Genomic DNA, 144,179 nt, shown 5'->3' with positions numbered 1-144,179 from the left:
CTGGACCACACTTTAAAAAAAAAAAACAAAACAACTGCACAAACATGTTTTCCAAACCAGCCTAAATACAAAAAATGAACATTTACCCTAAAAGCAATTTGTTTAAATTGATGCAACATCACTTCTCATAATATATTTGGATCTATTTCAGCAATTGTTGGAGAAAAACAGCGGGTCTTGGATCTCAGAGCGCTTAAGGGCTGCTGTGGCAAGTTTGCACCATCTCATTGCTGTGCTCAGAGAGTGTTGTGTCATTGGTATGAGGTACAGCTGCAATGTTGGAGGGCCAAGCACGCAGAAAGGGGCTTGGCTACAGTCCTTGCTGCCCCCACCACAGCACAGATGTGCACCCTTTTCTCCTTGTAGTAAATGCTTGAGCCACCGCCAGCAGCAGGGAGTTCCCCTCTTCACAGGGAATCGTTCACAGTGTCTCTCTGGTCTAGTTAAAAAAATAAGCAAGAAGTCCATGGTTTAAGTATCTCTGTGTAAGATATTAACACTGCAAGAGCTTGGTTTGCAAAAATAAAGGTTTCGAACAGAGATGTTAAGTAACGAGTCAAGGTACAGGATGAAGAAAGAGCTCCCATTTTTTCAAAAAGTGTTTATTTCATATCATCATGCAAAACTATCCACATCTTTTGGGTATTTTAAAATTCACATTTTTTTCTCTACCAACTGATGGTGAAACGAATTTCCTATGATTTAAATGTGCAATACGAGCATGACACACAGGGTTTCTGGTAAGAAGCTGTGTTTTGCTTTCCATCTCAAACCACAAGATCTCATACTGAGCTCAGGACGTCACTGGGCAGCAGGTGTCCCCAACCAGGGCTAGCAGGACAAGAGGCTGTGGTGATGCTCTTGGAAAGGGCACATGCACACTCCATGCTGGGGCTGCAGCCATGGGCAGTGTTGGACAAGCCCTACAGGATGGTCTGCCGAACCGAGGGTTTGAGTTTATTTCTAGCCAGGATCAAGAAAGGATTTTAATCCAAATTAGAAGATTTCTTTCAGCCTGTATAGGAGAGTTTATTGGCCTTGTGGGAAGAATGGTTGAGCTGGGGGACAGACCAGGAAGGAAGCTGGACTGCATTAAACTGCAGAAATGTTGATGGAGATGTTTGTGAGACAGAAGCGAAATGAGTTATATGAGGAGGGAAGCGTGAGAGTGAAGGACAGAGCAAGCTAGGAAGGAGGAACTGCCCACATAGGCAGCAAAGTGAGGGACAACAAGCATGTGGAAATGTTGACTTCTTTCTGGATTTCACACCCCGGCTTACACAGCTCCCTCCTAAGGTGAGGTAGCCACAGAAAAAAAACATAAGGAGTACACCCCACTGCAGAGATAGCTTAACTTTCCCAGATGAGGTTAACTGCTTACTCTGTTTTTTCCTTTTAACATTGCTAGTTCAGAATTGGTCATGAACTTGCAGAAATTTTGCCTGGAAACCACAGAGAAAAGCAAGAGTCTTGGCCAGTGATGGCACAGTTGCAAAGCGTCTTTCCTGAGCTCCCAGTGCTCATCCAGATGCACTGCACACAGAGCAGAGAGCACAGCAGTGACCTTTCTTCTGCAGCCTGGAACTAATGAGTCTGGGCTTGTTCACAGGGGGCTTGGTGCAATGGAGGAAGGTTATTTCAGTCTGTTGAACATTGCCAAGAATATCTTCCAAGAGATGAGTGGGGCGAGTTGAGCCTTGATGGATGCAAGGTGCCCACCAAACTGTTCTATCACTCTCTCCTCAGCAGGACAGAGAGAAAATATGACAAAAGGCTCATGGGTTGCGATAAGGACAGGGACAGATCACTCAGCAATTACCATCATGGACAAAACAGACTCGATGTGGGGAAATTAGTTCAACTTGTCACCAGCCAAATCACAGCAGGATAAACAGAACTTAAACCCAGATTTTAAAACACCTTCTCCACACCTTCTCCCTTCTTCCCAGGCTTAACTCCACTCCTGCTTTCTCTACCTCCTCCCTCTCAGCAGTGCAGAGAGACAGTGAATGGGGGCTGTGGTCAGTTCATCGCACATTGTCTCTGCTGCTCTTTCTTCCTCAGGGGAGGACTGCTCACACTCTTCCCCTGCTCTGGTGTCGTGTCTCTTCCACAGAGTGCAGTCCTTCAGGATCAGACTGCTCCAGTGTGGGTCCCCCATGGAGTCACAAGTTCCACCACCAAGCCTGCTCCAGTGCGGGCTCCTCTCTTCATGGGGCCACAGGTCTTGCCAGCAGCCTGCTCCACCACAGGCTGTCCATGAGGTCACAAACCCTGCTTTGGCCATCTGTCTGCTCCAGTGTGAAGCCCTCCAGGGGCTGCAGGCAGATCTCTGCTCCACCATGGATCTCCATAGGCTGCAGGGCACAGCCTGCCTCACTATGAGTTGTACCTTGAGCTGCAGGAGAATCTCTGCTCCAGTGCCTAGAGCACCTCCTGCCCTCTTTCTGCACTGACCTTGGTGTCTGTAGGGACATTTCCATCACATATTCTCTCTGGCTGCAGTTCCTAATGAGCAGGTTTTCTGCTCCACTTCTTACATATGCCTTGGCCAGTGGCGGGTCCATCTTGAAGCCAGCTGGTATTGGCTCCATCAGACAAGGGCTAAGCTTCTGGCAGCTTCTCACAGAAGCCACCCTTATAACCTCTCCACTAGCAAAACCTGGCCATGCAAACCCAATACAATAAGAAATTGGATGATATTGGTTCCAAATTCTTCCTCTGTTGGAGCTTGGTTGTATTTTATTTCATTGTGTAGCAATCCTGGCCCAGTCTCAGAGCGGTGGTTTTGCATTTTGGATAATTGCCTGGTAAGTGGTAGGATGGAAACCCCTCAGCATGTCCCCATGCAGTGCATGTAGCTTGTACCAGAGGGTTTTTACTCTCCACAGGAGATGGAGTTGTAGGAGAGGGAAAATGTTACATGTTTCACAATACTTAATACACTGTGGCTCAAGACCATTGTGGTCTCATTTTGGCTTCATTCAGCCCATAATTAACTCCTCCTTCCTTTCTCTAAAAGTCATGGGTGGGTGACACCACGTTGCACACTGCAGATGGTTCTGTGACATGGCTCATACTCAGGCTGTGGCTGGAATTTCTCAAGTTAGAACGGAATAAAATAGGTTCCAAAAGCAAAGCAAAGGGTTGGGGATTTGTGGGTTAGTTTGGGGGGTTTTGTGGTGGGTTCTTTTTGTTGTTGTTTTCTGGGGAGTTCTCCATGTGGGTTCTTTCTGCAGCTGTCCCACAGTTAGGAAAAATAATCATCCCCACAGCCCTTGAAGACGCTGCAAAGATCTGTGGACAGCAGTTGACTCTCTCAGGCAGCTGTCAGGGCCCTGAGGGCACCGCTGAACCTTCCTGAGCCTCACCAACCTCCCGCAGGGACCTTCCTGACAGCCATAGAGCCCTGAGAGAACTCAGAGTATGGACACAAGGATGGAGGCCATTTCCCAGCACAGGAGGATCAGTAAACAGGAACTGCTCCGTGGGCTTGGCACCCAGGAGGATGGACACAGGCTGCATATATGATGGAGCAAAGGATGGCATGGAGGTTCCTCTCCCATGAGACACTGCTGATGGGTAAGATGGCCATAGGTAAGGTACCCAGGTGACACCTGGACACTTATTTCCCTGGTCCTTTGTGGATCTCTACCATTTGCTCTGTTAGTAGCTCCGTACAGAAAACGCATACAGGGGATGAAAGTGGGAACCAGGGGAGAAGTAAATGAAAAACAATGCAGAAGATACTTGAAGGGAACGTAAAAGCACAGTAAACCGTGCTTTTCTGATGATTACAGGCCCAGCATAATACAGAAATCCTCTCTTTGCTTCTGGCAGTTATCTTATTGTTACAGATGAAGTTTGTTAAACTTTCATGTCACTAACAGTCATGATCTAGCCAATAGCCTGACCCTGGGAAAGCTCCATCTCAGGTCTGAAGCCCCTAGAGATTAAAATGATCCCTAGCCAGAAGTCAGTGTTAAAATGTTCACCAACAACACACTCCACACAGTCTGATGAATGTGACTTGTTCCCATCACAGTAATCCAATGCAGGACTTCAGGCTGGTTGGAAGGGTCACCAGTTGAGTTTGTGAGCCATTGCTGTTACTCTGCTATGGATGTAGTAGAAATGTAAAAAGAAGAGTGGAGGGTAACAGCTAAGCAGAGATATAAAGATGCAAAAAGAACAGCAGTAAACCTCCTTTAGACAGATGGACAAACCCAAATTTTTGTCCTTGTAGTACCATATGGGAAAAAAAAAAAAAATATTTTTTTTGCAATGACATTGTCTGTTTATACATCTTTACAACTCTTTCAGAAAACACCTGTGGTCCAAAAGCACTGAAATTACCCAGCGAATACTGGATGCCCAGACCTGTTGGTGAGCTATCAAGCTGCATCACCAGGTCACTCGGGATCTTAGTCCTGCTGAATCTTCTGAGTAAAATTTATCATCTTCGGTTTTCAATCCAAAGCCACAGCCTTTAGCAAAAACAACATCTGGGCAAGCCAAGCTGAAAGCCTTTTCGTGGAGCAGCGCTGGGAGCGAAGGAGAAGGGCGATAGTGCAGCCAGCGGTGCCATCTAGCTGCTGGGCTGCCTCCGCGTGATGCTCGCCGAGGTGATGGGACCTTCCTAAAACAACTTCTGGTTACTACTGCTTCTGCTGGAAAACAGGTTTGTCTTCACTCGAGGCATGAGATGAAACGCTGGTGTTCTTGCAAAAGCTGTGTTTTATTATACTTCCAGTTTATTCTTGTTTTATTCATTCTGCCTCTCTGCTTTCTACTGACTTTAAGCAGTTCTGATTTTAGTCAGATGCTGCTGTGATTGCCTCTCTTTCCACCAGTACTGGAAATATTTCCTCTTCATTCTCACTATCTGCATGCTCTCAGCCACCTTCCCTCTCCCTTTGTCCTTCCCAGTAATAAATACAACTATTAATTTCACAAAACAGAGATGGGCTCCTGTGTGTGGCAGTTTCCAGCACCTTTAAAAAAACAAGTAGGCAGGCTCATTCCTCAGGCCATCCTGTTTGTTAGCCCTGGATTTCAGCAACAGCACAACTGTACCCATTGCCTTTGTCACCTATCTTGTATCCCAATAAGCTGAAAATAAGGAAGAGATTATCTGACCAAAATTGATACTTCTCTGCCACTGTTCAGAAAGAGTATGTGAAATAAATTAAGCAATATGAAAACCTTTTAATGCAGACAATGACTGCTACTCACAGAATTTTAAATAGGATTTTATTTTGAAAGCCTTTACCTCCCAGCAGACTCCATGAGCCACAGAAGACCTCCTGGATGCTCACATCATCCAAAGATATAGGCTCTAAAGCCATCCAACACCTGTGCAAACAGAGCTAATCTTACACAGGCAGTGTGCCCTGATGTAACATCCACAGAGCTGGGCTTCATGCGAAGGACACACATCTTTTCAAGGGGATTCGGTGCAGTGGTGTTCAATGAGGACAGTGTACAAACATGGTGAAAAACTAAGATAAAGTCATCTCAGGTCTCACAAGGGCAGCGCAGGATGCCCGAGTTTCTGCCATGGTTCATTCGCCCTGAGGTACTTTGAGCTGCGAACTACCTGGCCAGGGGGCAGATACCGCCTTCTGATTCATACGTGGCAGATGTGAAATATATGTAACTCGGTTGGAGCTCATTAGCCATCATGATTCCTTTGCCTTTTCCAGGAATTGGTCCATGCCTGCAGAATATCACAGTATCACAGTATGCTAGAGATTGGAAAGGACCTCAAAAGATCATCTAGTCCAATCCCCCTGCCGGAGCAGGAACACCTAGATAAGGTTACACAGGAATGTGTCCAGGCGGGTTTTGAATGTCTCCAGGGAAGGAGACTCCACAACCCCCCTGGGCAGCCTGTTCCAGTGCTCTGTCACCCTCACTGAGAAGTTTCTTCTCAAGTTTAAGTGGAACCTCTTGTGTTCCAGTTTGTACCCATTACCCCTTGTCCTATAATTGTTTGCCACTGAGAAGAGCCTGGCTCCATCCTCGTGACACTCCCCCTTTATATATTTATATACACTAATAAGGTCACCCCTCAGTCTCCTCTTCTCCAAACTATAGAGACCCAGCTCCCTCAGCCTTTCCTCATAAGGGAGATGCTCCACTCCCTTAATCACCTTAGTTGCCCTGCGCTGGACTCTCTCCAGCAGGTCCCTGTCCTTCCTGAACTGAGGGGCCCAGAACTGGACACAATATTCCAGATGCGGTCTCACCAGGGCAGAGTAGAGGGGAAGGAGGACCTCTCTCGACCTACTGACCACCCCCCTTCTAATACACCCCAGGATGCCATTGGCCTTCTTGGCCACAAGGGCACAGTGTTGGCTCATGGTCATCCTGCCGTCCACTAGGACCCCCAGGTCCCTCTCCCCTACACTACTCTCTAACAGGTCGTTCCCCAACCTATATTGGAACCTGGGGTTGTTCCTGCCCAGATGCAGGACTCTACACTTTCCCTTGTTATATTTCATCAAGTTTCTCCCTGCCCAACTCTCCAGCCTGTCCAGGTCTCGCTGGATGGCAGCACAGCCTTCTGGCGTGTCAGCCACTCCTCCCAGCTTAGTGTCATCAGCAAACTTGCTGATAGTACACTCAATTCCCTCATCTAAATCATTGATGAATATATTAAATAATACTGGTCCCAATACTGACCCTTGAGGCACTCCACTAGATACAGGCCTCCAACTAGACTCCGCCCCATAGACTACAACTCTCTGGCTTCTGTCCTTCAGCCAGTTTGCAGTCCACCTCACCACCTGATCATTCAGACCACACTTCCTTCGTTTAGCTATGAGGATGCTGTGGGAGACTGTGTCAAATGCTTTGCTGAAGTCAAGGTAGACCACATCCACCGCTCTGCCATCATCCATCTACCGTGTTATTTCCTCATAAAAGGCTATGAGGTTGGTCAAGCAGGACTTCCCCTTGGTAAAGCCATGTTGACTGCCCCTCATAACCCTCTTATCCTGGATATGCCTTAAGATGGCACCAAGGATAAGGTGTTCCATCACTTTCCCAGGGATGGAGGTGAGGCTGACTGGTCTATAGTTACCCGGGTCCTCCTTCTTGCCCTTTTTGAAGACCCTTTTTGAATATGGCCCATGCCTCTGCCACAGTGTGGGCAATGCAGCCAAAAAATCAGGGACTGTGCTTGGCACTCAGAAGATAATTCACTGGGGGGCTGGGGGGCTATCCCTGGAAAATCACATGCTACACAGCATCAGAAGTCAGGTCCTCTAAGTTTGCTTGGGGGTTGCCAGTGCCTATGCATTCATTTGTCCAGAGCATGACAAGGGAGAGTTGGTCATGCTATTGTGATAAAAGAAGGAAACGGATGCTGAGTTAATGGCAAAGACAGACCAACTTGAGCTAGCTGTAAACCAGGACGATGCAGGATAAACTGTTGCTAACACATTTGTCAGAAAACTGAAAACCACATTCATTTGAAGAGGATGGATGTGTGTAGATGCAGATAAGCAGAGCTTAGAAAGGAGCTCTGTGAACCATGCTGTCTGAAGAGTTTCTGTGCTAGGAAACCCCTTTACATTATGAGCGCTCATCTTAACCCATTTCTTCAGTATTGATCCCAGTAATTTCCTTCTGGCCAGGACACAAACCCGCAAAAGGAGTTCAGCCCCTGCCTTGAATGTGCATCACTGCCTTGTTTGCACAAAGGGGTGATGAAGCAAGCTGTTGGGCTGTGACCAGAGGTAGGGACGATGACTTGGTCTTTCATGTTGCAGTGAAACCTTGATCCCTTGCATTGTAAGACCCTATTTCCAAGCGCTTACAACATTGCCAAACTATAACCATTTGGAATGAAATTTTCCATGCCAGGTATCTGCCTTAGGCTGAAGCTTTTGGAGAATGTCCACAAACTCAGCCGTTTCCAATAATGAGGCTAAGGAAAAATTCATTGTTTTGTCCAAGTTAAAAAGCAATTGTGACCTTTTCTTTGAAAAGCTCTGGCACTCCTCTTCCTTGGCGCAGGAACTTGTTAGAGGGTTGCCTTTCATCAGAGATATCCCTTTTGCCCTCCTGAAAGTCTTCCCAAATTTGGCTATGTTATATGCCTTTGAAAAGCTGAATTCGCACATGCTCAGTGGATAACTGCAAGATTCCTTTCATTTTAGCAATTGAACCCCTGAAGTTTTCATCAACTCCCTGAGCAAGTTTCAACCTCAGGTCAAGCAGGGCTTCCCTTGCAGTTTCAGCTGCAGATTTTCACAGCTTGTGACAGGGCCAGACACCTGAAAAGAAAGCCAGGAGTCTGTCTCTTTTGTGCTCTCAGTGATATTCATTTGGGTGAGACAATGTGGAGGAGAAAAATTCCTGGATTCAAACACAGGACGGACAAAAGCCAGATGTGCGGGTAGTGATGTAGGAGGGGACGGCTCAGGAATCCTCCCAACAAGACAAGCAGCATGACATGACTGAGAATGGCACACAAATGTGGAACAGCAGCGTGGATAGAGGGTGGGACAGTGGTGGGAGTTAGGGGGATGGTGACTGTGGAGGATGGGAGAAATGATGATGAGAGGACAGGACAAGACAGGACAAGACAGGACAGGACAGGACAGGACAGGACAAGACAGGACAGGACAGGACACGACAAGACAGGATAGGACAGGACAAGACAAGACAAGACAGGACAGGACAGGACAGAGAAGTCTTTTCTCACCTGAGAAATTGGTTCCCTTGAACTAGCCACAGAGCTCAAGGTCAGCATTTTTGCCTGCTGCTTCTAATGTGTGAAATGCACAGCCTCAGCCCAGATACCAAAATGAATATGTATCCTTTACATTAATCCTCAGAGCCAATCAGTAAAAAGGGAATAATTTCCTTCACCTCTGACAGATGCTGTAAAAATGAACTATATTTGAGAGTTTGGCAATAATGACAGAGTGCCATGAGGAAAAAAGTGCACTAGAAAATCAATAATTCTTGATTTAGGATGAAGCTTGAAGAGCAGGACATAATGAAAGAAAGGTATTTTACAGCCAAGGACAGAGATGAAATTCCACAGCTAACGTTAATTCCGGCATTTCTTTAGCTGGTTGCTGTTAAGATGTCAAGGTCAGGTGTTATTCTTGTAAAGTTATCTTTTTTTATTGTCTAGTTTTTCTCATCAGCACTCACATTGTCCATAGGCACTGACTATGCTTGCCAGCTTGTGCTTCAAAGTGCATGACAGCAAGAAACATGGACAACATTACAAGCTGGGATCTGGTGTTGGGACTGGTTATTTAGAGATGAAAAATGGGGCAGAAGTTGCTTGTAAAAGTAAGCAAGAGTACAGAGTATCTTCTAGAAGGCTGCTTTAGACTGAAGAAAAGAGATAATATTCTGGAAGAGGAGGTGATCCTGGGAAACTCTCCTTTCTATGGCATTTTCTTCAAACATTTTTTTTCAGGGATACTTAGAAAGATACCTGCTTCAAAGCACATCTGTCACCATATCATTAGATTGAAATTCACTTTATACGAGTTTGCACTTCATGTCCATCAGAAAATTTATAGGCTCCCACAAATTAAAAAAAAAATCTTTGAAAAATCTGACTAACATCTTTGGAAGAGAATTTCTGACCTTTTGATGTGTTGCTGACCCAAGGAAGCATTGGAGACCTCAACAAGCATTTGCCTGAAGTTCTTTGTCCTGTGTTCGCTAAACTCTAATGGCTTTGCCATGGGCACCCATGCTGTTTCCTAAGACAAAGACTGGAGATGCTGAGGACAACCCCATGCCTTAAACTTGTGAAGACTGAGCTAATGTCAAGAACTTGTTAACATAAGAATGCTGTTAGCACAGTATGCTTCATACTAAAGAAACAATTTTATAACAAAGGGAAAATGTGGTGTTTCAGTGTTGCAGCAGTCATGTGAATGGGACTTTCTCATTATTTAACTGACCATGGGATGTCTGTATGTCCTTCCTCAGTGACTGGGCACAAAATTCACGTCTTGGAGGGCGACCTCCATCAAGCCCCACTATTGTCTGCAGCCTCCCGTGCAACAAGAATATCCTCAGCCACTTCCTGCTTCTGAGAAATGCTCCTGTTTTTCTTCAAGGTTCCTTTGAAAACCTCCAGACATCATTAACACAGGTTAATGACTGTTTAGCATATGCTAATAGTTCTCAGATGGGAAATGTTGCTCTGCATTGGGTGGGTACAAAATAAGTGGAGGAGACTTTGAACATTACTGAGCAGCTTGACATGCGTCCCCTATCAGCCCTGACACCAGAGAGCCTATCAACATGTCAGCAAACTGCGTAAGGCAGAGGGAGAAAGGGCAATTTGTCAAAATACTGATTCAGAAATGAACGCAGACACAGTCCTGCCCTCGCCCATACCAGCACAAGGTCAGAGCCAGCCTGGAAGGCTGTTGTGTGCTTTTTCTCACATTTTTTTGGGGATTATTTTTGACTGCATGGGAGGTGGTCAAATATTATGTGATGGGAACTACACAAGCACTGAGACTGAATAGGGGACACATGTTTTTCTTGTGGGAGACATGTCTTACGTATGCAAGAGTGGCAGTAATTACAAGGCAATTTTTACCTTAAACCATCACGACCAAAGCAGCCTTTGTACCTATCATTTCCCAAGAGGTCTCTGGACCTGGAAGAATTTCATGGCTCCTGATTTGCATGCCGTCAGGGAGAGGACATTAACCATTCTGAATTTATCTTATCATCCTATCCATCAGCCTGTGGACAAATATATGTGCTTCTCTTTATCCAGTGGACTAACTACAGAGGGGCAACAGGTTTTTTCTTCCTCACTGTCCTCATTCTTCCGCAGTCAGTAAAATTTTTCAAAGCATCAGAAGCTCTGAAGTGCAGGAAACTGCTCACACCACAGTCTGGAGTGTGGGTTCAGCTTGAGTGAATATTCAGATGCTTCTCCAAAGCTTATCTGGCCTAGCCAAAACCTCCTGAATTTACAAAATTGGACTGGGCATTTTATGAGAACAGGATGTCTTACAAGATTTTCAGTATTTCCTCTGCTGACTAGAAAATACCATGAGATCAGCTTGGAAACCAGAATAATTTATTTTGATTAAAAATGGATCACAATGTTGCCAGATCGTAAAAAGATTCAAAGCAAATTGGCTTGTAGAAATCAACTGCAAATGGAGGAGGATGACTCCTTTTATTTTGCCCTCCTAATCCAGTTTGCTTTTCTCCAATGGCATCCAAAGTAATTCTACCCTTGGCGTGCCACTTTTCCCATTTCAAACCCAACACTCCCCTTGCTCTGATGTCTCCTTGCTGTTGCAGCACCTTCTCCTGAAATGAATTTGTCCTGGGTTCAGCAGTGGCAGTCAGTTTTTTGTTTTTTTTTTCCTTCTTAGTAGCTGTTGCAGCACTGTGTTTTTGACTTTTGGCTTGGGAACAAAAAAAACTGATAACACCGATGTTTAGACTGACCAAGGATTTTGTGAGTCTCATGCTCTGCCAGGGAGGAGGAGGGGCCGGGAGGAAGCGGGGACAGGACACCTGACCCAGACTGGCCAAGGAGGTGTTCCATACCACAGCACGTCATGCCAGGGGATGGAACTGGGAGCTACCCGGAAGGGCACGTCCCCTGGTCGGGCGGGCTGTCTTTTCCGGCGGGCGGTATCGTATTCTCTTCCCTTGTTATTTCTCTTGTCGTTGTTATTGTTGGTGGCGGCAGTGGTGATTTGTGTTATACCTTAGTTATTAAACTGTTCTTATCTCAACCCGTGGGAGCTGCATTCTTTTGATTCTCCTCCCTGTCCCTCCAGAAGCGGAGGGAAGAAAGGTGGGGGGGGGGGGGGGGGGGGTAGTAGACTGCGTGGTTCTGATTTACAGCTTGGGCTTAAACCACGACAGTTCTTTTGGCGCCCAACGTGGGGCACGAAGGGTTGAGATAACGACAGATCTGACCGGAGTGTGTCTAATCGTATTTGTGATAAGCATTCAGTGTTTTGGATTGATAGTCACTTGTCACAATGCTGATTTATTGGCTCTCAAAGTTGTTGTTTTTGATCTCACAGTCTCAATATGCCGTAGGTTACTTAGAGCCGGTATTTGCTGTGTTAGTGTTTTTCAAGTGTGGGGCTTGGGCTAAGGTTATTGTCTCATTATATTTTATGGTAATGACTTGTAATACAATAGAAAAATTGATCATGAAACTGATCTGGCTTATGTTCCCAGTGTGGTCACCACCTTTATACTTTGGGAGGTATATAATACAAATGCTTAGCAACTATACATCTTTTTTCTCCTTCCTGGGTGGTCAACCTATGAAGGAGACATTCTTTTACCCTCCCAGTGCCCCTTCCAGACCGTTTACAGCATCGTTTGAGAGTTTTGAAGTTTTTGAGTGGCCTTTTAATATTGTTGAGACCTGTTTGCTGATTGTGATGGGGGTCACCATGTTGGCACGCATACAGAGTGTGTTTTGTCCACAACCATTACGTCTGATCTCAAGAGTTAAGCAGAGTCGGGTTTGGGCCTTGTCTGGGGTTAGACGACAAAATAGGGGGACCGAGAGATTTTCCCCGAGGCTGGACAGCCATGAGTGGCAGGGTGTGTGGGATAGTATGGGCAAGTATCTAGGTCAGTGGGCCCCTCCAGTGTTTTGGAACTTCACCACCGAACAAGTGCAAAATCCAGAAGAATTAGTAAAACACTTAAATGAGGTGTGCTGTCATCCTGGTCATACCAGAGAGGGACAAATCATGTCAACGTGCTGGGGCTTGGCCTATGCTTACCGGGCCTTGTTCAACACTATCCAGCACCTTCAAAAGGAAGGAAATGTCCTTGGATCTGAGGGCGAAGCAACAGACAGCGCAGCTACTCCAGCTCCGAGCACAGCAGCTACACCACCCCTAGCGACAAGTACAGCCACTACTCAAACTTCAACTGCAACAGACAGCGAAGCTACCCCAGCTCCAACCACAGCAGCTACACCACTCCCAGCGACAAGTACAGCCACTACTCAAACTTCAACTGCAACAGATAGCGAAGCTACCCCAGCCCCAACCACAGCAGCTACACCACCCCCCGCGACAAGTACTGTTGCTACTCAAAGCACAGTGATAATGACTGCAGCTAAACCAGAGGACCAATTCGTACCAATATCGATTGCCCCCATAAGCAAGAGAAAAAGCAGAAAAGAGGCAAGAAGGGTGAAGCAAGATGAAGAAACAATGTATTCACCACCCAGGCCACCACCTGATCAGGAGTCATCATCCCATGATGAAGAAGAAGAAGAAGAGGTGACTTCTCGACCTCGGACCTCAACCGAGCTACGGAATATGCGAAAAGATTTTACCCGTCAACCAGGGGAGCACATCATCACCTGGTTGCTCCGATGCTGGGACAATGGGGCCGATGGTCACAAACTAGGAGGTACGGAAGCCAAGCAGCTGGGATCACTTGCTAGAGAAGGGGGAATTGACAAAGCAATTGCAAGAGAGAAAAAGTCCCTCAGTCTTTGGAGGCGGCTCTTGGCAGCTGTGAAAGAAAGGTTTCCATACAAGGATGATGTTACGAGTTGTTCGGCCAAGTGGACTACTTTAGACAAAGGCATCCAGTCTCTGAGGGAATCAGCCATCGTAGAGATGATCTATCACACCAAACCGAATAACGGAGATATACCCATAGACCCAGATGAAGTCGAATGTACACGACCCATGTGGCGAAAACTTACACGGAATGCACCGTCATCATATGCCCATTCATTGGCAACGGTAACCTGGGGTGACATAGTAACACCAACAGTGGATGAAATGATTCACAAACTCCGAGAGTTCGAAGACAATCTCACCCCTTCCATCATCTCAGCTGTGGAAAAACTGTCCCAGGATGTCAAACAATTGAGGGACGATCTATCTGATTTATCCAGCTCCTCACATGTACCAACATACGTCTCAGCTGTTAACAAAAGACGCCCTATTGTTCAAGACAGAAGATATAGAAGGCAAACACCACGGGCCACCCTATGGTTTTACCTGCGGGATCATGGAGAAGACATGACGAAGTGGGATGGAAAACCTACTTCAGCTTTGGAGGAACGGGTGCATGAATTGAAAATAGGAACAAGGGTCAAGACTAATCATCCCATGAGAGCTGCGGCTTCAGTCTCTGGTGAGCAGGTTCCCAGATGGAGCGGAAGAGCTGATTTTACTCCAGCTCCTGTGATAACGAAGAATAATCCCTTTCAACACGACTTAGGTGTCCAACGTTGTGATGACTGTTAGAGGGACCCTGCCTCCAGCCAGGTGGAGGTAGGGGATAATCGGATTTACTGGACTGTGTGGGTCAGATGGCCTGGCACATCAGTCCCGCAGAAGTATAAAGCTCTCGTAGATACCGGTGCACAGTGTACCCTGATGCCGTCAAGCTGTCAAGGGGTGGAACCCATCTATATCTCTGGAGTGACAGGAGGATCCCAAGAGTTGACTGTACTGGAGGCTGAGATCAGCCTGACTGGAAGGAAATGGCAAAAGCACCCCATTGTGACTGGTCCAGAGGCTCCATGCATCCTCGGCATAGATTACCTCAGGAGAGGGTACTTCAAAGACCCAAAAGGGTACCGATGGGCTTTTGGTATTGCTGCTTTGGAGACTGAGGAAAATGAGCAGCTGTCCACCTTGCCTGGTCTCTCAGAGGATCCCTCTGTTGTGGGGTTGCTGAAGGTCGAAGAACAACAAGTGCCAATCGCAACCACAACAGTGCACCGGCGGCAGTATCGCACCAACCGAGACTCCCTGATTCCCATCCATAAACTGATCCGTAGTCTGGAGAGTCAGGGAGTGATCAGCAGGACCCGCTCACCCTTTAATAGCCCCATATGGCCAGTGCGAAAGTCTAATGGAGAGTGGAGACTAACAGTAGACTATCGTGGCCTGAATGAAGTCACACCACCATTGAGTGCTGCCGTACCGGACATGCTAGAACTTCAGTATGAACTGGAGTCAAAGGCAGCCAAGTGGTATGCCACGATTGATATTGCCAATGCATTCTTCTCAATTCCTTTGGCAGCAGAATGCAGGCCACAGTTTGCTTTTACTTGGAGGGGCGTCCAGTACACTTGGAACCGACTGCCCCAGGGGTGGAAACACAGCCCTACTATCTGCCATGGACTGATCCAGAATGCACTGGAACAGGGGCAAGCTCCAGAACACCTGCAGTACATTGATGACATTATTGTGTGGGGTGATACAGCGGAAGAAGTCTTTGAGAAAGGGAGGAAAATAATCCAAATCCTGCTGAAAGCTGGTTTTGCCATAAAACGGAGTAAGGTCAAGGGACCTGCACAGGAGATTCAATTTTTGGGAATAAAATGGCAAGATGGACGTCGCCAGATCCCTACAGATGTGATCAACAAAATAATAGCAATGTCTCCACCAACTAATAAGAAAGAAACACAAGCTTTCTTGGGTGCTGTGGGGTTCTGGAGAATGCACATCCCGAATTACAGTTCGATTGTAAGCCCTCTCTATCATGTAACCCGGAAGAAGAACGATTTTAAATGGGGCCCTGAGCAACAACAAGCCTTTGAGCAAATTAAACGTGAGATAGTTCATGCAGTAGCCCTTGGACCAGTCCGGAATGGGCCAGATGTAAAAAATGTACTGTACACCGCAGCTGGGGAGAATGGTCCTACCTGGAGCCTCCGGCAGAAAGCTCCAGGGGAGACTCGAGGTCGACCCCTCGGCTTTTGGAGTCGGGGATACAAAGGATCTGAGGCCAGCTATACCCCAACTGAGAAAGAGATACTGGCAGCCTATGAAGGGGTTCGAGCTGCTTCGGAGGTGATTGGCACTGAAGCACAGCTCCTCCTGGCACCCAGGTTGCCCGTTCTGGGCTGGATGTTCAAAGGCAGGGTCTCCTCTACACATCATGCAACTGATGCGACATGGAGTAAATGGGCTGCACTAATTACACAACGAGCTCGAATAGGAAATCCCAGTCGTCCAGGCATTCTAGAAGTCATCATGGACTGGCCAGAGGGCAAAGATTTTGGAATGTCACCAGAGGAGGAGGTGATGCGTGCTGAAGAGGCCCCACCATATAATAAACTATCAGAAAGTGAAAAGCAGTATGCCTTGTTTACTGATGGGTCCTGCCGTATTGTGGGAAAACATCGGAGATGGAAGGCAGCTGTATGGAATCCTCAATGACAAGTTGCAGAAACTGCTGAAGGAGAGGGTGAATCGAGTCAGTTTGCCGAGGTGAAAGCCATCCAGCTGGCCCTGGACATTGCTGAACAAGAAAAGTGGCCAGTACTTTATCTCTATACTGACTCATGGATGGTGGCAAATGCCCTGTGGGGGTGGTTGCAGCAATGGAAGCAGAGCAACTGGCAACGCAGAGGTAAACCCATCTGGGCTGCTGCACTGTGACAAGATATCGCTGCCTGGGTGCAGAACCTGGTGGTGAAGGTACGTCATGTAGACGCCCATGTACCCAAGAGTCGGGCCACTGAGGAACACCAGAACAACCAACAAGTGGACAAAGCTGCTAAGATTGAAGTGGCTCAGATGGACTTAGATTGGCAACATAAAGGTGAATTATTTTTGGCCCGGTGGGCCCATGACACTTCAGGTCATCAGGGCAGAGATGCAACATACAGATGGGCCCGTGATCGAGGGGTGGACTTAACAATGGACACTATTGCCCGGGTTATTCACGAGTGTGAAACATGTGCTGCAATTAAACAAGCCAAACGGTTAAAGCCTCTTTGGTATGGAGGACGATGGCTGAAGTATAAATATGGGGAGGCCTGGCAGATTGATTATATCACACTCCCACCAACCCGCCAAGGCAAGCGCCATGTGCTTACCATGGTGGAAGCAACCACCGGATGGCTGGAAACATACGCTGTGCCCCACGCCACTGCCCGGAACACTATCCTGGGCCTTGAGAAACAGATTTTGTGGCGACATGGCACCCCAGAAAGAATTGAATCAGACAATGGGACTCATTTCCGGAATAACCTTACAGACACTTGGGCCAAAGAGCATGGCATTGAGTGGGTATATCACATCCCCTACCATGCACCAGCCTCTGGGAAAATCGAACGGTATAATGGGCTGTTAAAAACTACACTGAGAGCAATGGGTGGGGGAACTTTCAAGCATTGGGATACACACTTACCAAAGGCCACCTGGTTGGTCAACACCAGAGGATCTGCCAACAGGGCTGGCCCAGCCCAGTCAGAACTTTTACATATTGTAGAGGGGGACAAAGTTCCTGTGGTGCACATGAAGAATTTGCTGGGGAAGACAGTCTGGGTTATTCCTGCTTCAGGTAAAGGCAAACCCACTCGTGGGATTGCTTTTGCTCAGGGACCTGGATATACTTGGTGGGTAATGCGGGAAGATGGGGAAGTCCGATGCGTACCTCAAGGGGATTTGATTTTAGGGGAAAACAGACAATGAACTCAATTGTACGCTGTTGCCTGCTATAGTCCATCAACTAGAAGTCTGCAGGGCACCAGCGACTGGCTCTGACTTCCCTCCGACCATCATCCCAACAGAGAATGAACTTTGATAGAACCAGACGAGTTCTACAGTAAAGGAATGATCAGCATCAGCAGGCAACGATCCAACACTGCATACAGCTTCTTCTGCCCTGAAAGACTGTTCCAAGAGATGGAGCCCAACATCATGAACCGAATGGACTCAGTAGCTTTATAGGAATTGGTCCGTGCGCTAAGATAACAGTGCACCGAGATGAGAGTGAGGGTATATGGAAAATGTGGGATCTGAGAATGACGTCAATGGTATGGAACAAGGGGTGGATACTGTCCTGGGTTCAGCAGTGGCAGTCAGTTTTTTGTTTTTTTTTTCCTTCTTAGTAGCTGTTGCAGCACTGTGTTTTTGACTTTTGGCTTGGGAACAAAAAAAACTGATAACACCGATGTTTAGACTGACCAAGGATTTTGTGAGTCTCATGCTCTGCCAGGGAGGAGGAGGGGCCGGGAGGAAGCGGGGACAGGACACCTGACCCAGACTGGCCAAGGAGGTGTTCCATACCACAGCACGTCATGCCAGGGGATGGAACTGGGAGCTACCCGGAAGGGCACGTCCCCTGGTCGGGCGGGCTGTCTTTTCCGGCGGGCGGTATCGTATTCTCTTCCCTTGTTATTTCTCTTGTTGTTGTTATTGTTGGTGGCGGCAGTGGTGATTTGTGTTATACCTTAGTTATTAAACTGTTCTTATCTCAACCCGTGGGAGCTGCATTCTTTTGATTCTCCTCCCTGTCCCTCCAGAAGCGGAGGGAAGAAAGGGGGGGGGGGGGGGGGGGGGGCAGTAGACTGCGTGGTTCTGATTTACAGCTTGGGCTTAAACCACGACAGAATTATTAACAACTTGTAAATTCTAAGCTAACGATTATTCTTCAAAGGTCAGGCAGATCAAATGACGTCCACATCAGCTCAAAGCTCCTTCATCAAAAATGAGATGAAAGCATTGGTGTGCCTGAGCCTCATTACAGTCCTGTGTCCCAGGTTGCAAAGATTACCTTTTGGTTTTGAGGTTGAGGATGGGCAGACAGAGGTCTTGAAGGGTTTTCCTTTGGGGGTGAGGGTCTGTCTGCTCTTTGAACGCATACGTAGCTTTACTTTAGCATTTACACTCATTAAGGTGGACTTTTTGCTGTGTTCACAACTGAGCTGGCTTTCTCTCTGCCGCAAAAACTGAAATGCCATCTCCCAGGAAAGCCTCAACAAAGCTTTGCCAAGACACATGACTGGCAGTGTTTTGCTGAAGAGTAGGTGCAGCAGCTGCATCACACCACTCATTACATCTTCACCTGGCACACACCACCCATTCTCCTGGGGACCATTTCAACAGCAAAGGTTACTTGCAGTTCTTAGAAGCTTTACCAAGAAGAGGCTATTTTCCTATTGGTGCTATTTTCCTATTGGTGCCTGTCAGAAGGAACGTAGCCACTCCGGTGACTGCAAACACATCAGATGTAGATGCCAAGTGTGTTGGAAGTCAACCTTGCTGTGACCCACAGGATGGGGCCAGGAAGTCTGCAGTGGCTGCTCATACCTGCTCTGTCTTCCTATTTGCAGTTTGCTTTTATTTGTTTCTCCCCTGATGAGTGGCTGACTTTGATGACTGAGTTGCCCCTTTAAGGACCCAAGAGATAGTCAGTACCTAATGGGCATCAGCTTTGTACACCTTTGTCACCTTCTCCCATCAGTACCAATGGGGCTTTACAAAGATGATCAGATTGGGGCTGCTTTTGCTTCTGTATTGCCAGTTGGATGTGCAGTAAGGAAAAGCATGGATGCATATGTGTACAGCCTCTTCTAGGAAGCAGTAGCAGCAGTGTTAGACCTTTTTTCACACTCCAAGGAAAGCCAAAGACAACTTTGAAGAATAAAACACAGTGGCTGTGACTACTTCAGTGAAAAGTTGGATCTGGCCAGGCCTGGACTGCATCCACACATCACAGCTAGGAAAGCTGCAGCACTGCCATAATGAGAAGAAGCAGTCACTGACCCCACAGAACAAGTTAATGTGTAAAAGCTGCTTCAACATCCTGTTCTGAGCTACAGCTTCTTGTTTAAAAAATCCTGCTCATTTTCAAAACTCGCAGAGAGGAAGTCTCACAGCAGCAAACAGATGACAGAGGAAATTCACCGGCCACTTTAATGCATACAGTGGAGAATAACTGTACAACAGCATCATGAGTGATCTTCAGTGCTTCTGCCAGTATTTTTGTCTGTATTACCTGGCTTCCTAACAGTGATGTGCTGAAACCCAAAAGATGGTGCAACACCAAGCCCTTGGTAAAACACTTTGGTGGGGGATGCTGTTTGGTGTGGTGATTAAAGGTAGAGAAGTTGTCATGGTTTAACTCCACCTTCACATATGTAAGCCTTCGTTTCCAGTACATCAGAACTAACTAGTCATATATATATATACACATATATTTATATGAATACATAAATACATGAGGACTGTTCTGGCAAGAAATTGATAAAAGCAAAACCAGAAGCTCCCTTTAGCCAATGGACAAATCACCTCCCTCAGTGCAAATCTGAGACCAATGAGGCTAGCTCTGTTGTTGGATAGATAAGCTAGAACAATAGCATCATACCGACCTATTTTAGACACTGCTGAGATCAGGAATGAGATGTTGTGCCACTTGCAACCTCAGAAAGATGAGGGAAACATCTAGAAAAACATCTGGAGAATAATTCAGTGAAAAAGAAAAAAAAATAAATTTGCTGTAAAATTCTGAACCAATCTATAGAGCCTATTAAACAGAAGGCTTGGAGAAACTTCACTGCAGTCTATAGCTTCAGGTGTTTAGATGGAAATTTAGGAATGCCTTTGAGAAAGGGCTATTCAAACTATCTGAGACAGACTGTCCTGGGTTCAGCAGCAGCAGTCAGTTTTTCTTCTTCTTAGTAGCTGCTGCAGCGCTGTGTTTTTGACTTTCGGCCTGGGAACAGAGCTCATAACAGCGATGTTTAGACTGACCAAGGACTTTGTGAGTCTCATGCTCTGCCAGGGAGGAGGAGAAGCTGGGAGGAAGCGGGGACAGGACACTTGACCCGAACTAGCCAAAGAGGTATTCCATACCACAGCACGTCATGCCCGGGGAATGTAACTGGGAGAGCTCCCGGAATGGCTGGATCACTGCGGGGTGGGGGCAAGGTACCGGTTGGTGAGCGGTTGTATTCTCTTCCTTGTTATTTCCTTTATCATTATTATTGGTGGTAGCAGTAGTGATTTGTGTTATACCTTAGTTATCAAACTGTTCTTATCTCAACCCGTGGGAGTTGCATTCTTTTGATTCTCCTCCCTGTCCCTCCAGAAGCGGAGGGAAGAAAGGTGGGGGGGGGAAGTGGACTGCGTGGTTCTGATTTACGGCCTGGGCTTAAACCACGACAGTTATTTTTTTGGCGCCCAAAGTGGGGCACGAAGGGTTGAGATAACAACAGATCTGACCAAGGCACAATGCTGATTTATTGGCTCTCAAAGTTGTTTCTCTTGATGTCACAGTTTCAGTATGCTGTAGCTTACTTAGAGCCGGTATTTGCTGTGTTAGTGTTTATCAAGTGTGGGCCTTGGGCTAAGGTTCTTGTTTCATTGTATTTTATGGTAATGGCTTGTAATACGGGGGGGCTCCGGCAGCAGGGCGGGATGGACGTGGCCGTGGACTTGTTCCTGGCTGTCCCGCTGCTCTTCACTGTCCTGGCCCTCGTCCTCGCCTCCGTCCTCGTGAGGCTGAGGGGAGCTGAGGGGGAGCGGCCCTGGGAGCCGGCGGCGGCCGAAGCGGCCCGGGAGAGGGGCCCCGGGGACCAAGTGGCTGTGGGAGTGGGGCCGGAGGCCGGAAAGGAGGCGGCTGCCGAGCAGCGGGAGGAGGCGGCGGAGGAGCCGAGCCCCACAGCCGAGCCCAGCCCCGCGGCAGCCGAGAGCATTCCCCAGCAGCCGCCCGCTGAGCTTCGTGAGCCCAATCCCCAAGAGGATGCAGGAGACCACGCAGCATTTCCCAGCAAGGCAGAGGAGGAAGATCTGGACTCCGAAAAAGAGGAGCCGGTGGTGAGAGAGCCGGCAAGCACAGCAGCTGCACCAGCCCCAGTGACAAGTACAGCAGCATCATTTGAGAGTTCTGAAGGTTTTGAATGGCCTTTGGGTACCCTTGGGACCTGCCTGCTGATTGTGATGGGGATCACCATGTTGGCACACACACAGAGTGTGTTCTACCCACGACCATTTTGTCTGATCTCGAAAGTTAAGCAAAGTCAGGTTTGTGTCTTGTCTGGGTTTAGACAATACAGGGGGATCGAGAGGTTTTCCCCAAGGCTGGACAGTCATGAGTGTCACGGTGTGTGGGACAGTATGGGCGAGTATCTAATCCACTGGGCCCTTCCAGTGCTTTGGAAGCATCAGAGATGGAAGGCAGCTGTGTGGAGTCCCCAGCAACAAGTTGCAGAGACTGCTGCAGGGGAGGGTGAATTATTTTGAGCCTGATGGGCCGGTGACACTTCAGGCCATCAGGGCAGAGATGCAACATAGAGATGGACTCATGATCGAGGGGTGGACTTTGCAATGGGCCTCTCCTGCTCTGAAAGACTGTTACAAGAGATGGAGCCCACCATCATGGACCGAATGGACTCAGCAGCTTTATAGAGATTGGACCGTGCACTAAGATAAGAGTGCACTGAGATGAAAGTGATGGTATATTGAAAATGTGGGATCTGAGCGTGACGTGAATGGTATGGAATAAGGGGTGGATACTGTCCTGGGTTCAGCAGTAGCAGTCATTTTTCCTCCTTCTTCGTAGCTGCTGCAGCACTGTGTTTTTGACTTTCGGCCTGGGAACAGAGCTCATAACAGCGATGTTTAGACTGACCAAGGACTTTGTGAGTCTCATGCTCTGCCAGGGAGGAGGAGAAGCTGGGAGGAAGCGGGGACAGGACACCTGACCCAAACTAGCCAAAGAGGTATTCCATACCACATCACGTCATGCCGGGGGATGTAACTGGGAGAGCTCCCGGAAGGGCTGGATCACTGCGGGGTGGGGGCAAGGTACCGGTTGGTGAGCGGTTGTATTCTCTTCCTTGTTATTTCCTTTATCATTATTATTGGTGGTAGCAGTAGTGATTTGTGTTATACCTTAGTTATTAAACTGTTCTTATCTCAACCCGTGGGAGTTGCATTCTTTTGATTCTCCTCCCTGTCCCTCCAGAAGCGGAGGGAAGAAAGGTGGGGGGGGGAAGTGGACTGCGTGGTTCTGATTTACGGCCTGGGCTTAAACCACGACACAGACTAAGATCCAGTTACTGAAAGCAGGAATAAAACAACTTCAGGTGGAAAAGGAAATAAAGATTTAATGATGAACAGTTATCCACCAGCATGGTTGTGTTTGTGAGGTAGATTCTGTGTTCCTGGAAATACAAACGAAAGCTGACTTTTCTTTATAAATATCCTTTATGTCAGGAACAGGTGCTCAAACCAGCTATTAATACAGGGAACTTTAAAAAGATTAAACCAGATTATCTCTCAAAGACCAGACTTTCTGCAACAAAAATGGCAGCAACAGAAAAGTTGGTCTTAAGTTGCATACTAGCCCGTAATGCTTGAAGCTGAACCATTATCTTTGATTCTCAGGGGAATCACACTGCCATCTAGGAGTTCATAAGTCATGTAAGTGGATACCAAGGATTTATTCAAATTCCTTTTTGCTATCAAGCCCTGGTGCTGCTCAAGCTGTTAGAGAGATGCAACATTCCCTGTACATGATGGTGTCAGCAGATAGCAAATAATTGCTGACCACAATAAGCCTCATGTCAGATATATCTGAGCACAGTCAAGTCACAGTAGAAGAGCTGCATTGTTTTCCTTCTGCAAGTTGAGATATTAGTGCTTTAAATATGTATGTCTATCCTGCAGTCATTCTCTTCAGATCAAAGACTACCTCCCTCTGAAGAAACCTAGGTGGGGAAAAGGCAAAGCTTCAGCAAGGAAAGACAGCTGAAAAGACAGAATCTTATAAGAAGGTGTTTTCTGGTTTCCCTCTCCATCAGTCCCAGAAGACCTTTTTCAGCAAAGCACAAAGCCCGTCCTTGAGTTGGGACCGTACAGGGCACCACAGCAGTAAGTAGAGTTCAGGAGGCACATAGGAGCTATTATAGCTGGGATTTCTCCTTAACCAAAGTGTAGTGGAATAAATAATTTAAAATACCCAGAAAAATACAAAAAAACTCAGAGAGCAAGGGTATGAAAAAATAACCCAGTGGAAGGTTGGACCTGTGTTACCCTGCCTGCCAGATATCTGTCCTGTGTCCTCTTCTCCTGGTTCATATTCCTCCCTTTCCTGATCAGAAAGCCTTGGCAACAAACTTGTTGACCAGTTTAAGAATCCAGGTGAATTTTTGGGAAATGGCATTTTTTGTACCCTCAAATGGTACACAAATCTCATGGGTTTTGTGGTAATGTTTAACTGGGACCTTTTTCACTGTGAGCTGATTGTTAACATGGATTTCACACCACTGAAAGAATGTGCGAAGTCTACAAAGAAAGACATTGTCTGCTTTGTTTAACAAATGACATTATTTCCCTTCTGCCTAGCAACCCGTAACAGGGCCAGAGGATTTGTAACAGGGAGCTAGAGTAAGCTAGCAGGACAGCATTTCAAACCAGCAAGTAGATCTCATGTTCTCATTACACTTTACAGCTTAGACAAGAACTTGTAAAAGGACAAAAAAAAAATGGCTCTCTTAATCCAATAACCGTGAAAGAACTCCATAAACTCAGATGCTTGAACAATTCATCAGAACTATAAGAAAATACAGCTTTCAACAGCATTTCAAAATACATTTTTTTGGAAGACTAATTGCTTTGTGCATATTTCCATGCAGACATTAAGATTGTCATCTTACCATGCCCTTAATTTCCACAGTGAGAACTAATATAATAATGTAATAATGTTACTGTAAACATTAACAGATCCATAAATCTCTGGCATTTTCTCACACTTCTTCATAGTCATCATAATTCCCTTTATGTCTCTTATATGCTGAAACTGAAAGAATGTCAATATTTTGAAACTTCCTTATTTTATGCCTCGGAGTTATTAGGTTTGCTTACAGCCAAGCCATATGAGTCAGGCTCTGCTATTCATGTAGAAGGTACAACGGGATGAAAGCAACAGGCTGGTAAAGGATTAAAACTGTCAGCTTGACCAGGGTATGACTTTTAGATCTCGTACAGTAGCTTGGGGTGATGATCAGCAACTGGGCACAGGCATTCTTTCAACACAGCTCAGGAAGGCACCAAGGGTAAGGGCCTGAGCTTGACTGCAGCTGCCAAGCAAGGCAGAGGAGACCCCAAACAGGCTTCTCTCTGCTTTTTCAAACTGACTGTTTCCTCAGCAGTCTGATCCCAGGTTACCTGTTTGCATTAAGTGAAAGCCAACCAGAGGGGTCGAGGCTGCAGAGCCCTTTGGTGTGCACAGGGCAGGAATAACACACATGACTTGATGCCTTTCCATCTTCTTCCCAGGATGGGAGGGGCAGAGAGGGATTGACTGTATTCACATATATCTTTTTTGGTCCCTGGATTTAAAGACCTTAGAAGAATCTCCTATCAGTGAGGTTTAGAACACTCACATGGAATTGGCACTTGGTACCCCCACAGAAGTCACTGCCAGCAGATGCTGTGACACATGTGAAATGCACCTCAGCTCAAGGGGAGACCAGGCAAGTAAATAGAAAAGAAAACCATTGGGGGTTACTAGATATATGGAAAACACAACACAGATGAAGAAGTTCCCAAGCTGAATAAGAGGTTAGGAGGCTGCCCCAGGGACACATCCTATTTGCTTTTCCTGACTTTGCTCTTCCCTGTCTATTCCTTACAGCCACTGCTGGAGACAGGATACTGAGTTGTAGGAGACCTTGGTTTGATCCAAGACAGCTTCTTTGATGAACATCCTAGTCACACTAAAGGATCAGTTCCATCCCTTTTAAATTAGGAATGATTCAGGCTCCCTATTTAGTTATTAGAAAGATAAGAACCTCAGTGAAAGGTTCTACCAAGACTTATCCTTCGTTCATCATATAAAAATCATTCCCTCAGAAACCCAGTGTTATGTAGGATGAGTATGAGTGCTAATACCATTTTCAATCTTACTGCAAAAATTAGACATTAAAAAATAATTGTCAAAGCCCTTATCTCTGAGAATTACACATAAAAGTTTAAATACCTTATTTTCTCAAATAATTACAAAACATGAAACTTTGACTCCTGCTGTAAATGGTGTAGTATTGTAAAAAACTCATCTGAGAAGACATCTAATGGTATTTTGACAAGAACAACTCTTAAATACATAAACAAGTTATTATTTGTACAGACAAATGTTCTGTTTTCTTGCACAACTCATCTGGTCAGATCAGAATTTTTTTCAGAGATATTTTTGTATGCTGTAGACATACATTACATCATCTCTTGTCTATTACAGGCAAGTTCTAAACAGGCATGACCCTGTGAATTATCCCATAGTACCTTTTACTGATGCTGCTTTTTTTATTGCTCTGCCTGAAAAGGCAGGTACTGCATTTACCTCTGCCCAACTAAACAAGTTTCATTAGGGACAGGCAAAACAAAGCCCCAAACAACTGAAAATCACTCTACAGATGGCTTAGCGCAGCATGTCCCAGCTGGAGCTGTCTGCACTCAGTCAGCCAGAAAACATCAGAAGGTGTTTGCAAAACAGCTAGAGAAGAAATCAATAGAACAAGCATGCATTCACAGCCACACACAGGCAAGGCAACAAAATGAGGGGAAATACAAATATTAAATGAATACTCAAAGCTTGGCCCAACTTTCATTCAATTGTAAGTGAACGCCATTACTGCAATTCAGCACAACACGGCCTCAAATTTATTTTTCTTTTTCCAAAACTTGGGCTAGGTCTGTAGGCTTTTAAGCACTACAATAAAATTCATAACACAAAAAAAATCACAGTGGCCAAGTCCTCTTTTAAAAGCTGAAATTTAGAAATCAGATTAAAATCTAGGCAAGTAATGCAACTCCCGGGTGTTTGATAATTAAGCAATACATTTAATTTTTTTTGTCATGCATAATGCATCTATGTAGAGGGATGTGGAGCATGCACACATATGCAAAGTAGTGGTGAACTGAATTTCTGTCCCTCACATCACATGGATTCTGTGATTATTTTAACAGCACCATTTGTTTTTCCTTATTTCCATTGTTTAATTGGAACAAAAACAACCTGTAGCCTCACTCACAAAAATCATAAATCAACCAGTTCAGTAGTCTGTTCAGTTAAATTGTGTTCAAGCTCTTGGGCAGTATGAGAACTCAGGCAGTCCAGGAAGTGTTTATACAGATAAGAGATTTGCAGTGAGGGGATAGAGTACATGTGGGATTTCAGTTATTCTGGGTCTCAGAGCGAGAAAGAGCATGGCAGGGATTGTAAAGAGGACTGTGGATACGATAGCACCACACAATCTTGCACCACTTTTAGGGACCTTCTCCTGCTTGAGATTCCAAGCATATGCACTGAGTAACAGGCTGTGAAGGCTTGATCTGATGTGCATGTCCAGATTTGGGACTGAGAGGTCCCTGACACAGCCATTCACCTGCAAGCAGCATGATAGCAAGCATCACATCAAGAATGATGAACAGGCAACTTGAGGAGACACGAGCACCTTTCACGTTGCCCGGAAAGCTTATGATGGAAGAATTAAAGAGTTGCATGGCTTATAAACAAAAGCCAGAGTAAACAAAAAGCAATAACTTATCCCTCAGAAGTCATCAATTTCCCCTATTCTCACACCAAGTGCTGCAGAGTCAGAAATCTGTGTCTGCAGCCAGCACCAGGAAATCCTGACTCCTGGGGTCTAAAGCTCAAAGGGATCATTAACTGCAGCAGAACAGCACACAGGCAGGAGCAAGGCTGGGAATGAGACTCGCAGGAGCCTCGTATGGATAGACGAATCCTATAAAAAGTATACTAAATGAAAGAGGGCATCTGCTGCTTTCCCACTGGAAAAGTGAGCCACAGCTTCAGAGGGCAATGGGCAGAGAGAAATGTGAAATAATATATCAAGGTGCTGAGAGCTTCAATTCTAGGGCATTGATTTTATGTGGTTAAATGCAGCAAAGCTTTTAAAATAATAAAGAAAATCTTAATATTAAAGGTTTCTTTCAACACATTGAAGCAATACATCACCAAATTTCTAAATCAATGTGCTCTGGGAAGCTTTCTGAAGTTGCTGAATCCAACGTAAGAGCACAGAGGTACAGCAACAGGGGCTGCCTTCCTGCTTGCACACATTGAGCAAGTAATTTAATTAAATGCAAGTAATACAGGAAGTTTCCTTAACCCAGCCAGGGGACATGTTGTGATCCTGAGAGGAAGGTGCTGAAAGAGCACAAAAATCGCATAAATTCCCAATTTCATGGTCCCTGTAAAAGTTGTTAAGAGCTAGGTAAACAAACTTATTTTCCCAGTAGCATTAATGTAGTGGGAAGTGAAAGGATTAGTTTGATTTAACTTGTGACAGAACACTTACAAACCATGCTGAGGGCTTAGGCCATGCAGATGGGATGTTTTCAAAGCATAGCTCTTACAGGCATGTTGCCTCGGCTGTTCAAAACTGAGAGTTTTTAAGGACATTTCAAGGTGTCTGGTTGAAATGCCTGCTTGGAGATCTGCAGCTGCCACACAAGCAGGACTGCCCAATGCCTTTCAAAAGGAAAGTTGAAGTCAGTGTCAGTAGAATAATGTAGATAAACAGAAAGGATGTGAAGATGAAGAAAGAGTACCAAAGGAGAGTACAGAATCACTTGCCTCTTGATTCATGTAACTAAATAGCACAAATGTAAACACAAGTTTTCTAGGTTTGCTATTTGGATTTAGCAAATGTCTACTCATATACAAAAGGATGAAAGTCTGCCCAAGTATTTGGACTAAGGAGCTATCAAACGTATTCCAGAAGAGATAACTGGGGGACAATAAGGCTGGGAGCAAATATTTGTGACAGGAAATACGTGTTTAAAATGCAGGTATTGTATTTGATTGACTAGGGACTTAGGTTGAGTTATTATAGACAAAGTCCTTAAAGCAATGTACAGCTGCAGACAAAAGCTGCTTTTGTGCTGATATCAACCTTATTACACTCTTTATTGAGAGGGATGGGGTTTTAGTTGATCAATTCAAAAACTGCTTTTAGGGGTGAAACTCATGTTATTCTTTCCTAGATCAGCTTCACTATAGTTGTCTCCTTTTTTTATGCAATTGAAATGAAATTGCTGGTTATCCTAGAGAGCCTCCCAAGGTCCATCATGAGCTCCCAGCTTGCTCTCAGGTGACTTTGAGGTGACAGCTTGCTGAGCTATCTAGACACAGGCAGGCCCCATTTTTTATGGCAGGTAAAAAAAGGGTAATAATAAAGCCAGGCTCTCGGGTAGTTCATGGTAGACTCATCTTCTCTAGGCTGGCTACAGAGGCAAGGGCAAGTGCACATGGATCATTTAGTCTATGTGCAGATATGTTCTGCGTATACCACTAGGTTTTCTCAGGATTTGCCTTGCTTTGTGGAGGAACCAGGTGCACTGGGGATTAGCAGACATGATTCCCCATACCCTTTCATGTGCTCTTCTCTGCTAGCTGCATGCAGCAGGGCCCAAACCCTGTCCTCATCTTCACCCCTTTCTCCTCTTTCAGTTCTAGTTGGTATCTTCCTTCCAGCCTCTCCAGGTAGATCCTGACAAAGCTAAGAGTCAAGTCCTTACTCCTCAGCTGACACATCTAATATAGAAATCCTTGCTGCTCATTCTAGCTATTTTTCTCTGTGTCCAACTTAGAGCTGTTGGGATTTCTTCGTTTGTTTTGCTCTGTTTACAGAGCAGCTGGCATAGTTGTGCTTCCTTACCCCACTAGGAAATCATCCAGTATCTCACTACCGAGGGGACAGAGGTCAGTGTTTGTCCAATGCTTAGAGAGGCTGAAGAGGATTGAAAGCAATGGCACAGCTTTTCCATGGTGCTCTGAGTAAAACCAGAGTCTGAACGCTGAACCCAGAAGAACTCATGTTGTTTGTGTGTTAAAACAGCCTTCATCCTGATTATCCAGTCAGCAACATGCTACTCCTACCACATCACCCTGCACACGACTGTGTTCGTTGGCATGCTTGCCTGTTTATTTAGGTGTGTGACAGGCTTCTGTTGTTATTTGGATCAAACCTGCCTCGTTATATTCGTTCCAAGCACTGCTTGCGTGCTGTTTTGGAGACATCTCCTAGACATGCAAGGCACCAAGGGGATTAATAACATTCATCCAAATGTTTTCCAAGAGGAAGGTGCGAGAAAGAAATACTGGTATTGACCTTGCAGTCTTGGGATACCAATAAGAGGCATTCAGAATATGAACAGGCTTAAGGCTTGAAGCAACAGAGGGGGAATATTACACTCCACAGGAGTTCAAGCTGGTTTCCTTTTCTGGAAACTGCCTCTAATGCAAGACTTCAGGGGAAAACTGCTCTGTGCAGTCGCAACCTACAAAGAAGAGTGGGAGCACTGCAGAAAAACAGCATTCTACTACATGCAGTGAGCCTTTTCAGAGAGACCTTACCATCATACAGATTGTCCAGTTCTGTTTATTTTTAATCTATGACTATAATCTGTAACACCTTGAGTAATAATGCTGTCGCAGCTCTCTTATTTTGGGAACTCAGTGTTCAAGAACTTGCAGCAGCTATAGCAGAAACAGCCACAATAGATTTTAATTATCTGGAACTGAAAAGGTCATCACTTGGCTGTTCACTAATAAGAACCTGTGTTGACATCCATAATCATGTCATGTCTTTAATAAAATAAATAAACTATTTTGGGATACTAGAGCTGGAAAAGAAGAAGTATGCGCAAGTTTTCAGCTGGGCTTCCAGCACCATCAGGACCTTCCCAGAGCTGCTGTATTTCAGGGCAAATCTTTTAAAAGGGTAGTAGCATTTACTGGTGACAGGTTCCATAGATACATATCAGGCTAGTGGGGCCGAGTTCTCAAACATCAGCCCTTTCATTGCCACGAATACCAACGGGAGGAAATCTTCCTCACCCTGAGCACTACACAGCACAGTGCTCACAGAACTGAGATGCTTCTGACTGACCCCATGAAACCCACCTTTGGAGAGCTCCTGAAGGCAAGGTCTGGGTTTTGCACAGCCTGTGTAGCTGGCTCAAGAAATGACCTGCTGTTTGGGACATGGGAAGACTTGCTGGCTCCCTGCCTCTTGCAGCAAGGGACTGCCACTGCCCAGCACCCATGTGCCAACACAGCTTGGCCAAGACACCATTTGTGGTTTCAGAGCCATACAATTGCCATGATGTGTGCCACAGAAGCTATTTCCAAGCAGTAAGTCAGTTACAGCCAAACTCCCTTTTCCTGACCTACTTCCTGTTTTCCCACTGCACTTAAAGCCACATTTTCCTTCTGCATTTGAAAATCTGGAGGGAGATCTCCCCCTACTCCTGATGTGGAACTCACTGTCTTTTATTATGCCATTCTGGTCTTTGATACCCTCTTGTGCATACTGTTCTCTCTCCAATACATTAATGCAAAATCAAACACAGCATTCAGTATATGTGCCTTGATAGGTAGCCCCATGTCACAGTACATAGCAAGTCTGCATCAGATCACAGTTTGTCTCCTTGGCACCTGAAGCCTTGCTGGTCTTTGCCACCTATGTCTGGCTGCTCAGGCGGTTTCTCAGCAGCATCTACCTGAAGTTCTTATTTTTGGCTGTTCGATTTGAATATTTCCAGCTGGGAAAATATACCCTTACATGTTCCACCCTTGTAGGTCTTCAAGACTTGTCTAAGTCCGTAAGCAATCTGACCTAATTAGATCTGCATAAAGGGGAGTTTGGACTAGAGGGCCTTCAGAGATGCTTTCAAACCTAAATCATTCTATGACTGTGGTGCCTGGAACAAACAGCAAAGCAGCCTACCATCAAGTCAGTCAAGGTGGATGAGAAAGGATCAGGTTAAACATGCAGCAGAAGAGTGTAAGACAATCCTGAGGCCATGAAGCTAGGAAGACAAAAATGGGAGGATTGGCAGCTGGATGGTTGAACCACCAGAGAGAAGTTTAGCAGGTTTTTTGGTGTCAAGAAGGTTTAGGATAATCTATGATAGATTTGGTGGTCCTAGTGGAACCCATCAGCACCAGGCAGGAAGTTAAAAAAGTAGTCTGAAAGTCTGAAGAAATCATTCAGCATGACTGCAGGCAGGACATGGAAAAAGAAATGCAAATTTTGTCTTGAGTAAGTGCACTTAACATCAGCAGAATGGGTTATGAATTTAACACTGCACTTATAAAGAGCTGGACGTCTTTTCTGCTCTTGTTGGATGGATGCAAAATAACACTTCACTCGGAGAAGGAAGAAGCTAATATGAAATAAACACAGCACAGTCTAGACCCTCAACACAGGAGAAAATCAGAAAGGTAAGGATGTAAATATAGTCGAGTTAACACTTTCATAATTAGACCAGCCCAGACCGAAGGTAGTTGCTCGCTTTCTTTACTGAGTACAATCCCAGATCTGCCATTACCAACTCCAGAAGAGAAAGAAATATTACTTACATTATATGGTCAGGTAAGGTTCATGCTATTTTTGGATGAAGACAGGGTGCAGAACCCATGAGTGACTTCATTAAGAAAATAAAGATCTACAAAAGAATTTACCAACTCATGGGCGATGACTGGAAGAGTGCAGGGTTACAGTCCCAGGGCCAGTTGGGCATGGGACATAGGGAGATTTTATGTGAAGGCTTTTTGTTTTGTTTAACAAGAAGTAATTCCATGAGTGGAAATCATGTTTATGACCCTTTTCATAGGGCTTTAAAGCCACTTGTTAGTGTTGGACACTAAATGGGATTTTGGCAAAGAAGTGACAAAGGAAGAAGCTTAACAATCAGTAAAAAACACTGCAAGAAAAGAATAAATATATATGCCTTATGATGATTATTATCGAGAAATAGGTTATTTAATGTTTAAGGGACAAGGTGCTGGTGAGATCCTTCGGTCTGCCACCTTAGTGGGGGTAAGGTATGGAGATCCATGTCACAGCAAAGACACAAGGGTTATTGAAGTGTTAGAAACCACAGAAGCACCTGAGAAGAGATCGAATAGGAATCAGAGCTTCTCCCTGCAAAAAGCAGCAGGATCAATAGCCCAACTAAAGTGCATCTACACCAACACACACAGCATGGGCAATAAACAGGAGCTGGAAAACATTATGCAGCAGGAAAACTATGACATAGTTGCCATCACCGAAGCATGGTGGGATGACTTGCAAAACTGCAGTGCTGCAGAGGATGGCTATAAATTCTTCAGAAGAGACAGGCGAGGAAGTAGAGTCACTGGGGTAGCCCTGTATGATAGGAAGTGTTTTGACTGTCTAGAGCTTGATGATGGTGATGATAGAGGTGAGTAGGGGGAAGGTCAACAAGGCAGATATCATGGTGAGATTCTGTTATGGGCATACAAAACACTCTGTAAGCAGCTGGGAGAAGTCTCAGTCACTGGTCTTTGTTCTCGTGGGGAGTTCAACTTACCAGATGTCTGCTGGAAATACAACACAGAGGAGAGGAAACAGTCCAGGAGGTTCCTGGTGTGGAAGATAACTTCCTGACACAGCTGGTGAGTGAGCCAACTAGGGAAGGCATCTGCTGGACCTGTTGTTTATGAGCAGAGAAGGACTTGTGGGTGATGTGATGGTTGCAGGCCATCTTGGACTTAGTGATCACAAAATAATAGGTTTTGATTCTTAGAGAAGTTAAAAGTAAGGTCATCAGAACTGCCAGCTTGGTCTTGCATAGGGCAGACTTTGTCCTGTTTAGGAGACTGGTTAGGTTAAGGAGGTGGTCTCCATTGGAAGCAGGTCTGAAGAAAGTCAAAGGAGCTCAGAAAGACTGGGCATACTTCAAGAAGAATATCTTAAAGGCAAAAGAACAGTCTGACCCCATGTGCCAAAAGCCAGCAGGGAAGAAGACAGACCTGTCTGAACAGAGAGCTGTGGCTGGAACTAACAAAAGAAAGAAATGACCTTTGGGAGAAGGATCAGGCAAGTTAGAAGGCATACATGGATGTTGCAAGATTATGTATAGGGAAAATCAGAAATGCCAAAGCCCAACTAGAACTTGATCTGGCTACTGCTGTAAAAGGCAATAAAAAAAGTTGCTATAAATGCATTACCAGCAAAAAAGGACTAAGGATAATCTCCATCCTTATCAGATGCAGAGGTAAACAGTGACAAAGGATGAGGAAAAGCCTGAGGTACTTAATGTCTTCTTTGCCTCAGTCTTTAACAGTAAGATGAGTTGTTTTCTGGGTACTCAGCCCCCTGAGCTAGAAGACAGGGATGGGGAGCAGAATCACACCACTATAATCCAAGGGAAAATAGTCACTGACTTGCTACACCACTCAGACACACACATGGGGCCAAATGGGATCCACCCAAGGGAACTGAGGGAGCTGGTGAAGTGCTCACTGAGCCACTTTCCATCATGCATCAGCAGGCCTGGCTAACTGGGGAAGTCCCATTTGAGTAGAGGTTAGCAAATGTGATGCCCATCTACAAGAACAGACAGAAATAGGATCCAGGGGACTACAGGCCTGCCTGTCTGACCTCAGTGCCGAGAAAGATTATGGAACAGATCATCTTGAGGGTCATCACAAGGCATGTACAGGACAACCAGGCAATCAGGCCCAGTCAGAATGGGCTTATGAAAGGCAGGTCCTGCTTAACTAACCTGATCTCCTTCTATGTCAAGATGACCACTTAGTGGATGAGGAAATGGCTGTGGATGTTGTATACGTGGACTTCAGGAAAGCCTTTGATTACGTTTCCCACAACGTTCTGCTGGAGAAATTGCTCACTGCTTGTATAGGCATAGGGTTCAGCTGGATGGCTGAGCCCAAAGAGCTGTGGTGAATGGAGTTAAATCCAGTTGGAGGCCAGTCAGAAGTGGTGTTACCCAGGACACACTACTGGGGCCAGTTCTGTTTAGTATCTTTATCTATGATCTGGATGAAGGTATCAAGTGCACCCTTAGTAAGTTTGCAGATGACATCAAGCTGAATGGGAGTGTTGATCTGCTGGAGGGTAGGAGGCTCTGCAGGGAGATCTGGACAGGCTGGATCTATGGGCTATGGCCAATGGGATGAGGTTCAATAAGGCAAAGCACAAGGTCCTGCGCTTGGGCCACAACAACCCCATGTAACGCTCCAGGCTTGGGGAAGAGCAGCTGGAAAACTGCTCGGCAGAAAATGTCCTGGGGATGCTGGTTGATGGAGCTGCACATGAGCAGCTTGTGCCCAGGCAGCCAAGAAGCCAACAGCATGCTGGCCTGTATCAGCAATAGTGTGGCAGCAGGGCCAGGACACTGATCATCCTCCTGCATTGGGCACTGATCAGACTGCACCTTGAATCCTGTGTTCAGTTCTGGGCCCCTCTCTACAAGAGAGATATTCAGGTGCTGGAGTGGGTCCAGAGAAAGGCAGTGGAGCTGGTGAAGGGTCTAGAGCACAAATGTGATGAGGAACAGCTGAGGGACCTGAAGGGGTTTTGTCTGGAGAAAAGGAGTTTAAGGGGAGGATCTTATCTCTCTCTACAACTACCTAAAAAGAGGTTGTAGCAAGGTACGGGTTGATCTCTTCTCCCAAATAACAAGTGACAGAACAAAAGGAAATGGCTTCAAGTTGTACTAGGGGAGGTTTAGACTGGATATTAGGAAAGATTTCTTCAACAAAAGGATAGTCAGACGTTAGAACAGGCTGCCCAGGGAAGTGGTGGGGTCACATGTAGATGAGCGCTTAGGGACGTGGTTTAGCGGTGGACTTGGCAGCATTGGGTTAACAGCTGGACTCAATGATTTTAAGGTCTTTTCCAACCTAAATGATTATATGATTCTATGTAACAACCCTAAGCAGCAACCATTCGCACTGACAGCTATATTAATTCATCTGCACTTAGACAGAGACAGAGACATCAGACATTTAATTTCAATTTAGATTGCTTTCCAAAATCAACATTTACCAAACTCTTGTTGAAATGAGCAGGCACAGAGCCAGGATTGCGCATTCATACCATTACGTTAAGCTCCTATTGAAGTTAATGGAAGATCTGCCATTAGCTGAAATTGGAGTTTTTCATATACAGCTGATATCTGATGAGATTTGGGAATGCTATTTGAAACCTGATGACTCTGAATCTGATTGATCCATTGTAGTATTAAATTGCATTGTTCATGTTTTTGAGATCTAGTTACGATAGCTGACAAATCTGGTTTGCTTCTCCATTTCACACCCACCTTCTAGATACCTATTTTTACAGGTTACTCTAACCTAACTACTCTAACCACACTATATATTAACTGTGACAGTGTTAAGCTTGAAATTCTTTTCTGGAGCTCAGCTCTTCCAGCAAAGGTGTACAATAGACTGGTTTCTTCAGTTATTTTCTTACATCAAGCAAAATAAACTGGGGATAGGGCTCTGAAATCAGGTACCTCTTCATTGTTGGACACATCCTTGGTCATCAGCAAAGACAGCCTCATGAAATTCCAGCTGGCACATCTTGCTACAGGTCTTAACTATTCCAGAAGTCAGTTATTCAGACTTAATGATTAGTCTTCTTGGCTGTACCTGGACAGTTCTTGTACCTTCCCTGCTAATATCCTACCAGCCTGCCTTTCCAGCAGTTGTTTCAGGGAACATAAAGTAAGAATCTGTCTCTTCATCCCAAAGCCCTGGCCCAAAGCATTCCAGGCCTTCCAAAGCATTGCATGCTGCACACAGGAAACCTGACTGATGCATACCACAGTAGCTTGTGGCCCAGTGTATTTTTCATTCCTTTCATAGGATTCTAAGGAACCGAAACTTCATGAAAAGCTCCTCATTGATATCTCTGTTTCTTTGTCCTATTGCTCATTTCAGTCCATTCTTCTCACAAAGTGTAAGGGATTGGGGTGAGAAGTATGGAAGGAAGGTAGTTTCCTCCAACTCCAAAACTACAGCCACCTCAAAACATTCCACATTCTTTAAGACAGAAATTGCATTCATTGTAACCAGGAAAAACCCCATTGCATGCTGCAATTTCCCCACCTGGCAACAGTATTGAAAGCCTTTTCTGTAGCTGTAGCTCATCTTCTCCTGTTCTTCTTCTCTGAAGAATATCATAGGTCTATCTCAAACCAGCTCTGAGGTAATCACCTTTGACTGCTCCAGCAGGGCAAAAGCACAATACATGGAGAGAACAAGCAGTTGATTGTTCTGCTCCAGACTGAGGGGATCATGCACAGGCTGAATGACAGGGATGTCCCTGCAAAGCCCTAATCTGCTGCTTTGTCTAAGTTTCTTTCACTCCCAAATAAACAACTCACTCTGCTTTAAACTTTCCCCTTTGGTTCTAGCGTGGCTTATTTCACACCCTTGTTTTTAATTATGGCCTTGGTCAGCAACTCCACTCTACTTTTGCCATCTTTCAGTATTATTCAGCTAAGTGAGCTCCCAGTGACTCTTCACATTTGTCTGTAAGTTTTACCCACTATTGATTCATCAGTTCAGCTCCAGGTTGGGTTGGCTATGTGCTTTTCCTCATGTCCAGCAGTTTCACCTATTGCTACCTTGTTAATTACCTGCAGCAGATTCTCCATCCACAGAAATTTAGACAGATACATAGAAGAAAGATTTGCTATTGGCTATAGTTCTGATCTAAGCAGGAGGCTGGACTACATTTTTGGGTTACAGGACCTCCATAGAACCCTCCTCACTGCTGTTTCTATGATTCCTGCATGACACAGCATCTATAAGGATGCTTTCTGACAGTCACTCTGCATTTGAGACCTCTGAACTGTAACATCATCTAGTCTTTGACCTATAAGTTTGTATAGCCTTTTTGCTGTATTAGGTGTATTTGGCTTATGCCCAGAACAAGACCTGCACGGGGACTAAAAAAAAATCAAAGATTTCAATACAAAAAGAAGTTCTATAAAAATTGGTAGCTCCACCAGCCTAATGCCAATATGACATGCCTTTGTATTAAGCTGCTCCTTAACTGACAACCTGCCAGCCAAGGAACAGACTTAACAATGCTTTTCCATCACCACATCACACGATTCAAGACACAGATTGTGTCCTTTCCTGCCACCACACAGTTATTTTGCTGTTGGTTCCATGCTGGAGAGCCAGTGGAACGCATTCTTGCAAAGCTTAATCTTAAAACCATTGAGATTTGTACAAACTATTGAATCAGTCTTGCATCCTAATTCCAGAACTGGGTAAATGGCACAAAATAAAGTGTATTCTAAGAGAACATACTGGAATGTCATAAGAAGCAATAATGAGTAAAATTTGTTTTCATAGTGAAACATTTAATATGCATGACATACACTGCACAATTACTCACATTCTTAAAATGAAATGGATAAATGTTTCCAGCAGGCATCATCTTCTAACAATTCTTTCAAGTTGATGCCAAAGGAAAAAAAGAAAGGGGGAGCTAGTAAAATTTCTGTACAGAACATGCCAATATTGTCTCCAAAGCTATCAGACATGTTTTCATGAAAATTAAAGTCAGGTTAGGATAAAGGCATCCAAAATATATTTTTTCTAAGGGTGGGGATAAGTAAGTGAATCACGTAAGAGCACTGTTTCACGTAAGATATTCTGTTTCCATTAGAGAGTGGCTGTGGACAAGAGCTTCCAAAGCATATTTATCTGTATTTACAATTCCAGTTTAGCTTAGGCTAGGTTCAGATCTGATCAGATGTCCCATAAGATATGATGCCAAATGGCTGAATGCTTGTAGAGTTGCCTAAAAGCCTGGATGGGGTATCCTGTTAGTGTAGCTGGCAACACCAAAATCTGCCCATATTTAACTAGGTGCTTAACTCCCAGGTTTACAGAACCAAATGCAAAAAACCTGACCAGCTTCTTTCTGGTTGTATTTATATTACTGCTTCCATCCTTCTTGCCTGCATAGCACTTGAAACAAGTCCAAGCAGTCTGTGAAACTCCCCTTCTTTCCAGGTTCCTATATCTGTCTCTTCAGCCACTACCTCTGCACCTTTTTCCAAGCAGTTTTAGAAAATTGACTCCAATCTTTCTGCTTTGGGAGCCTTGTCCTAACTTTACACTGGAATAATCTGTTGTTATTGCCCCACCCCTGCAGCTGTCTGTTTCTCTGCCTAACCATGCACAAAATTTTATCATTTCTTGAGTCTATAAAATGCCTGGCATGAGGCAGACACTGACACAAGTTAATAATAATGTTTGGTTCACACACTGGGATCATATCTAGGTTTTACAAGTGAAAACAAGTCTTTAGCTATCACCTGCTATTACTGTGTCTATTTCTGAGCAGCAGCAGTGATTTAAGGTGGCACATTGGCAATATCTCAAATGTCTGGACTAGGAACCTTCAGATTGTGGGCATGCGATTGCCAAAGTGCAGGTAGGGCACGACTGAACAGCAGTCAGCAGCCAAGATTAAAAGAGACCATCTTATGAGACAGCTGCCTTGGATACACACACAGCTATGCAAAACTAGGCAGTAATAGTTACTACCTATTGATCACAGCAATAACAGGTTGCTTGCCTACACTTCTAGTTGAACTCAAGTAAATATTGTGGAATTAAGCCATCTTTGCTGAGTCCATTGACCTTTTCCATGTGGAAGAGGTGGACACTGAAACAACTGCAGTTTCAATTGCTTTTTCCTACATTTCCTCCCTTGAGGTAACACCTTTCATAAGTAGCATCAGGTCTGCAGCTCAGCAAAAAGGTCATATGTAAGTGATCTGGACAGAGGTAGTAAAATGTCTGGTTCTGCCGCACACAGATGGGTACTGAAGTCATCTACAATGTGTCATAGATTACACCTGGTTTGATAACCCAAATCCTATTTAACAGCAATTAGTAAGTTAATATGTTGCTGAAGTCAGTAATTAAAAGGAGACATTGCCTGTGATATTGAATCATGGTGAAAGAGTATTACCTCGTGCTATAAACAGTTGCTACAGCCTTATTAGTACAATTCTCAATGTGACTAATGACATGCTAAAAATGTTGGAGGAATGATGGATCTATAATTTTCCTTCAGCTTTTCTCACTGTAATGCCATATAACATTTCTGCAGTGTTTTCTGCTGCTGGGATGACTCATACACTAAATTACCACATACCCAACTAACTGTGAAATGCTGACCCACTCTGGTTTTACTGCATGTCATCTGATCATGCTACCTATGGAGGGTTAAAGTCATAACATCTCCCTGACTTACACTGTCTATGGAAAACAATGGTCTGTGCTGCTGCAGTTTATCCTTAATTGCTCACAGAAAGAGCAGCAAAATGCTTGCTATCAAATAGTAATTGACAGCCTCTGTTGAAAACCAGATCACCACATCATTAAAAGATTTAGAGGGAATTTCACAAAAGACATGCAAAAAAAGCTAAGAACTTTGTGTTTAGGCATTTATGGTCAGCCTGTTTCAGACCTCTGTGTCTTTTTCTGAATCCTTAACTCTTCTTCGCTGCATGTTTTCTCATTTACACAGTCCAAAATTCTTCAGGCAGGGATTGTCTTTTATTTCATGTAAGGAATGTGCCTACTGTGCCCTCAGCCCACCATCTAGCTTGAGGCCTCTGGACAAAAAGAAATAAAAATATTATTACTGAGAATAATAGAATAATGAGTTGTCCTTAGAAATCTCATTAATGCCATATGCCCCACTGCGTGTCCTGTTTTTGTCCTCTCCTTTTGACCGATGACTGGGCATATGAAAGAAGATGCTTGATTCAGGGTTACCCTGCAGAGACTGGTTTGCTATTCTAACCAAGTTCTGGGAATAACAGTACATTTTTCATCTTGGAGAAACAAGATACAATAATAAAGAATATTAATCAAATATTGTATTGTGTTCTCATGTTTGGTGAGCCTGAAACTATTTTCCATGCTAAAGAAAATAAATAATTAATAAAGAAAGCTTTTTTTGGGTAAAGGAACACAAGCTGAAAAACATCTTATAAAGTTACAAAGTAAAATGCAGTGTGTTTTTATAACGACCCTTGAAATGTTTATAAATATTGCTTATTTTCAGTACCATGGACTACAGAACATGACAAAAATGGCAATGCAGTGTCTGATTCATTTTTATACATATTTTTCTCACAAAACTTTGTTGTATATTCATCCAAGCATGCTACACGCCAGTTCCTCTCTGTTTGTCATAATAACTGCAGCCAAATGCCATCTCAGCTGAAGCAAAGTGTCCTATGAAGACTGGAATGTATCACTTAACTCAAAAAAATAAGGGATTGTAATGCCAGTATGTTCGCTGTTTTTGAAAGGAAAAGCATCATGTTTTAAAGCATTTAATACGTGCAGGAAGCATACTTCAGGATGACTCTCCTGGTGTTTTTTGTTTCCCTTACTGCACTGCAGACAGCCCCATGTTGTTATTTCCCCTTTTTTCATATCCTAAGTGTAGTTTCCCTGCACTAGATACATTCCAGCACAATGGGAAAAACGTTTTGTCCTATGCTATGTATAGTAATTTCCTCTGAAATGCTCTCTTGCTGGAGAAAAAGAGCCTGTGCTGCCAGTCAGCACGAAGACCCCTTTTCCATCAGCCATGCACTGCTGACAGAATGCTGCTTGGTTCAGAGACTGCTCATCCAGGAGCAAAACTGGTGTTATCAGTGGGAAGGCTGCCTTCAGAATGACACCAGTATGCATAGAGGAGCCCTTATCTCCCATTTCAGCCAGAGGGACACCAGCAGGTTATAACATTATAACACTCCTGTTATACAGCTCAGTATTCCCTCCTCCCGCAGGCCTGGCTCAAGTAAACATCTGTATGTGTGATAGTAAATAAGTACACTCATAAATTAGAAAATCTTGCTAGCATGACCGACTTCTAGGGAGGCTGAGTTCAAACACTGTCCAAATAATCGGAGACTTTGGCTCTTATTTTTAAGGACATTAAAAAGCCGAACTCTGGCTCTAATGTGCTGCGTATTTTGATACACAAAGCACTTCTGCAGATTATTGAGCAACCTTAGGTGGATCCAGATTGGTTAGTTTATTTATTATTTGATCTCTCAAACAGCAAGAGCAGAACCATTCTCCAGGGTTTTACAGCACACTGTGGTGAACATTTAAAGCTAAATTAAGATTGTAGCTGCTACACAAATTTCAGAGCAATGGATTACGATCTCCTAAATCTCAGTTTTGCCTTCTTGTGTCTATGTACTAGCTATTTGGCACTGGCTGCAAGGAAAACAGTTGTGCTTTGCAAAATGCATTTCTGTCATATTTTGTTAATAGGGTCTTAACAGTTCATTGAATTCTTTACTGTTCCCAAATTCTCTCCTTTTGTTTGTTCTTTGCTGTGTGACAGAGGTACAGCTAGTGAAGGAATTCAGAAGTATGCTTACTTTCAGCCTGCTCTGCACATGGATAGTCCTTGAGTGCCAGAACCCTTACTGGGATGGTGGGGGTGACCAATAACACAAAATGGCAGACAAATTGAAGTAGAAATACACATTGAAAGGTATTTACAAATCTAGATGCACTGTGTAGAGAGTGGCAGATTTATCAAAATACCTATGGAGCTGGAGCTCCTTCATTAACCACAAAAATGAGTAATGAGCACTGCTATCGGGATTGATACTAAATTGTCTTTCAGGGGACATGGTAGCTCTCTCTGGCTGTATCCTCAAAGCTGACCTGAGACACAAGGCAGTTGGATCTGGCACTGACCTCTCACACAAGCTCAAGTTGGCCATTGAGCTGCATGAGCTGTGGCCTTCAGTGCCAATGAGCACAGGACAGAGCTCTGGGGCTTGGAAAGTAATAAAGGGCTGAGGCATCTTGCTCAGGTGATAAATAGTTGTGTTGGAGCAATTACACTGCAGCAAAACTGGGTACAGGGTTCACCAGAGGTTGTGTTTCACCTCAAGAGCCTTAGCTGGCAAGTTATAGGACAGTCGTATAGCCTTCACAGGGTGATGAGCACTGCAGTAGCCCAAATTTGCAGGCAGCTGCAATTATAACCAAATACACGAAAGTCTCGCTAGCACAACATTCCACTTTTACTAAATTTAGTTAACTCTAAATTACTAAACTCTAATCACAGTTTCAGAAATCTCAGATTCAGTAAAATGTACACTCTCTACTGGAGTTTGTCCTGAGGGGAAGGCCAGAACAAGGCTCTTACCTCAGCTGTAGCTAAGAATCAACCTCCTCCACCACAACTAGTGCAGCAGCCAGAATTCAGGGCTCAACTCTCTGTCTGACCCCCTTCACATCAGTAATAAACACATTGCATATGCTACCTACCACTACCTTGTTATTTGGCAGGAACTCTTGAAAAAATAGAACCTAAACACTCCAACAACACAGAACTATACTTTTTGGCAGATCCTTCTTAATCAAACATGTCTAGGTCTGTAAGCAGTGGGCCCTCCATGGCCAGTGGGCATCTCAGAGTTGGAGCACGCACATGGAGGAGCCACAGCCTGCACGCTGCGTTAGGAGGCAGATTAAATCAGTCATCGCTTGGAAATAACAACAATATAGAAGCACTGGTGACACAGGTGCAGAGTGAGGGATGACAGGAGCTTCCACTGCAGCCATAAATCTGGGGGAGAAGCAGATACCTCACCGCTAAAACTGTCTTTCCATAATGTGACTCAAGCCAGGCTGTGTCTCCTCTTTGGAAAACCTTCAGCTGCCTACAGGCAGGGTACATGGTAGGGACTGCCTGGCACACTGAAAGACAGGGCAGGGAGAAGACTTGTGAAGCTGCAGATTTCCAGGCAAACTTATTGTGCTTCTAAATTCTCCTCCCAAATTCCATTCCATTGTCTCTACTTCTTCTGCACTGTCTCCTTCCTCTTCCTTGCTGGCAGGAGGCACTCAAACGGGATCAGCAGAAGCAGATGACAAAAGAGTTGTTGAATTGCCTGACCTTTCCCACAGGAAGGTGTCCCGCCAGATAGATGTTTCATCAACTGTTCCATTTTCTTCCAGTGAAGTTCAAGAGATAAAGGAGGATCCTTGTCCCCTTACCATCATCCAAAAGGAGAGGGAAGGGGAAGAAAGGCAAGCTGAACCCTGCACACACAGTCTCAACTGTAAAATTTATTTGCATGGTTTGAAGGTGTCTGGGGATTTCAAGGCAACCACTCTCTGCATCTCTGCACACTCTGGCATCACAGCCACCACCACAGGGCAGCCCTTACTGCTCAGGGCAAAATGTTACTTCTGCACCAAGTGCAGTTGGAGCTCAGCCCTGCCATTCCCTCTCTTAGCCCATGCATTGTACAGGTCGTATTCTTGCTGAATTTCAAACATAGATATGCCCCAGTTGATATACTAAGGCAGAAACGATTCCCTCTTCCATCACAAACTAATTAATTGACTTTGATGAGCCCAGAGGACACATTAAGGCATGGCTTGCACACTTCTGCAACAGAAACTGCTATGGTGGGACAGATACATGACAGACACTACAACTTCTAATGGAATTCAAAAGCTACTGAAGACACCATAATAGTCTAGCAAAACCTCTGCCATGTGTCAGTACACCTGCAAGGGTGTCTGCAAACTTATGACAGTTCTTGGCAATGCTTCCACTAAAGCAGGCAGGCTGGTGGGCTGCCATTAGCCAGGATTGCTGTGCAGACATTGCTAATCTGATCTAACTGATCTGTCCTTCTCCAGTCAAGTAGCCTATAAAAAGAGTGAGTAGTGGAGTGAAGTATGTCTTAGCTTTATGGTTTCTTGGTTACTGAGACTGAAGATCTGGCTGGAGCATCAAGCTTCTGGCCACAGACTTTGGGTCTCACATCAGTGGAGAGCTGAGAGGTGATAGAGGCACATTCCTACATGTCAGAGTTCCTTGGGCCAAACATAACCAGCTTTCAGGACTTCTGTCCCACATCAGTGAGGTATTACTCTGTCATATTTTCTGGCATTAGTATTCTCTAACTAATGAGACATGTGCTACATAGCTAATAATCTCCACATCACAGACAGGCACAATACAGCCACTCTTTCAGAAAGCGTAAAATTTCATGACATAAAAATGAACCAAAGAAAGGTGTTCGCATAAATTCAACTTCTGATCAGGTCTCAGATTCCAAAATAAAAATCCACCTTCACTCTTATCAGCTGGGAAAAAAATCTGAGCTAGTCTGGACACAGTAAAAGTTCAGTGTCACCTTGGCTAAAGAAAGCTGAAAGCCACCTGAGCAGCGTTTCAGACAACCCTGTACCCTTGCAGACACTTTTTAGAAGACCGGGGTTTACTGTGCTCAAAGCAGCACTGAAGTCCAGTGAAAACAAAATAAGAACCCAAGTGAGACACCATCAGTCACTGACTCCTGAAGATTCATGTAGCCCATAGAGATCACATTAGAAACTGCTGCAACTGAGAAAACAAGTTCTTGTTTGAAGACTGTTTGACTGGAATAGCTGATCAGACACTGGCTTTGGCCTTTCCCCCTGAAATTGCAGCAGATTTTTTGTTTCTTTGTTTATGTAAAACAATAGCCTGAAATAAGACCTATTTTCAAAGTAAGTAACATAACACTTGTTGCCAGAAGAAGAGCAAACATCTTTGATTGCTGAGGAGCTGTTGCAGCAACGTAGTGTTTGAGTCATTCAGGTGGTGAGGAATTCAAGATGAGTGGTGGGATTTAAGTCAGAATTCAATGCAGCAGTCTTGCATGCTGAGTTTGCTGCTTTATTTGAAGAAATAATATTATGAACGTCAACAGGAAATAGAGAAACAGGAGACTCATTTTAGTGATGGGAAAAGCAGCTCTGACCCCATCAATTTTTACTTTAGAAAAAAAAAATAAGAAAAATAATTGCCTTTCTTCACAGAGCAAGAAGTAGAATGATAAATCCTTCCACTGGGATACAAACTCTAGACATTAACAAAATGCTGCCAAAGACTATTCCTGATTCCTGTTTGCAATGAAACCAGATTGAAGTAGCGCACATCTAGCAGGTGAAAAAGCAAAATCAATCATACATGAGTCAGTTACTTTACTGAATGTAATAGCAAATGAGGGTTGTAATTTCCAAACCAGACAGTGAATTGTATGCTGGTTTCCCAGTGAGCACCAGAGGGATCTGGGCAAAAATGTTGCCTAGGGTCCTGTCATAAGGGAATCAAAGATCAGGATTTTAGGTTCTGGGAAATACTCCACTGACCCATAAGACCATCCTTGTAAAACAGGTAGATGGTGTTACGTGGCTAGTGTTACACCAAAGTAATCTGCCTGAAACAACACTTCTTTTCTTTCCCATGCCCACTTGAGTCCATGAGCATGTTCCCACACACCTGAGATGTGCTGGAGGTCAGTAATCACTGTGCAGAAGAGGAAGTAAATGAAATTAGATTATTATTTCTCTGCCTTTTTGTATTTCACAAGCATAAGCACATGATAAAAGACTGTGAGATGTCCAGATGCACATTTTTGTGGGGACAACAGAACATCAGCCAGATATAAACAAAAGACTTCGCCTTCCAGGTTACCATGTTCCTTCTTAAAGGCTTCTATTCCTTCAGCTATTCAAAATATACCATGACAAAGCCATATTCTACCCTTCATCTATTCCTTAAACTGGTCAAACTTCAGGATGTGGTTTCATGATCAGATAAATCTGAACTGTGGCTACACCATTACCAAAAGGGGTGATCTCACTCTTTACCCCCGTCCAGGTCCACTTTCCTGCTCTTTCCTCCCCTGGGTTCAGCCTCCACAGCTCTATAGACAGGCAGATACATACAGAGACAATCTGAATACTACCCATCCCACCCTCCCAAATTAAAAATGAAGATCGTCTGAAGCTGACCATAACTGATCGTTCCTTTCCTGTCTGTTCACAAACAGGATTTCCCGGTCACCCATGCAGCTTGGAGCCCACTACTGATCCTGCAACTGCAGGCACTATGCTTTGGGAGCCAGCACTCCCAAACAGGCAAAGACAAGGCCAAAGAACACAGGAGAGGTGACGAAGATTAGTGACAATACATGTCACACCAGATGCAGCAAGCTAGGAAATGGAAAGAATGAGAAATCAAGATACAAACTGAAGATAGTGCAAGAGATATTGAGAATAAGCGAGGGCAGGAAAGAACCTGATGATAAGGGAAAATCATTTTCCAGAAGAAAGGAGACAGAGACCTACACACAGCATGCACAGAAATGCAGTTTGCGGAATGCATGAGAAACAGAAGTGAAGAAAAGCAGCCAGCAAAGTTCCTCAGAACAAAGGTGATGAAGAGCCAGAGTAAGCTGTTTGCAGCAGATACGTTTTACTAGTCAAAAAAAAAGAATGAGGATATTACTCAGCTTGAGTAATGCACTTTATACCTATTCGATTTATTTATAGACAGAGAATTAAATTCTTGTTGTGCTTCCTCTAAAGTATGCACTGACACACACCAAGCATTGCTTAGTGCTTACGTTTTCGGCTGTGTCATGAAGCAAAGATGCCACTACTCCTGGGTATTCCACCAGTAAAGATCATGGCCTGACCAAGTCAATAAGATTGAAGTCAACAGTGGTTTTTCCATTTGATACCCTTCAGTGTCTGACTCTTTGCATTTGAAGACTGATTGTCAACATTAACTAATTAAGAAATGTAATAATATAAATAAAATGGTACTGGAAGAAGAGTGTTTACCTTCAGTTTGACTGATTCCAGGGAAGAAGAGAAAATCATTCGCTTTATTAAAAGATACAGAGAAACTACCACGTAGACTAAATTCTTTCTCTTTCCCCCTTAACATCAAGACCACCATTTTGGAAAAGTAACTTTATATATAAAAAAAAAGCAGTTTTGCTACCCAGCAAACTTAAGAGTGAAAGATGTTGGCAAACTGCCACTTCCAGTGGGAAAGAGGGAGAACAGTTGGTAGAAGAGCTGAATAGATCAAAAAGAGATTTCAGCTACATCTTGGAAGAAAGATTTTTTTTTTTTAAGTCTATTTCCCCTATGGGCAGCCTCATCTGTACTCCATTATTCCTATGCAATTGATATTGTGATAAAAGGTCACATACTGTATGTTCAGTAACATGCAAATCTAGAATAGAAGAATTGACTATGCCACTGAGTCTTCATTTTCTGAAAATACATTGATCATTTTTAAAGATGTCACTAGGCCTTCTTCTCACTTTTAATAATGCAATTTCTTATTCTTGAATCAGAAATCATGCAAAATACATTATTTCCTTCTAAGAGTATAATCATTCTTTGCCTTCCTTTCAGCCTGGACAGACTTCCAGTTAGTATTATTTTCTAGTGCCAGGAAATTCACAGCCTGGATCAGCCTTTTGACCTCTAATTCAGTGTCTTGTCTCAAATACCAGCTGCTTCAAACACCCCTCTGATGACGGCAATTTGGAGTTTACTCCATAGAAAGCTGCCTGCTACCCGCCATCCCTTATGCATTGGCTTGAATCCTTCAGAATTATGATTTTCTGTCATGCTTTGATACAAAGCACCACCAACTGACTGCATACCCTTGTGACAGGTCTCCTATCCTGAGCACACTTATTTTCTGGTCTATGGGGAAGCTACACTCTTCTTATGGCCCCTCCATCATTGCCTTACAGAAAGGCTTGATGCCAATCAATACCAACCATAAACCACAGATCAGAGAGCACCCTTGTCCCACAGATTTTAAGACCAATGGAAGTCATACTTACAAACCCTGGAGGAGAGCTTTCATACAAGCAACCCTATGGCAGTTGGCACGTTTGGGGTGAGCAGCAGGTGCATGCTGCTTGTGCCCTGAGGTCTGCCCTCCCTTTCCGTCTCCCAAAAGCAGAGGGGTTTGTGCCCTGCTCTTCAGGACACAGACATATGGGGATTTCTATGATACATGTGAAAACACAGAATAGATGAAGTTGCTTCAAGAAGCCGTGGCAATTTCCCGCCATTATACTCCAAAAAAACATTCTTCCTTTTCTTCATCAGAAAGTATTTGTTCCTTCTTTGTTTTCATGGCTATGCCAGTAAATTGCACTAACAGCAAGGTAAATGCAGTCTGTAGGATTACAAACTGCACCACAAAAATCACAGCGGGCTAGAGACAGAACTTTATACTTTAATCCCCACTTTTTTACTGTGGCACTTAGGTCTCTTGTGTAACTGAGCAGAGGAAGCAATTGCTCTATATTCAACATTAAAAATGGACACAACAGATCCACATGGATCAGATTATTGCACAGCTAATAAACTTGTTGAGAAAACATGTAAGAGAATCACAAAGATTAGCAGTGATCAAATTCCACAGGATCTGCGGGTCAGCTCTGCACAGGAAGCAGACTGAAAAGAGTCAGACACTCAGACAAATGAAAAGAGATTTAACCTGAAACTGGCTTTAAGCAAAGCCACAGAAAGCCAAATATACATCTAAACATTACGCCATCTATGAGTTTAAGACAGATTTTGATGCTTGCTTTGTAATATTTGTTTAAGAACGAACTAAGACGTTGCTCTCTAGCTACAGCAGGTTTATATGCAATCAGTCATATGTTGCTTAAGTTGCAGATCTTCCAAAAATAAGGCAAATATTATTAAAAGCTGAAAGAAAATATTTTAGAATTATATTTCAATAAGCTAAGAAAAGATACCCAGGGCCAAATTAATCTGTTGCAATCACATTGACCACAGCAGAATTGCATTGGAAAGCTTTTCATCAGCTTTGCCAGCTACATATCTACATCTTACAAAACTAAACCTAATGCAACGAGCCGTATTTCTAGTGCTATCTACTGTTCTGCAAGCTTATTGGCTTTCACAGCCACTCAGAAGGAAACCTGTCAGTTCAGTTCTGTCACTGCATAGGGCTGACCTGCCAGTTGTCAGAAGAAGAGCAACGGAGCTGGTGAAAGGTCTGGAGCACAGTGTGATGAGGAACGGCTGGGGGACCTGGGGAGTTTAGTCTGGAGAAGAGAAGGCTCAGCAGGGACCTTATCACTCTCTACAACTGCCTGAAAGGAGGACGGAGCAAGGGAGTAGTTGGTTTCTTCTCCGAAGTAACAAGCAATAGGACAAGAGGAAATGGCCTCAAGCTGCAACATCTAATCCAATCACTGCTCAGGTTAATCAGCAGGTGGACAGCCCAACACAGCTGGGGGAGATCCTGCTCATAAATGAGAATCAGGAACGAGAATGCCTGCTCCACTGGTTACATATTCATAGAATCACAGAATCCTGGAATGGTTTGTGTTGGAAGGGACATTAAAGCCCCTCTCTGCCAGTTTAAAGCCATTCCTCCTTGCCCAATCCTACAGGCTTTTGCTCTCCCTACAGGAAAAGAGGGAAGATCTCAGGATTTAAGGCAGTCAGAGCGCTTGGCTGCCAGCTCTGCCAGTGGAACTCTCACACCGAGTCCAAAGCAGCGACTCTGGTGAGGTGTTTCTTGGTAACTCCTAAAGCACCCCAAGAACATGATCGTTACCCACCTTGTTCCACACTCGTGTCCACGGGCATCACCGGCACCAAGACACCAGGACAGGAACCACCAGAGGAGCTGCTGTTGCCTTCTTCACCAGTAGCTTGTGTTCCATGGGGCAGTTGTTGTCTCCCGTTGCCCTGGTGATGGGTTCCATGGGGTTCCATGGCCTCACACGCCCCATTCCCACTCCAGAACCAGGGACATTAGCAGCTACATTCCTCCTTGGTTTTTTCCCTTTACAAATGTGCCTTTTTCAGATCATTTTGGACATGCCCCTACCACCCCCTGTGGCAATAGGCTGCTGAAGTGCTTTCTTTCTCCTGTTTTAAAACTCTCTCCACGGGCTACATCCAGTGCCACCTATTTCTTCTGTTGTGGGACTTGTGAGAACAGCAATCCTCCACTTCATTTATCTGTCACCTTCTCGATTTCCTAAATTTAATTGTAAACCTCTTAGCTACCTCCTCCCAGACTGGGGAGACCCAGTCTTTGCTCTGGCCTCACACAGCTGCAGTAACACCATAGATTGATTTAGATGTCCAAGAGCATCTGCCTTTGAATTAAACTAGTAAAGTTCTTGGCTTTCAACAAAAAGGAAATAGGCAGGAATTGTCATTGTTACAGCATACATACCTTCAGGATGAAACACAGATGGAGAGTAGGTAGACGTAAGGTTTGAAAGGCAAATATTTAAAATCTCATTGAGTCTTTGAAATATTTTTTTCTAATAGCATAAGTAAATAATTTAAAAAAAAAAAAAAATCACTCCTAATTATGGAGTTCACAGCATTCTAGAATGGTTTGGGTTGGAAAAGACCTTAAAGCTCATCCAGTTCCAATCCCCTGGCATGGGCAGGGACACCTTCCACTAGAGCAGGTTGCTCCAAGCCCTGTTAAACCTGGCCTTGAACACTGCCAGCAATGGGGCAGCCGCAGCTTCTCTGGGCAGCCTGTGCCAGCACCTCAGCACCCTCACAATAAAGAATTTCTTCCTAATATCTAATCTCAATCTCCCCTCTGTCAGGTTAAAGCCATTCCCCCGTCCTGTCCCTACAGGCCCTTGTCCAAAGCCCCTCTCCAGCTTTCCTGGAGCCCCTTTAGGCACTGGAGCTGCTCTAAGGTCTCCCTTTAAGGAGTCATCTCTTCTCCAGGCTGCCCCAGCCCAGCTCTCTCAGCGTGGCTCCAGAGCAGAGCTGCTCCAGCCCTCAGAGCATCTCTGTGGCCTCCTCTGGACTCGCTCCAACAGCTCCACATCCCTTTTGTGTTGGGGCCTCAGAGCTGGACACAGGACTGCAGGGGCAGGCCTCTTAAGAGTGAGGTAGGGAGGGAGAATCACCTCCCTCAGCGTACACTAGATGTACCATTACTGAAAGAATTTCTGTGTTCTTAGGCACGGACAAGATGGATTTTAGTTAAAACAGATTAGAGCATCTTCCATAGAAACTCTGGGAAAACTGTAATCACAAACCAGCCAGTGGGAACAGCCATTCCCTGTAGATCCTTTGGATTAGATTGCCCACTTGGGGCTGAGTTATGCTGTCAAAGATAATCATACTTATATACTAGCCTTGCCCTTGGGAAATCAAATTGTAATAAAGATTTCTCAGTCATCACCTTGTCACATTAGGCCTTTGCAATTGGTTTTAACAGGCATTCAGAACAGCCAGGCTTCACTATGTAATGCAGTCACGCTAAAATGTAATGTATAGAAGTCCTCTAATTGAAATCACTGGTTAGAAACTGTCAGTGAGATTCAAATATACAGTATAGGGACTGCAAAGTAATGATGTCCACAGCATGTCTAAACAAAGTCACAAATATCCTGACAGGATCTGTGGCAAGGAATAACCTAGTCTAGCTTAATGAAAAGCCTTAACAACATTCTCCACATTGCCTATCTCTTCTAGTATAAAACATTATTTTGCAAAGCAAATGAGGAACCAGCTGACATATTTTCCCTTTCAGATTCCTTGCAAAGCTGAAGGTCTAAACAAATCGCACTCACATTTCAGAAGACATCAGCCTCCCATCCTGAATGCTCATCTGCCAGATTTCAGCCTGAAAGATATTTGGGGCTAGGGCAGTTGACATAAAATGTAAACTCCACTGGGTGTTATAACAGAAGCACTGACAGCACAACGACATCAATGCAATTCTATCTTCCTGGATGTTCCATAGGACCAGCTCTCTTTCGTAGCTCCTGGTTCGAAATCAGGAACTGCTGAGATGTGCCATTTCCAACTCTATCTTGCGTTACTTGCACTCGGTGTAAACTCCTCCTGAGGACTCGGGGCCCCTTTCTTGCAAGCTGATGCACGTGAGCCTGCACAAACTCAACATTATCCTCAACAGGGCTTTGTGTGGGTGTAAGGGTTTGCCTGAACAGATCACTTCACAAAATCAAAGCCTAAGAGACTGCACTTAAGTGCATTTTCATCTCCGTCTCCTCTCCTCCCTGCAGCTGGGCCCTACTATCTCTCCCCCTTAAAACATCCCTCCTCTTCAACTCAGTCTATCAGTCAAGGCTCATGTCCCAGAGTTCCCTGCAACTGAAGTCCAGACTTCTTTGCTCTCCATCTTTTTATTCAGAAAGCAATATGCTTCACTCACCAGTTTTTTCTTCTCCTCGTTACCAGCCACCTCTTTACCCTCATTAAAAGCTCAGTCTGCTGCCCAATGGATCAGCTTAAGATCAGCCTCAGCTCATCATAACCTTCACTTGTGAATGAAGCCAGGTCTGCATCACAGCTGACACTTCCATGAACTAGAACACGATTAGTATATCTGATTCCCCAGACAAGGATTTGAGTCTTAGGGTCATATGTTTACTATAAAATTCTATCCTAGAATAAACTTCTTACAGATTTGTTTTTAAACTTACAGAACCACTTGTTTGTACTAAGCTCTTTAAAATGCATTTCTAAAGAAAAGCTATTGGCAGTGTAACCAGCAAAACTGCCCTTTTAAGCCTGGTGTAACAGCTTTCATTTTGAACATTTAATTTCAAGGCCAAACTTGCAAATCCTTAATTCTCTTTGATTTCAGAGCCTGGTTCTCACTGTCTGTTGCTGTGACAGTAAGAGTCATGTTGTTTGGCTTTTGTGATTCAAAAAAATGTTGCTGGAAACTAAATATTTAGAAGGAATTTTTGTTAAATCTTTTGTAAGGGGCTCTGCAACCTAGTTCTCAATGAATCAATTTTTCACAGAAAGGATGTGTTTGGAAGATGATCTGCAGATCATCTAGTCCAACCCCCCTCCTGAAAGGGGACAAATGGAGGAGGTTAACCAGCATCATGCCCACCTAGGCTTTGAATATCTCCAAGGCTGAAGACTCCACCAGCTCTCTAGAGAACCTATTCTGGTGTTGAATTGCCCCTGGGATAAAAAAGGGGGGTTATGTTTAAACAAAATTTCCAGTATTTCAAGTTTGTGCTCACTGCCTATTGCCCTTTCATTAAGATGAGTTGGCTCTGTCGTCTTTAGTCCACTTCATCAGGGATCATATGCATTGATAATCCCTCCTCAAGCCTTCTCTACTCCAGGCTCAGCAGACCCAGCTCTCTCAGCCTCTCCTCACAGGACAGATGCTCCAGTCCTTTCATCATCTTTGTGGCCCTTCATTGGACCCACCTCAGTAAATCCATCTCTGTCATCCTGGGGCATTCAGCACTTCAGCTGAGCTTCACCAATGCCAAGCAAAGGGAAAGGACCACTGCCCTTGATAATTTTCAATCACAAATAAAGCCTCTTGTCATGAGAAGCAAAGCCACACAACTGATCCTCACTCTGATCTCAGTTCTCCATCTCTTCTCAAGCACACCCTAAAAACACAGTAACTGGTCCTCCTGTACAGAGTTATTTGCCAACGTATTTGCTGGACTGGGGCACTCATGAGGTATTCGCCAGTTAATCCCAGATCTTGCTTCAATCCAAAGCAACTCCCTTGCATAACAAATTACTCAAGTGTGCATATCAAATCCAGAACTCCATGGGGGGGAAGGCAGGCATGTTTCCACACTGATTTTTCCAGCTCCAGCCACTATTACTTGCATTCCTGAACCTGCAATGTTTTGTTTCACAGGCATCATCTGATTTTCCTTCAGGATGAGGCTTAACTTTACCTCTTTTTTTTTTTCTTATGGTGCATTTTTCAGATTGGCAATTTTAGAATATACTCTTTTTTGCACTTCCTTATGTTTAGAAAACTGGAAAGGAAGACCTAATATTGTCTGAAACCTCACACTGGATGAGAGATCTCCCTTTATCTCCCTAAATTCTATAAAAGCTACAAAGCATAAAACACTCTGCAGTCACTGGGTTTTAAATGTGAGTAGAGCCTGCTCTACTTGTTTGCATTTCACTGTAACAAGGTAAGTCTCTGCTGGTCAATAAAGGGTTTTGCCCAGTTATCCTCAGCTATTACCACTGGTGAAACTCTTAACTACACAGAATAGCTTCTTGTTGAAATGCATCTTTGGCATAATCCTGAATAACTTACTAAGCAGTTAAATTTTGCTCCCTTCCTAAATCTTTACTAAAGATTCCCCTTTTATGTTAAAGAGAAAAAAAAAAAAAACAAACAAAAAAACCCAAACACCAACATTAGCAGCAATGTACTAAAGAATTATATATATATAATTTTGTGTAATTATATGTAATTATATATAATGTGTATATATATATTTTATATATATAATGTAATGTATATGTAATTATATATAAATAATAAATGTACTACCTTCCCACTTCTATCATAGGAAATATTCACCTGGCTTTCTCATTGTACTTTATAACCAGACTCTTCCGTGAAGCTTTCTGTAAGCACCCATGGTGAGAGGTATATAGCTGACTGTGGCAGAGCTTTTTCAAAAATGTAAACAACAAAACAATCCTTTTGCTCTTTTCTTCCTGTCCTCAATCTTGTAAACCCCAAGAATCACTTGAACATCAGTAAACAAGTTATCCCTAACAAAACAGATGCACTTCGAAACCCTACTAACAGTATCTCTTGGCTACAATTCACACACAAAGATGCCCCACCTGGGGCATCCCAGCTCCCTTCTGTCCATCTGCTCCCCCTCAGCAGCGAGCCCTCATGCACCTACCACACAACAGGGAGATGCTTAGTTATACCATGCCTTGGTTCTACACAATGCCTTCCTGCACCCCAGGGGCAGGTACGTGCATTATAACTTCTGAGACACATAAAAGGTGTAATGAACTCGGTGGCTGAGGTCGTTTTGAATTGATGGGATTTAAAGTTCAGAGCAGGGATGGGGACTCTCAACATGTCCAATCTTCACAGCTTTTGAAAAATGCTAAAGGGATTCTACCTGCAGACCCACAGGGGAGGTGTAGGAATAAGATGCATCTTGTCATTGATGCAGTTCAGACCTATTTATCCCTACCTTTCCATCTAAATAACCTCTAAAACTAGAAAAGATATTGTAATATATTACAGCTTAACAAGATTGAAAAATTCTGATCTTTTCCAATATTTAATCGAAGTAAAACAAATTATAATGCACACTTCACAAATTTTCAGTGCTAATTTTTTGTTTCTCCCTTGCCCTCCCAAAACAACAACAGAAATTATGTGTAAAAAACTGTATTTTTTTTTAATTAGTTCTGGGCTGAGATCAAGTTTCTAAATGGAAGCAAATTTTAATTTCCAACTTATAACCTCTGCAAAACAGCTTGTAATGAGAATGTTGACACAATTCTAAGTGGAGTGACATGAATGGCGCCAATATAATGTAGTCAAAACATGTGGGAAATAAAGTATTTTGTTTCAGAAGGATATGAAATTCCCAACTCAGAATAAAGTATACGTCTGGTATTTACTGGATTCTACCAAACATAACAATTTTGCAAAACATACAAGTGCTTCAGGGAGTATAGGATTCAATCACAATTCAAAACCTCTTCATCTTGGCTACATTTGAGACAAAGGGATTCACAAGCCACAGGGGCTAGCTTCTTTCCTTCCGCCAGAAACTCAAGTGGGCTTTATCCCAAGCGAGTAATGGTAATAGATAAAATAGGAGTTCAGCAAAAGATCTGCCTAGCAGAAGCATTCATAAGCCCACATAAAATCCAAAATGTTATAAACCACTTAGAATGATAAACTACGTAGTAACTACTCAGCATGGGAACCAAAACAATATACCAAAAAGGAAGAGGATGGGAGTTCATACATCTTCGAAAGTCAGCAGAGGTAGTTTCAATGCTGACATGAAGCAGAGCCTGAGATGAGATATTATCATGTTACTCTTTACTTGTTGTTAGGCAATGATGTTGTATTCAGTTCTTTGCCAGAGAGCCCTTGTCCTAATGGATTTACAGTTGCAGGCCCTTGGCCATTTCTTCCAGCCAACTCTTAAGTCTTCTCAAACTCCTAATGTCAAGATGGATAAAGAGATCTGCCAGCACAATGACTGCATGATAGAACACAACAGAGAAACGATACAGTGCTACAAATACAGAAAGAGTTAATTGCACTTCTACAAATCTCTTACTGTGGGAAATACAGAGAAAGGAAATGTTTAAGAATGATGTGAATGGGAAGAGATGGATTAATGAAACAATGGATTAGTCCCCTCTTGAGGACAAGAAAACTGGCAAAGAGTAGAGAACTGAAGAAGACACAGAGCTCTACCCAGCCTCTTCAATAAGACAGAAACAGGAAGGAATAGCCATGAAAAGCAAAAGGAGCAAGAGGGGATGGAAACCAAGGTTTGTACAGGACAGGTAGCTATTGTGACCCCTGGGCAAAAACAGCAAACAGAAATCAAAAAAACCTAAAGACTCACATTTGTCAAAAAGAGTTGCCCCTTTGCTGTGCAGCTGAGGGCAGGTCTGATGAAAGGCAGAGGGACATCAGTCCTGCCCTCAGCTGCAGGCCATACCCTTCGTGCTGACACAGGCATGCATCTGATGGGAGAGGGATCGTCTTCCCCTCAAAAGAAACTTACCTGCTGTTCCTGATGGATTATTTTTCTGCCAGATTAGCCTCTTGAAGTGCAATAGAGAGAGGAATGGGACTGTATCTTTTCTACATCAGAAAGCCACTAAATTGCTCTAGCCCATTTCCCACCTAGGTGCAACCCTCATCTGCACACAAAAGCTCTCCAGCTTTGCTGCGGTGGGGTGGGAGGTCCATGACGGAAAAACCACTTTTGCTGGCAGGAAGCTGCCTCCTTCACCTCTTTGATGGGTACGTGCTTGATAGCAAGCACAATTGAACTTCAAAGGTCTTATTATTAAATCCTGCTTTGTTAGCCTCTTTTCACAAGGTCTAAAATGTAGGAAATTGTTAGGAAAAATTCACGCTGGTGTGCAGCTAGCAACATGGGTTTCACTGAGCATTCACAAATACAAGAACCTGCAGCCTCTTAGTACTAGTTACCAAGTTTCATGTTGTCAGAAATCAACATCGCATCAGCACATTTTAAGCAGGAAAGGCCAATCGCTTTCCCAGTTGTTAATATTTAAAATAATGCTGACATCTAGTGGCAGGCTGCACTCATACATGTCTGTGCAGCGCTCTGTGACCAGCAACATCTTATCCTTTGGAGTTAACAGGCTCCACTTGGAAGTGTCACGGCTCTCCCAGCTGCGCACTGTTCAAATAAAGAAAATACATCCTAGTTCTGCAGAGATCATAAATTCAATTTAAAGAATATGGGTGTAAAGAAAGGACAGGAAGAAAATATTATTCCCCTTTTGCTTCTCCTTGTGAAATTATCACTGAAAAAAAGAAATTATATGCCAGATGATTAAAAGCTGATGGGGTCAAGACTGCAGCCAACTAGAGCTGAAGAAAACTCAAGAAGAGTCCAGACTTTCCCAGAAATCAGGTGCTTGGAAATAGTCATATTTGATGAGCTGGAATGAGGCACAGTGAATACCGGCGCTACCCCAACGTCTCCTCGCTGTCAGCTAACAGCCCCCTCAAAGCACACGGCTGCTGGCTGGCTCTGCACTAGAGCACTGCTGCTCCTGCTCTTTCAAGGGGGAGACTTGCTGGGTTGAAGCGTCTTAAGTGGGCCATGTACAAAGGGAACACACCCAAAAGAAGCAGCCAGGCCTTGGAAGGCCCCAAAGATAACCAAAGATGAGCTTGAAACCTGGCTAGGGCAAAGACTTAACAATGTCTTGTCTTATCTGGACAGTGAGCTTTCTGTTGAAAGACCTATAAGCTACAAATCAAATAAAGCTATGCAAGGTACGCCTGTTCATAAGAAGTCCTGCAGAGACATTTGTGTGGCTCCCTTTCTGCCTCCGGATTGCAGTTCTGCTCACTTTAAGTGCCAGAAACCGGAAAAATCTAAATAGATACATCTCCAACAAGTTGATATAACTGCCCATACATCCCTCCCACATTGCATTTGCCTCCTACTATGTTAAAAAGGAAGAACAGATCGCTTGCTTATGCAGCACATTTGAATTTTCCAGTATAACTTAAACATGAAGCCCTTAAAGATGAGACTGGAATGCTTTGTATATATTCACATGCTAAACTGTGAGATGGTTCCCTGTCTTCAGAACTATGCAAAGCTGGTCAGAAATTTTCTCAAAATGCTGGTTGTTAGGAAAGCCTTTGATGATAGAAGAGCCGAGACTGATCTGCATTTTACCTGATGCAGGAGTAAATCAGGTAATAGACTGACGAGCAAGTAATCTTCCTCAGGCTGGAAAAAGAGCTGTGGCTCTTTCTAGTGTCAACGGGCACATATTCATGTGGAAACAAGTTATTGGACTAGACATATAGTTTATACAGCTGTTCTTGCATTATTTTTTTTCACCAAGGATTGTTCAAAGAGACTATTGCTGTATTATGCAACAGTGCCTTGCCTCATTTCAGAGCAGACTTAGGTGAAGGAACGCTGTTCTCCTTTTTCCAAGGTGCCAAGGAGTGCTGGAGGTAATAAGGAACAAAGCAGACAGCAAAATCTCGTAGGTGACCCAAGTGCATCCCAGGAGGTACGCCCACTGGCACAGAGAAGCTGACAGGGATGAAAGATAGTTCAGGGATATTACAAAAGGCAGGACCATGGCAAGATCATTCAGGAAACCTGTCTTTAGTAGAGACTGAATTCACAATCCATGTCACAAAAAAATACTATATTTAAGTACCAGAAGAGATATGAGCAGGCCCCACCCCATCAGAGGACTAGCCACAAAGTCCACATACAGACAGCAGACAGCCAAATCTTTACAAATTTTGCAGATTTTCATATATTTTACAGCAGCAAATGCTCATTGCTGTCTGAAATAGTGAAATCCTGAGACAACAGATGCACTAGGTGGCCCAAGTGGCCTGCGCTGCTTTTCAGCTCATTGCTCTGGACACGTTCTTATAGGCTAAACCTAAACTCTTAGCAGTACTAAACACATACTATTCTAAACATCTTGAACAATTAACATTATCTTGTTTTAACAGATTGCTCAAAGTAGTCATATTAAAACTAAAATACATCTCCAAAACACTGGCCAATTAAGTCATGAAATGGAATGACTTAAGTTGACTTCCTGAGGGCTGAAGTCAACTGTTCTCTAATATTCCCAGTCCCACCATTAACACAGTAAGAGGGTGTTTAGACAATGTTTTAATTTGAACTCTCATTACTTTGAAAGCAATTACTCAAATCCCTGTTCCACTAAAGTCAAAGTATTGACTGAAGGTTCATGCGTCAAGAAGGAGTGGAAACATTTCATTCCTGAGTGCTGCAAGTGACTTGGCACTACTGGCAGTAGTAGCAGTAGAGCACTTAAGCAAGCTTTATTCACAACTATTTGCTGTCATAACTCAGTACTATCTCTGAGCTGACTTTACTCTTTACACAATACAGTCCTCTATAAAACAAGGAGGAAGCTGATCTCTAAAAGACCAAGAAAATATCATGGAGATTAATAAACACTTTGAGGATTCCAACCCAACAGCTCAGCATTATTATAAGTCACAAACATGCAGATTTTCAGTAGTTCTACAACAAATACTTGCAATGACCTTTCTAGTCTACAACATGCAAGAAATCTGAGTGCAGACTGAGCACTTAGTGGCTGTTGCAGGTGATTTATTAAAAGAAGTCGTTGCTATGGAGCTAATAAAAAGGGTTTTATTAATGATAAAATGATCAAATGATCGAATGGGAATTAAATGGTGGTTAAGCAATTACTGAATTGTAATTTAACAGTGATTTGGCAATTATTTACACGATGATTTAAACAATAATTTAGGCAGTGGTCAAATACTGCTACTTACTACACTTCTAATAATTAAGCTATAGCTGAATAGATACAATTGTCACTAGCATATAATATACTTTTAGGCTGAAAGTAAGCAAAATGCCACTTACTTCACTGTAGGTGCTTGGCTGAAGGGTTTCCCAGTCTCCAGGAGCAACACTGACAGACATTCATGCTCTTGGGCATGCTGCTGTACAGGAGAGTTCCATGGGTCTGGGGAGGCTACAGGTATTTATAGCATGAAGCCATGGACTTGCAGTCAAACCCTGTTTGGTGTTTGTGCTGCTAACTCCTGATGTGTCTGGACTCCTTGGTGCCTGAGAAGATGTGTCCTTGCATGGTTCTCATGGTTTGCACAACACGGCTGGTGTAGGTCAGGCCTGCTTGACTGTGATGCCTGAATCAGAGCGCTGCTCGCTCATCTATGGGGCATCCATCACAGTACCACTTGTAAACTCACCAGTGAACGCACATGCTGCACTAACCTATACTGAGTCATTACTGAAGTATTGTTGCCAGCTATTTACACGGAGGTTTGTCTGAATATTTGTAACAGAAAATGTAATACTTACTAAAAAGTTATTGAGATTTGCACAGGAAAAAAACATACACACTGCTGAAGATTTACCAACAGATTGTCAAACTGTTTTACAGGTTTCAGTTCAGATCTTGTATACTTTTAATGTGAAAAGCAGCGGTATGAGTTATTTTATTCCACTTCTTTACACCTTTCATACATGTTGCATTCAAAAGATCTGTAATGAAATAAAAAATCTGCCTGGTAACAGGACAGTATTACCTTCCCTTGCACCAGGGCTCCCATCCTAAGCATTGCACCCATCAATGATGCCTACGGAAGTGCATTAGCAATGACTCAAATAGGAAAGTAACCAGACGCAAAACAGAACTGAAAATTACCTAAACTGTATGTCAATTTCAGATTTATGATTTCTTGACTATGTGCTCATCTCAAGCTTTTTGGAGACAAAACCACACAAAATCAAATGTTCCATTAATAAAGCTAAGTATCCATTCAAATCTGACTTCAGGAGGACACACCGAGAATGCTAAAAAAAGAAAGTCAGTTGTGCTCTTCAATAACATGGCAGACTGCTGACGCCAAAGTTCTGAGGCAATACTGCCCTAAAGCAGATCAAACTTCATTGCCCAAAGCACAAAGGAGCCTCTTTGTCCGAGAACCGCCACACAAGAAGTCAACAGGTCTCTTCCTTCAACCTCCATCTGTGGAAGGCTCCGAAGTTCTCACAAAGCTTCACAGAAATTCACCTATTCAGTTAAAATGAATGCTTTGAATGTTTTTATCAAAACCACAAATAAACCACTTAAAAACTATATATTGGTATAGATTCAGTTAGCTTTAAAAGTTCTCTGGTGCCAAGCAGTGTTTATCTAGGCAGATTTCCTAAAAAAAAAAAAAAAAAAAACACCAAAAAACAAACAAACAAACAAACAAAAACAACAAACACATTGCTATAACATTTGCCAGACTATTGCATAAAAAAGGGTATGCCTGATGAACCTGTGTTTGAATAGAAGCAGTTCTGTGTTTTTTAACAGTCTGGAGTTCAGTTTTTGCTTTCAAAGTGAGAAAAATACTGTTTCTAGAACATGTCCTGAAAAGGTCAGAAAATAATTCACTTTAGCTGTACATTTTCCTCTCTTCACTTTTTCACACAGCACATTGCAAGCTTGCAATTCTGCAGTGTTAACAGGCAGTTCTCTCTTTTCAAGTCATTCAGACTACAGAGCAAACAAACTCAGCCAGGTAACAATCTAGGAATCTAACAAAATCTAGTAAGAAATGCACCCAAGCATGACCTTCGCAAGTTCATTTTCAAAAGCTGCAACTGGACCATGTTAAAAAGGGAGCTGCAAAACTCCTTAATGATCACAGAAAAAAAAAAATCACTTTGATTTCCTGCAAAACAATACCATAAAATTAAAATACCAAGGCACAAATTAAGGCACCTTTATAGGAGGTACCAAGAAAACGCCTAGGTAACAGGTTACAAAAACCTGACCCCAAACCCCACACTGTTTGTTCCCAAACGTTTTAACAAATAAGCTACAAAGATTTTCCATAGGTTACTACAAAATGTTTTGATGGATGAAAGGCACATTACTATGGAATAGTAGCATAACAGACGCTGAATGGAAACAGGGAAACAATACACACTTTCCCTACAGACTCAGAGGAGTGACTCAAGAGTGATTAGTTCTCCCACTACTGAAACAGGATTACAACATATACCAAAAAATCTCTCTAGAAAAAAAAGGAGGGTGAAAAAGTATTGTATATGTAGGGACAAGCATATTGCAAATTAATGTTGTCCCAATTTTTCTTTGAATAGACAGGAGCATTTATTATTTCATCATAAATGTTACTCATGTCCTACACGGCACTCTAGGAACTTTTCAGGCTACCCAAGCAACTGTGTTTTCTTTCCATTAACCAAACAATCACAACTACAAATACCACTGCTTATGGCAAGCAGAAATCCAGGTGAAAACTCTATTCATTTTAACCCGAGAATAGTCTCACTGCGGCTATTTTCCGAGTTGTTACTAATTCACTTCAGGGGAAAAAGCATTTCACCAGTTCTTTCATTGCAGACAATAATCCAAGCTAGTATGAGGAAAATTATTTCCTTTGGGAAGTATCATGTCGGCTGGAGTAATCCAACTATTTTAAGTATATTTTATCACAATGCTGAAAAAAACCCCAAAATATATATAAAGACACGACCATTAATTAGCTTCATCTGTCAGCTATAATCAGGATCCAATTCCACAACAGTGGAATCAGTTTTAAGTAATGTGAAGTTTGATGGCTTTGTAACAGTAGCAATGGAAAATAACTGAGGTGCATGATTCACAGAAAGAAAAACAAAAGAGTGCAACTAGAGAACATTCTGAGAATTCTTGTATAAGATAAACTGTTGTAGTTGACGTAGTTCCAGCTCCTTATGACCTTATTACAAAGTAAGTGTCAGAAAAACAGGATAGTAAAACAGGACATGGGGATGGGGAGTATCTGGGAACAGCAGGCATCCAGGATGTGCTGCAGCTAAACTAATGGATAAGTAGAAGATCAGGATGATTGCTATGACTGTAGTGTTAATGAATCAATTAAGCTGGTATAAACATCCACTCCGCATGCTTCAAAGGCTGCCAGAAGTGATTAAGATTGTTGGAAGAAGTAAACGACCCTCAGAGACCACCACCACATTTTTGCATGCATGCGGGGAAACTTTCTGGAAAATGATGTAATTCATAAGTATCTCCATGAATATGCATGTATGTACATAATGAATATGCATGCTTAGCGACTATATAAGGATGACTTGTTTAGCAATTCGGGGAGACACACTAAGAGGAGCTATCCTCCGTGTCTCCCGGCACCACAATGAAGAATACCTGCTTGTCAACTGAAACTTTGTTGGTGAGTTCCTGGAGATTTCTCTGAATAATCACAGCAAGCTCTATTCACCTTTACAACTGAGAGACCACCTCCTTCCAGAAACTTGAGTCTTCCAGCCAGCTTCAGTTCCCACCTCATTTGCTATCCCATTCACGATTAAGTATAAGGATCCAGTAAAAGTGAGAAAGTATAATGTAAACCAAATTAAGAAGATCTTACAAAAAAATTATAGCATTTTTGTTAAATGAAGCACAATACAAAGGCAACAGCTGTCACCAAGTTCCAGGCCTTTCCATTATTCCCAAGACTAATGGCATGTCCTTCTGCTCACAAGACAGAGCAATTTAAGCTTCCCTGACAAACCACCACTAAGCCAAGGACCATTTATCTCAGTTCCTCAGCAGGTGTCTCCACACTTTTACATGACAGTATCAAGTTGAGAGCAGGGGATACACAGGCTTGCTTAGCAACAGGAAAAACTGCCTATCAGATTGCTTTTCCACGCAGTCACCAGAGCTACAAAGATGAATCCTATCAGTAAGTGGACAGCAGTACATAAGGAATAAGTTGGACATGACAACTCTCCATTCTTCGCTTTGAGCCACAGTTATTTCTGCTGCTGTGGCTATAAATTCCTAAACTAATCAACACTACTTGAAGAAAAATCCATTCAGTTAAAGGCTACAGTTAGTTAATCCACTCCCATACAAATCAGTCATAGCAGGCATGTGAAAAACAAATACCCTTCCCAGAGAAGCCTACACTGACCTAACTTACCAGTGATAGTAAATAAATGGGTGAGAAGCTTTTCCCCATCTCAACTATGGTTACATTTACTGTCAGATCAAAAAGAAATTCCACTGAAAAAGATAATCAGACATTTTCTTATCAGTAGCAATTTATTAGGCACTTCCCTTCTGTTTGATGTTTGGAAGTGTGTTTACATCTTCTTCACTATTTACATGACACTTGCTATTCTATCATAGTGAAAAATTTCTATCCCTCCAGGCTACACAAGCAATTCCCCTACCCACAAACACAGACCAAGAATGAGACGAGGTTTTCAAACTTCCAAAGACAGCAGTTGCAAAAAATACACAGCAGTTTCTGTAACAATTTAAGAAAAAATAACGTTTAGTGCAGCTAAATTTCTATTAATAATAACACTATGCCAATGGAAGTCTTCATTTATTTCCACACATTCAAGTTGTTATTACATGTACGCCATTTTACTATTTTTTTATTTGAACATTAAGGTAATTACAGTTGGAGGGCTCATATTCCCAGTGGCCTCTCTGCAGCAGATACCACCAGAGCAAAACATGAAACATTCCACATGGTTAACAATGACGTGTGTTACCAGAAGTACAATAATCATTTTTCTGCTAACAGATCACATAAAGAGTATGTAACTGGATCATTTCCTTTAACAGAAATATCAGACTTAGTACTGCATTTGTTTAGTTTCAATATGAACATCTCTACGTAAGAGCAACATTGTACATGACAGTTCGATATATCACGCATATGGTACTTTGGCAGCTCTAACTGTGATGAATTTTCCCTCCTAAGCTCCACAATAGGTTTAACTTGTAAAACATATTGCTAATATGCCCCACATAAATATCAAGAACCAAATGCATCTTTCTTTTGCCACCTTAATGGGAAAGGGAGCAGTGTTTTTATCTTTTATTACACAGCCTTTTCATACATGCACCATCTTCTTCTACATGTCCCTACCATTTTGTCTGCAAGAAAAGTCTTTATTCAAGAAAGTCTGAATTTTCTTCTCAAATTAGAAAGCCTACAGCCCTAGACAATTTCATGACAAATCACTACCAATCACTATATTAAAAGCTTTTCACTTACTCCCCCTCAAATTAACTAATTTAATTCTCCACCATCCTTAACACAATCATATTCTCTGATAGACAGCTGACATCCAATGACCTGCTACCACAGCAATCAAAGTGAGGACAACATTCCCTCTAACATAATCATGCACTTTAGGGTAGTCATGTGAAAGTATTGAGGTACAATGGGTGAAACCTGGCTACAAAATTTCAGATTTAAAGGAAAAAAAGATCATATGAACATACTGCAAACACCTAGAACCTGTTGACAGGGATCTGAAGCAACTTGTTTCATTCACTCATCTGCGAAATTTTAGCATATTTCATATTTATTCTATTTGTCCAAAGATCCCTACATTTAAGAGTCACTCAAAAAATAACGTTGTGCTCAAAAATGCATTTGCTCCCACAAAACACCTCTTTACCCTTTTATTCACCCTCAAGCAGTTCTTAAAAACTCAAGATTTCCTGAGCTGTACAAAAAACAATCTTAACTTTCTATGCAATATGCCAACAATAGGTAAGTTAAAAAGCAGACAGAGGTATCTGACATAATATTATTAACAATAAGTATTTAATTTGATGAAGCCACCCTTCCTCACCCTTCAACAAATATCTGCATTGAATTACAAACCGTGCAGCACAGGAACAGTCTGTGTATGCACAACCATGCATGACTGCAATAAAAACAATCATATTAAGATATTCCAAAATTAAATACTAAATCCTGTCTGTACAAAACTTAAAACCCACCTTAAATTTAATATTGAATGAGAAAATTAGAGTCAAACATTCACTACGTAGTCTTGAAATGTCAGTTCTCGTGAAGTGGACTCATCTTCTTCCTTCGATTAACTGAACTGAACAGAAAATAAACTCTCCTCCAATCCTGCTTATGTACATGTCTTCACTGTAGGCATTATGTCAGCTAACTTTGATCTTTCACCATTAACTTCTGTACTGGTGTACCCTTATCTCTCCAAGTTCTACTCAAACATTATATTCTCCCTTCTTTATCCTGTTGTTTGTGACAGCTATCAAGAAGCCCCTTCAATTGGCATAGCATCTGGTCTAACAGAGCTTCCACTGGACCGAAGCTCTTCTTATCAGAACAGTACAATGGTTGACAGCGAAGTCCACTATAGTCATGATGCACTATGTACCAGTGCTCCACTGTAAGTGCCAAATATCTTCTGTACAAAAGATAAACCAGCTGTGCTACATATAAGCCACACAAAGCAAGCCAAGTAGTTTGGGCAGGCAGTATGGACAGAGCAAATGCTCCATCCCTGGCAGTGTTCACAGCCAGGCTGGAAAGGGCACAGGGCAACCTGATCTAGTGGAAAGCAACCATGCAGGGCAGTTGGAAGTAGATGATATCTAAGGTCCCTTCCAACCCAAACAGTCCTATGATTCTCTGGTAGACAGATCATTTTGGCTGAGGAAGTTTTAATACTGTTTAACTGTTAACCTGTGTTACAGCCTAGTTTAAGCATCTTTGTTTACGCAATACACTCAAATGAACAAGAGACCCACAAATACAGGTTAACCATTCTTTTCTGTAGGTAACTAGTTAGTGTGTTCAACAATGATCTAATGCAAAGCTTGAAAAGGGTACCTAATAACCACATCTGGAGCTTTTCAATACTATCTTACTCTGAGGTATATGTCTATTACTGTTAAAAGTTTATGCATCACATTCTAAAATCTAGGGTCCAAGAAAAAAGGCTAATTTTATTTTCTAAGTCAAGCAAGCTAGAGAAAGAATTAGAAGAAATAGCATGTGGCTTGTGTTCAAGTGTTATTGTTTAGCATAACACTTCATGCAAGTAATGCAAAAAGTCTATACTCAGGACTGTTTACATCTGAATAAATAGGGTAAATTAGCAAATACCGTATTGAAAATTATCTACAAAAATGTGTTTTACCAAGTATTCACTGTTTGTATCAAGTCTTAAAGCAGAAAGCTGTCAGGGCAATACCAAGGAGTATGAAATAAAAGAAAAATTAAAATGGAGACATTCTAAGAAATGTCCTCAGAAAACAAATTCATTTAAACTGCTAACTAAACTGAAACTAATATAAAGACTAAAGCTATTAGGTGGCCTTATCAGCAAATACCTTCAATCAAAAGGCCATGAACAAGAATCCTTTGCATATTATTTATTTTACATCATGAGGCAAACGCAACACATTTCCTTTTAGTAAAGTATACACAAATAGCCTCACTCAAAATACACTTTTAATGCACATAAAAAAAGTATTCATCTTACAAATTGTTTTGCAATCCAAATATACAATAGCTTGGAAAACAATGTTTTAGAAAACTAAAGCCAATGCAAAAAGACTGCTTAGAACAACTGAAGTGATAAATGTTTCTGTATGGCTCTCTTTACAGTTTTCTTACTGCATCATCAATATCAGAAATCTGTTCCTTCAGCTGGTTCCATTGTTCTGGATTTAAAGAAATACCTGAAATGCATTAAAAAAATAACACTTAAGACAAGAAGAAAATTGTGGTACAGGATCTTGCATATTTACTATCAAGGCTGGCTTCACACACAAAGTCTATGTCATAACTACTATGTTTGAGCTACTTCCAAAACCATCTTAATTACTCACCTGGAACACTTCAGTTTAACCTTAGACTTCAGCTTATCTCTGGTCAAGTTTAAATTACAAAGAAAATGAGTACAGTGCAACAAATTCATTCACAGGCAGTGAAATAACAGGTCTGGCCTTGACAGAAGGCAGCACAAAAGCCCTGGGTGAGAAGTAGGAAGTCACTGGTATTCCCATTGGCTCCCAAAAGCCATACTTCTGTGGACAGAACTTCTATGCACTTTTAAAGTACCATAATACTGGGGGAGGTGGGTGTAGGGGGGAATGTTCCTCCTATTTTGTAAAGCACTGTAAATAATTCACACTATAACTAACATTTGAGTTACTCCACTCCCTAGCACTCCCAAGCCAACATGGAAGTTACTTTTCCACTTCCAAGTTCACTACAGTTTCTAGTGACAACTAATAATAGTTCAGTGCCACACATCCCGTCTCAGTTCTAAGTTCATACTGCCCCAAATCAGAGTCCAGGCACATAGTTTCTTTGTGCATTAGTCTCTTCATTTTTTCCCCTACAGTCTCTATGCCACATCTATACTAGCACAGACTCACAGGCCTACCTCTCATACTCTCTCCTACCAGGCTCTTCTACTATTTAACCCTGCTCTCCCCTCTCAGTGATCAGGCTTCCTTCATTGCTTTCTCCATGTAGGTGGAGCAGGACCTGGAAACAGGTGAAACTTCGATTTCCATTCCTGGGGCTCATCACCTTTTTCTTCTTCTACCACCACTGTCTTATCAGAGCACCACCCTAATTTTGAGCAGCAAGTAGTCTTCATGGAAGTAATCTAAGAAGTTTTCCATCAGTCTTTAGTGGGCAGGTTTCTTTAGAAAAAAGTTAGGCCAGATGCATTAACCACTTGAGGGAACCAAACGTCCCTGAACCACATGCTAGATGAATTGCATGCAGTTCAGATATGCTGTTTTATACAATCTGACACAATAATTTAAACAGATTTTTATCACACAATTTCAACTGCTTATACTGTTTTCAGGATAACTAGGTAAGCAGCTTCTAAGTATACAAGTATTCTATCCTAATAGAATTCAGACCCTTTTGCCACACTGATAAATATTTCTACCTTATCATGTAATTTTTATCACTTGGCCTACCCATCAAATCTCATTGTAGTTTGCCACTCAAACTGCATACACTTTTGACTTCCACCTCAAAACACAGCAGGTTAAAGTCTTTAGAAGATAAAGACATCTTTTTTGTTAAGTAGCAATAACAAATCCAAACCAAGGTATTTTCCTGTACCATATCAGTGCACCTGTTCATACAAACCTATTCTCAGTGGTCATCTAAGAAATTATGAAAATGCTTCTCAAGCTTTCCAAATGTCTGTTCACTAAGTTGCCCCAGGACGCGCCAGAAGAATGTGACAAACCGTACATTGACTGTATATTAAATGTCTACAGTCTCCACAGCAGAATGTTTCACACTTACCTCTTTACATTGCACAGTATGAAAACCAATTAAAAGCAGGCTTTTCTAACAGAAGCAGTATGAAATTAATCTAAGCATTGCTACTCCCAACTATCCTCACGTCCTCACCCTGCAGGTGGCAAAGCTCTGAGAACAGTTCAGTGAAGGCATGCCATAAAAAGCTAGTACAGGAGTGACAATTAAAGGTAAAATGGCTTATGCTGTGCTGCAAATTAGAAGCACAATGAACACTTGAGGTATTTGCACCTCAACTAAAATCTTTAGACATTTTTTCCAAAATTAATCATATCAAATGTTTTATTTTAATTAAAAATTGATAGAAATTGAAGGGCATTGTATAAAAGAAATTATAATCTTATCATAAATGAGCAAGTTAATTTTTTCCAGTGAATTTTGAAAAAAGAAATCAAATTATAATAAAAGAAAAACTGCATCAATTTAATCAGGGTGGTGGGGTAGGGTGTGTACAGCTACACATATAAGTCCTATGCAGAACTTGTTTGCATTTGATGTTTTATTTTCCATAAATCGTGGAGAATCCATTTAGGAAAAATAGATTCAAGACAACAAACCCAATTTGCTTTTGTGTATAATCTGCAGATAAAACTAATTGTTTTTCAAATATAAATGATAAAGTGAGACGAAAAACAATTCAGCAACAAAGTATAAAGATCTGATACACAAAGCTCTCCAGCAAATTGCAGACAACATTTTAATACAAAGTAACACAAAGCAGAACAATACCTTTTCTGCCAGGCTTCATTTCACCTTCTTGATCCATCCAATATTCTCTGATATCAATTAAGACTTTCCCTTTAAAGTCACGAACACTGACATATCTCATTTTGCCAATCTGTCAAAACACATATAAGGGCATTTTAGCTATTTTACATATTACAGCATTCACTTTTCTCAGCAGTATCAGGATCTAACACGTGACATTCCAGGCTGCAGCTTATTTTAGACAGCAGAGAACAACTAGATAAAAACCTTAATCCAGAGTAGTCAGTAGGCTAATTAAGTAACAACTTAAAATTAGTTGAGCACTCAAAGCTTAATGCAAAAATAGCTCTCCTACAACAAAAATACCTATACTCTTAACATGCTTACTTCTTACAAAAGCCACTAATTTACTGTTTGTGGAAATAAAATTTTGCCTAAAAAAAAAAAAAAAATTAATTGTTCGCTGAAAAAAATTTGCCTCCAAAATTTTGCTGAAATAAAATTTTACAACCATCTTCATTTGCAGCAGCTGTAAACAAACAGGGAAAGAGAGAGCTCTACTCCAAAATCTAAATTTTAGTCAGTTTCATGCGTACAGAACCCAAGTTAGATACTCACATGTAATAACTGCAATTTTAGAAGTTTTTGGTTTGGGGTTGTTTGGGTTTTTTTCTTTTTTTTAAATACAGTAAATACAGATGGAAGTGAAAGCTAACCAGCTGTCCCATGCCCACTCCCAAGTCCTCATGGCACTTCATGGGAACCACGGTTAAAAGACTATCTCACTCTACCAGGTGTCCCAAAGGAAATATTCAAATCCTGCAAGTTTACCAATACGTAGCATAGTATGAAATGACTCTGGAATTTCAAATTTCTGCACCACAGTGGCTTGAGTTATGAGGGTGCAAAGAGGGGTGAGCAGGGACAACTCACACTGACAACTATATGTCACGCTACATATTTAAGCTCATTAAAGATCTTTCCAAATTTGATTTTAAAAAAATTTGTTAACATAAATTCAAAGTACGATGTGAATCTGAGAATCAGGAATTGGATAATAAAAACAATCAAATACAATTCACACATAAAACTCTATGAATTCTGTATACACCTGGATATTTTTTTATGAGGAAATAACACATTCTAAAGTAAACAGTTTTAAAACAGAATACTCCTTCCTATTAAAACATTTCACTTTAGTTTTCAGCTTCACTACTTGATGCATCTTGCATTTTGATATCATTTTAAAGGCCCCACACATATCTGCATTTCATAAAATAGATATAAAGAAACATGCTTTGTGTTTGCTTAAAGCAATTTTCCTTATGTAGATCATAAACTCTAAAATTTATTTTAAAACCATGAGGACATCTTTAGACACCATAAGCCTGAAGCAGTTTTCTTGCTTCAAACCACCCTTTAAAATGAACAAGATCTTACAGCTTATAAGATTAGTATTTTTTGAGTGATTTATTAAATACTTTCACAGTACTACAAATTTAACATTCAAAAATAAGGTGTGAGGTCATGATAGCAGAGTTCTTTCAGACCAAACTTGGTATCATGCCTAAGTCCATCAGCGCTGCTGGCAAAGAATATCCTAAATAGCCAACATGAACAACATTTCCTCGGTTTTACACTTTAATGCGTCAGTGACTTTTAAGGTCACCTCTAAGAGCAGCTTTAAGTAGCACTACACACAATGCTTCCCTCCCTCCTGGCACTGAATAATTTCTGACCAATTCTTTTTCCACACAGCAGCTGACAGTGCTAGGATAGTTTCTCTGATCCAAGACATCTTTGTATCTCTATAACCACAGTGGTGTTCCATGGGTAGTATTGATTTATAGCAGCATAGTTACTGCAGTTCAACCTTCATAGACAAGCATAGAAACAAGTTCGATGCTTTTTATTACATATTACATTGAATTACATACACCAGAAGACATTGAAAGCATAATTTCCAGGTTTCTATTTCTTTGAATAAAAGGCACTGAACTGCGTCTCAATTCCTTTCACAGCTATGAAATGGACTTCCTGTTAAGAGCTTCAGCAACAACCTTCTTCACTACTTTTCCTGTTTCCAGTTTGTCTTGATTAAGTAGAAATAGCCAAAAAGCACCCTTCTTTCTTAGGTGATAACTACATGTACTGCATTAAGAAGAGCACAATAAAAAATCCTGTAAACAGTGAGATCTGCAACACAGCAAACTGATTGTAGTATGCATCAATGACCACCTAAGCTTCAGAATTAATGTGCTAAACCAATGACCTTTCCAGAGCATCACAAATTTATATTTCTCTACTGTCAGCCTATGATAAAGACATCACAGTGGCAAACTGAAGAACTTATTTTTCACAAGTAACAAAGCAAATGCAACCAAAATTAAAAAAAAAATAAAATTATATGTATACATACATACACACACACATATATATATGAGAGAAAAGAGAGGGGGGAATAGGCAGAACAACACACAGACAACTTTTGAAGTAACAATTTCAGTGAAGCGTGATCATGCAATGTGGTTCCACTCTGGGTAGCCATCAATACCACATACTGACAGCATTAAAAACCTTATCCAAATCAGGCACAGGTAGATGACAGGATTTGTCAAACTAATCAAAGAACATGATGTAGAACTCATGTTGGCTTGAAGTCACAGACAGGAACCCAATGTGTCAACAGAAAATCCTTCCACATAATCATGAATAACACTTGTCCTTAAGGCATCCACTAATACATCACAAAAAGGAGTAAGATAAATATCCACAACCCAAGTGCACCTAAATCCTTCAAGAAATTCCAAAGTATACTACGCTAACTATAAAACCCAGACAGACCAAGACATCTATATAAACAAAATACACTTGGTCTCTTATATTGAAATAATTCTCTCCAACTTACATTTATAGCATTCTTCGTAAGTAGTTTCAAAAAATACCATCACGCCAACATTAGCCTCAAACAAAAAAAAAATGTAACAACGAGCTCTATATGAAGGAAAGCTGTATACTTCAGGGTACAGAATAACAAGCCTTTAAGTTTCCCATCATTTGGTGCCACTCCCACACACAATATGGACATTAAAGAATTTCTGTCCTATGAATGCTTTACAGCCTGATCTCTACCAACTGCAGCCACACTTGTTATACTGCATAGCCCCTTGCACATCAGACATGATTTTACGGCCATAGGAAAGCAAAAAGGAAAGCTTTTTGTATTAGTAGCAGCCCTAGAACAAACAAAATACCTAAAAAAAACCCCAAAACCAAAACATTAAAACACATCTAGATCTTCTAGCATGCTCTCCTGGGGTGGAGGGAGAGAGGTTAAGTACCCTCAGATCTACAGTGCTGTTTCTACTTTGTAACTGCTGCATCCTAGTTAACACACATAAACTGACGTAGTATGAAAAAACTCACCAAGCTTCACATAATACAATAAGCGATCTAAAAAAAACCTTTTGTTGTCGATTAACTAAAAGGCAGGCAGAGACTAAGTAACACTGATGTTTTCGGTCAAGGTGATTATCGAAATATTTTTTCTGTTATTACACTCAACACTGGAAGAATCCTGTTCTCAGACTAACAGGAGTCCTCTGCTGTCTGTTTTTAGTAACTTTTTATCGTCTTAGGTCAAAAGCATTGAGAGAAATCAGAGCACGCAAATAATTTTGCTTTTATCTGAAAGGATTTTGGTTTTTTTGTATCAGGGAGAGTTAAAAATTTTAACAGCTTTCTCCAAAGCTTGAATTTGTGAACTTATTACAAACATGGCATAAAGCTTATACATAGCTTTTTCTGAGTTCTAACTGCAGTTCACCTCATAACATGTAGAAGACATGATCTCATTTTTCCTGACATGGCTCAAAACATGCCCCAGGAGAGCCAGAAGCATTATATTCTGTAGGGATTGGTGCATGGACGGGAGGTTGCCAGGAGGGACAGGAACCAGCTGACCCTGGGGAGGTGCTTGGGCGGCAGATATAAGGAATTCTAACTGCGCAATAAATCGTTGATGACCCGCATTCCGTGAATGCTCTATGTCTCAGCCCTAGTTCGGAGGGAACTAGTGCTTCCGTCCCTCACCACACAAGTAGCGAGAAACTACAAGTGGTGACCCCGACGTGATAGCGATGGATGTGAGCCACGTGGTACAGGTACTGGAGGCTCTCGTGCAGCAAGCTGGGTTGCCGAAGGCGATACACTCGGAGCCAGCGGGCCACTGCATCCAATGGTTGCGAGGCCGGGGGGCGGTGGAGGCCCCTGTGGATGTATTAGATACCTCCTGATGGGGACAGATCCGCCAAGAGCTTTTGGAAGCGGTCTTGGCTGGGAAAAAGAAAGCAGGAGATCTAGGGGAGACGTGGGGTGCCATCGAGAAAGGTATCTCCAGGAGAGGAGCTGCTGCAGCGGCTGCGGGACACGGAGGCGCTGCGAGTGGAGAAGCCGCGGGTGCAAGCGCGGGAGCTGTGGAGGAAAGTGCCCCGGGAGGCGCGGCCGGAGCCCCCGGGCCGCGCGGCCGAGCGGGCAGCGCCGGAGCTGCAGTGCGACTGCCAGAAACCGCGGCCGCGGCAACAGCAACAACGGCTGCAGCAAAAAACCGGGAAGTAGAGTGTTGTGAGCCCTGGCAACACTCCCCTTTGTGCGACAGGGCAGGGGACAGGGGGGTTCCCCACACCGAGCAACAGCAACCCTCAAAGCCTACCCTGGGGGAATCCTCCCTACTAACGACATTGTCTTTATCCTTGGCTACCAGGCCGGAGTGTTTAGTTTGGTTTTGATTTTCTAGAAAAAAAAAAAAAAAAAAAAAAAAAAAAGAGGTACCCTTACAGCCTTTTGAACACAGTGTGTGAGTGCTGTGGTGGGCTGTGGACTTGAAACCCCATATACAACTCATTTGATAGTCTCTCTGTGATCCACATGTACTAGAAGTTGGCAAATATATATCCATGTATATCCATGTTTCTATTAGCCCTTGGAGAATTTTTATGGATATTGCTGACCGCTTCTTCCCATGTAGGCTGGCCACCTGCATCGGAATGAGTGTGCATTTTGGTCAGTGTAAAAGCCCAAGGCTCGTGCGATGTGGGGGGGGCAGAGCCTCTGCGGGGACGCCCCCTGAAGTTGAGCCTGCCACCTCACACTGTGATGATGCTTCTTGGAGCTGATTTTTGATTGTCTTCACAGGGTCCTTACTCCACGTTCTGTATGAGGGACCGTATAGTGGGAATAATGATTGTCTAGGTTTTGTGTTTCAAATATTGTAATTGTATGGAGTGTGCTTGTGGGATCCCATGCGTGTGTGCGTGCGTGTGTGCTGAGGGCAGACAGTGTTCTGTGTATTTCTTGTTGTTGGGTTTGTGTAAAACTTTTAATGCGTAGCAGATTAACATTTTGGACAAGAAAGGGTTAATGCAAAGTGCTGTTGCTGGCAGGTATTTATGGCTGCTGACAGGCAGGCAGCTGTAGCTTCACATTTCTTTCCCATCAGAATGCCTTTGAATCACTTTAACCAGCCTCCTTCTCAAGAGCTGATAACGTGGGAGAGGGCATATGTTTGTGTCCTCCTACCTACAGGTCCATGGCAGCTGCCTGCAAAGTTTGCAAAGCCTTGCCATGAGCTGGACAGACAAGTGGAGGAACCCGATGCCTCAGCTACAGGAGCTGACAGTGAATACCCCGAGCAGAATGAGATAGAGGAGGAGAAATATAAATGATTACAGGACATCACTTGGGGGCAACTGAAAAGTAACAACTTGAATATGTGTGCTTGTAACGTAGCTATTATTAGAGGCTGTGATTTTGTGTATAAAACCACTTGTATTTACTAGCCAGTTGCTAATGAGAAACTATACCTTGTATTGTCTGGACTTATTACTTGTAAAAGATGTTAGACCATGCAAATTTGCAGCAGCTGCTAGAAAATGCTAAGGCAAAAGCTAGAAAGATTCTAGTATCATGGTAGTGTTATAAAGCAGGTAATGGAACAAATTAAGAGGGTGGGAGAACTCCACTGGTAAGAAAGTTCTTTGGCTGGTTTCTCACTGCCATCAGCATTTTCAACATGCTGCTGTAACCTGTAATAGTTACTCTGGTAATGTAAATCTGTGTATGCTTTGCCACAGTAGCAACTTGTTACTGGATGAAGCAGGTGAAACTCTGCATTGACAAGGAGGTACAAGAATTGAGGTGGCCTGCTGTCACAGTCAAGGGCAAGACTGGGTTGGCCTCTGTGTTTACCACCAAGAAGAACCTGTAGCTCCGCTGCTGGCTGCAACCCAGCAGGCATGGAGCGGTGGGGACACATGCCATGCCAGACCTTGATGTGAGGGGATGGCCTCCCCTGTTATCAAAGAGCCATCCAGGAGAAAAAGGGCAGACCCAGCAGCCTGTGACTGACCTATGCTGAATAAATACGGAAACATGCTAAGATCTTACACATGGTGTATGAGGATGGGCAAGCCTTTTGGCTGGACAATTTGTTAGGTGAATGGGGACTGACAGGTTGGCTGGTTGCTCTAGTGGAAGGTGGACTAATGGTGTTTATTGTCATTTTAACGATTTTGATTTTGTTGCTGTGTATCTTTAATGTATCCAAAGAATGATTATGAGTGCTACAAAGCATGTTTGGCTTGTATAGAAAGAAAAAGGCGGAGATGTGGATGACTTTCTGGCAAAGAACAGCCATGTACCCAGATCAGCAAGTGCCTACGTGGAGTCGGGCATGAACCAAGGGACAACAGAAGCTGAAGGAATCCCAGCAAGATAAGAAGGAACTGACAAATGCTACTATGCTTGCACTGAGTGGGCTCTTGACTGATGTTGATAGTGTTTGTCATGCCACCTTACAAATAGGGCAGCAATCAACTTTTTATTGTTGGCACAGGGGCATGGTTGTGCTGAATTTGAGGGGATGTGCTGCATGAATTTGTCAGATCATTTGGAATCAATTTATAAGAGTATACAACAATTGAAAGAAGGGGTTAAACGGCTAACGAAAGATGATGGATGGGGTAACTATATTATGTGTGTTAGTTTTATTTGTATTAGTAGCAAGTTATATGTTGTGGTGTATGATGTCTATGGTTCAGAAAAATGTAACATCTGTCTGGCTTGCTCAAAAAACAAAAAAAGGGGATTGTGTAGTGGCTGAGGGACGGTGGACATTTCGTGACCAACCCAGAGGTCTTAGCCTTAGGAGATGGTGGTTATGAAGAATACAGCTGAAAAATGGACATGTGAGTAATCCCAGCTGTTTGGTCTTAGCCAAACTCTGAGTTAAGTTGCAAGGTCTGAATTCAAGTTACTCAGGCTGCAAGGCCTAGCCTTAGGTTACTAAAGGACAGTTACATGCAGTAGAATAAGGAACTTGGCATTTGCTCAAGGCTAACAAGATGTGGGAGCGGGATGGTTAAACTGCCAGTTATGTGAGAAAGGTAGCGAATGGATAATGTTAGCTAGCTTGTTACCTGCTTCAAAAATGTGTGGACTGCACTTCGGAGCCAATCAGAATCTATATTGGTTACGTCTAGCCAATAGCAGTTCAATTTCTGGAAGCATATACTGTAGCTACTGTGTTACGACAGTGGTCTGCGGACCCCATTAGCCATTGAGACTGCAACGGAGTGTGCACAAGTCCTTTTTCAGGCTTTGTCTGAGCAAGCTGCTGAAATTTGCGCAAATCACTGCAATAGTCATTCGCACATCCCTGGACTCCTAGCTGAAGGTAACAATAGGGCAGATCGTGTTGCACAAGGTCTGCCAGTCCCTGACTGTTGTGCTCCAGTTTTTATGCGCTATTTACATGTCACAGTTGATACCCGTAGCAGTGTCATCTTGGCTATGGCACAACGCAGCAAGACGCTAAGGTGGCCATTTTGCATTGGCACGAGGTCATGGCGATTTTGGGAGTCCCTAGCCAGATCAAGACAGACAACGGTCCAGTATATTCAAGTCAACTGGTGGCTTTGTTTTTACGACAGTGGGGCATTGAACATAAGACCAGTTGTCCTCATAACAGCACTGGCCCAGCTATCGTCAAGCGCGCGCACCGGACTCTGAAAGCTCGCCTCATGTGTCTTGAGGCGGGGGAGACCGTACCCGGAAGAGCTCCTGCAGTCCGTGTGCGCTGACTTTTACTTTCTGGTCTGACTAGTTTAAATCAATTCTCGCGTGGATCAAGTGAACAATCCCCAATGAGCTCGCACTTTGCTCCACCTCTAGACAAACCCCTGTATCCACAGGTATGGGTGAAAGGTCCGGAAAAGGGTAAGATAGGTCCATTTGCCCTACGTGCTCACGGACGAGGCTATGCCTGTGTAGAGGGTGAGACTGGCCTATGCTGGGTACCAGCAAAGTGACCATTACCGTATTTGTAGTTGTGTCTGTAAGTTTGTATTTGAGCTATATTTCACAGGTGGTGATTGGTGCTCGTCTATATCTGGGAGAGAGTGATGGAAAGAGGTGTGAAATGACATCCATGGTCCTTATGTGTCCAGATGACTTCACTCACGGATCCAGACACAACGTGCCTTACGAACTTTGTAGCCGGCTGTTGAATACGACATCACTCAGGCCGGAAACACCTGCGTCTAGGTCCCTTTAGGCTGATGCTCTGTGTTCATTGGTATTAGGATGTTTGTTTCCTTCTTGTTTGATTATGTAATATGCACTGTGTGTGAATACTTAGTGGCACAAACCTTTCTTACTTAGTTAATTAGAATTATAAGTTGCTTATCTGGAATAGCTGTTAAAACCCTGAGTTTTCTAGTCTTGAGGCGGGGGAGATGTAGGGATTGGTGCATGGACGGGAGGTTGCCAGGAGGGACAGGAACCAGCTGACCCTGGGGAGGTGCTTGGGCGGCAGATATAAGGAATTCTAACTGCGCAATAAATCGTTGATGACCCGCATTCCATGAATGCTCTATGTCTCAGCCCTAGTTCGGAGGGAACTAGTGCTTCCGTCCCTCACCACACAAGTAGCGAGAAACTACAATATTCTTCCTTTGATGAGGAAGTCCAGGCATTGCCTTCAACTGAACTTCTCTCTCTCAAATATATAAGAAGAGGAAAGCGAGAGCTGATAAATCAAAGAAAAATTATATATAAAAATTCCTGTATTACAGTGTTAAGCAGATCTTCTCTCAGAAAAGACTGTTGGGGTTGGGGGAAAGGGAGCCGAGGTTGTGCCACATTACTTTGCCCAGCTGCAGCCCAAAACCATTTATTTTGCCTTACTCAGTGTCGGTGCCATCTTATTAGGCACCTCTCTAATACTCTTTCATAAACTTAAGAATCAAAGTCTCCAAGCTCCTTTCTCTACGCAGCTAGTCCGGGACATTTAGTAAGTCATGATACATACCCATAAAACAGGTAATTCCAAGCCATGTCTATTGATGCACAGAGCTTTTAGCACACCGCTGTTGCCTTGGCCAAGCCCAGGAACTACAAACACCCTGACTTCACAAATGCATCTTGCTACTGAGAAATATACATTCACCTTAAACTGTACATCTTAAATATAAGGACAATAAATTAGAATCTTTCTGGAAGATCAGTGGCAAAAAAAAAAAAAAGAAAAAAAAAAAAAAAAAAAACCCACCCAAAAAAATCCAAAAACCCTGCATCATAAAACAAAGGAACGAGGAAAACTTATTCCAAGACACTGTCTTACAAGGAGCAAAACTGCCCTTGACCTAGATAAATGGGAACGAAGAGGCCCTACTTCAGTTCCTAAGAACCTTTCTTTCTAGAGTCCTGAATAAAAAACACTTCTATGTAGAGACAGTCCTGATCTAAATTTAAAGTATATTCACGGAAACTGCTGTATTTACCAAAAAATGACTACCCAGAGTTACCATGGGCAAAGACATAGCGGTTAGATCACTTGCTACAACTCAGATACTTTTTACTCTGCTGAAACCTGACAACTCTTTTTTTTTGAGCATCTTATCTGCATGCTAGCATTGTAATCCCCTTTAGTAAAGGCTTCAGGAGACCAAGCACTGTGCCCCCAGAATATTCAGAACACCTCATAAAACTTATACTGATTATGACACAACATGTTAATCAGGCTCGAAGAGTCATCAATTTTACCTGAAACATATTTTCATCTGTGGTACTGCTTTGCTTAGAAGAAGCTGCAGCACCTTTTGAACTTTCACCAGTCTTTTGTTTCTTTACAGGCTTTTCTGGAGTTACTTGTGTTTTCCTCTTCGCCTTGGAGACAGAAAAAAAAGAAAGAAAAAAAAAAAAAAAAGAAAAGCATGAACCACAACTCATTCTATAAGTTACAGAAAACTTTGTATCAATGGTCACAAACTACTACTATGCAATGCACATTATCATATTTCTGCTGTGAATGCAAGAATGCAATACTGTACATTTAGACTGGAATTTAATTGAAAAATAAATTATTCAAATTACTTTAATTCGGTTCACAGAGAAGTTCACTTTGTCTCTAAAGAGAACTGAACTAGATCAAAACACATTTCAAATATCCTGTCAGTACTTTTAATGAAAAATTTAAAGTCTGACAGAAGTTTCACCTTCCTTTCCACTGAGTAGCACAAGAAATGCAGGACAGCTAACACCTCTTCTAAAAAAAGGAAAAAAATAGATGAGATGGTGAAGAAAGATCTAGAAACCATCTTCATAGTAATTTTTTTTTTTTTTATGAAGACAGTGTTGAATCTCTGTTCAAAGCACAATAATAGAATCATAAAATAGTTAGGGTTGGAAAGGACCTTAAGATCATCTAGTTCCAACCCCCCTGCCATGGGCAGGGACATCTCACACTAAATCATGTCACCCAAGGCCTCATCCAACCTGGCCTTGAACACAGCCAAGGATGGAGCATTCACAACCTCCCTGGGCAACCCATTCCAGTGCCTCACCACCCTCTCAGTAAAGAATTTCTTCCTTATATCCAATCTAAACTTCCCCTGTTTAAGTTTTAACCCATTACCCCTTGTCCTGTCACTACAGTCCCTAACGAAGAGTCCTTCCCCAGCATCCGTATAGCCCCCGTTCAGATACCGGAATGCTGCTCTGAGGTCTCCGTGCACCCTTCTCTTCTCCAGGCTAAACAGCCCCAACTTTCTCAGCCTGTCTTCATACGGGAGGTGCTCCAGTCCCCCCATCATCCTCATGGCCCTCCTCTGGACTTGTTCCAACAGTTCCATGTCCTTTTTATGTTGAGGACACCAGAACTGCACACAATACTCCAAGTGAGGTCTCAGGAGAGCAGAGTAGAGGGCAGGATCACCTCCTTCGACCTGCTGGTCACGCTCCTGCCAGCTCATGTTCATTTTTTCATTGACCAACACCCCGAAGTCCTTCTCTGCAGGGCTGCTCTGAATCTCTTCTCTGCCCAACCTGTAGCTGTGCCTGGGATTGCTCCAACCCAGGTGTAGGACCTTGCACTTGGCATGGTTAAATCTGATTACCCACAGATGCTACAAAGTCTCTATTTCTACTAATGGTTATATGGTAACCATGTCCATTCCCCAAAAAATAGTAAGACCAGGATACCAAAAACTAGTCTCATGTGCTAGAATCACACTGGGGATAACCACTTTTAAAAACAAAAAAGTTTCAACAAGTATGGGAGGTTAAAACTGGGGGGAGAAGGGGAAAATTACACACCAAGCCAAAACACCACCATTTCACTGCCCACAAAAGCAGACTGCTAGACTCTGTCTTTTCAGGAATTCAGTTCCTTATCAAAAAATAAATTCACCTGCTCATTTCCTCTTCTATTGAGATCACACAGAATGCCTAATTTGCAAAGTGCAACAAAGCCACATCTGAACCAATTCAATAAAGCAGACAGAGTCTTTGCACACACTACATTAAAAGACCTGATTTCTGCATGGCCACCTAGCATTTTTTTCTGGTTTTGTTTGTAATGATTGGTACATCTATACAAACTTATAAATTAAATAACTATTTAAAATAAATGGGAACACAGAATTCATACATTTAAAACAGTCAACATATGTTAAAATTAATAATCTCAAAGACATTAATTTCAATTCAGCTTTTAAGTGAGAAACTAGAAGATAACATTACAGTAAATGTAAGAATCTGAAACAGAAAAACATACAAATAAGATAAGCAAGCGACACATTGAGGACAGGGCAAGTGAGGGTTTTTGGCTTGGAAAAGTAATCTGGATACCAAATTGAATGAGGCAGGGATATGGGTGTTATCTTTGTCTTCAAAAGTAGTCCAGATTCTTGCCACCAGGGCCACAGACACCTGATATCACATGCCACAAAGCAGCAAAGAATTGCAGAAAGCTTACAGTTAGATATATCACATTGAAAACACTGAAGAGAGCAAAACTTAAGAAAAAAAATTTACTGCAAGGCAGAAAGCATCCCATACACCCAAACCCTAATCTTGGGAGGTAGAGGGGTTTTTTTTGTTGCTGTTGTAGTTGTTGGGTGATGCTGGGGTGCAAGATAGTGTTTTGGGTTAGGTGCCTGACAAATCACATGGAATGATGAGCACACTGTGACATAATGCTCACGTAATTCCTTAAGACCAATCTGAAATCTAAGAGTTAATACAGTAGTAATAAACTACACATAATATTCACCTTTTTGTCAACTTCACTATCTGAATCACTGGCAGATGAGCTTGACGACACAAGTTCCTTTGATTTAGGCATTCTAGGAAGAGAAAAATAACATTAGAACACTGCAAAAGAACTACATCCCTTTATGGCTGAAAAGCCATCTTCAAATCTGTTTGTAAAGGCCCATCTTCTCTAAAACTCTTCTAAAGACTTTCTTGCCTTTTTATACAAGCTTTAATACACGTTGTAGATGCAATATCAAACACTCTTCCTTTTGATACCTCTTCCTCTTTTTGTTGCAACTGCATTAAATGCAGTGATTTTGTTTCCAAGTGATTTACAAAGAGACAATTTTTCACCAGTTTCGTATAGACCTAGATACGGCAGAAACCAAAATATAAAAAAATACAATATTATATATATAATATTATATATAAATATTTTTCCTCCAGTTGAACTCCTTACATTATATTCACAAATATGAACCATTAAGCTCCTAGCATTATCTCTACTCTTACACAGCCATTTCACCAGTTGGATTTGCAAGGAACATGACGCATAATCATCATACAGAAAGCTAAACCTCCCACCAGTAAGACAAAAAGTCTGAAAAAACCACCTCAGTTACAGTGAACTACAGTACTGCAGTTAATATTTCCACTGCAGCTTCAACACATCAGTCACTAGAGTCTATTTATTTGCAAACAAGAGGGCATTCAGCTTTCCTCGAAGGCATGCTGCCAGGTGTGCTTCTATATCTCTTTAGTATGCAAACATGTGGTTAGGTATAGCAGCCATACATCCTGCCTGCCACTCTCTGTAACAAGTAAATAGCTCATTTGTTGTTTCACAATAAAAATAAGCATCCCTGAAAGAAACTGTATAAAATAAACTACAGCTAGGAAAGGCTAAGAAAAGATTAAACAAGCATAGCTTGTTTAAATAAAATTTTTAGGGAAAAAAAATAAAATGTTTTAGGGAAAAAAATAATAAAAAAGAATAGTAGCGTTCTTAAACTGGTAGAGAAAAACCCATATGCAAATTAGAAAAAATAGAATTTAAATAATGATAATGGATCAGCATGGTTGTAAAGAAGAGCAATTTCTGCGGTAATAGCTTCAAGCACGATGGTGGAAGCTGTAGCACTGCCAATTAAACAGGGCACGGGGAAGCACAATTAAGCCACGCTGCAGGAAGGAGGCAGAGAAGAGCTGCAACGGGACAATGTAAAAAAGCACCGCGAGGACATGAAACCGGGTGAGCCGAATTAGAACAGATACGCGGTGGGGCGAGGGCAGCGGCAGGGAACAACTCCAGGGTCCGGATGAGGGAGTGACAACATGGAGGAAGGTGGGGGCGGAAACTGGAGGGTAAAAATCAATGGGAGGTGGCAGGGGCACCTCAGGAAAGACTGGCAGGCGCAGCGTGACGAGACACCCAAGCACCGGGAACAGCGAGGGCGGAACGAGACGGGCCAAACGAGGACGAGAAGACAGAGAAGAAAGCCAAGCCAAGGCGAGCTAGGAACACCAGGTAGGCGGATCCCAGCCGCCATTTTCCTCCCCTATTCCTCTTTTCTATGGCTCGTGCTGCCCCTCGGGGGAAAGCAGCGAGAGCCTGAATGGAGGGGCACATGCAAGGACGCCCAGGTTCTCCCAAGCCAGGGTGGCAGCAAGCGGGCTGCAGGTCACCAGCGACGAAGCGGAGAAAAAAAGCACAAAAAGAAAAGGGTCAGGGGTCTTCAGCGGGCCGGGTCAGATCCCGCAACGGGGAGGCCGTAGCCGGGCGGCTCTCCGCCGCCATTTTCTCCCTCACTCAAATCCTCTTTGCCCCCTCAACATGGCAGCTTCTCCTCCCGCCCCTGGCCCGCTGCAGAGCAGGGCATCCCTCCCGCGGGGCACAGCAGGCACTCGAGGAAAAGGGGAACCCTCACCACCACATGGCTAACCGGGCGCGATTTCCAGCCCCCGAGCCCGCCGGCGGTTACCGAGGAATCGGCAGTCAGCGATAGAGGTGAGGGAGAAAAAATGGCGGCGACCCCGATGGGGCGAGACAGGGACCCCAACACTTACGTCCCGCTTCACACGCTGGTCCCCGCCGCTACGAAAAAACCGGAAGTGACATATGCCGAGCAATCCCCACCCCTGCCTTATGTCACGTGGAAGGGGGTGGGGGAGGTGCTTAAAGGGGACGCGTCCCTTTGTTACTCGTGCTCTCGCCCTCGCGGGGTCCCTCGGATCCGCTGCCGCCTCAAGCCAGCAGAGCGCTGAGGGGGCACGAGCGGGCCCTCCATAAGGGGAAACCTGGGGCCGGGGGGGGTAACGGCAGGACCTTGCTCGCCCTTCAGCCCAGCCTGAAGCCCTCGGAGTTGCGGCCTCGCTGCGTGGAGGCGCCGCCGGGGCTGGGCTTTCACCTGCCGCCTGCTCTCCGCTGGAGAACTGCGAGGGGAGGGAGGGCAACTGGAAAAGAACAATTAAACAATTAACAGTAACCTGGAATGGCCGTTTTCCTCCGCCCGCCGCAGCGGTTCCTCGATGTAACTGCAGCGCCCTCCCAGCTACAGCGCCGAGAGGCCGCTTTGCATAGCGAAACCGCAGCGCGGGGCCTCGCGGGGCTGTTGAGGAAGGCACCGGTTCCTGTTCCCGTCAGCGGGTGGCGGGTTCCGTGTGTCTCCCGCTGGGGCTCCCGGCTTGGCGATCACCCGCATTGGGTCAAGCGCAGGTTGTGGGATGGAGGTTAAAACAATCTCGACTCCTGTTTGAAACACCTGCTTTTCAAATGTCCTCCAAGCACCAAAAAACGCTCCAAAACAACAACTTGAAATACGATTATACAATATTGACTATTTGTGTGCTATGTTACAGCAGAATGCGCTGCCGCCACGGTGCCCAGCTGATGCTGTCTCCTGCGCCAGGATCTGAACAGCAGCTGTAGGCTCAGCTCACCTACACATTAGCTTCTGAGATAAAACACCACCTCTTGGAGGAGAGGTGGGGAAAGGGTCCTCTGCCCCCAACTTTGTGAAAGGAGAAGACTTTTAGCAGCCTTTGGAGGCTCCAATAGGCCAAGTAGGCTGTTGGAGCATGGGTGGTTTCATGTTGTGTTTTCCTGGGTTGCCTGTTTCAGCCTGTACTTTATGATGAGATTTAACATATATTATAGTCAATGCAGCTTCACACAGAACTAGCACGGCCTGTTACTGTTTGCTTATCACTCTTCACACTGACGGGTCACGTAGCCGTGCTGCAAGCATGGCAGGCTGCCAGTGTTTCAGATGCCTATTATCGGTCTTGTCCTTTTCTCAGTGATATTACCTTTAGACCTGTTTTTGCTGCAATGTAAGCTTTTAGTAAAAGTGCAAGCAGATTATCAGAAATGGGAAGCGGACTTCAGTCCCAATGCCAGTTTCCAGATAAAGCTATGTTAGGCTTTAGAGCACAAGTTTTATGAGCAATGCCTGAGGGAACTGGGGTTGTTTAGTCTGGAGAAGAGAAGGCTCAGGAGTGACCTTATCACTCTTTAAATTCTTACACTCTTTACAACCTGAAACAAGGATGTAGCCAGGAGCTGGGTGATCTCCCAAGTAACAAGTGACAGGAGAAGAGGAAATGGCCTCAAGCTGCACCAGGGAATGTTTAGACTGGGTATTAGGGAAAAGTTCTTCACAGAGAGGGTACTCAAGCATTGGAACAGGTTGCCCAGGGCAGTGGTGGAGTCACCGTCCCTGGAAGTGTTCACACACCATGCAGGTGAGGCCCTCAGTGATGTGGTTTAGTGGTGGCCTTGGCAGTGCTGGAGTAATGGTTGGACTTCATGATCTTAAAGGTCTTTTCTAACCCAGACGATTCTATGATTGTATTGTTGGTAGAGGTGGAGTGGGGTGGTGGCTGATCAGCCTCTGTAGTTTCAAGGACAAACACCTATCAATAAAGTGTTTAAAATCAAATGTCTAGGGCTTTTTTAAACTCCAAAGATCCCTGTTTGTTAACACGGACCAGAAGGATAAACATGTTTCAAAAGAGGATAATTCCCCAAAGTCAGCATGAGCAGCTGCAAGTCCTAAGCAGGACTTTAAGGTTTCTGAAAAAAATACTTACAGGAGGTGAGCAGCCGAGATTTGTAGAAGGGATCCATGAAACCTTTACAGCCCTCACCATGAGGTGAGGTAAAATGACTGCCACTGTGAGCCAGTTTTTTACTTTTTCACTTCAGTTGGAGGAAAACAGGAAGTCAACACCAGAAATTAGAAGTGCACTCTTCTAACTAGTTCTTGGAAACTGGCTGCTTTATAACATGATATATCTTGCAAAACAAAAATAGGAACTGTACAGTTCTTAATTTGTGCCTGATGCTTTGATTGTAATCAAAAGCACAGTAAATGATGTGCATGCAAATATATTCATTTCACCACTGAGCAAATACCAGGCTTGTCGAGCCATATGATTGAGGATGAACAGATGATACTTCAATACTTAATGCTTAATTCCAACAAAAAAGGAAAAAAAAAAAAAAGCCTATTCCACAAAAGATAATTTCCTCATGTGGAATACTAATTTGAAAAAAAAAAAAAAAAGCTGTTCTTTTCAAGGCTTTTACTGACTTTCATATTAGAATACCAATGGCAGTTCAGGTCTTTGTAATCCCTATGTGCCTTATAGGGCAAGACCTGTTACACAAAGAATGCTATGGTTTTCGGAGCATCACATTCAAATCAACAATTCTTTATACATTTTTAATCAAGTTCTTCAGCCTTGAAATAAATCAAAATTACTAAAAGAGATTTTCCCATTGGACCTCATGGAGTTAATTTCTCCCACCTGCAACATTTCCTTCAAGGCAAGCACTGAGTTTATTTTTACAGTTGAATTCCTGAATTTTCAGGGAAAGGGAGTGTTTGCTAGAACTAGGGATTTCACATTCTGGTTTTTTCAGTAATGATAGGTTTCTTTGATAATTGTTCTGGTCATTTACTATAGTGGCTGTAGAGCTTTTTGATAAATCATCCTTACTATATGTTATCTATTTAAAGAAAAAAAAGCAGCTACTAGGCTTTAGAAAAGTGGGAAAGAAGCCTTAATTTTCCTGAAGTAAATTTATTCTGTTACCTTCTCAGTGAGTCATCTATCCCCCCAAGGGGTATAGTACATTTTCTGAGCTCTTAAAATAGATTTTTGTAATAGGCTTGTTGCCTCATCAGACAGTTTCCTTCTGTAGCTGCCTTAAAAAGGCTTAAATTCTTCTAGTTACTGCCTGATTGCCTCATTTCATATCACACATGTCTTTGGCTGAGAAGAATGTTGAAGCATTAGCTTTTTATTCAAAGGGAAATTTTAGCATGCAGATTTGCACAGGAATGCTGAGAAATACAGGCTTACGCTTCTGATCATATAGCAATTACTAACTGCAGTGGCTTACTCCTCTACCTACAAATAGTAGAGCTGGTAGGAAACATTTAGTGGGGAGCAGGAAGAGAAACAGCTCTTTAAATGTTTTAGTATTCAGTACTTACTAGTTTAAAAGCTGGATGAAAAAATCAACTGAGAAAAGGAAGGTTAACCTATAATATGGACATTAATTTTATTAAAGTGTCAGGAAAAAACGATCAAGGGATGCTGCCAGGCAGTATTTCATTTGTGTAATGTAACTGATTTGTTTCTCATGTGCATATGATGTGTAACTTGAGTTTGCATTAACACTTGCATAATTTTCTATTACACTTGGATTTGGGTGGTGGGGTTTTTTTATGTTGTAATTTAGTATTCTAAGCACTGATAACTTCCATTTGTGGTTTAATAAATCACATTTATTAGCACATCTGTTGTTATGGTTACTGCTCAACGTCTAAACCCTGCTGTTAAAAGGTAACACTTTCTTGCTTTAATCACTTAAACCTTGGTGAAAACATCGGGCCTTTGTCTTCACTGCTTAAAAAAAACCCCATAATTTCACTTTAAAATAAGAAGGTTGATAAGCTGATGAGTGTCCTATCTCTGTAGCTATCAGATCTGATTTCCAGGTGAGAATGCAGCACTGGACTCCTTATACTGATTTTAAACCCTTTCCTTTCTAGGACTTTTACAAAGAGAGCACTAAGTATTAAATTACCTTTTCAGGAAATAAAAGTGCAGCTTTTGTTAACATGGTCTGTCCTCTACGGAATAAGGAAGCTTCAATCTTCTGTTACACTTGTCCTGCCCTCTGGTGGTCGCACCAAGGGGAGCTGAGAGTCCGGTTTTAACGTAAACTGGAAGGTTGCCTCTAAGAAAACTTGCCTCCCATATGTACAAAAAAAAAAAAAAAAAAAAAAAAAAAAAAGTTTATGTTTGCTTACTTTCAGTGATTTAAAGAGAAGGTACAAAATATTTGAAATTTTAAAATTTTCTCCATCGTTTTTGAACTATAGTTTTGCAGTCCTGCGGTAGAAGCAGAGACACGCATCTTTAAGTAACATATTAGGATTGATGACACTGCATGTTACATGGTACTTTCTTCTTCGCACCATATTTTGGAGATCTCCTGTCACATAGTTGAAATGAAGGTAAAAGATCTGTTTTTTCTTAATGCTAGCTTGACATTTTTGCCTGTGATATTTTTAGATGCACTGAACTTTGCACAAACAGAGTAGCTGTACTATTTAATTCTGAATTAAGGCTTTGTGATCCAGTGTGTGTTTTCATTCTGGAAATTCTTGGCTGACCTTCTGCAATCTTAAAAGGAACAGAGATGGAAAAGTTTCTTTTTCCTATTAAAAAAATAAGACAAATCAGCAAAAATAAACACCACTATGAATGTTTCGCTAAACCTTCCTGCCCTTCTCCCTCTTCGACATGCTTTGCACTTGATCACTCTATTAATTTTCCTCCCAGTTAAGGGTACAGAAATCAGTGAAGTTCAGAATGCCCTGAAGGATCTAATCTGAGTGTATTACTGTTTCATTTTGAAGCAAATCTGATACACCTCTCACAGAGATGCAATCTTGTTTTATAACCCAATGAGGTTTCTAAAGTGTAGACTATGAATCTGATCCTGCAAGCTAGTAGTAGCATAAATAGATGTTATGTAATGGTTCACAAAGTCACGAGGAAGCATCAGGTTCTTATTAGGAAACTGCTGAGGGAAAGGCTTGTATAATATGACTGGGGTTTTTTTTTCCAAGGAAATGGGAAAGCTTCTTGAGTTTAATTTGCTTTTTGGTCACACGTAGTATATGTGACTTCTCATAAAGTATGTTGTAGTCTTTCTAAAGGGATACATGCACTGAAGATTCAGTATGCAAAACTCACCCTGAATAGTAATTGGAAACTTCTTCTGGAATTGTGACTGAGTTGGGCTGCCACACAGGAGCTTCTGCTCAGACATATGCAGGGCTGAAATCACAAGATGTAGGGTGCAGTGTTTGAATTAGAACTACTAAGAATTATTTGAATGAAAGAAGTTAGGAACCTAAGGCAGAATTCTGTATTGTGCATAAGAAAGCTTTTTCTTTTTCCCCTCAGCTTGTGGAGCCAAAGGTTGAAAGGAGGATAAATATTCCAAGTTTACCTCATCAATGAAAAAGAAGTAGGCAATTGCAGACCTACCCACTGGCAAATATAGCTTTAGTGATACGGTGTTAAAAGGTGTGTGAATGTCTGTATGCATATAGCTGCTTATATTTTTAATGAAATGTGTATTGAATACTGTATATTTATCAGTATATTGGGAGGTTTATACCGAAAAAGCTTGAAAAACAATGGAACAAAGAAAACATCAATGTCCTTTTTGTCCAAGCACCATGATCCAGTGGTCCAATTATGAACAATCTTTCATAAAAATAAAGATGGGAGAGTATAAATATCTCTCGATATTACAGACATGGCATGAGTCGATTGGGGTTGTCATGGCAGAAGAGGCCATGACCTGTGGGAACTGCAAGCTGTCCTGTTCCCACTATGTGGACCATTAAAGAAGAAGAAGAAGAAGAATTTCTGATAGTGTACCTGGGTCTTGAGTAAGCCAGGGAGTGTTTGGATGCAAGATCAGGCTGGGAAGCAGCCTGGGGAGTGATTGTTTATAGAATGGAATTTATAGTGACTGAAAACAGTCACTGGGAATGATGTAGTTGCTGTTCGGCTTCATGGCTCAGACACATATCTGTATGCTATATATTACCATTCTTGAGTGAATAAAGGGGAACTAGTTGTGAAAACAGTATGTGTGTGTGTTTAGCCTCTTTCTTTACAGAAGCTGCAATGCCCTATGAGTTCTTCTACAGAAGATTTGCATAAAGCCTTCTCCTGAAGTACTCTCATATATAACTTCAGGATTAGGGCTTTTTTTATAAGCATTAGCAATTAAGTGTCTTCACCCAATAGCTGCTTTCTTCACTGTAAAGCACTTTGAGTGGACATGCACCACAGAGACTAGAAAGTTATTCCTTTTCCTGTGCAGGTTCTTTTTCATGTTGTGCTTGATTAGGATAAAAATGAACAAAAGGTACAGTACTATTTAGTTCCTATGCAAAACTAGTAATAATGACCAACAAATCATATTCAGTGAATTGGCAAAGATGTTTGGCATCTTAAGTAGCTATACTTCATATGCAACTCAATAATGTAAGCTTTAGATGAGAAATTACTTTCCTCTTATTTGTTTTATGAACAATAATCTCTTTGTTGAAATCTTACGGCCTAAGATGCCCGCACATACTATGGGATAAAGGAAACCCCTGGTTTCGGTGAGAACTGTGGGAGGTCCCAGGCAGGGGTGATTCTGTAAGTGTGGCTTGCAGAAAATAAGTACTTCTAAAATGATCACTTATTAAACCAGAAGTTTTGTGTAAGTCCTGATTAGTTTACGAAAAATGCACATCAAAGCACAAAGTACGCAAAAAGATGCAAGTATTTAGGGATTTAAGTTTTGCTTTGTTCAGAGGCTTGAGAAGAATCTGCTGCTCCGAGGAAAGGGTTGCCTGAAGGTGGCACAAATGCACATTCAATCACTGTCCAGGCGCGGTTACTGCACTGGCTGCTGCCCAGCGGTTTTTAGGAACAATGTGATGGAATGTGGTTGCTTAGAAACTTCAGATCAATGGGCCCTGTGTGGGTAAGGCTTTCCCCCATGTGTGCAATAAGCATGTAGGTACTATGGCAGAACTGATTTGTGGACACATGTCAGCTGTTGTGCTTGGAGACAGGTCAAACGATGTGCAGGAGGCTTTAGCTGGATGACAATGATGCTCTTCATGTGTGGTAATGTAGTTGTATGGTGCAGCTGGGGGCCTAGGTGAATCTAAACTGTAGACAAATGATGGAATCATAAAATAGTTTGAGTTGGAAGGGGCCTTTAAAGGTCACCTAATTCAAGGCCCCTGCAAAGAGGAGAGACATCTTCAACTAGATCAGGTTGCCCAGAACCACATCCAGCCTGGCCTTGAGTGTCTCCAGGGATGGGGCATCCACCACTTCTCTGGGCAACCTGTGCCAGTGGTTTACCACCCTCTTTGTAAAGAATATTTTCGTCACATCCAGCCTGAATCTCCCCTCTTCTAGTTTAAAACCCATCACCCTCTGTCCTATCACAACAAGCCCTGCTGAAAGTTTTTCCGCATTTTTCTTATAGGCCCTTTATAAGAACTGGAAGGCCACAATAAGGTCTCCTCAGAGTCTTCTCCAGGTGGAACCCCAATTTGCTCAGCTTTTCATCACAGAAGAGGTGCTCCATCCCTCTGATCATTGTTGTTACCCTTCTCCAGGGTCTTGCTGTGAACTCTGCACACACGTACTAGGTGCAGACACTGCCTTCTAGCTCTGTGGCCTTGCAGGTATGCTCACTACTTACTTATTGTGTGCCATGCTCGGGCAGACCATGTACTTGTGTGGGGTACACGAGCGGTACACGAGCCGGGACACGGCAGGCGTGGCAGTGACCTGCTTCACCTGTACCTCTGTTATTAAAACCACCTATTGCTTGCGCTGCACCTTCGTGGGCAAGAATGAGAAACCCACCCTCCCTTGGCCATATGAGCCAGCAGGCCGGGACTGATGGAGTAAGACCGAGATTGGGTGGACTAGCGCCGCTGACAGCAATGGCCCAAACCCAACTGCGCCTGGGCCCCGGGACTACAGCTCCTATGAGCCTTTGCACATCCCGCGCATGCTCGTGGGAAAGTCCCGCAGCGTCTCACGGCCCGTCCACGACACGCCCAGTAGTGTTGTGCGGGCAAGGGGTGGTGGCGCAGCCGCAGGCCGGACTACAGCTCCCAGTAGCGCCCGTACATCCCGCGCGTGCGCACGGCGTCTGCCCGGCTGCACTCTGCCGTTGTCGCTGTAGGTGGGTGGGTGGGGGGGAAGGCAGCGAGCGAGCGCGCGCTGAAGAGGAGGAGGTGGAGGGAGGAGGAGGGGGGGGGTGGTGGTGAGAGTTGGAGAGTTCAGCCGCCGCCGCCGCCGCTGCCAAGGCCGGACTCATGATTCCCATATGCCCGGTAGTTTCGTTCACCTATGGTAAGTAACGGCGCTCGGGGTCTTGTGTTGTGTCCGTGCGCGCGGAGGGGGAGGGGATTGCGGCCCGCGCGCGCGGGGCGAGTGTCCTGAGGCGCTGTGTCTGACTTGGTGCTCACGCGCTTTTCCTGTCCCTTGTCTGTCTCTCTGTCCCCTTCTGCCCCTTCTACCGTTCCCCAACCCCTTCCCTCCTTCTCTTCCCCTCTCCTTCTCCTGCCGGGCCTGCTGTCATGGCCTCGACCGCCGCTGCCGCTGCCGTCTCTGGGTTATCGCCGCCACAGTGCCCAGCCGGCTGGGAGAAGATGCCAAAATGGCCACCGGCAACTACTTTGGATTCACCCATAGCGGGGCTGCTGCCCAGTATAGGTAACCGCCGCGACCCCTCCCTGCCCCACCCCGTCCCTCCCCCTGCTCGGGCCCGCAGCCTTCGCCGTCTTTCTCGCCGCTGGGCCCGCGTCTGCCCGCGGGGTCTCCCCGCCCCTTCGGGGCTGACGGCTCGAGGCTGCTACGATCTCTTGCTCCGTGCATGGGCCTCCTCTGCGCCCTGCTCCTCTGGCGGGGGGGTGGTTGTGTCTGGTACCCTTCTGCTTGTGTGCCCCGCCCGCGGGTGTGTTTTCTTATTCTCCCGGTAATGCTGTGTCCCCATGGTGTGAGGGTGGGGAGGTGGAGCTGAGCACGGAGGAGGAGAATAGGCGGTAGCATCAGGTCCCGAGGCCCTTAAATTAAAATGGCCACTTGCAGGCAACGTCGCTAGCACGTTACCGGCAGCCGCCTCCGGGCCCTCCTCCTTCTGCTTCACTGAAGACGGTGCTTGCTGCCCGTGTGTTTGCTCCCACTTCGGTCAGTGTGGGATGACAGAATCCTATTTAACATAGGTTAGAACCCAACTATGGGGGACTAGATCGTTAAGGGAAGAGCTGAAGCACTGCAAAATGCAGGGAACTTCATTACATTGAATCAATGTTATAATTAATATCTTTAAGAAAGTAGAGAATGTACTTGCAGGGCCAGGCACCTTTTTAAAAGAGTTCCTAGTGTGATATCTAAGGCCAGGAGCAGATCTTCTTAGGGAAGCTTAGGGACCTGAAACTATACAACTTTTATAGTCACACTGCCATGAGTCTTTGTATCTTTGTAGGTTTTGTGAGTCGAAATTGTGTATCAGAGTATTAAAATAGTTGGTAGCGTCTATCATCTCATGTTTTCAGACATGAGATTACTTCAGTTGGCAAATACTAGATAGTCAGGAGCTTTCTCACATTTTTAGCTTGTGTTTGAGGAGGCCCTTAAATTCTGCATTTGAATCTGTGTTACTTGTTTAATAAATCTGTAATATACAAAGACAGATCTTCCTTATTGCATAAGTCCTGCTTAATGGGGAAAAAAAAGAAAAATGCAGTGAATGTGAGGGATTAAATATATATGAGGGGTTATTAACAAACAAAGGCAGATGTGTGCTACTGTTAACTGGGAAACAACAATCGCATACTTAGGTTCAGGAATATACAGTTTTATGGAGGTCTTGGAATGACTCACAATCTATTCTTTATATCTGTTTTTTTCCTGGAAATTGACATAAAGTACGTTAATTTACTCCAGTGTTTAATCGTTAAAGGAGAGGTTTAAAGTTAGTTTGTCTTCTAGTTCTTTTAAAGTTTTGTGCTCACAGTATGTTTATTTTTTATGTGGCAGTTATAGGAAAATTTGAAACTGAGTTGCCATGGGGTATGAAGGAGTTTCTAAATAAGATTTTTTTATTTTTTTTTTTTTGTTAAAGTAAATTAACTTTACATGAATAAGTGGGGATGAATTTTTAAAAGTATTGACTTTATTGTAGAGCTGAGGTGGTCTCTAGACTTGTGAACTGAAAAGCTTGTTTGAAATTTCCTTTTGAATTGCAATATAAAAACATATAGTAATTGGAATAGCATTCAAGTTCAAAGCCTGTTTTCAGAGTTAATCCTAAATGTGTTATTGAGATAATGGAAAACTTGCCAAAAGAAGCTTTTCCCTTTGTTATCACAAGTGCAAGATGCTATTTCATTTGCTATTGGAAAAAGACTCTGTATACTGTAAGTGGTTTGTACGTTTATCACATCTGAAAACAGTGTTGAAGCAGTCTTTTCACAAGACTTAATATAATATTTTGAGCAGAAAACAGAGGAGTCTCTAAAAATATCGAAAAGGGAGCTTACCATCAGGAAGGTAGACTTGGCAGGTCCTTAGCAGGTTGTTTACAGAATGCTGCAAAATGTGTATTGCACTTGATTATATTTGAGAAAGAGATGGTGGTTACTTGGGTAGATAGCAGAAGATTTAATATTGCAACAAGTCTTCTAAGATTGTTACTGGTATTTGAAGTAACAGTTTATTGAATTATAAAAATCCTACTTTCTAAAGAACCAAGATAATAGATGAACAAATGGGATATTTATCTGCATAGTTTAAACATAGGTGAACCTCATAAATCTAAAAAAATTAAATAAATAAATTCTGGCCACAGTACTAATCCATGGAGTAAAAAAAAATGTTGCTCAAAATAGCAAGTTTTTTAGGAGGGCACATCAGACATTGAAGACCTTAGTTCTTTGGTATTTGCCATTTAGATATCCTAATGCTATAGCTTTTCCAGTAAGGAACAAAAATATTCATAATAAACCCATTATTGGTCAGATTTTTTGACGTTCTCCTGACAAAAATGGCTGTAAAAAATTCTGATGCATTGAGAGAACTTCAGGCTGCAACTTTAAAGGATTCTCAGTCAGTGGTCGCTAGTAATTATGTATTGAAACCTGTTGATTTCACCATTTTAAGTGCAAAAAAATCTATGCCATTCTTTTTAGGAAATACACCTTTCTAGGAGTATCTCAAGGTATGAAACTGTTGAATCTTTAGCTGGAGACATGCAGGAAAAGTTAAAAACCCATGCCACATCAGAAAGAAGAGAATCTAAATAGTTTCTGATAATTTTCAAAGAATAAAATAAACTATTCTAATTGGAAGGGATCTACAACAGTCACCTAGTCCAACTGCCTGACCACTTCACAGCTGACCAAAAGTTAAAGCCTGTTGTTAGGGGCATTGTCCAAATGCCTTTTAAACACTGACAGGCTTGGGGCATCAACCACCTCTCCAGGAAACCTGTTCCAGTGTTTGACCTCCCTCTTGATAAGAAAATGCTTCCCGATGTCCAGTCTGAACCTCTCCTGTTGCAGCTTTGAACCATACCCATATGTTCTGTCACTGGGTACAAGGTAGCGGAGCTCAGGGCCTTCCTCTTCCCCACCTCAGGAAGCTGTAGGAGATCAAGGAGGTCACCCCTCAGCCTCCTTCTCTCCAAACTAGACAAGCCCAGAGCCCTCAGCCACTCCTCACAGGACATTTCCTTCCAGCCCTGTCACCAGCTCTGTTGCCTCCTCTGGACACATTCAAGACCTTCACATCCTTTTTAATGGTGGGTCCTAGCACTGCCCACAGTACTGCAGGTGAGGCTGCACCAACTCTGAATACAATGGGAGAATCACCCCTGCTGACCGGCTGGTGATGCTGTGTCTGATATACCCCAGGATGGGGTTTGCTCTCTTGGTGCAGGCTGCTGACTCACGCAGAGCCTGCTGCTGACCAGCACCCCCAGATCTCTTTCTGCAAGGCTGTTTTCCAGACACTCTTCTCCTAACCTGTGCTTATGCCTGGCATTATTCCATCCTAGGTGCAGAATCTAGCATTTGGACTTGTTAAATTTCATCCTATTAATGATTTCCCTTTGCTCCAATCTATCCAGATCCCTCTGCAAGGCATCTTGTCCCTCAAGAGAGTCAACAGCACCTCCCCATGTGGTATCTTCAGCAAACTTGCTAATGGTGCATTCAACTCATGCATACAGATTGGTGATAAATATGTTGAACACAACAATGTGTACATGACTTTCCCCTTATTTCTCATACTGAGCTACTATGTTTCTATGTTATCAAGAATGTCACCAAATATTTTCATTCCCAAATGCATTGTTTCCAGTGCATCTTGTTTGAAGTCCACTATAATTTTGGTGGTCTTCTACAGAACAAGGACACACATGTTTTAGCATTTTCATCAGATTTGTTAATGGTGCATTTGAGTCATGCATACAGATCATTCATACATGATTGAACTGAACTGGCCCTAGAGCTGAAGCCCGAGGAGCACTGGTCACTAGCCAGATGTATCCCTGTACACTAGAGCCCTTTTGAGACCTGCTGTCCAGCCAGTTCTTCACTCAGTGTACCATGAAGCTGTCCAGGCCACAGCTGGACAACTTTTCCAGAAGGGTGCTGTGAGGAACAGTATCAGAAGCCTTAACAAAATCTAAAATAACTACATAGTAGAATCATAGAATAGTTTGGGTTGGGGGGACCTTCAAAGCTCATTTAGTGCACCCCCCTGCAATTAGCAGGAGTATCTTCAACTAGATAAGGTTGCCCAGAACCACATCCAGCCTGACCTTGAATATCTCCAGGGATGGCACATCTACGACATCTCTGGGCAACCCTGTGCCAGGATTTTACCACCCTCATTACAACTAATTTTTACATCACATCCCGCCTGAGTCTCGTGTCATTTAGTTTAAAACCATCACCTCTCATGACAACAGGCCTCCCTGTCTTTATACCTGCCCCTTGGAAGAACTGAAAGGCCACAATAAGGTAGGTCTCCCTGGAGTCTTCTCCAGGCTGAACAAGCCCAGCTCTCTTAGCCTTTCCTCATAGGAGAGGTGCTCCAGCCCTCTGATCATTTCTGTGGCCCTTCTCTGGACCCTCTCCCAACAGGTCCATGTCTTTCCTGTTCTGAGGATTCCAGAGCTGAACACAGGTGGGGTCTCACCAGAGCAGAGGGGCAGAATCACCTTCCGTGACCTGCTGGCCATACTGCTTTGGTGCAGCCGAAGATAAAATTGGCCTTCTGGGCTGCAAGCACGTTGCCGCTCATGTAAAATCTTAAATTCGTACAATCAGCTAGGTTGGAAAAGACCTTTAAGATCATCAAGTGCAACAGTTACCCCAGGACTGCCAAGTCTACTACTAAACCATAGCACTAAGTGCTTCATCTGCATGTTTTTGAACACTTCCAGAGATGGCGATTCCACCACTGCCCTGGGCAGCCTGTTCCAGTGTCTGAGCACCAGCTCTCTGAACTAATTTTTCCTAATACCCAGTCTAACCATCCCCCAGCGCAGCTTAAGTCTGTTACCTCTTGTCCTGTCACTTGCTACTTGGGAGAAGAGACCAACCCCCACCTTACTACAACCTCCTTCAACTTTCAGACAGTTGTAGAGAGCAATAAGAGTCCCCCTGAACCTTCTCCAGGCTAAACAACCCCAGTTCTCTCAGCTGCTCCTCGTCACACTTGTGTTCCAGGCCCTTCACCAGCTCTGTTGCTCTTTTCTGGCTCTGCTCCAGCACTTCGATGTCTCTTGTATTGAGGGGCCCAGAACTGAACACAGGATTCGAGCTGCAGGCTCACCGGTACAGGGAGATGATCACTGTCCTGGCCCTGCTGCCACACTATTGCGGATACAGGCCAGGGTGCTGTTGGCCTTCTTGGCTGCTTGGGCACCAGCTGGCTCGTGTTCAGCTCCGTCAGTCAGCACCCCCAGGTCCTTTTCTGCCAAGCAGCTTTCCAGCTGCTCTTCCCCCAGCCTGGAGCATTGCATGATTGTGACCCAAGTGCAGGACCTAGCACTTTGCTTTGTTGAACCAGTACCCCCAAGTCCTCCTCAGGGTTACATTCACTCCCTTTCCTTCGTCCACTAGGCGGGTGACCTTATTGTAAATGGGTATCTAATTAGTTAAACAGGACTTGCTTTCCCTTTGTTAACTATCACTGTGCCAAGTGGTTGTCTTGTTCTTTAACCCAGTATGAATTTCTCCATAATTTTTCAAGGAACTGAGCTGATATTAGCAGGCCTGTAGCTTCCTGGGTCTTCCTTCACACCCTTCTTACAAATTGGAGTAACACTGGCTAGCTTCCAGTCAGCAAGGATGTCCCCAGTCTCCCAAAATCTTTGGTAGATGGTTGAGAGGGGTCCTGTCATAGCATCTACTAGTTCCTTCAGTGCTCTGGGTTGAATCCTCAGGCCCTGTGGACTTGGGAACATTCATTTGAGACAGCTGGTCCCTTAGAATTTCAGTGTCTACACATGGGAAATCACTGTTCCCACAGTCACGGTTTTCCTACTCAGAGGACTCAAAGAAGAAAATCTGCTCTATTAAGTGATACTTGAAAGGTGCTTGTGATAAACGTTTTCTGAATTTAATTCTAGACTTGTTGGAGCCCAGTATAAACTCTGCTGGAATTCCAGTTTCTCAAAATGACAATATTATAATTTGCTTTAATAGTAGTAAAGGGACAATGTATTGCAACTATGGGTTCAAGGAAATAGCTTCTTTAAATTAACTGAAAAGGTGAAGCTATTATGGGCATAGAAATCACTGTGTCTTCCTGTGATTATGTGTGGCCATGGTGAATCATTTAAATACTTTGCTTCACATGAAGGATAAATTAAAATTTGTTCAATGAATATAGTCTTAACACCAAATACTAATATTTGAGGCTGTTAGAAAGGCCAGATTGGTAGCTGCTCTGGTGTTAGATCTTGGATTTGGGAAAATTATGAGTAGTGTGTGCAGGAGTTGATAAACATACTCACTGTTGTAATAGTGTAAGCAGTATAGTTCACTGAATTGACTAGATAAAAAAGGGAGTAGATATCTGTCTTTATTAGGTCATAAATACTACTTTTTGTAAAAACATTTAGAATCTTTAGAAACTTGTTTCGTAGTTAATCAAACGCAGCAGAAGAGCTAAGTGTTCTTTAAGCCTGTAAGTAATGGATTAGAAGCATTCTTGTTCCTTTCAGTGTTGTCACCACATAAAGTTTCCTGCTGCCCCACTCATTTGGAATTCTTTGTGTGCACTACCCGGTAATAACATGATGACTTAATGAGAGAAGCATTAGATAATGCAAATACCAGTACAGGAAATTTCTCTGAATACTGCAGTACCTTTGCAATATGTGCTTTCTGCTAGTGGTGGTTTTAGGGCCTTAGGTTACAAACTTCTATACAATGCAAATCATTTGTTACTCATTCAAGAAACTGTGTTAATCTATCTGTTTAGAGCCTGAAATAAATGTGGAATTTGGTGATACTAGTCCTGTTTTCTCTCTGTGTGTGCATGCTCTATATGTTGCCTGAACCACTGTGTGTCTGTTCAGTTTGAAGCAGACAATATTGGCTGGTCTTTCATATGTAAAAAGTATTGGTGTTCTTGAATCAGAGGGAGGCATAGTTAATGCTTTTATTCTAAAGCTGGCTGATCAAAATGTGGGCATGCTGGTGAACAGATAGGGGCATTGAGAAATGTTTGGACAGAGAAGTGTGCAAATGTATTAACCTCATTAAATTAACCTTGTGTTAAGATTTTGATTTCTGTGAAGGATATAAAGAATCTTTTTAAGTGTCTGAGTTTCATCTATGTAATAGTCATACTCTGACCCTGCTCTAATAAGACAGGACACAGACAGATGGGAGATTCTTGGGTAGTTAGGAATGATTTGTTAACTTTGAATTGCCTTCAGGTAGCGTGAATATTACAAAATGTGGCAAGCCTTCTCAGATAAAGGCAGTTCTAGCAGTTCATGTCCAGAGCAGACCGCAATGCCTGTGAGTTTAGGTTAAGGTGCAATCTTCTAGGCAGCCTTAGGAAAGTGAACTGTCACAGTTACAGCTGGTTTGCAATTCAAGTGCAGTGCATGATGTTATGGGATATTCAAGGCTGGTGCAGAGCAGCAAAGGAAGGTGAAATGTTGTGGATGGACAAGTTGGCTATTGAGAATTGTTTGGGGGTAGAGTCTTTTCACGTTTGATAGTACTTCTGATTAGCTTCGGTTTCGTCTTCAGCATCTGCCCCACTTATCTCTTCTTACAACTAGATACTGGTTTCAGAAGTGTTCAGTCTTTCAGAGGCACTAGGGGTGTAATTCACCCAAGCCTACTTGCCCAAGCTTAAAGTATCACTAAACATATTCAGACTTGTACTGGTGGACAACAGAAAAATAAAGACAATATGGAGCAGGACTCAACACTTCTTCTGAAGTGTGCTATTAGACTTAGACTTACGTTAACAAAAACATTTCTTCATCTTACAGGACTGTGTTATATGCACCCCATTCTAAAATGCATGGGGAATGAAAGTACTTGCAGTTTTATCCTAGGATAAAGGTACCTATATCATTGTATAAAAACGTCAATTGCTTTTTTTTTTTTTGTCACCGTGAATGTTATGCTCATGCTATCTTGAGTTGTGTCACATCTGAATGGATATGTGTTTCTAGTAAGAGAGTTCAATGAGTACAGTAGAGCTGCGTGGTACGAATTTTCTTTTGTTCAACCAATGTTAGTCTTAAGTGCTGTCCTCAGTGTGCTGTTCTAGCTTACTTAATGTACACAGGAAGCCTCCAGTAAGCTACTACTGTTTATAAAAAGATTTTGATAGACTTGCTTTCCAGTCAGTGAGGTCCCACTCTCAAAGGAGGTATGCCAACATTAAAAAGGCAATAAGGAGCTCTGGGTTTGTTAACAAGCTCTGGGCTGTGTGCCAGTATTGCAGTTGACTAATGATGGGGAGTCAGAGAACATGGTGGTAACCAGGAAGGAAAGGTGCTTCACTAATTAGAGGAGCCTGTGTCATTTTTAGGAGGGAATTCAGGCAACTAGCTGAAATTTGCAGCAGGTTCATGTCTTAAGAACTCAGCACTTGGGGAACTTGTCTGTAATGGCATAGCTGCGTCCTTTGTATAGTTGTAGCCACAAAATAGATTGATGGTTGTAGGCCTTAACTCTGGGGTATTAAATTATGTGTAAAATTTTGTCTGCTAATAAATGCAGTAATGGTAGGTTGAAGTATGGTTGCATTATTGGTACTAAAAAGGTGAATAGTAGCTCAAGGCAAGAAATACAGAACATTTTAAGAATTGAGTACAATTTTCTATACTAGAGAAGTTTCTTTACTTTTGTAGAGAACTTGCAAATTTCAGCATTTTTTTCTGTTTTAACATCTTCTTTAATGGTCTGGGTGATGGGGCAGTGTGTACCCCCTGAAAGTTTACCCATGACACAAATCTGGGACGACTGGCCCATATACCAGAGGATTGCACTGTCATCCAGAAAACTGAGATCTTGATGGTCTGGAGCAATGAGCTGACAGGAACCTCACGAAGTTCAACAAAGGGAAGAGCGAAGCTCAAGAAGGGGAAGTGCAAAGTTCTGTACCCAGGGAAGAACCAACCCTCTGCATCACTTTATGGTGGGGGCCATCCCGCTGGAAAGCAGCTTGGCTGGAAACACCCTGGGGATCTTGGATGTGGGCCAGTAATGTGTCCTTGCAGCAAAGAAGGTGAATGTCATCCTGGGCTGCAGTAGGCGCAGTACTGCCAGAGGCTGGAAAGAGGTGATCCTTGCCTGCTAACTCAGTCCTGGTGAGGTCACTCCTGGAGCCCTGTGTCTAGTTTTGGGCTCTCAGTGCAAGAGAGACGTGGGCATCCTGGAGAGAGTCCAACAAAGGGCCCACAAAGATGATGAAGGGACTGCAGCATCTCTGCTGTGAGGAAAGGCTGAGAGAGCTAGGACTGACTAGCCTACAGAAGAGCAGGTTGAGGCAGGATTTTAATGTTTAGAAATGTGTAAAGAAAGGGTGCAAAGAGGACAGAGCCAGGCTCTTTTCAGTGGTGCCTGGTGACAGGACCAGAGGCAATAAATTGAAATACAGGACATTTTCTCCAAAACACTTTTTTACTATGAGGGTGATTGAGACCTGGCACAGGTTGCCTGGGGAAGTTGTGGAATCTCCATCCATGGAGATACTCAGTAGCTGCCTGGACATGGTTCTGGGTGACTGGCTGCTGCTAGGTAGGTGACCCTGCTTGAGTGGGACTGGACCCCAGGATGACCTCCAGAGGTTCCTTCCAACCTCAGCTATTCCTTGATTCTGTGATTTTTACAGGGAAAATCTTGGTGGTTGGTACTTTTTTGGACAAAACATCTCAAGCTCAGTTCTTTTTGTCTTGCATTTTACCATTGTGAATGTGGCTATTGTCTTAGACTTGAATAAAATCAATGTTTTGATAATGAAGAAAGTAGTATAGGCAATGAACTGTCTATTGTGTGTAACTGAGTGAAGGGATCTTCATCTGACCAGTTACTCAGTAATGCTTCTTCCTAGGTTAGGATTTGAAGAAGCAGCGGATTAGCGCTTCTTCCAGTTTTTGTAGAGTTAGGTCATGCTTGTTTCAATCTTCATATGCCTGAAGGAAAAACTTCAGAACTGTATTTTTTTGCTATTCTGCCATGTCCTGGTTTCTTCTGGAATGGAGTTACTTTTCTTCCAAGTAGCTGATGCAGTGCTGTGTTTTGGTTTTAATCTGGGAATAATGCTGATAACACACCAATGTTTTAGTTGTTGCTCAATAGCACTTACCCTGATCAAGGACTTTTCAGTCTCATGCTCTGCCAGTGAGGAGGGTCACAAGAAGCTGAGTTGGAACAGAGACAGGACTCCCAACCCTAAGTAGCCAAAGGGATATTTCGTACCGCAGCACATCATGCTCAGTGTATAAACTGGGGGAGATGGGCTGGAAAGGGCTGAACACTACTTAGGGGTGAGCAAGGCATCAGTCAGAAAAAGGTGAGCAATTGTATTGTCACTTTTTTTTTATCCCTTGGGGGATGGGGCTTATTTCTTCTTTTCTCTCTATATTTCCATTACTGTTGTTATTATTTCAATTATTTAACTGTTCCTATCTCAACCCATGGGTTTTTCCACTTTTTTAGATTCTCTTCCCCATCCCACTGGAGGGTGGCAGGGGGGTGAGCAAGTGGCTACATGGTACTTCATTGCCAGCTGGGCTTAAACCAGTGTGCTACTAATAGAATAATCTACAAAAACTTGAGAAATTTGACAGTTAGATCTCAACAGGTATGGTTTCCTCAATGCTGAAATCTGTAAGTGTTCTTTAAAGTTAGAATTTACTTTAGTAAATTAATATTTTTTGTTTAGTATTTTAAATTTTTAAATCTAGTATTTTACTTTAAATTTAGAATTTACTTTCTTGATTTCTTGAAAATTCAAGAAATAAGTCTCAATTAGTGTGTGTGGGGTTAGTTCAAGATATTAGTATTTTAAAAATTACTGTAGGAGGGACAAAATTTTGGTCCTGATCTTTATATCAAAATAGCACTCTTCACAAAACTGAAAAATTTAAGATGTTCTTAGCCTTTAGGAGGAGAGTTTTTAGTGTTCAGCACCCTAAAAAGAGCTGGAATAGCAGCATTAATTATTAGCAATAATTAACTGTCTGTTGGTTCTTCTCTTGGATTCAGCAGTAACAGTTATTTTTCTTCTTCCTAGTAGCTGGTGCAGGGGTGTGTTTTGGTTCTAGTCTGAGAACTGTGCTGATAACACACAGATGTTTTAGTTGTTGCTCAGAAATGTTTACTCTCTCCAAGGACTTTTCAGTCTCTCATCATCTGCCAGTGAGGAGAGGCACAAGAATCTGGGAGGGAGCAGACACAGGACCCCTGACCCAAACTAGCCAAGAAGGTATTTCATACCACAGCACATCATGCCCAGTATATAAACTGGGGGAAGTCACCCAGATCACTGCTCAGGTCAGGCTGGGTATCAGTTGACGGCTGATGAGCAATTGTATTGTGCATCCCTTGTGTTTATTGGGGTTTTTTTTCCCCTTTCTATTGCATATTCTCTCACCTTGTTATTTCCCTTATTAGAGGTAGTAGTTTTATATTATACCTTAGTTATTGGACTGTTCTTATCTCAGCCTATGGGGTCTACGTTCTTTTGATTCTCCTCCCCATCCTGCCTGGTGTGGGGGAAAGGGAAAAGGGGGAAAAGTGAGTGAGCAGCTGCATGGTTCTGAGTTACTGTCTGGGCTTAAACCACAACAGTTGTTAGTACAGAGACGCACTATGGTTGTTTTTTCCTTTTATTCAGCTATGTGCACATGAGTTATAATTCACTTTTGGTTTTAAATCAGTCATGTGATGAAAAACAAGACTTAGAGGGAACCTTATATGTGCTTCCTCTGTACATTTTACGTGCTGTCTATCTTAGATGAAAATATATTGTATTTCTCTGACAATAATTGCTACAGATAACTTACTTATTTTCTTAATGCGTGACTTGCTCCACAGATAACTTAAAATGGAAGCTAAAATATCTTAAAATCTTAAGTCATCCTGAATTATTACTTGGCAAAATAGATGGCGTTATATCACAGTGTTTTATTTGCTTGATATTGTTAATGTGCAGAAAATAAAGCTTTCTACTTTCAGTTTACTTTTTTGCAAAAAAAGCCTCAACACATTTTTACTAGAAATAGCCAATAGCTGGAAATGGAAAAGATCATAAACCAAGTGTTCTACAGAAGATAATTCAGTATTGATTTCTTAATTGCTCTTACTTCTCGGTCATTCTTGGACTGGTACATCACAGGAAATGCAGACCTAGCAGTGTTGCTATATAGAAGTAACCAGCAAGTGAGGGTTCTGCTATATGTGATCTAGTAGTTATCAGTTCTCATCCAAGCATTTTCTGTAAGAATGTTGCCCATTTACAAACCTACATTTTATGGCTATTTAAGTTAGACAAACCTGTGTGATTTTGGAACTGGTTGTTAAGTGGGCACCAGTACTTGATTAATTGCTGATTAATTTCTGCTTCCTCGCCAGCTTCTGATTTAGTAATTTTAGGTTGTACTGCTGGCTTGTTTTTTCACCCTGGAAGTGCATGTTTCTTTTTCTGTATCAAAAACACTGCTACATTGTCCTTGTTGAAGATCTTTGGCAGTTCAGAAAAGGTTTTCAATTGCTGCTTGAATATTTTGGGTGTTCACAAGGAGAAAAGTTACCAACAGATACATGAAATTGTTGTAGTTGTTCTAATAACTAATATAGAGTAGTGGTGGCTAACAAATTCTGTTTTGAGAGTTTGTTCTCAGGGTGTGGACAGTTTGTTGCTGAAGTTTTAATACAGCTTGGCTAAACAGAACTGTTCAGGCTGGAATTTTCCTGGCCAAGTATCTACCTAGAATTTCAGACTTTTTTAAAACCTATACTGTAGCTGAATTGATTTTGTGGTGTAGAATTGGGCAGGGAGATCTTCGTAACTCTTAAGTTACCAAATCAGTGAGTTAGCTTCCCTGTTTGCTGTGCTGCGATACCTGTTTGTTTGTATGTAGCCCACAGAACATAGAGAGTAATTTTTTTCAACATTTCCGCTCTGTATTAGGGGATTAAGCTAAACTGAATTACTTTCTTTGTTGTGGTGAAGAACATGCATGTGGTTTGTTACCTTAGCTCAGCTGACATACTCTATTTCACTGTTGCTCTAATAACTAGATTATGTGCCTAAATCTTTTGGAGTTTTATTTATTGGGACTAAACTGAAATACTTGATGTGGTGAGGCACAGAAAATTATTAATTCAGGTAGAGATTAGTAAAAGAATTGTGGCAAAGGAGTTGGTACAGGTGATTAGTAGAAGAGATTTCTATTATCAAATAGAAATAATTCCAGAGGAGTTCTCAGTTGTACTTAAGTGTGTTAGTATGGCATGTCATATATTATGCAAGGAACTGCATACCTTGTCAGTACACAGGTAACTTTACAAAAAATTGCTCTGAGGAAACTAGACTGTTTGAAAACACTGGGACAGAGTGGACTTTCAGTGTAGCACAACTGAAGCCTCGCTTGAAATGATGCGTATGGTTCTTGCCATCTTTAATCGAGAGAGAAGGTTAGAGAATGCTGGGATAGGTGGAGAGATGAACAGCAAGAAAGATTAGTGGAATAAGGAGTTCAGCAAAATAATTTAGGAGGAAGAAAGTTCGTATCAGCAAATGTGCTAAGGCAGTAATCACCAAACAAGATGAAGAAGTTGGCACAAAAATCTTTATGTAAATTAGTTACATGAAAATGTCTGGTCATCTTTATTTCTAAAGGTTTTCAGTAAGACCGTGGGAAGAAAAAGGAATGTCATAAATGTAGAAAAAATGTCACCATAAATTTCAGTAACACAGCCTAACATTTAAAAAGGAAGAAGCAATCCATTTTTAATATTTTTCTTGTAGTCATGCAAACTCGATCACTAGCTCTGCATGATGTTGCAGAAGCAAGGGGAACAGGTTTGCTAAAATAAACATGGTCATAGAACTGTGTTAGCCCAGTAAATGAAATTATTGGGGCTGTTACTTCTATACCATAATAAGGAATTTTGGTACCAAAAATAGCACAAAAGATATTAAGTTGTGTATACCAGAATCTTGATAATAGCCCTGCTGAGAATGATCATAATCTCTTCACAATATTAAATACTGAAAACTGTCACATAGCTTTAATCATACATATTCTGAGAACAAAAGCATTTCTTTGATAAACTGACTGGTAGTATTACTTCACAGATGTGAGCACCTTATTGTATTCAACACAGCTTCACAAAACTTAGAAGAGCCAACTTAAAGCTTCCTGGACAGGTCCCTGTTCTTTCTTCCCTCCACCCCCAACCCCTCATCACCTTTTTTTTTCCCCTTGTTTCCTTATACATAACTTACATGGATTATGGCACTCAGCAGACTTGTTTTGTAAGCTTCAGTGTTTCTAACATTTCTACCATGTTAGAAAATGAGCCCAGGATAAAAAAACCCCATGATTTTCTGCTAGATTAATGAGTTGAATCAGTGCGTTGAATAGCTTGACAAGCAGCAGAACTAACACCAGGGATGGAATAGAATGGCATAGCCAAGTTTGGTATATGTAAGAAGGGAAAAATAAGAGTGGGGGTAGGGGGAAGCAACACTTTCCTTGTTGGCAGTATTGGACTGTTGAGGTGTTCAGCTACAGTCCCAAGTTTGACAGTGCTGTCTATTTTCTCAGTTCAGTGTATTTTTAGTTGATATATATGATAATGGTTATTGTCTTAGAATTAGTGAATATTTTACACTTCTGTACTGTTAGTTATGTACATAATGCAGACTTAATTTTATTCTTTTACCGTCATAAAATGATATTCCTGAATTTTCTGGTGGAGCTTGATTTCTGACCTTAAACTGACAAAACAGAGAACCTTCCTATGTACATCAGGTAGGAAGAATTGTTTCAAACAGTGGGAGCTACATCAAAGTGGTTCAGGTCTTTTCGTTCTACTGTTATGCTAAGAAATTGAAATTAAAATGAAATAAGAGTAGTGAGTACAATTCACAACTGCCTTAAATTTGGATGGAGTGCAAGTGGTCTTCTAAGCAGTTGTGGGCCTGTAATGGGAAGAATGTGGAGTCCAGCTATGGAAGCAATAAAATTTTCTCTGTTTCTGCTGTGAGAATTCTTTTTAATATATTGAAGTTAATGGGGGGTTCTTTAATTAAAATGCCAAAATATTTTTTTATAAAAATACATAGTATTACTAAACGTAAGGGAGTTATGGAAACGTCCTTCGCAAAAATAGTAGTATGTGTAGTTAAAAGGTACTTTGTTTCTGGTAGTTGTGTCAGAGAGAATATTGCAGTCTTTAGTTAAAAATACTGTAATTTGTTCCTTTTGGATTTGAGCATAACCATATGTCCTTGTTTCAGCTGTAACAGTTATTTTTCTTCTTCCGAGTAGCTGGTGCAGGGATGTGTTTTGGTTTTAGTCTGAGAACAGGGCTTATAACACACAGCTGTTTTAGTTGTCTCTCAGTAGTGTTTACCCTGATCAAGGACTTTTCAGTCTCTCATGCTCTGCCAGTGAGAACAGGGACAAGAAGCTGGGAGGAAGCAGATACAGGACCCCCAACCCAAACTAGCCAAAGGGGTATTCCATACCACAGCACGTCATGCCCAGTATCTAAACTGGGGTGAGTTATCCAGATTGCTGGTCGGGTCAGGCTTGGTATTGGTTGACAAGGAATTGTTTGGTGAGCAATTGTATTGTGCATCCCCTGTGTTTACTGGTGTTTTTTTCCTTTCTTCACTTTATAGTTTTATATTCTCTCTCTCTATTATTTCCCTTAGTAGTAGTAGCAGTAGTTTTATATTATGCTTTAGTTATTGGATTGTTTTTATCTCAACCAGTGGGGCTTTCATTCCTTTGATTCTCCTCCCCATCCTGCCCAGAGTGGGGGAAAGGAAATGAGGGGAAAAGTGAACCAACGGCTGCCTGGTTCTGAGTTACCATGGCACCATACTGCAGCTCCATTGTGCCACTGAGTATGTTTGCTTCAAGTGAGATTTTGTTCTTTTATTTTATTCTGAAAAACAGGGGATACTACCTCCTTGATAGTCATGGAGCTGGTTTTTAATTATCTTGTTTTAATAGTGCCGTGGAGATGTGAAACCCCACAGAGGTTCTTAAGTATTACTGAAGAGCAGTGCAGGAAGTGTACTACAAAATTCAGAATAATCACTCAGTTGCCACTTTTACATCATTGTTCCAGATAGTGGTATTTTGCCTATTTCGCTTGTTTAAAAGTCAAAATAAGTATTCTAAGCTTCTAATCATAAGACACCTCAATATTGGACAATAATATCAGTTTCTGTTCAAATAACTAAACCTTTGAGGCCAGAATTTTTTATTTCCACTGTTAATAGTTACTCATTCTTAGTAAATAGCCAAATGTTAATGTCCTACCTGCAAATTTTAGAGAGGCAGATTAGCCTCAGTATGTACCTGGAAGATTGCCAGAGCTCTGAAAGCAGTCGTCTTGCTCCATCTCATTGTCTGTTCTTTTGATGCAACGTATTGTGAGGCAGTGGATTTCTGTATGAGGAACTGGGGCCAGCTGTTACAATGCTAAAGTTTTGTGGGAGAAGTTCCCTATCCTAGGTGTGTATTTAAAGTGTCTTTGCCTTTAATTGTGAGAGTTCTGAGCTAATCTTCATGGAAGCTTTAAATCTCATTACTTTAATATGCTTTATCGAAAAACATGCAAGTGCAGGTCAGTAATGAGCTCTTACGGAAAAGTAGTGTTTTTCTTAATTTGACAGGCAGGTCAGTTTTATTGAAGAACTACATCTAAAAACTTGTCAGTTACAAAAAGATACCAGTTTAAGACTTCTATATTACTTTGAATTAAAGACTTGTATTCCACCACTTGGAAAAAAAACAAACGCCCTCCCCTTGCTAAGAAAGTCATCACCTACATGACATACGTGCATCCACAGAAACTTCAAATGGTAACAACCTTTTTAGTGGGAGTGGAAGAGAGGTGGTAACGGCCATTCAAGTGTATGCTTACTAGCTACTTCAGGTCTGTTCTTAGAACAGACAACTGTTAATAAAATCTTGGATTTTGAAATGTGTAGGCATCAGTTTTGTGTGCTGGATTAATCTAATTTTTTACTTACTGTCTTTTTCCCATATAGCCAGCAGCCAGCTTCGGGTGTAGCCTACTCCCATCCAACTACGGTTGCTAGCTACACTGTCCATCAAGCACCAGTCGCTGCACACACCGTTACTGCAGCCTATGCTCCAGCAGCAGCCACAGTTGCAGTGGCCAGGCCTGCTCCTGTAGCTGTTGCAGCTGCTGCAACAGCTGCTGCATATGGGGGCTATCCTACAGCACACACAGCTACCGATTATGGTTACACGCAGAGGCAACAAGAAGCTCCACCACCACCACCTCCTGTCACTACGCAGAATTACCAGGTGGGTTCCAAAAGAGTTACTTCTGTTGTATGATTTTTAAATGATACATTATCATGTCTCATATGGCCCATGTGAAGAAATATCAGCAAGAGTACTCCAGGAGCTAAGATGTAGACATTCACACAATAAGCAACGAATCGATGTTTACCTCCAGATGATTTTCTGAAACTACTGCTGAAAAGAGTAGTTTTCCACCACTTATGGAAAACGATATAGCTGAAACAATAGTCTTGTTGCAGTTCTTTTAAATGTTCAAGTGGCACGCAGTAAACTAGATCATGGAACTGATGTAGATGAAAAAACTGGTCCAATAAAAATTTTTAGTGCAGGTAGAAGTAGTTCTCTTGTCAGACTTGTGCATGCCACATGAGTGCTATACCAAACTTACAAGAATAAAAGATTGCCCTGGAAGAGGAACTATACTTTTGGTAGTTTTTGGGTACCTTTTGTGAGATCACTGCCTAACCTCTTGTGGCTACGGGCTTCTACAAAAGGGAACCGTTTGTGTTCATTTTGGATGTTAAAACAGTATGTCTCTTGTAATAATTTTAGCTTTCTAGTCCTAAACTTGAGGCATTCGTATTTTGGTTTGTTTAAGAGGACTGTACTATTGCTGCATGTTCTCAGTTCTTTCATATTAGCTTTTATGGTTTGCTACATATGGCAATGAGTTGTAATGTAAGAGGCTTTCCAGTAGCATATATACTCATAATTGCAAATAATTTGGTAGGGAAAGAGGTCTAATAGAATCATAGAATGGTTTGGGTTGGAAGGAACGTTAAAGATCCGGTAGTTCTAACCCCTCGTGCCAAAGACAGGGACACCTTCCACTAGACCTGGTTGCTCTAAGCTCCATGCAACCTGCCCTTGAACACTGCTGGGGATGGAGCAGCCACAGCTTCTTTGGGCAACCTGTGCCAGTGTCTCACCACCTTCACAGGGAAGAATTTCATCCTAATATCTAATCTAAATCTCCCCTCTTTGAGTTTAAAGTCATTCCCCCCTGTTTTATCCTTACAGGCCCTTGTAAAAAGTTTCTCTCCATATTTCCTGTAGGCCCTGTAGGCTGCTCTAAAGTCTCCCTGGAGCCTTCTCCTAGGTTGAACAACCCTAGGTGCCTCTGCATGTCTTCATGTAGGAGAGACCACAACTCTTTTAGTGCAACCATTGACCTCATAGCATGAGGTTAATTCCTGTATTAAGTCTGAAAAAGACCATCAGGGTTGTTTTCAGGCTTGAAGTATCTCTAAACATAGATCTTATTTCTTTAATGTATTTATTTGTATGTACTGTATCTGCACAATTTTTTAATTCTATTGGACAAGAAGAAAATATGTTGTTTCTTAGACTCTGCTAATGGCTTTTAGTACTCCAGGCATATAATTCAAGGAGAAATCTGCTAATTTTCATTTTTTTGAATTTTTAGGATTCCTATTCTTACGTTCGGTCTACTGCACCAGCTGTAGCTTATGACAGCAAGCAATACTATCAGCAACCAACAGCAACTGCGGCGGCTGTGGCTGCTGCTGCCCAGCCACAGCCTTCAGTAGCTGAGTCATACTACCAGACAGGTGGGTGCATTATTCAGACTGCTGTCATTCCACAGAGTCTGTGTGCTACTTTTAATAGCTGAAAATAGTTTTCTTAATATTTCACATTATCCAGATATGTTGGGGTATTTTTGTTTTATTTTGTCATGTAATTGCTGTCAATGAGTAGAAAAATTTGCTGCACTTAGACTTTGAACATTATTGTGATGTTGCCATAAGTAACTGTCTCTCAGGTTTAGACTTTTAATAAGTACACTCAAAATACGCATCTAGGCAAAGTTTTTGTTGGTGTTTCTAGAAACCTTACTGAAATAGGTTCAAATGATTCATGGTGGGTTCAAATGATAATTTGATTAGAAAGACTCATTTTGATTTTTTATTTACTTAATGTATGTAGTTCTTTATGATTGCTGTATGTAGTTCTGTCGTGATTGCTACAAAACATAAATCCTATTTACTGTATTTTAGAAATAATAGAAAAGTTTAGGTGTGCTTTGGTTTGTGTACTCTAGTAAAACCATTGAATGGAAACATGGCAGCACAGTTAATACATCTGATGCTTACTAGTGTGAGCTGTGACACTGATTAAACAGCTGTGTGATACATGGTATACATGTGTGAGACATGCATAACTTTGACTAAAAAAAAACCAAAACAAAACAAAAACCCACACGCGGACAAAAACCCACACCAAAAAAACAAACCTCAAACAAAACAAAAAAAAAAAAAAAAAAAAAAAAAAAAAAAAAAAAAAAAAAAAAAAAAAACAAAAACAAACAACAAACCACAACACAAAACCCCAAAACCAATCAAAACAAAAGCACCAAAACAAAAACCACTTGTTACACTTTTATTCCCCAGCATATAGTTAAGTATCACTTAATATGGTTTGCATTTCATTCAACTAAAACATAGCAATGTTTGTACGTTTTTATTTTCTATCTTAATTAGCTCCGAAAGCAGGATATAGCCAAGGAGCAACTCAGTATACCCAAGCCCAGCAAACACGGCAAGTGACAGCTATAAAACCTGCAACCCCAAGTCCAGCAACAACTACGTTTTCTATATATCCAGTATCATCTACTGTGCAGCCAGTAGCAGCTGCAGCTACAGTGGTTCCATCCTATACTCAAAGTGCGACGTACAGTACAACAGCAGTTACTTACTCTGGTAAGAATTTTGCATATTATGTCGCTGGGATCTTTGCAGTTGCTACTTTTGAGTACTCAGGATATTATCAGTTGATGTTCAATTACATCATAATCTACTGAGAAGTATCAACCAGTTATATCACTAGAATGGCAAAATATTTTGCTGTAGAAGAAGTTTGATGGTTTTGTGTGCCTATTGTGTTACATGTATATAAAAAGTGAGAATATACAAAGTGTTTGCATTGCTGTGTGCATGGTGTACTGTGACTTACTGTAAGGTTTTAGAAGAAAAGATGGGGAATAACAAAAATAAGGAAATGCAGCCACACAAATACTACCCAAGGAAATTGGAAGGGAGCATACTGAAATCAAACAGCAGTTACAGAGACAGGGAGAAGCAATCCAATGTAAATTTGGTAAGTTTGGGTTGTCTTGATGCAAAATGGGAAGAGAATAAGTGCTGAAAAAAACACTTTCCTTCAAACGTGAGAAAGCCAAAAAGTAGTTAAAGATTAAAAGATGTTAAATTTAAAGCAGATGTTAAATCAGCTGGCATCTTACAGCTGTCTCAGACTTTTTGTTTCTTCTGTTTAAAAAGAGATTTTAAGACTTCCTTGAGGCAGAGCCTGATCTGAGGATTAAAATAGTTGAACCAGTAGGTGTAGAAAGTTTATGGGGAAACTGGCTTAAAGGTATGGAAGCCCAGTTTCCTTGATTTAGTCAACTTCAGCACTACAAATCAAGAACTATATAACCAGGTTTTAGCAGGCAAACAGCTTTTCTGCGCTAAATCAACTTAAATCAGTGAAATAGAATGGAATAGCACTTATCCATTCTGTCTTTTATCTTATTTTTTCTTTTTTTTTTTTTTTACCCTTCCTGTACATAGTGTTTCTCCTCCTTGACATTTGGAAACTTGAACAGCAAATCTGTTTCTGGAAGACTGCTTACTTCAGTTGGCCTTTGATAAATCTTTTACAGTGTACTTGGTCTTACCAGACCTACCAGAAATTTCACATATTCTTTAGGGATGCTTTGACGTATCTGACATAACTGTGTGTCTGCAAAGATGTGTCTAGAATTAAGTACATTCCTGATACAACTGCTAGCTATGTATTTGTGTAATTTGAAACATCGTGAAAAATTCAGACTGCCTAACAAGATCTCAATAAGTCATTTATATCCTGTCCCCTACCTTCCAACTCTATTATGCAACATGGTTTGATATTAATGTATTATGTAATTGATACATGGTGTACAGTGGTGTAACATCATTTTTTTTTTTCTATCTTTGAGGTACCTCTTATTCTGGTTACGAAGCTGCAGTGTATTCAGCTGCATCGTCCTATTACCAGCAACAGCAGCAGCAACAGAAACAGGCAGCAGCAGCCGCTGCTGCTGCAGCTGCAACAGCTGCTTGGACAGGGACCACCTTTACTAAAAAGGCACCATTCCAAAATAAGCAAATGAAACCAAAACAACCTCCCAAACCACCCCAGATCCACTACTGTGATGTTTGTAAGATCAGCTGTGCTGGACCACAGGTACCTTTTTTATGTAATATTCTGCTATAAAGTTTAGTCATAATTTCTTCAGCTAAGAAACTGACCCTTTTAAGAATATGCGTTAACTTTCAGAGACCTGATTCTATACTTCTGTCAAAGGAATAATTAAATGAAAATGTGCGCTATTGCAGAAAGAGTTCCTATAAGAAGACATAAAGATACATCCCCTGAGCTTCTACAGAGAAGCTTCAGCTATGCTTTGGACTTCAGAAGTATTCTAAACTTCGAATTTTATTTGTTTTTTTAGCATAGCAGACTTGTTAGAGAATATTTTTTTTTAAATTATGGAATTACATTAATTTTGTTAATGGTAAGCCTGCAAGTTTATTCAAGTGTGTAGGAAGTAGATACCAATTCATGCAGAGCGTTTATGTGCCTGCCTGAACAGTTCTTAGTCTTTCAGTAAACTTGTCAATACTTCCCACCCTGTCTGCTCTCTACATTGCCAGAGAGCAATCGAGAACAACTGTTGTGTATGAATGAATACCAACTTCTGCATTCCATTTTCAGCACAGCTTTATTTATGCACTGCCTTCTTTTAAATGGATTTTTTTACTTCTCTTAATCACTGTGCTCTTGTTCAAGGAAAATTCAAATCGAGGAAGTTGAATGCAGTGCAGGAAACTGCAGTTCTCTGATCATACCAGGTTTTCAACAGTAGTGTCTGTTGACCAGTATTTGATTGAGGAAGTGAGACATCAGAGGAGAAAAGCCCATATTGTATTACCTAATGGAATCCTGGCAGTGGAGAAGACAATATATTGGTCTTAGAAGTGTCCTGCTAATGCCTTAGAGCACGTCATATGGAAGAAATGCTCAGTGTAGGAAATATTTGTTATACAAAGCATGTGTTTTATGCCATGTTCTGTATTACATGTATTTACATGAATGATGAGCAAGCAGTACGAAGACAGCTTATTGTGTGTTTATTGTTTAAACAGACTTACAAAGAACACTTGGAAGGCCAGAAACACAAAAAGAAAGAAGCAGCATTAAAAGCTTCCCAGAACACCAGTAACAGCAGCACTTCTGCTCGTGGAACGCAGAATCAGTTGCGCTGTGAGCTTTGTGATGTGTCTTGTACAGGAGCAGATGCTTATGCTGCCCATATCCGTGGAGCCAAGCATCAGAAAGTAAGAGATTTCTCTTGTTCTTATTATACAAGTCATTTGTGTATTTCTTCACATAATTTTTTCTCAAAGAAGAGAAAATATGCAAAACCCATATAATTATTTTGTTTAAAGACACTTAGTTCTGCTTTTTATTTCAAACTAAGCTTACTGTTGGAAGGGCCTTGTTGGAAGAAAGGGGACAAATGCTACCGTGTATCGTCAGTGGCCAGAGGGTGTATTGGGGGCATCAATGAGTAGAGGGTGTATTAGGGTATGTAAATTGTAGGAAGAAGGTGTAGAGTAAGATGGGGAAAAGGGTCAATGAAGACATGCAGTTGCATGTTTGTGCCTCCTCATTCTTTTCAAGACTTTTCTTGGTATTTGTCTTAAATCGGCTGGCGCTGTGAAGCTTTCAGTGCACTTTGAAACACTGTAAACTGAGGCAGTGCTAAGGGACAGGAATATTATGTATTGCTCCTTGGTATTTTCTTGCAAAGAAAATTGGCATTTGGGAGAGAAGAACAATGTCCTGTAGTAGATCTTATAAGGGAATTGGAAGACTTTTGATAAGCATGTTTTTCCTATTGTTTGAGTGCAGTTAGGTGGGTGTTATGAAATAAAGACTGTGGGCTGCTCTGCAAACCCCTGTGACCTGTGTTTTAAATTTAGCTATACAATAGTAAATGCAGTGTCAGCATACGGATTTTCCTCATAACTCTGGAGAAATTAATGTTAGTAATAAATACAGTATTAATATTCAGGTTTTGTAGCTTAATATTTTGCACCTTAGAACACTGTACAAAGTGGCATCACTAATTGTACGTATTAAAATAAATAAATCTCACTGTAGATTTAAAACACATTTCCCACAGGAACAAAGATTATATTTAGATAGACTTGCTTAGTGTTCCTTTCCCTAATAAGTTGAGCCATTATATTTTAGGGTTGTGTCCAACAACTCCATAGGTATATGGAGTATATTATATATATTATACTTATATATTTGGATATGGCTTTCGTTGCCTCATAGATAGTTGATAACTACTGCTAATTCAGGTGGTCATCAATGTAAAAATGAAATCTCAAAGGACTTTATTTGTGTGGCAAAACCCCCAAAAAAAGTTTATGTATACAGTTGTATGCGTATCATGATTGTGTACATGTGTTTGTTTTAAAGGCATGTTTGAAAGGTTTCTTTCTTTTTTTTTTTTAACTGCTATTTACAAAACCAGGTCTTTAATTTTGATTTTGCATGGTTTTTTCTTATGGACTACATACCTTGCTTTTTCAGGTGATAAGCTGTCACCAAAAAGCAGTATTACTCTTTTTCAGAGATGTTGTGGAAAGGCCTCTGCTTGTTGCTTCTAAGAATAAGCGTATACCTCTTTACTTTCTATGAGATACTAAAGAGCTCTGAAGTACACCTCTTGCATACTCCTTAACTATCTCTGCAGACGTGCCTTTTTTTGTTGTGGTTTTTAAAAAAAGAAAACCATTGCCTAGGAAATCTGTTTGGTTTTGCTAGGCAACCTGGAAATTCTTTAAATATGAATCGTCTTGAAATACAGTGATCAAGGGAGACAGTGTTGTTGAATCTGTATTTAATATGTATTTACAAATATTACTTGGAAATGAAATATTTCTATGCACTACACTGTTGGAGAGAGAGTAAAAGCAACCAGGCAACGAAACAATCACATTGAAACAGTTGGAGCAAAATGTTTCCTGGAGTTGCACTGGCTTCTGAGTTTATTGGCATTCTGTTCTCATCTGCACAGCTTTAGGAGTAAATGTCTCAATTTCTAATGGAAATGAGCAATGTGAGGTAACTGTTAACTACTTTCTTGTTACAGATGACAAGAGCTTTTACATGTGTGGGGTTTTTTTTGTGTTTGTTTGTATGATTGCCAAAATCACTTTTTGTAAAGAAGCAATAACTAACTTTTAGTTAATTGATTTTTTTAGTTACATTGATGTTCGTGTTACATAACTTTTTATAGTTATTCCAGGGGGTTCATATTAAGATTTTTTTCTCCATTTTTACAGGTAGTGAAGTTGCACACAAAACTTGGCAAGCCCATTCCTTCAACTGAACCAAATGTGGTTACACAAGCTACTTCTTCAACATCTACATCTGCTTCTAAACCAGCTGCCTCTGCTTCAAATATAGCAACTAGCAGCAGTACTGTGAACTCCTCTGTTGCATCCTCTGCAGTGAAAATTCTTACTCCCACGACAAACACACCACTTAATACTGCATCCAGCAACAAAACATCTTCAACTCCTGCTAATATACCTGTAAAGAAAATATCTACACCGAAAATAAACTTTGTTGGCAAGTACAGAAGTCAGTCTTTATTTTGAAACCTAACCTATTCTATATTTGTTTATAAGACTTAATGCAGTAAATACAAACATATTAGTTAACTTTATACTTGAGTAACTCTGTGTTTAAGAGAATTACTGGTGAATATAGGAATTTATATAAAGATTGTGCTTTAAAATTTATGGTGTTTTCTGCCCAGTTGTCTCCACCAGACCTCTCTCAGAGGCTTTTCTCCCCTTCATAAGAAGCCTTCCACCTTTGGTTTCTTACATTGTAGCTGCTGCTGGTTCATAGTCCAGTTGCTCTTGGTTTCAGTTTTCAGCCTGGGCTGTTAAGGCAACCTGGGGGAGGTTGGCAGTTGATAATAGGGCAACTGAAACATCCTTGTAACAGTGGAAACTTAACAGTGGAAACTTTTTTGAAGTTTCATTTTGAGATGAGCATGACAGATATTAACAGTTGAGAACCAGGAATTCCACAATAAGCTATCCTGCTCTTCAGGGAAAGACCTATGCAATTGCAACACTGAGAGTATATTACATTTGCTAGTACAGACATTTTAAGATTTTAAAGTGCTTTTTAGGTTTTTGTAAATGGATTAAAAAATATGATGACAGAAAGGGTATTATTAAAATATATTTGCTGAGTTGTTCCCATTTTGTCCATTCAGCATGAAAATTATTATATATAATACATATATATAATAAATAGATATAATTATATAATGAAAATGTCAGTTATATAAAGCAGAAGTTTTTCCTGCTAAAATGCAAAGTGAAATGTATAAGTAACTTGAATGTTGTTAAACTTATTTTTTAAAATGTTTAATTGTATTTAAAATATGTTTAAGTTTTAATTCATTTTAAATGACTGATAATGCTGTGGCGGTTACATTGATATTTGCAGATAAAATCTTCAGTTTGCACATTATGTGTAATCATATTCTCATTTTATGAAAGTTAACGATTCAAATTTTTTGATTTGTAGGTGGCAATAAGCTTCAGACAACAGGAAGCAAGCTGGAAGAGATGAAATCAGCCGAAACTGTTAAAACAACTCCTCCTGCTACAGTACAAACACAGGAAGCAAAACCAGAGACATCAGCTGAACCAGTGACTCCCACAACTCTTGCTGCCTTGCAAAGTGATGTCCAGCCAGTGGGCCATGACTATGTGGAAGAGGTATTGATATGAAAACATGTAATATTTTTTAACCATATTAGTGAAAAGTTGTTCAACCTTAATCAGAATCAGAGTGGTTGAGGTTGGAAGGAACCTCTGGATGTCATCTCATCCAGTCTTTCATCTCATCCAGTCTTTCATCTCATCCAGTCTTTCATCTCATCCAGTCTTTCATCTCATCCAGTCTTTCTGCTCAAGTGGGGCCACCTTGAGCCATTGCCCAAGACCAAGTCCAGGCAGCTTTTGTGTATCTCCATGGATGGAGATTCCACAGGTTCCCCAGGCAACCTGTGTCAGGGCTCAGTTACCCTCATAGTAAAAAAGTGTTTTGGAGGAAATGTTCTGTGTTTCAGTTTGTGCCCACAGTCTCTGGTCCTGTCCTAGGAGCCACTAAAAAGAGCCTCGCTCTGTCCTCTTTGCACCTTTCCTTTACACATTTCTAAACATTAAGATCCTGCCTCAACCTGCTCTTCTGTAGGCTAGACTGTCCCAGCTCTCCCAGCCTTTCCTCAGAACAGAGATGCTGCAGTCCCTTCATCATCTTTGTGGGCCCTTTGTTGGACTCTCTCCAGTCTCTCCATGTCCTGTACTGGGAGCCCAGAACTGGACACAGGGCTGTAGGAGCGGCCTCTACAGGACTGAGTTACGGGGCAAGGATCACCTCCTTCCAGCCGCTGGCAGTCCTGTGCCTACTGCAGCCCAGGATGACATTCACCTTCTTTGCTGCAAGGACACGTTTAACTTGGCCCACATTTAACTTGGGTGCACCAGGACCCCCAGGGTTTTCAGCCAAGCTGTTTTTCAGCAGGATGGCCTCCAGCATAAAGTGGTGCAGGGGATTGTTCTTCCCTGAGCACAGAACTTCGCACTTCCCCTTGTTGAACTTCATGAGGTTCCTTTCAGCTCATTGCTCCAGACCATCAAGATCTCAGTTTTCTGGATGACAGTGCAACCCTCTGGTATATGGGCCAGTCGTCCCAGGTCTGTGTCATGCGCAAACTTGCAGAGAGTACACACTGCCCCATCACCCAGATCATTAATGAAGATGTTAAACAGGAGTGGATGTAATGGTGACCCCTGGGGTGTACTGCTAGTTTCTAGCCTTCAACTAGGCTTCCTTCTACTGATCACCATTGAGCCAGTTTTCAGTCCACCTCTCTATATGCTTATCCAGCCCATAGATCAGCTGTTTGTGCATGAGGATATTATGATGAGGCTGTGTCGAAGGCCTTACTTAAGTTCAGGTGGGCAGCATCAACTGCTCTCCCCTTATCTATCAGGCTGTCATTTCATCACAGAAGTTTATCAGGTGGTCAAGCATGACTTCCCCTTGGTGAAGCCATGCAGACTATTCCTGATGATTTTTTTTGCCCTTATTATGCCTGGAAATTATTTCCAGCATTAGCTGCTCCATCACCTTCCCAGGGATCTACGTGAGGCTGACTGATCTGTGATTCGCTGGGTCCTCCTTGAGGATGAGAATGACAAGGCATTGAACCTGCGAAGGCTTGTGCATATGTTTGCATATTTTTATTGTGTGTGCTTCTTTTATGCTCAATGAGGCATTCTTCATGTGAGTGACATGAGATGAGCAAGTGAAGTCTGATTTAAATTTTTCGTGATTTGCAGGTTTGTAATTATTCAACTGAGCATGTTCAGGCTTCAGTTTAAAGATACGTACTCTTTGGGATGGAAGAACTTTGTTCTTCATTACCAAGCAAAATGGTGTGTCTGTCAATTGAAAGTTCTATTTTGCCTTCTTTCAGTTAACGTGTTAACTTTTTAGCATGTAGGCTGAATCTAGTGTCAGTGAATTAGATTAATTTTTACATCAGCTTTGTTTTGAGGGATTTTTTTGGTGTGGCTTTGTTTGTTTTTTTTTAAGCAAATACCCCAAATAATACATCCCAAATGTGTTATAACTTTACTTTCCAGGTAAGAAATGATGAAGGAAAGGTAATCCGCTTTCACTGTAAACTTTGTGAGTGCAGTTTTAATGATCCTAATGCCAAGGAGATGCACTTAAAAGGGCGGCGGCACAGACTTCAATATAAGGTTAGTGGAAATACTGATGCTTCTGTTGCAGTTCATGACAGCTGACTGACTGCAACTTCTTACATTCAAAGAATTGACCAAATTAGGTACTCTTGAGTAAGCAGCATATAAAAAAAAGATACAGGAATATATTTCTTAGCAAGTATAGCCTTTAAAGAAGTAATGCAGACTGTGAAGCTGTATTTTTGTGGTTTGTTTGGTTTTTTTTTAATATTTTGAACATTGCTTTCAGTTAACCTTTGCAAAACAAAAATACAGTACAACCTGTGCAAGCAACAGTTGGTCCTTTGTTATTTACCATGAATATCAAATAGTGTAAAATAGTAGTGCTCAGTGTTTTTGGCAGGATAAACCACATAAACCTTTTGTGGAGGCACAAGCGTTGCAGATTTTTTAGTCATGAATGATACCTCTGTACTGACATATGGTGTGCGTGTTGATTATTATAAGATTATATTGGAAGAATCTACTGTGATCAGAGGAGATACAGTGGACCTGCATAATCGTGAAAGAGATGAAAGAAGAAAATGAACTGCCAGAAAATTTTACTCAGTAATTCATGGTTATGCCCCTGTATGAGGAACCCTTGAGGAACAGGGCATCAGGAAGCATACCTTAGTTAAGATGAAATGCTTTTTCATCTTGCTACAGAATGAACAGCAAATTACTTAGTATTTCACAACATTTAAGTCTTAAATTGCTTTGTTCTCACATAAGTGAAGAGGGCATTTATGCTGTTTGTAGTATGTTGATACTTCCTTTCTTTAAATTACTGGATGCAGTTCCATAACTGCATTTTAATCCACTTGATTTTACAGTTGACCAGTAGTGTGTGTTAAATATGTCAGAAGAACTCTGTAACCTTGAAAAGAGAAAAAACAACATTTAATTCATTATTTTTTCTGAACTAGAAAAAAGTAAACCCAGACTTGCAAGTAGAAGTAAAGCCCAGTATTCGAGCAAGAAAAATTCAAGAAGAGAAAATGAGGAAACAGATGCAGAAAGAAGAATACTGGCGAAGGCGAGAAGAGGAAGAACGCTGGAGGATGGAAATGAGGTAATGCATTCTCTTTTCTCAATGAACAAAACAAAGCTGCAGTCGGATTATCTAAAACTAACCCTGTTTCTGTAGTTACATATCTTGAATACTTGTTTTGGGAACTCTGTACTGCCTTAAATTAAGTTTCTATTATACCTCTGGTGTTTTTGTTTTAGTGTTCAGCCTCTCAGAGGAATGCAGACTTACTAGAATTATTTTGCTGTAAATTCAGACTCACTTCCAAAATAACCATTCATTTTAGTTAAGTCTCTAGGGTTCTGTGGTATTTGCTTATGACTACTAGAAGTGAGTTAGTGAGGACCTACAAGAATTTATTTAGAATGGCTGCAAGTAATAACTGCTGTGTAAAGAGAATACTTTGATTGATGTATTTCAGGAGATATGAGGAGGACATGTACTGGAGGAGAATGGAGGAAGAGCAGCATCACTGGGATGACCGTCGCAGAATACCAGATGGAGGATATCCTCATGGTCCTCCCGGACCTCTAGGCCTGCTGGGAGTTAGGCCAGGAATGCCTCCACAGCCCCAAGGACCAGCTGTGAGTTTCTTAACTTGAAAAAAAAAACCAAAATCATATTTACCAGAAAGCATAGTTAGGAGCTATAAATTATTCAGTGCTACTTCCATTGTCTCCATTGTTTCTTAATAGAGTATTTGGAAAAGTGAAATAAAAATTACATGCTAATGAACTATATAGGTGGACTTGTCTTCCAAAATAAGTCCACTGAAATGACAAAACGATGCCTTCAAGACAAACACTGTTTCTTCTGAAATAACAAGTCACTCTGGATTTCTGTAATACTTTTATTTAATTGCATTATACAATATTATTAATCTAATTGTGGACAAATGTATAGATAAAAAGTGGTTGGATTCTCAGTCTCAGAGGATAAGGGCTAGTGGTGTGTCATGCTCTACCTGGAGGTCAGTAACAAGTGCAGTAGTACGTGGGTTTTATCCTGTGCTTTTTCTCCTTAGCACTTTATCAATGATTGAAAGCTGATTGAGTGCATGCTTATAATGTTTGGCGCTGGCATGAAACTGAATCATTTTGGCATGGAGAGAATAGTTCGTATCTTTGAGGGAAGAGCTGCCAACCAGAGGGACCGAGGCAGACTGAAGGAATAGACTAATAGGAACTTTACAGTTCTGCAAGGACAAATGTCTAATGCTGCACTTGGGAAGGAATAACCTCGTGTTCTGATAACAGGCTTGGGAGTAACAACAGGCTGGGGAGTGACAAACTGGGTACCAGCCATGCTGCAAGGGGTCTAAGGATCTTTGCAGGTAGCAAGCTGAACGTGCCCTGGCAGCAACGAAGGCCAACAGCATCCTGGAATGTATTAACAGGAGCGCAATCAGTAGATGAAGGGAAGTCAGCTTTTGTTAGACCCAGTCTGCAATGCTACATTCAGTGTGGGGCTTTCCAGTACAAAAAAGTGTGGGACTACCAGGATCGTCAGGGGTCTGGAGTGTGTGCCCTGTGAGAAGAGACTGAGGAATCTGGGCTTCTGCTTCTTCAGCCTGGAGAAGAGAGAGCTTCAGTGGGACATAACAGCCTTCTGATATCTGTGCCTTACAAAGACAATGGAGCCAGGCTCTTTACAGTCATGAGAGGGTGAGATACAACTAGCTTAAGCTGACACAAGATAGGCTCAGATTGAATACAGGAAATAATATTTTTTTGTCCACATGAACATTGTGCAGCCTCTATCTCTGGCAGTTTTCAAGAACCAACTGGATGAAGCCCTGAGCAACATGATGTGATTTTATAGCTAGTCCTGGTTGCAGAGGAGGTGAGGACCTCCTGAGGTCCCTTCCTATTTGAATTATGCTATCATGGATACTTTATTCTGCAGCAATATGCAAGTATTTCCCAGTTGATAAACAGGTAATAGATATTTGTGTTGGGGACCTACTTTTGATCCTGGGGTTGTTAAATTTATTAGATCTCATGTTTTTTCAGCAGTGATTGATTGTGACCAGTGAAAAATGTTAAGGACACCAGTTCATGTTTTGTTACATTTCAGTGATTTAAGGTTTGAATATTCTGTTGTTTAGCCACAATTGCTTTTTGGTCATTTATTGGTTGTGAACTTAGAAGTATACCCAGATTTCAGAAACATGCTTTTTCATCTCTTTAGCCTCTTCGCCGCCCTGACTCCTCTGATGACCGCTATGTGATGACCAAACATGCCGCTATATATCCAACAGAGGAAGAACTTCAGGCAGTCCAGAAAATTGTTTCTATTACTGAACGTGCTTTGAAACTTGTTTCTGACAACATGACTGATCATGAAAAAAGCAAGAACAAAGAGGGAGATGACAAAAAGGATGGCAGTAAAGACAGGTATTTTGGGTTTTTACGTTTTAAGAATTTCATCATTTGTTTCTGAAGTTTTTCCTTACACTGTTATCAGTGCTTCTCTTTGTGTTTTGCTATGGTATATGTCACTATGACCTCAGAAGTATGCGGAATACTCCGATTTTATTTCACTTTTCTACCTTCAGGATTACTTTTAATGTTTTCATATTATTTTAAATGCAACTTTTAACTGTAATTCACAGAGCTTTGAAAGGAGTTTTACGAGTAGGCGTTTTGGCTAAAGGTTTGCTACTCCGTGGAGACCGGAACGTCAATCTTGTTTTGTTGTGTGCTGAGAAGCCTTCAAAGACATTACTCAGTCGTATTGCTGAAAGCCTTCCCAAACAACTTGCAGTAAGTAGAATTCAGATTTTTGTATTTGGAATTTTTGTAAAGATACTGTAAAAATCTGTCCTCAACTCAAATATCTTCAGGGCTCACTGTGCCACATTTCATAGCTCAGGTTTAGTTTCTTTCCATATTCTGAGTGTTTCCATCTGAATTCAGGGACTAAGCTGCATGTTTGGCTTTCTGTATATTGTGTCCATACAAGTTTCTAGGTGTGTATGCTAGTGGTGTAGTATCAGTCATCATTTAATAGATTTCATTTTATTGGGAAATAAAAATTAACAGAAGAAAGACTGTTACCTGTTTACAAGCAGCAATAAAGGTAATTTGTGCAGCATTACAGGAAGCTTGTTGCCTGAAAGTCAGAACTTGTCCATTAACGCCAGTCTGTTTGTATTCATATCTTGTTTCCAATTGGTGTCAGCGGCTTGTGGTTCCACAATTAGTTACCTAAGTCTTGTGTGGTTTGTTTGTAGTTTGGTTTTTTGTTTTTGTTTTAATTTGGCTATTTGAAAAAAAAAAAAAAAAAGAAAAAATAATAAAAAAGGAAGTGCTTAAAGTACTTAGACCATTCATGAGAAGTAATATAAACCATTTGCTGTGTTTCTACCAGAAATGGAAATACAGAATGAAGTCTCTGTTCTCTACTGAACAAAACCTGTTCCCCATTGTTATAGAATGCTTGTCACAGCATTAGAATTTCAGTATCGCCTGGTAAATTGTTCGTCAGTATTGGTGGCATGGTAGAAGCTTTACCAGGATCAAGTTAATTAGAAAATAAGCTTGGCTTAATTCTTGTTAAGAACAGGAGAAAAATTTAAGAAATGCACAGCTTGGTCTTTGCGGAGAAGTCTCTTGTCCCTCTAGTTTGTGGAAGAATGTGACAGACGTGTCTACAGCTTCCTTTTGGGGGTATTTAGAATGATTAAATGTAGTTGCAAGAAGCAATTCCGAATCACTGCCTTGTTAGTTAGTCTTACATATTTCTTCCTCACGTTTGTCTTGTCCTTTGTTCTTAGCATGTTGTGACAGCCAAGTATATAGAATGTACGTAGCAGTACCCATGCTGTAACTGCGAGCTTGAAGAACAACCACTGCATCTTCGTGCTTTTTATAGGCTCCTATGTTCCAATGAGAAACATATCCAGCTGATATTTTAAGTGGCACTGAGGTTTTTCTTTATCTCAAACACTGTCAACGTTCTTGTTGTGTAACTTACTTATCTATGAATTTCCTTTCTGGGTAGTTTCTTGAGCTTTTTTCTTTTGCATGCTGGTGACTGCTCTATATTTTTATTAATGATTTGGAAACAGTATGCAAGTCCATATGTATGTCTAATTGTGTACACTGTGGTTTCCATACATGTGTTTTCCATATGTATGTCTAATTGTGTACACTGTGGTTTCTTTGAACAAAGAGGTACTTGCTTCATGTAATTATATCATGTTTCTGTTTTTCTGTTAAAAAGACTGTGTTGAAATCCATTTTCTTCCCCATGTTTTTATTAGCCACATGCTAACAGAAATTTCTGTTTCTCAATATTTAGGTAATAAGTCCTGAGAAATATGATATCAAGTGTGCAGTCCCAGAGGCAGCAATAATTTTAAATTCATGTGTGGAACCCAAAATGCAAGTTACTATCACACTGACATCTCCAGTCATTCGGGAAGAGAACATGAGGGATGGAGGTTGGGAAGTTGTTAAAGATGTTACTTCTTTCTCACCCTTTTTTTTTTTGTTTTGGCTTTTTTTGTTTTGGTTTTTCTTTTTTTTTTTTTGTTTCATATATTCTGCTTAAGATGGCATTAAGGTCCTGGAAGGCAACATGCTGGCACATGTATTTGATCGAAACCTTGTTTTTCAATGAGTCTTGGTAGAGAACACTTGGTTAAAATAAATGCTTATATGATGAGTTTATTTAATTTTTAAAATTTCTAACTTCATGTCCAACCTCAGCTTTCTGGAAAAGGTACAAACTTAACTGTTTTTTCCCCTCTTTTGAAATTACGTGGAAAACTAAGTGTTTTATAGCAAGTGGCTATAAACTGGCTTTCTAGAACAGTCTTGCCAGAAGAGAAAGATTGTACGGTTTTAGAAATCAAATCACAGGTTTTGGGGTTTAAACTGGATCAGTATTACCATCACACGTTCCAAACAGGAACGCCGCTTAAAATGCACTTTTGTAATACTTTTGATGGTAACAGTGCTTCTAACTTTAAAAGACAATGCGATTTTTTCCAGCTCTCTGAGGTTGCTTTTTGGTCTGGAGTGCTTTTTGAGTATATTTAGGCTCCTGGTGTTGCAATCAGTCTTCTCTCCAACTGGCAAACCCAGACTAGTACAATAAGAAATGGCTTTGTCATTGAGCTGAAGCAGAAAGGTGGAGCTTGTAAATCAATTTACATTTCTGAAATCCACAGTTTCTCTGGTGCCAGCAGTGTTGCTTTAGGGTCTGTTCTGTAACACTTTCAAAGCTCCAAAAGCTTTTAAGCCAACAAGCATGATTAATGTCTGCAGTACATTGGTTCTTTTTGTTTACGGGTCAGATAAAATTAACTTTTGTTTCCTTTTAATTCTGTATTTTTATAGTGGAAAGAGATCATGGCAAACAGGGTTCTGTTGTTTGACAGTGAACCTACAAATAGGAAATCTGAGACTATCTTAACACTTCTTATATGCAAGTTAAAAAAAAAATGTATGTGTGTATGTATACATGTGCTTGTGTATATACGTATTTATAGGTCACAGAGGTTGGGTTTTTTTATTTCATCTCATTACATGTCCTCTAAAATACTTGAGGTTTTTATATTACATTAGTAAATGTCCTGTAGCTGTGACTAGTGCATTGTAAGCAACCTGTGTTAACAAAGTCATCCTACATAATGAGGCAGAAAAATTTCAAGCTGCATTCTCTCACTTGGATGACTTCTGAAGAGTCATAAAGAGTGTTTTGTATGTGATTTTCAAGCTGTGCATACTATTACTAGCTATAAAGGCTTTGTACATGTACTGTCACGCTCAACCGAATTTACTTGGTTTTTTGACAATCTTAAGTGTAACAAGACTCTTGGTTTGCCTGTGTCAAACCCAATATCACATTTAAGTTTATAAAGACTAACTTAAAAGATTTTATCATTAAATTAGATTATCCATGAAATTAAGTTAACCTTAAACACCATGTTTATTTCCTAATGTACTGTGCAAAAGTGCAGTCAATACTGATTTCTGCCACAGTACTAAATTTCAGTTAGGTAGTTTCTGGCCTAAAATTCTGTGATGTCTACTAAAAATAAAATAAATTTCAAATTACTGTCATTAATCTCTCAATTTATGCCACCTAAAGGAAACAAATCTCTATTTTTGTCTGACCCACACTTGAGTTAAAATGATCATTGTGAGTTTATTCACTGCTGAATGCAGTACTGCCTCTAGGCAAGCAAAATCAAGTTAGATTTCTCTTCAAGACACTGAGCAGTATAAAATGGATGTACAGAAAAGTTAACTTTGAAACTACAGCTAATAGAAGACTGAACTGCAAATTACTGCAGCAAAGAAGGCATTATTACGAAGACTGCTGCTTATCTGCTGCAGAGTAACAGTATGTGTTTGTGTTTTTTCTTACTGCAGCTTCTCATGCTCTGTGTCTTACAATGATTTAAAGTTTTCATTTTTTTTTAGCCCGCTTGGGGAGCTAGTTCAGGTATAAGGAAGGCTTTACCGGAAGAACAAGTTTGAGTAAAGATGAGACTGAGACTTGCACATGGAGTAGAATCCTGTTTGATGTGTAATAATCCCATTACATGAGAAAAGGCTAAAAACAACACAGTGAAATAAAATTGTTAACCGCATAGCTACTGTTCTTTACAGTATTGTGCGTTTGACAGTTTGCCAAATCTGCTCTAACCTCTGCTGTGGATGGAGTCTTTCCTTCAGCAAAGTGTACATACTTATGAACACATATGTGTGCGCGTGTGTCTTCTTTTATCCTTAGCTAACAGCCCCGGTCCAAAGCCTTCTAGCAGAGGGACTTGATTCCTGTCAGGGGTTGCTGCCAAGACATCGGAAGGATTTTTGACCAAGGTTTTCTAAAGCTCAGTGTCACACCTGCCATGCTTTACAAAGGAGGGGGTTTGGATACATAGTCCTAGCATCTACTGTTACTTTGTGTTTTGTTTTTATTTCCTTTTTTTTTTTTTTTCCTCCTTTTTGTCTTTGTCTCTCTCCTAGAATTAAGCAGTGTTCACACTAGTCTTGAAATAGTTGACTGGGTAAAATGTATTTCACATAATTAAAACTTACTGAAATTGAAATACCTGTTAACTTTTAATGAAGAGGTAGTGTGGACACAGCATGTCTAACTGAAGATTAACCCCTTATATTTAGGCTAGTCATAAGTTATACAGAGTAAGAATTCGCACTTGTGTTTTATAAATTAATTCAGTTTTTTGTCTTAGCTTAAGAGGGTGGTAGGTTAGGCGTTTGAATTTAGTTAAATAGTTTTTAAGGGGTTAATCCTGAAATGTGAAACAGATGCAAAAATCCACAGATTAAATATTAAGAGTTTCCTTGATTAGTTTTTTCAGTCAATGTATTCTCAGTGCAATAGGTGCCTTGGCAACTTCTGACTTTCAAAGTCTGTTTTAAGTTTCAAGGTATTCTCATGGTATCTATTTAGTAGCACATTTTAGATCAATATTTCCAGCATGGAGTAAGATTCTTTTATGTGCATTTAAACTGTAGTTCTTTTTAGTAAAATTATTTTCCAAATTGAAGTTTTTCAGAGCTAGAAGTAATTGGACTTTCAAATTATGTAATTATGTAATTAATTATTGCACTGAAAGTTTGCACAGTGTCACCTATTTGCATACTAGTTTTAGAAGAATGTAAAATTATGAATGATGATGTGAATAATTGGCTGCCTGTGGAAGGAGGTTTGAACTAGATGATCTTTAAGGTCCCTTCCAACCCAAACCATTAGATGATGATGATGATGAGGCTACTAGGCCCATTTTTATTTTTCATTTCTCAGCCTTACTTTGCCACTTTTTTCCTGCTGTGGGTTTTCTCTAAATGTACTCCTTGTCTCTTATACCCAGATTGTACTTGTTTCATCAGTTATCTTACCTGGCACCTCCCTTGTATAGGTTTGAGTTTTGTTTTGTTTTGTTTTAAAGGGCATACCGCTTTAAATGTCTTCATTTGCTCTATAAATGACTTGTTAAGTGCAGATTTTCATCTCTCCACTTTAACATATAGTCCATAAGTTTGAACATCTGTGTGAGAAGATACCTATGTTCTTCTCAGCTTTGTTCATATTTTAAAATCCTCCGCCTTTTAGCCCTGTGCAGAGCAATGGGACTATCCTGTAAAAAAATGCTCAAATCTGAATGTAGTACTTCATATTAAGTTTAATTATTGTGTTGCAAAGTTGTACCATGTTCATTCATGGCTTTTTAGCTCTCTGTAAACTGTCCTACTACTTATTCTACATTTGTGTAAAAATAGGTGGTTTCAGAGCTGTCTTTCTGCAGCAACCCTAATCTCATTGTTTCATGAGTCTCAGTATTTTTTACATTTTTTTTATTCTCTGACTTGCCTAAATTTGTATCTTGCTGGAGTAAATTACATTGTTCAATACAACCAACTCCTCAAATTTAGAAAATTACCTTGTGTATCACCAGTTACGCTACAAATATACTTTGTCACTGGTCACAATAGCCATTTCCACAATGAGTAAATCAAAGATTGAAAGCTGATCTCTGCATTATATCTGTACAATTTTAAAGTAGCCCGAGGATGCCATTTCACTTTGTTCAGTGGTTGCAGTTCCATTGATTAAACCACTTCCAAAAGGGCCTGTAGTCTCATCCTTTTTGGTAACAAAGTCAGTTTGGCAATTAAATTCTTTTCTGAATACTTAAATATACGACACCTGCTCTATTTTCTTTAAGACATTCTGCCTTTTTTTTTCTTTTTAACTATTCCTTTTCTTTTTCTGCTGAATCTTAAAGCAGTCCCTTTTCAGAACTTTCCTTGCATCCTAAACGATACTGGAGCGCGTATATTATGGGTTGAGGAATTTCATCTATATAAGTAAGGAAAGGGTCCTAGAAAGTATTAGAAATCAGTAATATCAAAGAACGTTTCACATTCTTTTAGTCAGATTTTTAAAGCATAATAATTTCAAGTTTAAGGTATGGTAAAAATAACATCATTACTAATCATCTAGTGCTTTTAAGATTTGTTATTCTTAGTTTTTTCTTTTAAGAATAGGTCCCAAATAACAGAGGACCATTAAAATTTACAAGAAACTAAGTTTGAATGTTTCTACTTGGTTAAAGTGGATTTTTGTGTTCCTTCTTGTCTTGTGTTCTCTGTGCTGGTGCACTGTGTCCAACCATCCTTCCTTCAGTATTTAATTTTAGGGGATATGTGTTTTCCCAATGTTAGCTTAAATAAAGAAGTACTACGCATTGCATAATCTGCAGTGCATTTGAAAATAACCTCAGAGCTAAAGTATACTATGCTCTTGATCTTTATACTGGGTAGATGCCCTAATCCTAATTGAATGGCTTTTGTTGAGCATTTACATTTGTTGTCCAAGGGTTTAAACTTTAAATGGCATGTGTGACATTGAAGCTACGTTGAGGAAGTGTCTTGCTCACCTGGTCAAACACCCATTCCTCACTGCATTTTGCCAATTCAATCCATTTTAGATGTAACCTCGGGTATGGTGAAAGACCCACCGGACGTCTTGGACAGGCAAAAATGCCTTGACGCTCTGGCTGCTCTACGCCACGCTAAGTGGTTCCAGGTTCGGAACATCATTTTACTTTCTTCTTGTAGCCTTATGAGAGATTAGTTCAGTTGCAATATAAATGTTTAACTGTGTGAAAACACTCAGCGTTTTTCATGCTAATAATACTTACTATTTTTCTGGTTCCTAAATTTAAATGTAGAAGGTCGAGTATGAAGGAACTGCTTTACGCAGTTATTGCTCATTTGACATGATTTTTTTTTTTCTGGTCATTGAGAAGGCGATGTTGAAAGCTTGACTCGCTTGGGGTGATCATATGTTGTATATTTGTTATATATTCCATAAGGCTGCAGAGTAACTTTGCTTTAAATAATGGAATATGTGTTTAAAGCTTTGTGTTCAGACTTAAGACTTTTTTTCCTATTTCTTTAATTGCATTAAGTGTAGGGAATGAAAGGTGAGAAGCAACTGTTTGGTTTAGTGACTTTGCCTTCTGGCAAAGGCACGATAAAGAAACCAAACAGATTCCCTTGACCTTTCAGTCTCTATACCTATTTCTTAGATCTTTACTTTATCCTTTTTATTTCTAATATAGAAAGATACTGTATTTATTGTTACAAGTGAACATAGGTCAAAAGTGTACAGGGGATCAAGAAATGTTATTCTTGTATAACCTGTGCACTTTGACTGCTACCACCTTAAATTACTAACCCTGTGTAAAATACTGCTGTAAATGGCAGCTCATGGAATAAAGTTGTAGAGTGATTTGTTTCAATCTTGTATCTGAGCTTCCATTGAACAGTGGTGTTTTAGTCTTTCAACAAGTCCTACTCGCTGTAGGTGCTGGGATTAATTAATTTGATTTTGTATTGCTCTCAAGGCTAGAGCTAATGGTCTGCAGTCCTGTGTGATTATCATACGTATTCTTCGTGACCTCTGTCAGCGTGTTCCAACTTGGTCTGATTTTCCAAGCTGGGTGAGTAATGTTCTTTTGAACGAGTCTTTTTAGTACACATAGTACTGCAAGTGAAGGACAGGGCAGCACTACTACAGGTTTTCAGTGTAGACTTTTTCATGAAGTAACATAGGGTTTTGTTTGGATTTTGTTTGGTTGGAGGTTTTTCCCCAAAAAATAATCCAGATTCCCTCTAAGAAATTAATTTTCTGAGGTTATGTTATTTTGAGCTGGATTTGTTGTTGTTGTTGTTTTTCCCAAAAGGAATTTTCTCATTCTTTCGTATTCTTTGTGGGTAGCATTCTTATTCTAGATTTTAGCTTTTTTTCCTCTACCCTGTACGAAGAAATCTATTTTTTTTATAACCACCCACACTAAATTGCTAGGAGTCTACTGAAACACATTTAAAATCATTTAATGTGGGATAACAGAAAGGCTACTTGAAAGAACAGATCACAATAATTCCTATGATCTTAATATGTATCTTCTGCAAGATGAAATACCATAGTACTTCAGGACAGTCTGCGGATGTATGACCGTTAGCATTTTTATCAGTATCACTTGAATCTCTAGGTTATACTGGATTACCTCTTTTAATTCTTGCAGCCGAGCATTCTTGGAGCATTCCTTTTGCATTGGCTATCTTAAATGATGCTCTTCAGGACAGCATCTTGTGATCCAAACATTAACAGATATTCAGTGTGTGGACCAGACAGAGTTAGTGTGAAACAAAATATCTGGAACTTGTGTGTATCATGTAGAAGTAAACTTAGCTCTAACTGTTTTGCTTCACAGGCCAAGTGCTGTTGCGCTCTGCTAATTCCTTTTCACTTTCAAAAGGAAGAGTGCTGACATTGTCAAGACCATTTGAACAGTTGGTATTATTTCAGTGAAAAATCTTTTACAACTGTACTAAGCTTGCAGGCAGTTTTATTAAATCACTTCTGATAGTATGTATTGCTTCTGGAAAAAATGTGAAGCCGTTATTGCTGGGTTGTTTTAAATATTTAAAGTAAAAGCCAGTTTCTGTGCTGCATTTCATTAAAGGTGCACTGCACAAATATAGCAAAAGAAGCTAAGAAGTAAGTGGCCTCTTAATGTCACTATGATACTGAGTTGCCAAAGAATAAATCCTGGCATGCTTTTAGATAAGCATCCTTAGAACTACTGCAGCACACAGCAGGCACATAGATAAAGAACAATATTACTTCTCACATCTAAGGCATGTCCAGAAGGGAAGAGAGTTATGAAGTAGTATGTTGGGCCTAGCTATGGCTCATTTCTCTCCAAAAATGATTCCTGATTGGCTCCTGTTACGTGATGCACTGTCAGTGACAAAGGATGGACTATTCATCAGGGACTGTAGTGACAGGACAAGGGGTAACGGGTTCAAGCTTAAACAGAGGAAGTTTAGATTGGATATAAGGAAGAAATTCTTTACTGAGAGGGTGGTGAGGCACTGGAATGGGTTGCCCAGGGAGGTTGTGAATGTTCCATCCTTGGCGGTGTTCAAGGCCAGGATGATTGAGGCCTTGGGTGGCATGGTTTAGTGTGGGGTGTCCCTGCCCATGGCAGGGGGGTTGGAACTGGATGATGTTAAGGTCCTTTCCTACCCTAACTATTCTATGATTCTATGAACACTGAAGTCTGTGTAGTCAGCTGTTCTTTTGGCCCACTGGCAAACTCTTATTGATAAAAACAACGGCAGAATGAAAATGGTGATTATTAAATATATGTAATTTCTGTCAGTTACAGGTGGAATTTCATAGATTGATGATTTTTCTGGATACAGAAATTCTCCTAATCTGTATGCTTGAAGCCTGTTACAACCCAGAGATGCCAGAGCTGTTCAAAAAGAACCCAAGTAGTTGTACAAATAGAAGTTGTTAGCAGGTCTGAATATGGGTGTTGGCAACCTCCTCTTTATGTACCTAAAAATAGAAACTAAGTTAGAAGAATTTTGTCAAGTTCCTACAAGTTAGAAGGAACAAGTTAGAAGGTTGATTTTTCAAACTTGAAAGCCAGCAGTTCATGCACATAAACACCAGGGCACCATAAAAATTCACGTTTTCATAGAATTAAGTTGTAGACTTTAATGAAGATCCAAAAGAGCTAGACTTGAATAAATGCAAGAACATGATCTGCTTTTTTTCTTTCCTGCTGCATTTTGCTTCAAACTTGAAATTAACTAAGTTACTGTTGCTAAATCCTGAGTGATACAGTTTGGAGTATGGAAATACTACGCTCAAGAATTGAAACTTTTGAGTTAAATGGAGCTAAAATAGAAAGGAAAAGGCACCTTTAGTGAAAGATTGTAATCATCACTGCCTATAGTTACTCACATGTATCAGAATAGGCATTTACTCCCGGAAAATAAAAATAAAAGGCAACATTTAAACAACTGTAACTTGGTGAAGAGGGGTAGGACTAAAAATAAAAAACAAGCAAACAACTCCAAACAAAAAAACCCTATCAAAAAACAAGAGAGACACTCAGTTTGAGAATTAAACTTGCAAAAAGAGTGGTATTGAAACAGCCATTTAGTATTGAAAAAGAAACAAGGAAAGCTGTTCTTTACTTTTACAAGTATCTTCTATAGATTTTTCTGGAAAAAAAATGGTGTCTAATAAAAACAAACAATGGAAATATTCACAGGAAAAATGTTTAAAATACAATTAATATTTTAAATTATTTAACCAATACCAAATTATGTATAAATTTCAGAAAACCTGTTTATCATCAAGGGTTTTTTACACACACTTGTTTAGCATTTGAGTTAGTGTTAGCCTATATCCAGGAGAAAACTTGCTGTGAACTTCAGTTTTGCTAAACTGAAGAACTAGTAACCACTTAAACATGGAATTAGCATTGAATTTTTGATGCTTTAAATTTCTGTACTCTTGTAGAAGACTGTCGTAGAAGAGTGTCTTCTTAATTTCATTAGATCCACTGTGTGCTGTTTATTCATGTGATTGACAGATTCCTACAACCCAACATGCTTTATGGTCTCAAAAAATGGTCAGAGAAGTTGTCTACCTGCATATGTGTGCTGTTGCTGTATACATTCAGATAAAACTTTCGAACAACTTGTGAAGAGAAGAAGCATCAGTATCATTACTCAATGTTAATCTTGCACCATCTTTATTTTTATAAAATATTTATATATGTATTTATATATAAATATGTGAACTACTTACAAAATGTCCAGGGTTTTTTTCCATTTAACTGAAAGTGCTCTATGAAGTGTAATGTTCTTCAAAATTACAGATTCAGAATTACTGAACAACATAGCAGGTTTTTCCTGTATAATCTGTCTTCTAAATTGGCTGGATTTTCTTATTGTTGGTCTAGGCTATGGAGCTGCTTGTGGAAAAAGCAATTAGCAGTGCTACGGGGCCACAGAGTCCTGGGGATGCACTCAGAAGAGTGTTTGAGTGTATATCTTCAGGAATCATCCTTAAAGGCAAGTTGCATTTGATCAGTGTCTGTTTACTTACACTTGACTGATGTAAAATCTGTAATCTTGGTTGAAATAATGCAGAGATAATGCTTAATTAGCTTAACCATTGTAGGTGGTCCTGGCCTTCTGGACCCTTGTGAAAAAGATCCTTTTGACACACTTGCTATAATGACAGATCAGCAACGAGAGGATATTACTTCAAGTGCACAGGTAAGGAAACATATGTGTGAAGTAACTAAATATGATGGCAGGTTTTGTGGGTGTTTTTTACTTGTAGTTTGGTTTTGTTTTTTAAATGGAGCTATTCGGTAGACATGAATTCTTCTTTCTTGGAATACAGTTTGGTCTTACCAGTTTTAAGCTAGGCAATGAGCATGTCACAATAGAAGATCTATAATCATGTTCATTTCTGCACTATAATTAACATATTTTCATGAAAAATTTGATGCACTCCCATCTGTATATATCTGTAAAGATGCTCACTCTACAACAGTATGTTACTAGATTTAAAGTTACATTGGTGTTTAATATTTTATAGATAAATGTGTAAGTTTAATTTTTCATTACACTTACAGATTTTCATTTATTGTATCCACTTCCAGTACTGACCACTCACACTTGCAGCTTATGGGGTTACTGCCACTATCTCTTCATTTGATCCTTTTGCTGAAGATTACTAATGTGTAATTGGGTGTCTGACAAGCCTTGGCTGCTTCAGTTCAAGTCCAGTAGCTAAAACACCGTATTTTTACGCTAAGATGATGTACTTTTTACAGAAGCATCAAATGTGACATAATGCATTTTATAGTGTTGATTTTGTTGTGGGAAGGAAGAGGGGATTATGAGAGCTAAGGATAATATCTAGACAGCTAATTTTCTTCATTAGTTGTTTGACAAAGTACTCAAGATTGACCTTTGTTTCTAAGAGAAATATCTCCTTTCTACCTTTTTTCTAGTTTGCTCTGAGACTCCTTGCATTCCGGCAAATACACAAAGTTTTAGGAATGGATCCGTTACCACAGATGAATCAACGCTTCAACATCCATAATAATCGTAAAAGGAGAAGGGACAGTGATGGGGTTGATGGATTTGAAGCAGAGGGGAAAAAAGACAAGAAGGATTATGATAACTTTTAAGAAAGCTTGTTATCAGTGCTAGGATTGAAGGTGATAAAAAGTCCATTTGTTGCCTTGCTTTTACTTCATTCATAATAATGTCTGTTTAAAACATCCAAAACCAACTTGTGAGTTAATTTGGGAGAGAACAACCTAGCTCTTCTGTGACATTCTAAATATTTTAATGGATGTACTGTACCAGACAAATTATGGATGGAAAGACTGCAAATGGAAACTATATTATTATAGAAAAAATAGATTTCCCTCACTGTGTTTTCTTTAAATGTGTTGCTAATTTTAGTAATTTTTCTTTTTTTTTTTGTCTTTTTTATTAACAAGTGCATTGTCTTCTCAACTGTATTTAATGCAGCATTTGTGCTTCTCTTGCTATGTGTATTTTAACTTTTCATCTAGAAGTTTTTTTGTTTGCCTTTGACACTAGTTGTATAAGTTACTTTGTGTTAGATGGTATAAACTGTTCCCTTCCCAGTTAATATTTTACAAAACTTTTTTTGTAAAGTGAGACTGCAGGATTATGGCTTTTTCTAAATGTGAAGGGGGTTACAACACAATTATCCTGCCATTTGAGTGCTCAGAATTCAATGTTTTTGCCCATCTTGTGGCATTTGTCTCCTTAGTGTGATATAACGGTGTAATTAAGACATATTTGTGTTAATCTAATCAAGTTTGCTGTTAGTTGTGCATTAGCAGTATAAAAGCTAATATATACAGTATGGTCTTTCAACAGCTTTAAAGCAGCTGCATAATTGATCGAAGTTTTGCATGATGTTTCTCATAGAAGGGCTTTTAAAACTATAATTTTAGGTTAAACGCGTAGGTCTTTGTATGATTGACTTTGTGATATAGCAAGGCCAAAATAAATAACTTTCTGAATTTCTTTTCTCAGCATACAAGCAGAAGTGGGCATTTCCCATTTAGACAAAGTTAGTTGTTCTTTTCAGTCAACTTTGTCAATCTGATATTAATGCCTCTCAGCCCTTAAAATAAATGTTTGTCATATCAGTGCCTGTGAGGTTATTCCTTATAGCTATTCCTGTATGACCTTTCTGTGATTTTTTCTTTTTTTTAATAATTCAAATTTTAAAAGTGAAGTATTACTGAAAAAGTGAAGGTTATCCAAGAAAAAACCCAGAAAATTATTTGATGTGGCCATAGTGTATGCTTATGTCTCTTTCAAAAAGCTAAATATAGCAGTGGTGTAAGTCAAGTTACATCATACTGTTGATGTATGCTCTGGTACACAGGTGTGATTTGTTGTCACAGCACTACAGTGGAATACACAAATAGAAACTAAAATTTATTAAATTACTAAAATGCATTATACACTGGAAACTGAAGTTTCACTCATTCTCTTCAATGTGTATTATGCTTTGTTGTAAACCCATAAAACACAGATTAATATAGACTAACATTCCGGTAACTACTGTATCAATGGCTGTAGGAAAATATCACACATTACAAAAATCATTTGTTATTTCTGGTACAATTTATTAAAAACACTCTTTTGTTCCGTTTTGAGGTCGAATTTATCTTTGACCTTTTTAATAAATGGAGTAGGGGGGATATTTCTGTTAGCAACACTTACTGCTAACAGCATGGGCCTGTGGAATAAAAATACAATATTTCAGCAAAATAGAGGAAGTCTAAGGACTTAAAAAAATACAGTGTTCTTCGAGCATCAGAGTGCAATTTTTAGGGGATTAATTATTAGTCTTTAGCAAATAAAAGGAAAGATTTCTCATTGCAGGAAAGATTCCTAATGTCTGCATCAGGAATCTAGAAAGCAGAAATACTTAGTTACTTTAAAATTATTAGTTTCTATTGCCTAGCCTTCATGCATAGCCCAAAGCACGTGCTTTTTCTTAGTCCTTAAGAGGGCATCTTGCTGCCGTGGTATCTAGTTAGCCATTACTATTTATTTCGAAAGCTACAGGTGCTATTCATGTGGCTAGTTCAGCTCCATACCAAAGTTTCTTTCCTCATAAATCAAACCTTTCTATTCAGGCACGTGACCGTAAAATTTAGGATTAAAAAGGTCAAAGAGGTATTTTGGATTTCCTGTATTTTTGTTCTACTGGCTTTTAACTCTTAACCAGTTTCTGGATCTTTTGAAATACTGTATACTTAAAGTGATTCCACATTAAATATGAAGCTGTGACCATGATTTTTTATGCTGTGTGGTGAAGAGTGTATTTGAAGTTTGTTTCTGGTTTTCCTGCCCATTTTAATGGGATATTTCAGGTAACTTCTGACTCTCCTTAATTCAAGAATTGAAAAACAAGGTTTTGAAAAGTAAAAAGCTAGTTTTGACTTTAGACGTTACACTGTGCACGTAGGAAGACAAAACCAGAACAAGTAATCAGTTTAATATCCTGTGTCTTAGTAATGTTAGCAGTTTACAAGTAAGCAGTATTCGCCTTTTTTCATTCAGCAACACTCTGTGTTATATCTCAAAATCCCAGATAACATAGTTATCATACACAAAAGAGAAATATGCACAGCAAGGATTTTCCCCTCAGTGCTCTCCTTAGAGGTACAGTTTATGAAAACGTAAGCTGTTCTGTTTTGAAACTTTTTTCAATCTTCAGCTTGTCTGCCTAGTTTATTAATGTCCTGTCTGTGAGTAGCGTTGGTTTCACATGGATTTCGGTATAGGGGCGTTGCTAGACCTTAATGTTCGTCATTCTTGCCCTTTTATGAGTCAACTTCTTGCCCTTTTATGAAATTCTAAATGAACTATTAATCTTACAGCGCCATAGAATGAGAGGGTTTCATTTGCCGCTTCTATTTTTAGACCAGTTTCACTACTCAGAAGTGATGTAATAGTACTTAAAATTGATATACCTGGCAAATTTCTGAGAGTTGGAATCTAATTCAAATATTCCTGCAACAATTTGTATGCATATTTAACATTTTTGATGCTGGTTGAATATCCACTGATCATGGGTCTGTTAAGTATTCACAGTTGTCCTGAGTTCATCTTAAACCACGATAACACTAAGCTAAGTTCATTTCTTTATTAAAAAATTAAGACTTGTTTGGACTACCCGAATGGATTTTAATAGCATAGCATTAATAATAGAAGGGGAAAATAAAGAAGCAGGCACAATTTGCAGTCTGTTTTTTTTTCCACTCACATTGTAGGTTTATAAAGTACAGTGATAGATTCAGCAAAAACAGATGTTTTCCTTCTGTTTGTTGTGGTTTGGGGTTTTTTTTCTTTGACAGCTGTAGGCCAAAGAGCTTTCTACCCGAAGGCTAGCAGATTAAATGTCTCCTGAGAAATTCTCCTATAAATTTTCTCAAGAGCTCCTTTTCCCTTCACTGGTATTTCTCAGCCTTCTTAAAATGAAACAGATACCTGGTCTTTTGGGGGGGAAGAAAAATCCCAGGAGTGTCATCTACAGGGTTGTCAAAATGGTTTTGATTTATGTCCAATTGAAAATCAGGTTTCATTCTGTAAATATATGTTAATTTGAATTCTCACACTTTGTTCCACTTTCTCATACGGATTATGAAAAGGGCCATATATATATTCCTAGTACTGCGAGAAGTCTGATCTTCTTTATTGAACCTCTTCCTGATGTTTTACTGTTTGCATTTTAAGAAATGCTGCCCTAATAATAATTGGCAAGTGTAAAGCTCCTGGTAGGGTGAAGGTCATTGTCTGTCATCGGTGCATGATGGGAACAGTGCACATTTTAATATTTAACATATCCTTAACACATCTGTGTTAGCAAGGGTCATCGTTAACAGTCATCTTCTTTAATTATTACATATGTTTTCATGAACTATTTTGCAAAGCCATGGCCATTAGTATTTATCCTGAAGCCAGCCATTCATTTATTGCAAGGTAGTTGAAAGCCTGTTATCTTCCAGAGGCTCAGCCTAGCTTAAATATGTACACATAATATTCTACATCAATCCTATTTCAGGCTGATAACCTAAATCCAAAGAAACACAGAATGGATTTCTGAAGTTTCCTGTATTTAAAAATCTTAAGATTGCAGAATGCAATAGCTGACAAAGAGAAATCACATTCTTTACAGGAAAAGGTTACTCTAGAATTTAAAGAGACAAAAAGCCTCTTGTTTCTACATGAGAATCACAAACCTTGCATGTTATAGAAGCTTTTTTCTGCATGCTGGTCATGTTTGTATTAATTGTATGAATGAACAATTAGGAAGTTCTGTACAGAATATATCAGACAGCCTTATCACAGATTTAACTTCTGACACAAATTTAAATTTGCCAGTAATTTGCTGGTTATACAAGTTAATTTTTTTTTACTGAGACATTAAGCTGAGCTGCATTGCTAACACAACAAGTCAGAACAATGTGGGAGAGATGAAGGTGAAGGGGTTTATTGTAATTTTTCATGCTTCTATGGTACATACTGCTCCAAAAGGGGATGGTAACTTCAGTGTATTTTGTAAGTGGAGAGGGAATAGAATAGACTGTTCCCGTTGGAAGAGATCTACAACAGTCACCTAGTCCAACTGCCTGACCACAGCTGACCAAAGTTAAAGCCTGTTGTTAGGGGCATTGTCCAAATGCCTCTTAAACACTGACAGGCTTGGGGCATCAACCACCTCTCCAGGAAACCTGTTCCAGTGTTTGACCTCCCTCTTGATAAGAAAATGCTTCCCGATGTCCAGTCTGAACCTCTCCTGTTGCAGCTTTGAACCATACCCATATGTTCTGTCACTGGGTACAAGGTAGCGGAGCTCAGGGCCTTCCTCTTCCCCACCTCAGGAAGCTGTAGGAGATCAAGGAGGTCACCCCTCAGCCTCCTTCTCTCCAAACTAGACAAGCCCAGAGCCCTCAGCCACTCCTCACAGGACATTTCCTTCCAGCCCTGTCACCAGCTCTGTTGCCTCCTCTGGACACATTCAAGACCTTCACATCCTTTTTAATGGTGGGTCCTAGCACTGCCCACAGTACTGCAGGTGAGGCTGCACCAACTCTGAATACAATGGGAGAATCACCCCTGCTGACCGGCTGGTGATGCTGTGTCTGATATACCCCAGGATGGGGTTTGCTCTCTTGGTGCAGGCTGCTGACTCACGCAGAGCCTGCTGCTGACCAGCACCCCCAGATCTCTTTCTGCAAGGCTGTTTTCCAGACACTCTTCTCCTAACCTGTGCTTATGCCTGGCATTATTCCATCCTAGGTGCAGAATCTAGCATTTGGACTTGTTAAATTTCATCCTATTAATGATTTCCCTTTGCTCCAATCTATCCAGATCCCTCTGCAAGGCATCTTGTCCCTCAAGAGAGTCAACAGCACCTCCCCATGTGGTATCTTCAGCAAACTTGCTAATGGTGCATTCAACTCATGCATACAGATTGGTGATAAATATGTTGAACACAACAATGTGTACATGACTTTCCCCTTATTTCTCATACTGAGCTACTATGTTTCTATGGTATCAAGATTGTCACCAAACATTTTCATTCCCAAATGCATTGTTTCCAGTGCATCTTGTTTGAAGTCCACTATAATTTTGGTGGTCTTCTACAGAACAAGGACACACGTGTTTTAGCAGGAAAGCGTCTGCTTTTCCCAGCCTTTCTCCCTTTGATAGTCAATCACTTCAACAGATGCATTTTTCCAGTGAAAAGAAGTGGGGTTTGAGTGAAGACTGAGGAGAGGAAATGAAAAAAAAAAGATTACAAAACCCAAGAATAATGATATCAGAAGAACATAACTGATTAAATGGGTCCAACTGAAGAAATAAATGAGGAAGGCCATTAGAGATTGTTGTGGTTTAAGCCCAGGCTGTATGTCAGCCACGCAGCCCTCTCGCTCACCCCCTGCCCCCCTTTCTTCCCCCCTACCCCACTCCCGGAGGGACAGGGAGGAGAATCAAAAGAATGTAACTCCCATGGGTTGAGATACGAAGAGTTCAGTAACTAAGGTATAACACAAATCACTACTGCTACCACCAA

General features: G+C 41.4%; 2 protein-coding genes across 10 annotated transcripts; one reads left to right on the top strand and one right to left on the bottom strand.

Moving 5' to 3' along the window:
- Positions 1–67,824: 67,824 nt before the first annotated feature.
- On the bottom strand, positions 67,825–86,007 carry SUB1 (SUB1 regulator of transcription). 4 transcript variants are annotated; one of them, XM_080638228.1, is made up of 5 exons: positions 85,493–86,007; positions 83,022–83,094; positions 80,513–80,635; positions 70,433–70,541; positions 67,825–68,088 (listed from the first exon to the last, which is right to left on the bottom strand). In XM_080638228.1, exons 2-5 carry the CDS (start codon positions 83,091–83,093, stop codon positions 68,009–68,011), a joined length of 384 nt encoding a protein of 127 aa, XP_080494354.1. In that variant the 5' UTR covers position 83,094; positions 85,493–86,007; the 3' UTR covers positions 67,825–68,008. The 4 variants fall into 4 exon arrangements, with proteins under 4 accessions (XP_080494354.1, XP_080494352.1, XP_080494353.1 ...); XM_080638226.1 differs by lacking the exon at positions 85,493–86,007 and adding an exon at positions 85,073–85,116; XM_080638227.1 differs by lacking the exon at positions 85,493–86,007 and adding an exon at positions 84,934–84,981.
- Positions 86,008–93,380: 7,373 nt separating this feature from the next.
- On the top strand, positions 93,381–140,392 carry ZFR (zinc finger RNA binding protein). 6 transcript variants are annotated; one of them, XM_080638601.1, is made up of 20 exons: positions 93,381–93,481; positions 93,760–93,844; positions 110,924–111,206; positions 112,633–112,777; positions 113,708–113,926; positions 115,204–115,451; positions 116,414–116,605; positions 118,631–118,919; positions 119,898–120,091; positions 122,027–122,146; positions 123,058–123,203; positions 123,583–123,745; positions 125,352–125,557; positions 125,776–125,926; positions 127,467–127,608; positions 132,637–132,734; positions 133,558–133,653; positions 136,984–137,095; positions 137,205–137,302; positions 138,049–140,392. In XM_080638601.1, exons 1-20 carry the CDS (start codon positions 93,445–93,447, stop codon positions 138,226–138,228), a joined length of 3,204 nt encoding a protein of 1,067 aa, XP_080494727.1. In that variant the 5' UTR covers positions 93,381–93,444; the 3' UTR covers positions 138,229–140,392. The 6 variants fall into 6 exon arrangements, with proteins under 6 accessions (XP_080494727.1, XP_080494726.1, XP_080494729.1 ...); XM_080638600.1 differs by having other exon boundaries at positions 118,631–118,931; XM_080638603.1 differs by lacking the exons at positions 137,205–137,302; positions 138,049–140,392 and adding an exon at positions 134,428–134,510 and having other exon boundaries at positions 118,631–118,931; positions 136,984–137,036.
- The last annotated feature ends 3,787 nt before the right edge of the window (positions 140,393–144,179 follow it).

The sequence above is a fragment of the Psittacula echo genome (assembly GCF_963264785.1).
Source record: "Psittacula echo genome assembly, chromosome: Z".
Taxonomy (NCBI): domain Eukaryota; kingdom Metazoa; phylum Chordata; class Aves; order Psittaciformes; family Psittacidae; genus Psittacula; species Psittacula echo.
Note: the sequence above shows the minus strand (reverse complement) of the source record. Positions and strands in the feature narration are given on the sequence as shown.

Coding starts and splice junctions, on each gene's coding strand:
- SUB1 (XM_080638228.1), bottom strand. CDS start 83,093: ATGCCTAAATCAAAGGAACTTGTGTCGTCAAGCTCATCTGCCAGTGAT. Junction 80,636..83,021: donor ATAGTGAAGTTGACAAAAAG/GTGAATATTATG, acceptor TCTGTCTCCAAG/GCGAAGAGGAAAACACAAGT. Junction 68,089..70,432: donor AATGAAGCCTGGCAGAAAAG/GTATTGTTCTGC, acceptor AATGCATTTCAG/GTATTTCTTTAAATCCAGAA.
- ZFR (XM_080638600.1), top strand. CDS start 93,445: ATGATTCCCATATGCCCGGTAGTTTCGTTCACCTATG. Junction 111,207..112,632: donor TCACTACGCAGAATTACCAG/GTGGGTTCCAAA, acceptor TTGAATTTTTAG/GATTCCTATTCTTACGTTCG. Junction 120,092..122,026: donor GCCATGACTATGTGGAAGAG/GTATTGATATGA, acceptor TTTACTTTCCAG/GTAAGAAATGATGAAGGAAA.